The sequence below is a fragment of the Mercenaria mercenaria genome, chromosome 11 (genome assembly GCF_021730395.1).
Source record: "Mercenaria mercenaria strain notata chromosome 11, MADL_Memer_1, whole genome shotgun sequence".
Lineage (NCBI taxonomy): Eukaryota > Metazoa > Mollusca > Bivalvia > Venerida > Veneridae > Mercenaria > Mercenaria mercenaria.
In genome coordinates, this window is record NC_069371.1 from 35678106 (window position 1) to 35822284 (window position 144179).

Sequence of the window (144179 nt, forward strand, 5' to 3'; positions counted from 1 at the left end):
TTGACGAAATGAAAACCACCAATAAAGAGGCAACTGTGGCGTTCCATACTAATATAGCAATAAGAGTGTAAAACTGAAGTATTGTATTTACTGTGTTCTTCATTTTCTATCTCGTTGTTTACTTAATATTGTGTATTGTGTACTGTTTAATTTTATTTGTGTTCGTTAATTTTATTTGTTTGATATACGTTCTTAGTTTAACAATAAGAATGTGGAACAAATAACATAATTATAGAATCTTACACCGTTTGTTTTAAGAAAATAGCAACGTTTGGCCTGCCATATAATTGCGAAACAATGACTGCTTCATTAGTTCATATATCGCAAAAACTACTTTCCATTCTGGTTTATTTATGCACAATAGAGGTAATAATTATGTGTTATGCGCGGATGAGCCCAAGGAATGTCTTTCTTCGTTATTAATACTAGGAAGTCACTATCTAACCGAAATTATGTCGGCGTGACTTAAAACGAACAGTGATTGTTGAATAAGATATGAAATCTATCTATATAAAAGGTGTTGGCAGCATTTCAAAACGATAACATGTACCTATTATATGAAAACATACACTAAATTTAATATTTAATATGACAGAAATATAACAGGGACGGGAATAAGATCGTTTTGACTGGAATATATTGACTCTCGGCTTCTTTGGAGAGAAAGGTAACATAATAAAATCATGTTCGATTAAATACAAAACTACACTGAACTTAAGTTTAGTTTCACTGTAACATGTTGGGGGTTAAATGATTGAGCTTTGTTGCACAACTTCAACCGGTCAAAATCCCCCAGTGGTGTTTTTGCTCTAATTGTTTGTTTAGCCCTTGCTGCCAGTTATCGCAACTATACATTCACTATTGTAGGGTTTTTGTATGAGGGGATTGTTTTCTTTGAATGAGACTCTCCCTACTCCTAAATAGTTGTCCTTACATTTTGTCAATAGGCGATTTTGATATTTATATATTGTTAAGCATGGGGAGAGCAACAAGTTTAGGAAGTTATAAAAATTGACTTCTTAGAGGTAAAACAACTTAAGTTGTTAACGTGTGTATTTGCTTATACGGGTTAAATGCCATATGTAAACAGTATTTTAGTTATAGCCACTATGTAAAAGAGTAAAATTGTATACATTCAGTACTGATCGATTTCACATGAATTCCTGAATCTTCTTTACGAGTTGATTGTTTTTGCTACAAACAAACAGAACGTTGTTTTATGAAAAAGATATCTTGCCTTAAAGATGATTTATCTACTTTTGTCGTATTAAAGTATTTAAAAATTAATACTATTTTCTGCATTTTTTCAATAGATATCTTCCAACAAAGATGATCGAAGAAATCAACATTAACACTGAAGTAAGCAAACTTTTGTCTAGTGCGTTGGCAAGGGCGAGAATTGTTAGAAATAATCTACAGTTGATGAAATCTTATGCAAATATAACGGAGTACCTGGCGGCAACACTGCATGACAATCATTTCATAGAAACAGGCAGCTGTACGGAAACATCTGAAATACCCGGAAGTGATGTTGACCATATGCAAATATTTACAGACACGTGTGCTGCTGATAATCCGAACCAAGTCATGATTAAAAAGTGTCACGTTTTGAAAATGGACACAGACGATTCGCGTCATGGTTTCTCAAAACTAAGACTAAACCACTTATTTGACAAGAAAGACTTGACTAGACAAATTCTAGAAGAATCCCTTGTTGGTGGCGAGGATAATTCGGAATACATTTCAAGCAATAGATTCTCTGCATTTTTCCTGAAGTTGATGTCCGGAACAAATAAGTTCTCACCTTTTGCGCATTCGACTACCTCCATCTTTCGACATGGACCATGTTCAACTATTGAATTTGACCACGCTAACCAGTCAGATATTGCAGTTGGGATTGAGTGTGCCAACTGGCCAAGAGAAGCAGAAGAATGGTGTAATCGACCTAGGTTTCACGAATGGCCCTCAGAGAATACAGTATCTTCTTTAAGACAGCTTCCGTGTTACCTTCTGCCGGTAGGGGATGAGTATTCCTCAGACTGTGCACTTGAATGGAGGTTTGCATTTGTTCCAACAGAAAGAGAATTAATATGGGAATTCAATGACACACAAATCCAGTGCTATGTGATACTTAAACTGCTAAGAAAACAATTTCTGGAGCCGATTGCCCCTGACCAGTTGAGTTCTTTCTTTCTGAAAACTATTATGTTCTGGGAGATTGAAAATAAAGGTCCCGACAATTGGACCTCAGAAAATCTCATTCATTGCATAGTTTCATGCTTGCAAAGTCTCAGGAAATGTGTAATGGCAAAGACATTGCCTCATTATATTTTCAGAAAGAGAAATTTACTGTTCACTAAATTCAGAGACCGAGAGATACAAACCGCAGTGGTAAATAAGTTAGAAGACATCGAGAACAACACAGTTCCGTATGTACTTCAGGCTGCAACGAGTTTTGCCCCGTTGGATGATCTTGGCAAAATCTGGAGTAACTGCAATGGCAGCTTGTCACATTTTATTCATACTACAAAGGAACAAATACCAGATGTTCCTGAAGTTTGCGAGAAGATGGGTATATTATCAAGATTTTTGAAGGCAAATGAAATTTTCATGTTCATTGTTTATTTTCCAGCAACACATGAAAAATTAATGGATGCAGGATTATATATAAAAGAATATGAAAGTGACTTTGACAGCACGCTACGAAAGCATGCGTTGAGCTGCTTGAAGATAGAGTTTGGGAAGCGTATTATACCAGAAATATTCAAACCGGACACGCTTTTGCCAAAAGAAGATCTTATACCGACTACCTACAGTTTGTTTTCGGATGCAAAAATAGGTTCAACCACTGGATTTCTCCACCTTGCCACACTTCATTACCTCCTGCGGGAGTACACTAAAGCTTTGACGATAATCCGCTCAATCATATCAAAGAAGGAAAGCTTGTTCTTTATTGGATCTTCGGCTGAAAAAAAATATTTTAAACAACAGACTCATCCCGATTGCATAGACGTATTTCCGTCGTCGGAAGATATGTTAGCTCATGATATTTGCTTTACGTCGGAAGATGTACTTTGGGCACCGCCTGGTGTAGAGATGGAATGTGCTTTACTCAGTAAACGCCATAACTGGAACTTTTGTGTTTTTCACCCAGTGGTATATTCGTATTACCTATTATTTCTTATTTGTCTCAAAAGAAAACATGTCAAAGAGTGTAAGCAATGTTTACAGGAATTTTCTGACTTTCTACGTTTTGACGGCGGTAAAATTGACCGCCATAGGTCATTGAATTTGTTGGGAGTTTGCTACTATAAACTAGGTTATCATGATAAAGCTATAAGTTGCTTCGAACGATCGCTAGAGATAGTAAGTCCAGTCGGAAATGCGGCATCTTACCACATATGCATTTTAATAACAGAGTTGTTGAATGAACAGACATGTCAAAGGGCAAAGGACAAAATTATTTATACACGCACTTCTGGACCAAAATGAGATATAAGTGTGAAAATTATTGAACGTATTGGATGGAAAGAAAATGAGTTTGTGTTTGCATTTCACGTATGTCCCAAATCATTTTTATCGGAACATTTATATCAAAAAAAAGAGATAAACATGAACGCTTAACTCTTGTAACTTTAACTGCTTGTTACAAATATAGATCTTTTTGTTGTTATAATGACATTACATCAATGCTAAGCAGAAGTCCTTTTTTCATAAAAAAGTAGAAATCAAACAAAGCCATGTCTGGATAAACGGGCCTGATTTATTTGTAAGAATTGAATCCGGGTATGAGTTTATAAAAAGACACAAGACATTGAACTGCCGGTAGTCAAGAGGTCTTTTTTCAAATGTGAGATGTAAATAATACACGCTAAGTTAACGATGACAACAAGTCAATCTACATGTAGCGACTAAAAAGAATGCTTCCACGTTTTATCTATTGTTTTATTTACGTATTAGAAACGAAACATTATATTATAGCAAAGTCGGTTATATGCTGGAAGAATGAATTTAACCTGGCTACACACTTGGGGAGGTACATGCATAACCTCATCCTGTTAAAACCAGTTAAAACACGTTTTTATTGCATATAACCTAGCACATGAGCACACATTGTATTTCGTAAAAATGTAAAATGTGTCTCAGGCCTAGATACTTCCCTAAAAATATATGTTGGTACTCTACCATGTAAGATTGAAAATAAATTTTTATATTTTACATGTATTTAGATGTTGATGAAGTTATTACTCGTTTTCTATGTTTAATATGAGTTTCTGCCATTTTTAACTGAAAACCGGGGGTGGATGATATTTTATTTCAGCCATTTTGTTTATTTTCAAATTGTTATGGAGAATATTCGATTCGACAAGGGATCGAGCTCATGTCCTCTGGATATACTCGTACAGGCTTGTCTTCTACTGAGATGACCTGGTTTTGTATGACAGGCACTTATGTAAGGGATTATGGAGACAACGATCAACAGGATTTAAAACCTTGTCATCTTGATCAGCAACTAAGATACAACCTCTCCAAGATGCCTTAAATTTCTATATTTAATTTGCATCATGTGACAAATGCCAACAAGAGTTGTTTTTAAAAGGCTTAAATAAATTGTTGTGTACGTTTTTATAAAACTCCCATATCTTCTAAGGCCCTGTTCAAATGATTTGATCATACTGATATTTGGGTACCGTCAGCATTTAATCCGACAAGAATTCAGACTTACTTCAGTACTCAGTGCTTTCCGCCGTATCGACTTCGGCGAAAACAGCTTGCTTTAGGACGTTACCGTTTTGACTTTCCCCGCCGGAGGTAAGGCTATTTATGATGGATTGTTTTTTTTACGCTAGTTAGAAATATAACCAGTTAGTACAATCTAATGTGCAATTCATAATTTGTACAAACACTATGTCCAGACAAAAGTTATCCACTCACCTCTTATCAAAATACATGAACAATAAATGATTAGTACATGATAATCTGTCTTTAAACAAATGATTCACGTTTTTTTTTTTCACAAGTAAATCAGTCATGTCTGTCAAATTTTACTTAATTATACCCATGTAATCTTCAGACATTGTGTACATAGGCAATGTCCTCTTCTAAATACATATTTATCGTTTTAGAAATGTAAACAAACCTCATAAATTATAATAAGTTATCTATCAAACTTCTTTCGGGTCTTAGGAAAGTTCGGATGCACCTTCGCTATAAGATGAACTTTTCTACCATATTCATGTTGGGTTTTCAATAAAAATATTTTTCACCTATCCACAAGACTGTGTCATACCCGCATATGGAATTAATGTAAAAACCACGCAATCTTCTTCTACATTTTAATACAGTGAAATGTATTTTGTTTTTTTTAGGAATTTATACGTCTGTCTTGTATATATTTGGAAAGATTTCGATGAAATTAATTTATATTTCCGCGTTCAGCTGTATCATAATGTGGAATATGCGAAAACTTCAATTTGATTCACCGTTTTATTCAATAATACTGAACATGAAAAGTAGCGTATAGCTTTTAGATATTTTTTGTTGATTAAGTACAATGACGCTAGTAAATCACTTTCAAATTTTGAGCTGAAAGTGTGAACTGTGTGACGAACTCAGCCAGTGGCCGGAGAGAATACATGGATGTGACCATTGCACCACAACGTTTGGTATAGGTATAGTGGAACACTTATTTCGCATATGACCTAAATGCGACTTTTTGACATGCTCTACTAAATGTTAAGGTTAAAGCTGCTCGCCCACAAGTTGGCTGAAATTTTAAAAACATTTCCATAAAGTGTGGCAAACATATATACGACATTGAAAACTGGTAAAGTGAGTGAAAATAAGTATTATTTATTGGTACAAAAGCGGGAAGAATGCTGAGCCTGTTCATTAAACCAAAAGCGTTGCAACCCTACTACCCTTCTGCAAAATATTTTTGTTTATTTATTAGAATACACTGCAAATTTCTCGTTGATCAGTTTTGTATCACTGATCACTTTCACAGTACCCATGTTTCATGAATTTTTGAGAGAAAAAATCGTCTAAAATGTGTAAACGAGTCGCTTTAAACTACTTTACTGGAGTCAAAAACGGGAACGATAATAACCCACCGATTACTAACGTAATTATATCTTTTAGATCAAAAGAAATTCGATCTTGAGAGCGTGTGCTGTTTAAATTAGGCAATGTCAATAAATCTACCCATTTTAAGTAACAATTATGCATTATGATTATTATGAATAAAAATCGTGGTTCTATTTTTGTAAACGGGTTATTCAAAAAGTTTATTACTGAATTATTTTAGAATGTAGTGCATTTTAATGAATTTGATTAGAAAGTCTGCACAGTTAGACCAACGACTTTTTCTTATCTGAGCGCAGTGTGCTCGGGGTAAGCTGTGATCATTCACCTTCCGTTGTCTACCCGCCGTCAGTCCGTCCGTTAATCATTTTCTTCAAACAACATCTCCAGAAATCGCTAGTTGGAAACTGATGAATCTTGGCCCGGATGTTTCTTGGAATGTCTTGTTTCATTTGCTCAAACGGTTCTGCTTGGTTTGCACATAAGGGCCAGCAAAGCTAAAAGGCTTCAAATGACATCTCCGCATAAACCGCTGTTCCGAATTGTAAATAATTTTACATAAAATTTTCATGAGTGACCCTCTTTCAAGATTTGTCAATAATTGTGATTCATTTGAAACATGGCCACCAGAGGTTATGGTCACCTTTCCCTATATATGGTCATTCGAGCCAATGGAAACTGTAACATAACGTGATAGCGGCCTGCCTCTGTGGTAGCTTCTCTTGGATACATCGCCACATACTGAAGTTCTAACCGATATTTAGAACAGAAGTAATGTTGTTCACACTGTTCACATCAAAGCATAAAGTCAGATACATTACTACAGTATGACTGTTGTTGTTAACAAACTATGTGAAGAAGCTCGGGACACTGCTAGACGCTAATGTGAATCTGAGTCGACAGCTCAACCCTGTGTCCACAACTAGCGCGAACAGATCACATCAAACGGTATTTAACCAGAGATGCCAGTAAATCTAACAAATCGAACACAACCTCTCCACCACCATGCCTTAAAGTTCTTTATCTACTTTTCGTCATGTTAAAAATGCTAACAACAGTTCTTCCCAACATGCTTAAATAAATTGTTCATCACGACTTTATAAACCTCCCTTATTTTCTAAACCCTGGTTCATTTGATCATACTGATATTTGGGGGTACTGTCAGCATTCAATCTGATAAGAAGTCAGACTTACTTCGGTATGTTCCGCCATATCGACTTTGAAGAAAATAGCTTACTTTGGGACTTTAAACATTCGACTTTACCCCAACGAAAGTAGGGCTATTTAGAATGGGATATTTTTGTGATACATTCTTGTCAGAAAAGTAACCCGTACAATTTATAAATGTGTACAAACGTTATGTCCTGTCAAAACATTATCCCTAATCCTTTATCAAAATACATGAACAATGATTAGAACATGAAACAAATGAATCACGCTTTCTCACAAGTAAATCTATCTCGACTGTCAAATTGTATTTAATTATGTCCATGTAATATTCCCACTTTGTGTACCTAGGCAATGCGGTCTTCTATATGTATATTTATCATTTTAGAATGTAAACAAACCTCATAAATTATCACAAGTTATCTATCGAACTTCTTCCAGGTTTGAGGAAGGTTCGGATGCACCTTCATCATTGCATGAACACTTCCACCATGTTCAAAATGTCTGGTTAACATTGAAAGATATATTTCGTCTATCCACAAAAGTGTGCAATACCCGCACAAGGAAATAATGTAACAACTACTCAAACAGAACATGGTAAAATTTAATAATAGGAACAAAGTTAACAGGCATGCAGGCGGTAACAAAAGGGGCTAGTGGGCTTTGTGAGCATAGTCCTCTGTCATAACATTTTCACTACACCCGGTATCACGCGTTTTATGCATGTCTAAGGTGCAATCAATATAACATTAATTTATACGGATGTCTCGAAAATACACAGCGGTACTTTCAGTGGAAGTCACCGATGATTCTGTTAGCAAATAAATTGTGGTTGACAAGAGGGTTTGGGTTACCCAAGGGAATACGTAGGATAACAGTAAAGCTAATTTCCCAAAAGAAATTTAGGGCAAAATTAGGTATTTTCTAAAAGGAACATGAAGGGATAGAAGGGATTTTTTGTCAATCCGTCGTTTTTATCCGCCCTTCGTTAAGCTTCTTTGGCAATGAGGCTAGGAATCTAAGAATATTGTCCTGAAAATATACCTCACACACGCGAAATCTCCATGAAGCACTTTGTAGGTCTTAAGAACAAATAACATAATTGGAGATTAGCAGCTAAATGTTGATAGCTTTTGTGTCAAAATATTACACCAAAATGAACAAATCTAGCTAGTTATAGGGCACAGTTTTCCAGGTCAAGCCCTGAGAAGTGTTATATTTCTACCAGACAAATGGATTATTTAGACATAAAATGTAAGCATTACTAGCTGCGATATATGCGCAAATCAAGCTGAAATGTATCAACTACTTGTATTGGGAATGGAAGCACAGGACAGGAGGGGATTTGAAGGTCTTCCTTGAGAAACGTCAGAATTCCGCACAACAACTGTTGCATTATCAGCTATCTTTGACACAAAATTACAATGTATCCCCAAACGTAGTTGTAATAAATTTTGAAAAAATATTTACTACTAGTACGAAGAATGGAGACGCACGAAGGGATCAAGATTCGGGATCCTCCCTGAGAAACCCCGAAATTCTACAGAACTAATGATGGATTTTAGAGCTTATTCAGACTAAACAAATGTATAAGCAGGACTATCTGTGAAAGATTTTCTAGTAAGTTTGAAAGGTATTGACTGGAAGTAAGGGAATAGGAATTGAAGCGAAGCTCTAAACAACCTGCAAGACACATGGTACAATATTTAGAAATTTTAGAGACACCAATGTTAACAAAACTTAACGTCAGAAATGTTCCGATAAGACTGAAAAGTTACTGCTGATTAGGAGAATGGAGAGGTAGGTAGGGTTGAGCTTTGGGGTTCTCCTACGAGAAGCATTGGAATTTTACAAGACAAACCATTAAATCCATCTCAGAGACCCAACTGTAAAAGTATCTCTTTGAAACATTTATGCACATCATATTCAAAAGTTCACACTAATCAGTAAAGGTCAAATGGGTGAAGATATGTTTGTGAAATCTTGTTACTATGAACTCTATTACCAGACAAGTTTTTGTTGTACAGAAAGAGACCAAACCAAAGTAACTAACGTAGCTCTGAGTGCGAAAGAAAAGTTTCATTCTAATGTGAACGCTTGAAAACAAGATAAAGAACCAATAGGAATATTTCCATTCCGAGAATGTAGCGTGCCCGAAACGATACTCTACACCAGTGTATGCACGAATATGTAAATTATATGCATTTACACAAAAGAAAAATATGGACAATAAAGACAAAACAAAGAAATAAAGAAACAAAGACTTTTTGCCTCTGCAACATTGAGTTACAATACATACACTTTCTAAAATATAATAAGAAACACACATAGCAAACAATATATATAATTTACAAAAAAAGTTTGTTCAGCCAACTCAGTTTTATAGATAGTAGCTGGGATAGCAGAACGTTTATGATAAAGAGCAAAATGAAAATGTATGGAAAAGTAGGACCCACCTGACAGTCTTAATCTGAACACCTTAATATTGCATTTGCATACATTACAAATTTGATGGGTAAGGGGTCTCTCTCTCCCTCTCTCTCCCCCCACCCCCCTCTCTCTCTCTTTGCCAGCGTTTTGTTCTTTTTTATTATTTTCACAGAAATATTTTCAAAATTAACAGAAATGGCTACAGCTGTTTCTGAACAGTTGAGGTGAAACACTTAAATATCTATATCAAGTTAGGTATGAAATCAAATCTGAGAAACAACAAGCACATATTAATTGTTTGTGAAGCCAAAAAGACTTTGTTTGTCTTTTATTAGGCATCTCAGATGGTCTGCTCCTTTTGAAGTATTATTTTTATACTTAACATTGATACTTTACAAAAAACATTAATAGTTTATAACAGTGAACATGGCAGTCAGCTAGTACTGACAGCAACTTTACAGACTACTACATTGTAATATAAACATAATTTGAATGCATGCCATTTTTATTCCTAATAGTTGAAAGTTGTTATGTGCATGTATTGAAAAACAAGACTTAGCTTCATAAGGATAACATTAATTATGACATAATATCCATTTTCGGTTAACCCCCTTTTAAACCAAATCATACATTTCAATTTCATTTTGGTTTTTGCCAACAATCATTTTGGTCATTTGCCGATTGCAGCAGACAGTCTGACATGTATCTGACTTGACAACCTCTCCCATCAGTTCACCATCAGGTGTGAACTTCAGCACATTGTTGGACCAACGTCCACATACAAGAACACTTCCTCTGTCAGTAATATAACAGTCAGAGGAACTATTCAGCATTGGATAGTTTAAAGACTTTAGCACCTTTCCTGTGTTGTCCGGAACAATTAGCTCATTACTGGGAACATCAGCATAAATCTTAGAGTCATCCTTACTGATTGCTAGACTATGGATTGTGTATTTTATTGACTGATAAACCTTTCGTCCAGATGACGAGTATATGTACACTGTCGTATTCTGGTCTGAAATGTACAGAATGTTCCCAGCATAAACTCACTGCAACTTTCTGGTTATTGATTGGACACACTTGCCAAGGTCTCCCAGAAAGGACATAATAATTTCTTATAGAGTACTTATAACTGTCCAAACTTTTGAGATTTTTGTTCTTGAAGTCACTCAGAATTAGTGTCCATTTGACAGATAACAGAAACTCAAAATATTACAGTCCTCCTTGTCTGATGGGATCTTTACTGAACAACTCTTCATTTCTTTAGTCTGAAGTAAATTGTCCTGTTTTACCTGCCCCCAAAAATTATTTCTGCTATTACTTTAATTATATTCTGATCAGGTGTGAAGATGATCACTAGTTTCTGGTTGGCAGTTGTACTTCCTTCTAATGATTCGCTTTGCTTGCAGCAGCAAGAGCTTTCTATGTTTATAGACACTTGAGATACATTACGGCACTCGTGCAGATGTAACATCCTTCCTGTTTCCTTGGAGAGCTTTTAGTGCGCCCTCTATCTGTTGTATGACAGCTTTATATTTATCTTCTATCTCAGCTACAGAATTCCTTTCCGTTTCATTAATCCTTTCAATGATCTCTCTCCTAAACTTTCTGATATTTTCTATTCGAAACACTTTGCTTTTCTTTCTCTCAAGAGTTTAGAGGTGGTTTTTCAATGTCTCCTCAGTGGATTCAAGTTTCTTCTGAGTGTTTTGTGTTGAAGTTGTAGTGGCATTGTTTCGGATGAATTCTGGTATGTAAAAGATATCTTTGCAAGACCAGAAATGAAATGGTTGAAGATATCATTTGTAACAATGTAAAGAGATATTTTTTATTCCGGGGCCTCCGTGGCCGAGTGGTTAAGGTCGCTGACTTCAAATCACTTGCCCCTCATCGATGTGAGCCTCACACAGGGCGTTGAATTCGTCATGTGAGGAAGCCATCCAGCTGGCTTACGGAAGGTCGGGGGTTCTACCCAGGTGCCCGCTCGTGATGAAATAATGCACGGAGGGGCACCTGGGGTCTTCCTCCACCATTAAAGCTGAAAAGTCGCCATATGACATATCATGTGTCGGTGCCACGTTAAATCAAAAAAAAAAAATTATTCCACGAGCTCCTTAGCATAGTTAATAGATTTGTAAATCCAGAGTACATTTTATATGACCATAAGGGTAGTTATATAAAATATTTGCAATGTTAAGAAGCTCGTTTCCAGATCAGTAGTATTTCGTTCCAACTGATTATTTTTTTTTACTTTGTCAAAATATTTAGAACGGAGGCAGTGTGTGACATCAAACTGTATATCATATGTAATAGTCACAGCTTTTCAAAAGATATGTCCGACTTTATCCTAACAGCTTTTTGAAATCAATAATAAAAACTAGGACAACATTACGAATATCCCTTTCTAAGATAATACACAATTTCCCTTCATTTTTATTGTATAATTACTATCATTGTGAAATACGAGAAATATCGCAAGGTCATGATAATGTAGTTCATGTTTTCAGTTTGGAAAGTTATATTTTATAATTAGTAGATCTAGTTTATTTGCTGCTAGATGTTGAAGATAATTAATATAGCTTCTTCTTCTTTTTCTAGAGCTAGTTGAACCTCGCTAGTAAAGATAAGTGAGTAGGCTGTAGTTCTGTGAGAGAGCAATGTGAAAGAGTTAAAGGTAAAAAGGTATATCAGATTGCATAGTAAGTATTCATGTTGAACCCAGTGCTGAGAGTTGATTTATAATTGTCACTCTGTTAGTTTGTACTGTTTTGCCGTAATAATTGGCAGTATAACTAATAAGTGTTTATCGTTTATGGGGATGGGTTCTTCTTGTTATTCCTTTGTGGGTCAATGAGCCATACCATTGTATACAGTTTACTATTTTAATATTGGTAGATCTGTCTCCATAATGTATGGTAAAAACACATCCTGAAATTACATAATATGAACAATACTTACAATAAGCTATAAATACTTACAATCATGTAAAACACATAATCGTTGTACAAAATACCGTACAGTTCATATTAAGCATATCTCTTTAAATCAAATAATAACATTTCAGGATGAAACATATACATGTGTGTGTAGTGGCATATTACAACTAAAAATACATATACTTAGGTAGTGTATAAACATACATATACATATATAGTTATACAATTAATTACAGGTTACAAATACAAATTATGCTTACCAGGTTGTGGACCTAAATGCACCATATGTTACAGCAGTACTCAGTCCAGAAAAACACACACACAAACACACTGTGATCTGTTTAGGTCTGTAAATGATTAAATGGTTTATAGTGCAAATAGAGAATAAGACAGTGATGTAAGAAAGACTGCCATTTAAGAAACATAGACTTTACTCAATATATAAACAAACTGTCTAAACAGAATGAGCCAAAAGCATAAAAGATAAAATCATTAATGAGCACTTTATGAGACCTTTGAATTGATAATTACAAACTGTAATGAGTGAAATCAACAAACCTGTAATAATCCAATATAAATTCAACTATTCTTAAAATAAAAAGTTCAATACATGCTTTCAGAAACATGACAATCTAGACAATGACCAGATATCTTATCAGAGGCTAATCCAATGAAATTAAAGCATTTCAGAGGGAAAAATAGTGACCTAGGGTCAATGCACATGAATGCACACAAAACACAATAAAACTGACAAAGGGAGGTAACTCTGATTTTTAAATACTGCTATCCAAACCCTTAAAATCAGGACTGCCACATAATTGATCACCAAGTTCATCTTATAAAACATTTAATTGTCTGGGGAATTCTTTCAGCAGGTTGTAAAGGAATGGCCGTACGTGCTTTGTGGAATATAGATCCCGTCCCCGCCTCTTAAAACAAAAGAGAAAAGGGAAATGAAGAGGATCAAACCCATACATCGTTAATATGTTTTTCAAAGACGATAAAGCGTGAAATTGTATTATACTACAAATAATATAATTACAATTTAGCCTTGTCGTTGCGTACGGATTCAAACAAGTGCTGTGACATCTGAACTTGATTAATGTTTATGATTTTAATCTTCACGTAGAGTATTACATTTTCAGTTGAATATTATATGCAATGTACATACACACTGATATGATAACATGTAATATTCAGTTTATAGGAAATGTAAAAGATGTAAAGATAACTATTCGTATCTACTAAGTACGTCAGTCACTTGATTTAGTTACATGTAGGAAAGATAACGGACTAGTTTATGAGGTAATACCCCAGTCACACATACGGCGCAGATAGCTACGTCTAGCTACGGACAGAAACGTAGTAATCCGTATCGACCCGTACCTGAGCCGTACCTCAGAGTAGTCATTCGTATTAATCCGTACCAAAACGTGGTCAAAACGTATTCAAAACTTATTCCAAACTTGTAAGTTTCTCCAACTTTTGAACATGCACAAAAGTTTGAGCGAACCGTAGCCATTTGAGCGTGACTTTAGTCCAACTTGGTTGAAACTTATTCATCCGTAGTTAAACGTGCTTAAACGTAGTTATCCGTGCTGTTACGTACCTCGCCGTAGCCGAACGTAGTTATCCGAGGCTGCTCGTACTTAAGCATAGTTCAACGTAGTTTACCGCAGACCCGTCCGTGTGCTTGACAAGTTGCAAGGCGCAGTAAAACGTAATTCAACGTAGTACCTCGTACCTATCCGTACTTATTCGCGTCCTGTATTGTTTTGTTTGTTTCCTGTTTCTCACCATTTTTCCCGTACTAAGACGTACTGCTCCGTAGTTATACACCCACAGACTAATCCTAACCGCACCGTACCTCAACGCACGGACATATCCGTATGTGTGACTGTAGCTTAATTGAAAAGGGACTCTGTTATTACAGTTGTATCATCACGGTAATCTTTCTTTTTTCATTACCTTATTTGCATATTTCGTTAATGTGGCACATATAAAACAAAGGCATGCTAGTCTTTGAAATAGTTCACAACAATATATCTGATATCATATTTGTTTTAACATCTTGTGAGTTAAAAACAAGCGTGCTTAAGACAATGATTATGTGTGTGCCTTATATTGCAAATATGTACGTTAGTATTTCTTTACGACTTGGATACCATTTTGAATTGTTAACAGAATTTTTTTTGTTAACTATAACTACAGAAACATTGTCGATGAATTCCTTTGAACAAATAGAAGCACGGGTGGTTCTATCCAGGTGCCCACTCGTGATGAAATGATACACGGAGGGGCACCTGGGGTCTTCCTCCATAATGAAAGCTGGAAAGTCGCTATAAGGCCTATACTTATGTTGGTGCCACGTTAAATCCAACAAAAACAAACAAACACTTAGTAGGTCATATTGTGGATTGGATAATTTTACTCCCCACAAACGAAGTTTGTTGGATTGGGAGTATATAGGAGTGATCTTGTCGGTTGGTCTGTCGGTCCGTTGGTTATCATGGTTTCTGGACAATAACTCATGAAAGACTTAATTTTGGTACACAGGTGTAACGTCATAAAATGCAGTCAAGTTCAACTTTGCCTATAAACTAAAACTACCATTTTTGACTTAGTTACGACCCCTTTCTAACTTAAAATTTGACAGACTAATGTTTTCCGGACAATAACTTATGAAAGGCTTGACAGATTTAAATAATTTTTGGTACACATGTGTAACATAATAAAATACAGGTCAAGTTAAACCTTCACTACAAATCACCACATTTTAGCTCGACTATTTGAAGAATGATCTAGCTATTCTACTCACCCATGTGTCACACCTTGGTTAAAGTTTTGCTTGCAAGTACATATGACGGTGATTATGGCTTTCATTTCAAGGCATATAGCTCTGAATCTTAATTTTTTGTTTTCTAGGTCAATTATTAACCTCACTGGATCAAGTCCCATAACTCTGACATATATTTTGGCCAAATTATGCCCCGTTTTGGACATATACAATTCTGGTTAAAGTTTTGCATGCAAATTCTATTTAATTAAAAATTCACATGTGTCTTTTGGGTTTTAAAGCTAGGTGATAGCATAAAGTCCCATAACTCTGACATGCATTTAGGCCAGAATATGCCTCTTTTGAAATTCGAAATCCGGGTTAAAGTTTTGCATGCAAGTTACTTTCTCCAAAACTAATGCAGATACTGGATTGAAACCCTACATATATTTTAATATTTTAATATTTATGGTAACATACCTGCCTCTGTGACAGCATTGGCTATCTTACGGACACTTCTTGTTTGACATAGTTATGGCCTCTTTCTAACTTAAAATTTGCCAAATTCATTTTTTCCGGACAATAATCTTCCAGTTAAACAACTTAAATTGCATCTTCTTGTTGCCATTTCCTTCTTATGGTTGTCATACTTCTGTGACAAGACCGTATTGTGGGGGTATAATTCTTTATTCCTGTCTTAGTTCTAGTTTTTCATATTGGCTCTATAGAGAATGTATGACCGTTTTTTCTACCGTTAAGATTTATTTTCATCCTCTGTGAGCTTGAAGAATATTAGTTTCTGAGACAAACAAGAGAAGAAAAAGTACAGGTCACCGAACTCGTTTTAAGTTTATAGGGCATTTTCTTCACCCACTCAAACAGTTTAAGCATTTCTGAAATTTTGTAAAATTGAAAAAAAAAAATGTGTTACTTTATAAAACATATAATATCCCACTTACTTTTATAGCGATTTCAGGTCTTACAGGTTACTATGAATACAAGATGATATCAGTATTATACAAGCATATATGTCACTAACAAATCACTTTCATGTTTAACTGTTAACATAATTACCTCACACACTTTATGTTCGATAGAAAAAAAAGTATTTAGACACAAAAAATTCTAACGTTAAGATTTTAAAAGTATTTTGTAGCTTTAATGTCACACATAAATGCTTTAATATGGAAAGAAAAAGGTTGGGGTTACCGTGCATCTAAGAGATGTATTTAAAAATAGTTTAAAAACTGGTGAATTTTAATACTTAGCAAATACTTTTGAAACTAAAACAATCGCGAATATTAACCGATCTGACTATGCAGATAAAGAAAATGAACGCATATAACAAATTTTAAAACTGATGCCTGACAGTTTACCAGCTGGTGATGTACATTTGGTCTTTTTCTTATGTAGTACAGTTTTGTTTATGACTGCTCTGACACACAGTTAGTAAGACAAAAACATAAAGACTGACAGACAGGCAGGCAGACAGACAGTCGGTCGGTAGATAGGTCAGTCGGTCTGTCAGCTGGTCGATAGTCGGTCGGACAAATAGACGGACGGTGGACAGACAGTCAGATCTGTTTATATTGCGTATTGTGTTTTGTTTGATTTAATTTGTGTTCGTTAATTTGATTTATTTTGATATAACAATAAACATGTGGAACGAATAACATAATTTTAAAATCATACACCGTTCCATTTAAGAAAATAGCAACGTTTGGCCTGCCGTACAATTGCGCCACATGACTACTTCATATATCATATGGCAAAAAAATACTACCTTCCATTTCGGTTTATTAATGCGCAATAGAGATAATAATTATGTGATATGCCCGGATTAGCCAAAGGAGTGTCTTTCCCTACAATTAAGGTAGTTCTACACGTTTAATAAACTGGAAGTGATGGCGTAACGTCATTTATTCGGATAACGTAGAGTAAAGCCTGGAATGAAAATCATTTTTTGAATGAATGGCAACCCGTGAGTAAATTTTATCAAAAGTTAACATATTACATTAAAACTTATGACACGTTAAATAATTCGAAATAATGGCTTAAAACCAGAATGAAATGTGTTGATCACTTTAATGATGGGCAAATATCTCAAAAGCAAGCACACTGACCTATAGATTTTTATTTTACCATGATAAAGGCTATATGTTTATTTACGACTTTGAGAAGTATCATTAAAATCTACAATGCAGAAAAAATTATATTCGGAAATCAGTTATGAAAATTGTGACTTCCATTATGAAAACTTGCGTGAGGTCCTAATTTTTCAAATCAGTCTGGCAAAAAATCAAGCACAAAACACTATATTTTTTATTTGCTTAATTTTCTAAGAATATTCGGAGATTTTGAAAAATTAGGGTTTTTATCAAAGTCGACATTGTAGAAAATAATTTGATCCGAACGTGCAGAACTACCTTAGTGCTGGGAAGTCACTATCTGACCGAAATAAGATATGACATTTATCTATATGAAACGTGTTGGCAACATTTCAAAATGATAACATGTACCTTTTCTATGAAAACATACACGAAATGTAATATTTAATGTGACAGAAATATAACAGGGTCGGAAATAAGATTGTTTTGACCGGAATATATTGGCTCTCGGCTACTTACGAGTGAAAGGTAACATAACAAAATCATGTTCGATTAAATACAAAACTACACTGAACTAAAGTTTATTTCACAGTAACATGCTGGGGGTTAAGAGTGAGCTTTGTTGCGCAATTTTAAAATTCCCAGTGGTGTTTTTCTTTATTTGTTTGTTTAGTCCTTGCTGCCAGTAATGTACGCATCTATACATTTACTGTTGCAGGGTTTTTGTATAAGGGAACTGTTTTCTTTGAACAAGGCTCATCCTACTCCTTAATCTTTGTCCTTACATCTGGTCAATAGGTGATTTTGATATTCATATATATTGTTTAGTATAGGGAGAGCAACAAGTTTAGGAAATAGTCAAAGATGACTTCTCTTGGAGGTAAAACAATTTAAGTTGTTAACGAGTTTATTTGCATTATACAGGTTGCATGTAAATGTCATTTGTAAACAGTATTTTAGTTATGCAAGTGAGATTTCATACGAAATCCTAAATGTTCCTTACGAGTTGATTTGTATTTGCTAAACTGAAATTTGTTTTATGAAAAAGATATATTGCCTTAAAGATGATTTATCTATTTTTTTTGTCTTATTAACGGATTTAATACATAAAAGTTTCCAGTGCATATTAATACTATTTTCTGCATTCTTTCAATAGGTATCTTCAAACGAACATGGCCGAAGAAATCAAAATTAACACTGAAGTAAGCAAACTTTTGTCTAGAGCGTTGGCCGGGGATGGAACCGTTAGAAATAATCTACAACTGATGAAATCTTATGCACATATAACGGAATACCTGGCGGCAACACTGCATGACAATCATTTCATAGTAACAGGAAGCTGTATGGAAACCTCTAAAATACCCGGAAGTGATGTTGACCATATGCAAATATTTAAAGACACGTGTGCTGCTGATAATCCGAACCAAGTCATGAATAAAAAATGTCACTTTCTGATAAGAGATACAGATGATTCGCGTCATGGTTTCTCAAAACTAAGACTAAACCACTTACTTGAAAAGAAGGACTTGACTAGTAGACAAATTCTAGAAGAATGCCTTGTTTGTGGCGAAGATAATTCGGGATATATTTCAAGCAATAGATTCTGTGCATTTTTCCTGAAGTTGATGTCCGGAACAAATGAGTTCTCACCATTTGCGCATTCGACTACCTCTATCTTTCGACATGGACCATGTTCAACTATTGAATTCGACCACGCTGACCAGTCAGATATTGCAGTTGGGATTGAGTGTGCCAACTGGCCAAGAGAAGCAGAAGAATGGTGTACTCGACCTAGGTTTCACGAATGGCCCTCAAAGAACACAGTGTCAGCTTTACGACAGCTTCCGTGTTACCTTCTGCCGGTAGGCGATGAGTGTTCCTCAGACTGTGCACTTGAATGGAGGTTTGCATTTGTTCCGACAGAAAGAGAATTGATATGGGAATTCAATGATACACAAATCCAGTGCTATGTGATTCTTAAGCTGCTGGGAAAACAATTTCTAGAGCCAATTGCCCCTGATCAGTTGAGTTCTTTCTTTCTGAAAACTATTATGTTCTGGGAGATTGAAAATAAAGGTCTCGACATTTGGACCACAGTAAATCTCATTCATTGCATAGTTTCATGCTTGCAAAGTCTCAGGAAATGTGTGATGACAAGGATATTGCCTCATTATATTTTCAGAAAAAGAAATTTATTGTTCACTAAATTCAGAGACCGAGAGATACAAACCGCCGTGGTAAATAAGTTAGAAGACATCGAGAACACCACAGCTCCGTATGTACTTCAGGCTGCAACGAGTTTTGACCCGTTGGATGATCTTGGTAAAATCTGGAATAAATGTAAAGGCAGCTTGTCACATTTTATTTATACTACAAAGGAACAAATACCAGATGTTCCTGAAGTTTGCGAGAATATGGATATATTATCAAGATTTTTGAAAGCAAATGAGATTTTCATGTTCATTGTCTATCTTCCAGCATCACTTGAAAAAATAATAGAAGCTGGATTCTATATAAAAGAACATGAAAGTGACTTTGACAGCTTGCTACGAAAGCATGCGTTGAGCTGTTTGAAGATAGAGTTCGGGAAGCGTATTATACCAGAAATATTAAAACCGGAGACGCTTTCGTCAAAAGAAGATCTTATACCGACTACTTACAGTTTGTTTTCGGATGCAAAAATAGGTTCAACCACTGGATTTCTCCACCTTGCCACTCTTCATTACCTACTGCAGGAGTACACTAAAGCTTTGACGATAATCCGCTCAATCATATTGAAGAAGGAAAGTTTGTTCTTTATTGGATTGTCGGCTGAAAAAATATCGTTTAAACAACATCCGGACTGCATTGATATATGTCTGACGTCAGAATCTTTGTTAGCCCATGATATTTGCTTTACGTCAGAAGATGTATTCTGGGCACCGCCTGGTGTAAGGATGGAATGTGCTTTACTCGGTAAACGCCATAACTGGAACTTTTGTGTTTTTCACCCACTCGTATATTCGTATTACCTATTATTTCTTACTTGTCATAAAAGAAAGCATGTCAAAGAGTGTAAGCAATGTTTACAGGAATTTTCCGACTTTCTACGTTTTGTCGGCGGTAAAATTGACCGTCATAGGTCGTTGAATTTGTTGGGAGTTTGCAATTATAAACTAAGTTATTATGATAAAGCTATAAGTTGCTTCGAACGATCGCTACAGATAGTAGATCCAGACGGAAATGCGGCGTCTTACCACATATGTTTCTTAATAACGGAGTTATTGGCTGAACAGACATGTCGAAGAGCAAAGGACAAAGTTATTTATTCACGCACTTCTGGGCCAAAATGAGCTACAAGTGTGAAAATTATTGAACGTATTGGATGGAAAGAAAATGAGAATTTGTTTGCATTTCCCGTATGTCCCAAATCATTTATATCGGAACATTTACTTCAGAAAAAGAGATTAAAACGAATGTTTAACTCTTATTGCTTTAACTGCTTGTTACAAATCTAGTTTTCCGTTACAATCACGTTACAGCATTGCTAAGCAGAAGCTCCTTTTTCATAAAAGAGTAGAAATCCAACATAGCCATGTCTGGGTAAACGGGTCTGATTTATTTGTAAGAATTGAATCCGGATATGAGTTTATACTAAGTCACAAGACATTGAACTGCCGGTAGTCAAGTGTTGTTTTCAACCTGCTTAAATAAATTATTGTGTACGCTTTTTTATTTCTTTATAACTCCCGATTTTCTAAGGCCCTGTTCAAATAATTTGATCATACAGATAATTGGGTACCGTCAGGATTTAATCCAACAAGAATTCATTTACTTCAGTACTCAGTACTTTCCGCCGTATCAACTTCGAAGAAAATAGCTTACTTTAGGGCGTTTACGATTTAAAAAGCTGTAACAAATGTTCACAAGTAAATCAATCAAGTCAGTCATATTTTATGTAATTATGCCCATATAATCTTAAGACATTTTGTACATAGGCAATGTGCTCTTTCGTTTTAGAAATGTAAACAAACCACATAAATTATCACATATTATCTGTCGAACTTCTTTCGGATGGGAGGATAGTTCGGATGCACCTTCGCTATAAAATGAACATTAAAATGTTGGGTTTTCAATAAAATATATTTTTCTAGAAGACTACCATACCCGCATATGGAATTAGTATAAAAACCACGCAATCTGCTTTTACATTTTAATACAGTGAAACGTATTTTTTTACCTTCTTAGGACTCTTATCTACGTCTGTCTTAGTGTATATTTTTGAAAGAATTTCCGATGAAGTATAATTTTTATTCTTCGGCGTTAAGCTGTAACAGTAACAGCGAAAATTAGTGAAAACTTCAAATCTAATTCACCGTTTTATTTGAATAAACTACTGAAAAACATGAAAAATGTAGCATTATTTGCTTTTAAATTATTTTTTGGATTTAAGTTACAAATGACACTAACTAGAAATTCACTTTCAAATTTTGAGCTGAAAGTGTGAACTGTGTGACCGTTACCGGAGAGAAATACATGGGAAACCTTTCAACAATTTGGTATATGTGACTATATGGGACACTTATTTTTGCGCTATGCCCTAAACATGAATATTTCGACACGGTTAAAGTTACTCGACCACAAGTTGGATGAAACATTAAAATTAATTCCACCAAATTGTGCATATATATATACGACACTGAAAACAGGTAAAGTTAGCGAAAACAAGTATTATTTCTTGGTACAAAAACGGAAAGAATGCTGATTCTGTTCATTGTTTCGTCGCAACGCCTTACCCCCTTCTGCAAAATATTTATGTTTATTAATTAAAACCACTGCAAAGTTCATGTCAATGATGATCAATTTGTTTCACTTATCATTTTCACAGTACCCATGTTTCATGTACTTCTGCACGAAAGAAATCGTCTAAAATGTAAAACTTCTTCACTAAAGTCAAAAACGGGAACGATAATAACCCATCGACTACTAACGTAATTATATCCTTTATGTAAAAAGAAATTCGATCTTGAGAGCGTGCTGTTTTCATAAGGCAATGTCAATGAATCTCTCCATTTTAGTTAACAATCGTCATGCATTGTGATTACTATGAATAAAAATCGTGGGTCTATTTTTGTAACGTGTTATTAATGTTTATTAATGAATTATTTTCAAATGTAGTATTTTTTTAAAACTAGTTTGATAGGAAAGTCTGCACAGCTATACCAACGAGATTTTTTCATCTGAGAGCAGTGTGCTCGGGGTAAGGCATGATCAGTCACCGTCCGTTATCTCGTCCGTTAATCATTTTCTTCAAACAACATCTCCAGAAATTGCTTGGTGGAAACTGATGAATCTTGGCTTTGATGTTTCTTAGAATGTCTTGTTCCATTTGTTCAAACGGGTCTGCTTGGTTTGTATTTATGGACCAGTTTCAAACGACATCTCCGTCTAAACTGCTGTTCCGAATTTTAAATAATTTTACACAAACTTGTCATGAGTACCCCTCTGTCAAGATTTGGCAATGATTTTGATTCATTTAAAACATGACTACCAAGGGTTAGGATCACCTTTCCGTATATTTGGCCATTCGAGCTGTAAACTGTAACATGACGTCAAAACCTGTACTGTGGACTGCCTCGGCAGTACCTAATCTTGGATGCATCGCTACATGCTGAAGTTCTAAACTGATATTAAGAACAGAAGTAATGTTGTTTAGACTGTCCACATCAAAGCATAAAGTCATATACATTACTACCGCAAGACTGTTGTCATTAACAAACTGTGTGAAGAAGCTCGGGGCACTGCTAGACTCTGATATGAATCTGAGACGACAGCACAACTAGCACGAACATATCACATCAGACGGTATTTAACCAGAGATACCAACAAATCAAATAAATCAAACACAATCTTACAAGCTTACGATAGTTCTTCCCAATATTTTTAAATAAATTGTTCACCTCGTCATTATAAACCTCCCTTATTTTCTAATGCCCGGTTCAGAACATTTGATCATACATGTACTTGGGGCATTGTCAGCATTCAATCTGATAAGAAGTCGGACTCACTTCAGTATTTCCTCCATATCATTTTTGAAGAAAATAGCTTACTTTGGGACTTTAAACATTCGGCTTTCACCCAACAAAGTAGGGCTATTTAGAATGTGATTTTTTGTGATACATTCTTGCCAGAAATGTAACCAGTATTATTGATAAATGATTGCAAACATTAGGTCCTGTCAAAAAATTAACCACTAATCCCATATCAAAATACATGAACAATGAACATGCAAATCTAAGTCTTGAAACAAATGAATCACGCTTTCTCACAAGTAAATCAATCTTGACTGTCAAATTATATTTGATTATGTCCATGTAATATTCAGACTTTGTGTACCTAGGCAATATCGTCTTCTAGATATATATTTATAGTTTTTGAAATGTAAACAAACCTCATAAATTATCAGGAGTTATCTATCAAACTTATTTCGGGTGTTAGGAAGGTTCGGACGCACCTTCATCATTACATGAACACTTCCACCATGCTCAAAATGTCTGGTTAACATTGAAAGATATATTTCGCCTATTCACAAAACTGTGTAATACCCGCACAAGGAATTAATGTAACAACAACTAAAACAGAACACAGGAAGATTTAGTAATAGGAAAAAAGTTAACAAGGGCACGCAGGCCCGTTAGAAGAGGGGCTAGTGGGGTCCGTGAGCATAGCCCTCTGTCATAACATTTTCACTACACCCGGTATCACACGTTTTAAAAAATTATGCATATCTAAGGTGCAATCAATATAACATTAATATATAGATGTCTCGAAAATACACAGGGGGACTTTTTGTGGAGGTTACCGATGATTCTGTTACAAAATAAATTGTGGTTGACAAGAGTCTTTGGGCTACCCAAGGAAAATACTGAGGATAATTTTAAGGCTAATTTCCCAAAAGAAATGTTGGGCAAAATTAGGTATTTTCTGAAAAGGATATGAAGGGACAGAAGGGATATTTTTTCTTCACATTCATATGAATTGTGAATCCGTCGTTAATATCAGTCATTCGTTAAGCTTCTTTGGCAATGAGGCTAGGAACCTAAATGAGCCGTGCCATGGGAAAACCAACATAGTGGGTATGCGACCAGCATGGATCCAGACCAGCCTGCGCATCCGCGCAGTCTGGTCAGGATCCATGCTGTTCGCTAATAGTTTCTCCAATTCCAATAGGCTTTAAAAGCGAACAGCATGGAGCCTGACCAGACTTCGCGGATGCGCAGGCTGGTCTGGATCCATGCTGGTCGCATACCCACTATGTTGGTTTTCTCATGGCACGGCTCAAATGTTTTTTCCTGAAAATATGCCTTACACACGCGAAATCTCCATGAAGCATTTTGTAGGTCTTCAGACCATATTACATAATGGGAAAGATTGCTTTTGCGTCAAAAGCATTAAACCAAAATGAACAAAACTAGTTATAGGGCACAGTTAGCATGGATGGGGATTTCCCGGTCATACCCCGAAAAAAATGTTATATTTCAACCATACATATGGATTATTTGGACATAAAATGTAAGCATTACTAGCTGTGATATATGCGCAGATCAAATTGAAATGTATTAACTACATGTACTAGTATTGGGAATGGAAGCACAGGGCGGGAGGGGCTTTGAATATCTTCCTTGAGAAAGGTCAGGATTCTGCACAACAATTTTTGTATTATCAGCTATTTTTGACACAAAATTACAATGTATCACCAAACGTAGTTGTAATAAATTTTGAAAAGGTATATACTACTAGTACGAAGAATGAAGACGCACGAAGGGATCGGGATTCGGGATCTTCCCTGAGAAACCCGAAATTATACAGAACTAATGCTGGATTTTAGAGCTTATTCAGACTAAACAAATGTATAAACAAGACTATCCGTGAAAGATTTTCTAGTTAGTTTGAAAAGTATTGACTGGAAGTAAGGGAATAGGAATTGAAGCGGAGCTCTGAACAACCTGCAAGACACATGGTACAATATTTAGATATTTTAGAGACTCAAATGTTAACAAAACTTAATGTCAGAAATGTTCTGATAAGGCTGAAAAGTTACTACTGGTAAGGAGAATGGAGACGTAGGTAGGGTCGAGCTTTAGGGTTCTCCTGAGAATCATTGAAATTTAACGATACGAACTGTATTAAAGCCGTCTCAGAGACTCAACTGCAAGCGTATCTTTTTGAAACATGTATGCACATCATACATATTCAAAAGTTCACACTTATCAGTAAAAATCAAATGGTGCATATATGTTTGTGAAAGCGTGTCACTGTGAACTCTGTTACCAGACAATTGTTTGTTGGACCGAAAGAGAGCAAACCACAACAACTAACGAAGTTCTGAGAGCAAAAGAAAAGTTTCATTCTTATGTGAACGCTTGAAAACAAAATAAAGAACCAATAGGAATATTCGCGCTCAGAGAATGTAGCGTTCCCGAAACAAAACTCCACACCATTGTATGCACGAATATGTTAACTATATGCATTTACACAAAAACATACGATGCCTTACGATGCCGTATACAGATCATGCCTTGTGATGCCGTATACAGATCATGCCTTAACGATGTCGTCTACAGCGCATGCCTTAACGATGCCGTCTACAGATCATGCCTTACGATGCCGTCTACAGATCATGCATTACCGATGTCGTCTACAGCGCATGCCTTAACGATGCCGTCTACAGATCATGCCTTAACGATGCCGTCTACAGCTCATGCCTTAACGATGCCGTCTACAGATCACGCCTTAACGATGCCGTCTACAGATCATGCCTTAACAATGTCGTCTCAGATCATGCCTTAGGATGCCGTCTATAGATCATGCCTTACGATGCCGTCTATAGATCATGCCTTACGATGCCGTCTACAGATCATGCCTTACGATGCCGTCTACAGATCATGCCTTACGATGCCGTATACAGATCATGCCTTACGATGCCGTCCACAGATCATGCCTTACCGATGTCGTCTACAGCGCATGCCTTAACGATGCCGTCTACAGATCATGCCTTAACGATGCCGTCTACAGATTACGCCTTAACGATGCCGTCTACAGATCATGCCTTAACAATGTCGTCTCAGATCATGCCTTACGATGCCGTCTATAGATCATGCCTTACGATGCCGTCTACAGATCATGCCTTACAATGCCGTCTACAGATCATGCCTTACAATGCCGTCTACAGATCATGCCTTACGATTCCGTCAACAGATCATGCCTTAACGATGCCGTCTACAGATCATGCCTTACGATTCCGTCAACAGATCATGACTTAACGATGCCGTCTACAGTTCATGCCTTAACGGTGCCCTCTACAGATCATGCCTTAACGATACCGTCTACAGATCGTACCTTAACGACGCCGTCTGCAGATTATGCCTTACGATGCCGTCTACAGATCATGACTTAACGATGTCGTCTCAGATCGTGCCTTACGAAGCCGTCTACAAATCATGCCTTACGATGCCGTCTACAGATCATGCCTTACGATACCGTCTACAGATCATGCCTTACGATGCCGTCTACAGATCATGCCTTAACGATGTCGTCTACAGACCATGCCTGTGCGATGCAGACGACCTGGTTCGTTTTCCTATAAAACTGTGACGATATTATGCAAAACAGTATGTCACAATTATTACGTGATAGCGTTAAACGTCATATCGGCTCACTGGAAAAGAAAACCACATGAAACGGGTAAATATTTGGTGGATGTCGTAAAGATAGAGATAATGTTCCTTGATAACATTTTGAATCGAAATAATATCGATCTCAAACAGTGACTTTCTCTTGAATAAAGCATTGTCGGTCAGATGCGCATGTCACGAGGGCTGCATATTTCCTTCACATCTCATCTCCAAAGAATGATTTTATTCAATGACAAATCACTGTTTTAGATATAGCATTTCCTTATTCTAACACAATCTGATTTTTCCCCTATTTAATAATGAAGATTGAAAATATGAGTTATTATGCAATGTTCAACGTCACTGTTTTATTTACCTCATATTTATGACGTCATAGTGTCAAGCACTATGTAACGGTGCGTTGAAAATGAACACGAAACAAAACAAGCAAATATTTGGTAGATGTCGTCATGTATGTAGCAATGATCCTCGGTACCGTGTTGGAACTAAAATAAATAATCTCAAACAGTGTTTTTCTCATTCATTTTTATCGTTCAGATGTGTATTAGTATATTACACGGGCTGCGCGCTCGTGATATCATTCCATCGCATCAAAACTCGAAACAATAACATAAAAGACATCACATTGTTTGTGATGATAATGCCACCCTTTCAGTGTTTAAGATCGGAATACCTTTCACCGAGTGACTTGAATGTCCAGTCTTATTTTAATCTTACATGTAAATCAAACTATTCCTTTAAATCATACCCCCCCCCCCCCCCCCCCCCCCCCGCACAACATCTCTCGTATTGGGCAACGTCAAACGCAACATCATAATGTCAAAAATGGTGAAATAATTTTTTGAGATGATTTTTAATACAGTGAAATGCCAATTTTATGACTTTTAGTATTTATATATGTCTATCTTATTTAGCGTACATTTTTGAAAGAATTTCCGATTAAAAGTAATTAATATTCTTCCGTGTTCAGTAACAGTGAAAATTATAAAATGTAAAGTCCAGTATTTGAAACAGTGAAAATTTCAAATTTAATTCACCGAAATATTTCAATAAATTACTGAATACATAACAAAGGTAGCAGTATAAGATAAGCTTTTAAATTATTTTTAGGGTCCATTTTTGTTTCAAAATTTTAAGCAGAAACGTGTGACCCGGCCTAACTCAGACAGTGTCTGGCGAGAAATACATGTCAAATTTTCTACAATTTGGTATAGGTGGCTATGTGGAACACGTATTTTCGCATTATGACCTAAATATGACTTTTCAACATGTTCTGCTAAATGTAAGAGTTAAAGCAACTCGCCTACAGTTTGGGTGAAATTTTAAAACATGTTCTTTTCCACCTGGAGCAATGATATTTCTATCTTCTTCCCAGGTTTGGCATAAATATATACAACATGAGAGAAAATAAGTTTTAGTTATTGGCACAGAAGCAGGAAAAATGCTGATTTCCTCCATTATTTCAAAAGCTCTGCAACGCTTTCTTGCAAAATTCACATGTCAGTCAGTTTGCAACACTGATCATTTTCAAAGAGCCCACGTCACGGACTTTTTGAGAGAGAGAAAAAAATCGTCTAAAACGTGTGAACTACTCTCTTTAAGTTACTGAGTTCAAAAGGGGGAACGGTAAGACAGTCCAAATAACGAACCACCGATTTCTAAAATATTAGAGGTGTATGTGTATAAGGTCAAAAGAAATTCGATCTTAAAAGCGTGCTGTTTTAATTGAGCACTGTAAATAAATCCTCCCATTTTAAGTAACAATTATGCATTATGATTTCTATAAATAAAATATCGTGGTTCTATTCGTGTGTTATTTTTATTACTGAATTAGTTTAAAAGTATTTCATTTGTAATGAAATTTGAATAGATAGTCTGTACAATTAGACCAACATTAAAATGTTATGAGTTTCTTAATTTTCAGCTCATCTCAGCACAAGGTGCTCGGACCATTCATCGTCCGCCGCCAGCCCGTCCTCCGTCCGTTAATCATTTCCTTCAAACAAGATCTCCAGAAGCCGCTCGCTGGAAACTGATGGAACTTGGCTTTGATGTTTCTTGGATTTTCCTGTTCCATTTTGTTCAAACGGTTCTGCTTGGCGTTCCACATAACGGCCATCAGAGCTAAAAAAAAATACAATCTTCAGACGACATCTTCTTTTGAACCGCTGGTCCGTTCTTTAAATAGTTTCACTAAAATGTTCCATCGGTGACCCTCTACCAAGAGTTGACAAAGATTTTGATTTTAAAACATAGTCACCAGGGGATATGGTAATCTTTCCCTATATTTGGTCATTCTAGCCTATAAAAGCTGTAATATGAAGCGATTACCCGTATTGAGGGCTGCCTCGGGGATACCTTCTCTTGGATGCGTCACTACAAGCTGAAGTTCTAATACCTTGATAATTGGTATTCCTAGCACCATATTGGACAATTTATTCCAAAACATGGCGAAGCTGCTCGTATTATACCTAGTTTGACCCCATAGTCATAGGAAATACTAGAGGTATATACGTCGGTCAGGTTCGTAAGATCAAAAGACACTGTGTCATTAGTTGTGCCAAAGACCCGAATCGTGATGTATGGCAACTGGAGGTTGTTATGCACTGCTTCAGACTATGGAACAAAATTATAGATGCCGATTCACTAAGTGCCTGTACAAAACAGACCGAATAATCCATTTTAAGTGTACTTCTTGTTTAAATATTTAAGTTATTATATTAATACAGTTATTATTACATTTGTTATTGTTTGTATTGTCTTCAATGTTTACTGTTGCACTGAATATATAACAAGAGCTGCCTAATGACAGCGCGCTCCACTATTTGAAGCCCTTTTACCTAATACTAGCTTACAGCTAAAAGTTTCAGCATCATTTTCTAAGTTGAAAAAGGGGCATACATTTGCTTAAAATGTAAGCCAGAGTAATGAAACTTGCCAAGTAATGCATCCCTGGATGCTAAAGACGTGTAGAGAACAGAATATAAAAACATCTGGTCAAGTAACTCCTGAGAAACATGCTTACATGCAAAACTTTAAGCAAAATTTCTAGGATAAAAAGGGGCATAAAGTTATGTTATGTAACTTGTCCCATGAGGTCAACTTATGATACCAAATATATGCATGAAGTTTGAAAGCATTTGGCAATATCGTGTCTGAGAAAACCTTACATCGCAGAACTTTAACCTGAACTTTAATGAGACGGACGCGGACGCTGACGAAAGAGTGATTAAAAAAGATCTACTGTTTGGAAAATTCAAATAGTCCAGCTAAAAAGTAATATGTAAATGTGGTATAAATATATATATGAATATCATATATGAATCACATGATCGTTTTCTTCTGAAAAGGAAAGAAAGAAAGAAAAATAAAACAGCCATGTTTTCAATTTATAAAGTAATTTAGAGCATTGCACGCTCATGCTATTTTTGAAACGTTTGTCATAAGTAGTTTGGCATTACGACCCCCTTAAACACGATTTATTGATTTATATCAAGCGTAAACATAATTTTCCAAAATTCGTGACCAATTCTGAAAGGGCTTTTATATTAAGAACATGCCCGCCATTCTATACATGACATGCCCGTAACTTTGATAGTACACAAATATTTGAAGTGTAACCCGATATATATCATAGAAAACCGCATCACGATTTCCGCGGGACTGTCGGGTATATAAGCCGTACTGCAGACCGATGTCCAGCAGAATATACCCGGACTGTTTATTTAAAAAAGGAGGATAAAAAAGTAAGTTTGTTTAAAATATTGCGACTCTTAAGATTTTGTTATTAATAAATCAACATTAAACTTTATAGACTTAATTGAATTGTCAATGATACAAAATGGTATATGTAATATTAAAATGCAGAAAAGATGAAATCTTTTTAAACAATTTTGCATAAATTTTATTGTAAACGTACTCTTCATCCGTATTATTATTTGTTTATTTTTTTTGCTAATGAATGAAATTCTGTGTTTATGCATGAGATATAATCTGTGTCACAAATTAAGAACAAGATGCAATAGTTCCGCGCTGAGCTCCGTTTTTTTGGTATTTCATGTTATAAATATTTAGCCTTTAGTCATTATTCGTTCCCGTGTTCCGTATAGAATAATTTAGATTAAGAACGTTTCCGAACCAGGTTCGAGTCCGTCGGCTGCACATTTCTACCCTGTGACAGTGAGATTAAAATTTGTTACAAATATGAATAAGCGTCGAATATAAAATAAAGCTACATGCTCTTGAAAATGTAAATATAATCTCAAACCTTTTGATATATATTCCAAATTTATCCAAAGCAAACAAATATCCTCTATTCATTTAATACTTTCATTCTTATAAAGATTTTTTTTTCATCGTACTAACCTATCATTGTCATTTATCCATGATTTTCGAGATAAAAATGTGGAATATACCTAGTAATTTTACGGCGAAAAATAAACAATTGTTTTTCACTTTTGAGAAAAATGAGTATTCAAAATATGGTTTCAGCATTGGATGTTTATGCCAATTGTGAAAATATGATGCATCTGGTGTTCAATATTTGAATATTAGCCTACACTGAAACAAATAATGGCGTATATATGAGCAATACATTTGAAATAATGATGAAATTTGTAGAAAAAGATCCTAAGCAATACGTTTGAAATAATGATGAAATTTGTAGAAAAAAAATCCGTGACAAGGTTTTCCATATATTTTTCATCAGCTACGACACAGGTTACCGTAATTTCATTTGATTAAAGTCTGACAGCATACACTGCGAAGTTATACCAAATATATTTTCCTGAAATTAAGTTCTACAGTGAATAGATAAGCTATATTGAAAATATTGAAAATCCGTACAATGTATACATAATATCATTATATTGGCACGGCATCAAAGTCATGTTTTTTGACATGTGGAAAGTATTTTCATCTGTTGGTAAAAGTTGGGTGTAATAATAAATTTCATGCTGGACCCATGTAAAAGGAAATAAAAAGTAAAAACAAATGATTGAGTTCTAAGTAGAAATTTTAGCCATGCAATATGTAGAACATTACGAAAATCTCTACTGCAACAGTCGCGGGGTACATATAAATATTGGGCATTTAGTTGAAAGTTTTATATCACTCTCATAATGCATCTGTTTAAACACTAACTGATATTGTTTAATATTATATACCCTTCTCAAATGCGCTTATTTGACTGGTCGAAAGAGGTGCACATGCGGGTCCGCAAAAAGCGATATTGACCCGCAAAAGTGATAATCACTCTTGTGATATCACTTTTTCTTATATGTATGAAATATGGGCAAGTCAAATGAGTGCATTTGAGAAGTGCATATAACATAACAATAATAGACTTATGTTTCGGTCAATATGTGTTTTTACGGACCTTTAAAAATGATATTGACCGAGGACGGACAGCGTCACAAACACATATTGAACGGAAAATAAATCAATATCTGTATAATATATTATAAGATTTGCTGTTTTAAAATATCATATTATGATATATAACAGGAAGCATGTACCATATCGTATGCTTCTTAAAGTGAAAATGTTGTTTTATATGAATTTCTGTGTTTGATACTATACAAAACCTCAAACGACCAAAGACTGTTATAGTAGGGGATCACAACCTATAAGCATATTCTTAGTTTTCATATATATCTATAGACGTATTTCAAGATATATTTTTGCCTTTGTTTCTTTTTTTCTTCACTTTTCAGTAGTATAACTAATACCATATCTTGCAATTTCAGGCAGGAAAATGAGAGTAACTCTATTATTTTTAACCATGTGTGTTGTAATCGCGGTGGCTTTAGCCAGGCCACGTAATGGGGAACGACGCCAGGACACAAACGATCAAAGAAGAGGCAGGATAGGTGGAAGAGGAAGAAATATGCAGTCGAATGGAGACGGGAACATGCATAGAAGTGAAGACAGCAGCAGAAGCAGCGATACCGATGACAGCGATAGCTCTCAGGAAGGCCAAGACCAAGGTCACGATCAAAGTAGACGACGTCAAGGTCAATATAGAGGAGGCCACGGTCAAGGTCGAGGAGGTCAAAGACAGGGTATTTATAAATAAATAATATTATAGTTTCCCTTTCAGGTGTGAATGTGGTGGATTCAACTCCACCACAGTCATAATCATATCGCATCAAATGACTCTTGCCTGTTTTTGCATATCAGCGTACTTTAATAGGAGCGTTTTAAGTAAGTTTCAAGCTTTCTTAATGATCTTACAAAAATGAAATATAAAACGCCTATTTGCTCGTGACTTAGCAGCACCGATGTTTATAATCTTAAGGATTAACTTGTGGTTACATTTGCAAGTTGTACTTACTACAATTATTCTCAAAAGCTTCAAAAAAGACTATACTGCGGAGAACATCTAATTACTCACTTACGTAAACTTCTTATAGCGTTAGAAAGCCGTAGGACCGAGAGGTGACCACAAGTTTGTCCTCCACCCCCCCTTAGAAGTAGTTGTTAAAGGAGAAACACCTATTTTAGTTAGTAAATAACAGTAAATTTTAGTTAATATTATTTCAATGTTATAAAGAGATGGCATTTCTTGCTTACTAACAAATTTTTGGAACAAATGGTAAAGTTAGACGGGTCTATAGAAAATTCTTTCCCATTCTATTTTTAGAAGAAAGTGGTGACGAATTACCCAAAAGTGACAGACCTGGAATACCAACTGAAGCAACGCTTACTGATAGAAACAGGTCATCTCCAAGAACACCTGCTGAAACAGACAGACCAAGAACACCTGCTGAAACAGACAGACCAAGAACACCTGCTGAAACAAACAGACCAACTACAAGAACATCTGCTGGTACAAACAGGCCAACTTCTAGAGCGCAGCCAACCGAGGAAGCACCATAGAAAGGCCTCCACTGAAAAAGCACTTGCTGTTTGAACCAACTAAAAAATAAACATTTGAACATATTTCAAATAAACTATGTATAATAGAAAGTAATTTTGTTGCACCTATTTCCATGAAGAAAAATACAATTTTAACTAATAATTTGGAATTTTCATCCATAGTGTTTCAAGTAATTTGCGCATGTTACATACAGAAAATACTAAGATGTTGTTTTGTTATCTGAAAGTCAATGAAACTATTTACAATCAACTTACTCTTTGTTAAATATTATTAGATACTTATGCTATCTTAAAATACAGCTATCTTTAAATACTAGTCTCACATGACTTTGTTTTGTTCATTGAGTCACACTGACAAAATGCACGTCACATGACGACGTTCCGGCGGTGTTCGTATTCTGTTAAAGTGGCATTATGCGCATCTTACTGCACATAGTGTGCTTTTGATGAATGTTTTATAAAAGGAATTTTCGATTGCTCTGCATTTAAATGTGTTAAATGAACGATAATGCCGCATAAGTATTTGAAGTTGATGCTTTAGAAATAAAGAAATCGGACTAATAAAATGATAGTTCTTTTCTTCAATCTTCTACACAGTGATCTCCCTTACCTATAGGTAGAGATTTCTGTAGCTGAAGGGAAGCAACTCCAGCAACTCCTGCGTGCAGTTTGACTATTCTTAAAAAGACTGCCCCAGTCAAAATAAGAAAAGTCATATTCGGAAACCTATTATTTCGTACTGGTAACAGGAAAAGTTTGGTATATTGGGTTTAAAGCTATAATTTCCCCCAACCTTTCTACACACACATCTCTTTCAGCTGGATGTTTACTTGAAAAATGCGCATTTTTCCATTTTAATAGAATACTCTATACAAACTAAATGGTAACAGTAATTCACACTAAAAGTAGGTGTTACACATGAAGATACTATATTTGGAATGAAGAAACTCAACATTTAGATCTATTGCATACGTAATTATGTGTTATAGAACACAGTAACTGCTCTAAATGTTACTCTCTTCTGCACACTGAAATTTAACATTAAAGAGTATATGGATTAGAAATGCTTGACAATCTACAATAGTGTGTAGGTTGCCTTCGTATAATTTAAAGTAGAAGAAAGTATGCTATAATCATTATCATGTTAAAGGGATTTAATCTGGCGACAATGTTCCATCAGACAACTGGCAGCATCTTTTAGGTCCATGACCACCCCGAAACTAAGATAGTATATCCTTATATCCATATCCAGTTATATTCTGTGAAATAAAATCGAAGATATTGACCGCAAATTAAGTTGTATGCAAGAGCTTTCCATACGCATTAGACAGTCCTCTCGACTACCTGAAAGAAATTTTCAATAAAAATGACGCTGAAACATTATTTAGCCGAAACATCCTTAATTAAATGTTATTATAGCAATATTAACAAGTTGCATGTGAATCTTTAACCAAATATTCAGAGTAAAAAGGCCATTATTTGAAAAAAAAAATCCGATGATTTTTTTGTTGGGTTTAGGCCTAACGTCACACCGACATAATTATAGGTCATATGGCGACTTTCCAGCTTTTGGTTGTGGAAGAAGACCCCAGGCGCTCCTCTGTGCATTATTTCGTTACGGGCAGCGACCTGAGTAGAACCACCGATCTTCTGTAAGCCAGCTGGATAACTTCCTTAAATGAAAAATTCAACGCCCTAAATGAGACCCGAACCCACATTTGTGAGGTGCAAATGATTCAAAATCAACGACTTTAACCACTCGGCCATGGAGGCTCCCCCAATAAAGAGTCGTCTAACTTGGTTTTGTATGTATGTTTGATGATTCGGGTACCTTGTGTGAAGTTTAATTTATATATATGTTGGTGTTACTGAGATACGGCTTGATAGGTGCATGCAAAACATTAACCAAAGTTTAAAAGTGAGACAAGTCAGATATACCAAAATAACTCATACAAGAGTTATCTAAGTTCTGTAAGAAGGTTTGATGACTAGGACTAGATGACTTGTGTTTACACGATTGATTCTGTCTTTGCGACCAGTGTAGATCATGATCAGCCTGCACATCCGTGCAGGCTGATCATGATCTGCACTGTTCGCCATTCAGTCAGTATCTTTTTGGTACCCCTTTTAACAGTTTCAATACAATGTAACAATACATGTAGGTGTCACTAAGATGCAGCTTGATAGCTGCACGCAAAATGTAAATCAAAGTTTCCAAGTTGAAAAAGCTAAGTAATTAGACTAAATTTAACTATGACTTATTTACCTTAACTACTTCAGTAGGTCTTTTTACTGAGAAGCCTTGAAGTTTCAATCTAATGAACTGTAACAAAATATGTCCTTGCATGAAAAACCTTAACCAAAATGTTTTGCCGATGCAAATGGTGACGCCCGGGTGAGTAGAAAAGTATTCTTGTTAAGAAGAAGAGACACATCTAAAATTTTGCGAGACAATTTTATATTTCTTTCACAGCGAACGCACATTTTATTCTATCATATCACGTGTCATTTAGATCCCTTAAGAAATTAAAGTCAGGAAACTGTCAATTTTGACACATCTTCTGTGCAAGCATGGTTGTGGTGACAGACAAATAGTAAGCTTTCTGGAGACAGCGGTCCTATCTGACTGCATGGTTATCAGATTTGACCTAGATGTAATAGTGATCAACTTTCTGTACATGTCTGGTTTAGTTCCATGACAAATGATTCAAGTTATTGTGCTCAATTTTGACTTATTCAAGGGCTTTAACACGTGAAATAGCGACCAAACTGGCTGAGTATCAACTTTATAATATTTTTCATAGTAATACGCCTTCTGTATAAATTGGGTTTGGTCAAAAATGTAATTATCCTGTCCATTAAAGTTGAAAACAGAATACGTCGCATTTATTTATAACATGACGTTTATGGGACAATGAATAGTTAACTGAATTTTAACCTAGTAAAACAGAAAACCTTTTATATTGCTCGAAAAATATCAAAACAGTCTCATCCATTCTCCCCTCACGATTAATGATAACCTGGGGTTCACAGACATCTGTGTTTCATTTTCTTGAACGACAGTGGACCCAGTGGTAACACTATCTGACTACGAAACCAAGAGTTGTCAGTTCGATTCCCTGCAACTCCGATTCCCCGCTACTCAAACTATAATAACTAGCGTTTGGCTTAGTGTGTGGATCTTTAACACTTGGCACGTTAAAGAGCAATTGAAGACTATTGAACTGGAGCATCTTCAGTATATTGCACTATTCTCCCACTAGAATTACCAATAATCATTCTGGAGGTGTCGCTAATAATGGGTTACAGCGACTGTAAATAATCTTAAATAAAAACAAGCATTTCTTCAACAAAAGACTTTGACCTTGGATTAGGAGCCCCGGGTCATCTATTCTGTATACAATATTGTCCAGGTAACTGACTAATGCTAACTTCATGAAAGCAGTTTAGATAATATGGAGCAAACACAAAGCTAAGTACTTGACCTTTGACCTCCACGTATGGTGTTGACCTTTGACCTTATGACCCAAGTTGGGTATTCATCATATTGTCTTGGTAAGGTAGATAATTTCTGCTGTTTTATAAAATCTCTTCCTGTGGAGTAGACACAAACTTAAAGTTTGTCCTTGTGATCGGGGTCATACCCTCTGCACCTGGTTTTGACATGGCTAATATTTTTCCTGATGTTCAGTCTATGAAATCTTCCTAATAGTTGAAATGTCAAAAAGTGGACATAAAATAAAGCTGTTGGACCCATGAAAACCAGGTGTGACCTCTAACCTAGTGACTTTAGTAGTGTGTTCTTCACATTGTCTAGATGAAGTATAATAATTGCTAGTTTTAAGACAAAATTTCTCAGTGGTTTAAACGATATGCAGCAGATACAAATTAAGGACAGAAAGACAGGCATGCATGTGTGACTCCAATATGGAGTTCGATAGTATCATATAGTATTATATTTGACAAACTGAGATATCGGATTGATTGTGCCTACATCGTATTTGACTGATATTGAAAATCGGAGAGGTGGTACCTCATTATTTAGGAACCTACAAAAATGCTCTCCGTAAATTCTGAGTGGGGCAAATGCATCCGATTGCCTCACTGTAATTACGGGACTGGATTGATTAATTTAGTTTACCTTACTTTAGTTAAGGAATCTATATATCATATTCTTTTAAAGCAGTAACACACCGATCTTTCGCTGATAAAAAACATTTTCATCAAGAAGTGAACAAAGATATTCTTGCAAAAAAGTCATTTCGACACAACATGTAATGGTTAGTGAACTACAACTGTTATTGTTATGTAAGCAATATTTCATGGTTCATAGGGAATCTGGCAATGAATCGAAGATACTCAGTTTCTGAGGTATTACTAAATTTGAAATGGTGCTGAAACTTGTTGTTGTACTAATATCATGGACTTAACCAAGTGGATCAGCATCGTTCATGAGTGGGAAATAAATGTTTCTTTTATAATGCAGTTTTGACAGTAATATTCACTGGAAAGTAATTTTATAAATATTTAGTCAAGAAATTTAATTAATAATATTAGAAAATATATGAAATATTAGATGATCGCTACTTCCGAGGTAGTACATGTCGCAATAAAAGAACGTCAACAAAGGTGTCATCATATTTTTTGTATTTTTACAAGCGTTGTATCGAATATAAAAAATCGGAGAATGGTGGGCGATGCAAATTTGATTTAACTTTACACAGACCTTAAAGTTCACTTATTTATTCTTGATTTGTGATCGTGGCGGTGTTAACCAGCAAATTGATTTAGCTGTGAACTGGGCTGTTTCGTCATGAAAGCACTTTCATTGTCATAAATTTGCATTTTAACTGATATCAAAAAGCAAACCCTGTAGGTGGGAGATAGCTGTAAGGTAAACAATGCATTTGGAAATAACATTTCTATCCAAAATATGTTCGCGAGTAGAAATATTCGAATTTATTTGTGTGAGAGACAGCTCTGTCGCGAAGGATATAGTCATGTCGCCAAAGGAGATAGCTCCGTGTTACATTTACAGTTTCGAACAGAGTTGATTGTAACAGGGTAGTAATGTCCAGTTACGAGATACAGATCAGTTATCACATTTTTTGTATCTTTACAACATGTGTGTAATACATCTTGCTGTATTTTCCTATATTTATTTTGCTCGCATTGGATTTAGTGCCGTTTTAACCAGTACTTCTAGATTCAGCACCAGTACTACCATCCGGAAGTAACTATAAGTCATTGCGTCATAGACGGAAGTAAAATGATTTCATACACACTATCAAATAGAAAGGGAGAATATACGCCTCAACCGGAGATCGAATTCAAAGTCCACGATCACTAGATCTGCACATACTATTGAGTTAAGCGGGGTATATTTTCTTAGAATGTACATGTGCAACTTTTTCGCTAAAATAGATAAATTCAGTTAGAGAAAAGTACTTCTTGAAATAAGCTTGTGAAAAGCAATAGACGCGTGCGTTTACAGGGTTACCCGTTCCTTTTTAAGACGTCAACTTTAGAGGCAATGACTCTGAAACTTGTTAACATTAGTATAACACTTGTAAATCAAATAAAAATATGACAAGGAAGTTCTCACGTCATTTTTCAGCCACGGAAGTTGATTGAGCACGGTTTGGCAATGAAAATGATCAAATCCACGACATTGGGAGAAAGAGCGTAGTTCCCGGCGTGCGCAGACGTTTTCCTCGTGACAAACAACGACTGTATTAAAAAGAAAATATTACTGTTTTGATGCTAATACGATCACAGGTACTAGAGCGGTTGGAAATTTAGCCGCCGTGTTAACTGTCCGTCGTGATACAATTCTTTCACATTTGATCTCAAAACAACGAATGTATACAATGACAAATCATGTTTAAGATATAGCATTTCCTAATTCTAACACGACTTGACCTTTTTCCTATCTGATAAGGAAGATTGAAAGTTTGAGTTATTATGCTTGTTACCTCACAATTATTACGTCACAATTATTAAGCCACAGAGCCAAGCATCATGTAGCGGTGCATTGAAACTAATACAACACAAAGCAAGCAACTATTTGGTAGATGTCGTCAAGAATTAGTAGGCCTAATGATCCTCGGTACTGTGTTGGAGCTAAAATAGATAATTACAAACGGTGATAATCTCTTTCGAAAATCATTCATTTTTATCGTTCAGATATGTATTATCATTTCACTCGGAACCCCGTCGAATCTGAACTTCTAACAATAACTTGATTAAACTACAGTTCACTGTTTGATAAATCACTTATTTATAAAGAAAAAAAGACAGAAAGAATAATCCGGATAACTATAAACAATGCATTTTAATACAAGTACACATTATTCTACTCCGATATCGAATTTAATACTCAGTAGATCCAAGTTAAATAGAATCTACAAATAGAGAACATTAAAATTGTTTCAGCGCAAGATCGAAATATCAGATGCAAAATTTAAAATCCGGGGTTATTCCGATCTTGCATGCAAGCAAATTTTTCTTTAAATAGCTTTTACCACCAAATCATACCCCCGCATAATATCTCTCGTCAACCACAACATCATGATATCATAACTTTAATCATGGAAAAAAAATCTTTGAGATGTTTAGACTTCTTTTACATTTTAATACAGTGAACCGTACTTTATATACGCCTATCTTTATAAGTGTCTTTAACGTTAAGCTGTAGTTCAGTAACAGCGAAAATACAGAGAAAACTTCAAATGAGCCGTGCCATGGGAAAACCAACATAGTGGGTTTGCGACCAGCATGGATCCAGACCAGCCTGCGCATCCGCGCAGTCTGGTCAGGATCCATGCTGTTCGCTTTTAAAGCCTATTGAAATTGGAGAAACTGTTAGCGAACAGCATGGATCCTGACCAGACTGCGCGGATGCGCAGGCTGGTCTGGATCCATGCTGGTCGCAAACCCACTATGTTCGTTTTCTCATGGCGCGGCTCAAATATATTTAAATACACTGCCGAAACACATAAAAACGCAGTGTTATCTAGTATTTAACTTAGAAATGACACTAAACAGGTTTTTTTTCTACATTTTGAGCTGATAGGTGTGAACTGTGTGACCATAACTCAGCCCAGAACCGTGGGAGAGATACATGGGCAACTGGGACCATAGGCACCATTCTACAATTTGGTAAAGATGAATATGTGAACTACTATTTTCACACTATGTCCTTAAATATGTCTTTTTTGACAAAGTCACATGCTCTACAAAATGTTAAGGTTAAAGCTACTCGCTAACAAGTTGGGTGAAATTTTAAAATCATGTCCATTAAGTTTTTGGAAAGAATACATATATACGGCATTGAAAAATAGTAAAGTAAGTGCAAGTAAGTGTTAGCTGTTGGTGCAAAAAGCGGGGGAAATTGCTGATTTTGTTAATTATATCAAACGCGTTGCTTCTGTAAAATATTTTTATTTATATATTAGCATACCTTGCAAAGTTCATATATCAATCAGTTTGTACTACTGATCACTTTCACAGTACGACGTATCGTGGATTTTTGAGAGCAAAACAAATGTTAAAATATTTGAACAATTTTCTTTAAGCTACTAGTCCAAAAACGGGAACGATAACGAACTACTGAAATCTAAAGTAATAAAGGTGTATGTGTATAAGGACAAAAGAAATTCGATCCTTAAACCGTGCAGATTAAATCGAGCATTGTCAATACCTACCTCACCTAACTTTAAAATTTTAAATCACGATTATGCATTATCATAGTTACTATTAATAGAAGTCGTGGTTCTATTTTTGTATCCGGGTTATTTGTATAACAGTAACTGCACGTATGATATTTTAATGAGTCCGATTAGATAGTATGCACAATAAGATCAACATTTTGGACTGTTTAAAGTTCCTTCTTTATCAGCTCATATGAGCGCAAAGTGCTCGGAATGAGCTTTTGTGATCACCGTCCGTCTGAACCATGATTTCTTTTCCTTTAAATAACATCTCTTGAAACCGCTTGGTGGAAACTGATGAAACTTGGCCAGGATGTTTCTTGGATTGTCTTTTTCCATCTGTTCAAATGGTTTAGCTAACATAAAAAATCTTCAAATGACATCTCCTCCTAAACTGTACATACGTTGGTCCGATTAATAAATAATTTCACTCTAGTGTTACGTTGGTGACCTTTTTGTACTAAGATTTGTCAATGTTTAAAAACATGGCCAGGGTCACTTTTCCCTACTTTTGGTCATTCTATCCAACTGAAGCAGTAGCATGAAGTGTTTGCCTGTATTGAAGTTTGTCTTGGCGGCACTGTCTCATGGATGCATCGCTCTATGCCGGTATTTATAATTCGCATCTAAGCATTATTTGAGATACATTACTAAGGAATCGGTGATTGTTGGCGTTAACAGACTGTGAGAAGAATTTCCGGGCACTACTATGCTCTCATTTGAATCTGAAAAGACAGCTCAACTCTGTGTTTATGACTTCTGCGGACAGGCCACATCAGACGGGATTTAAACCAGGGATGCCTGTAAATCCCTTGAGAAAAGCCTGGTTACCCCATGATTAGACTACTGTAATGTGTTGTTTAAGCAAAATAATATATCCCAAACAGATTTTTTGTTGATGAATAAAACTTTTGTTTGGAGTTAAGATCCGAAGAAATCATAAGTTATATCTGGGGGCGCATTCCGAGTGATATAATGATACGCATTTCAACGTCAAGTGAAAATCAATGTTTGAATAACGATATCCGTCAATGTGTTGTTTAAGAAATAATATATCCAAAACAGTGATTTGCCGTTGGAAAAAATATTGTTTTGAGTTTAAATTCGCACCCCCTCCCCCCCCGCCCCCACGTGATAGAATAGTACGCATCTGAACGACAAGCAATGATTTCATACAAGAGCAAATCACTATTTGAGACATATGTTTTCTATTATAACACGTTACCAAGGCTTATTTTGTACATCCGTGATGACATGTTTATTTTCCAGCGCGCCGCTGTCACGTTTAACGCTAAGACGTAATAATTGTGATTTACAAACACTGGACTGTTGCATAATAACATTCCAGTTTTCAGTTTTCTTTGTTTAATAGGAAAACAAATCAAATAGTGTTAGAATGAATAGGAAAATAGATCTAGTTGTAATGATATAAGTGGTATTCCTAGCACCATATTGGATAGCATTTTCGAAAACATTGCAGCAGCTCGGCTAGAGGAAATACTGTTTAGGAACATAAGATCGAAAGACTTTGTGTTTTTAGTAATTCCAAAGAGTCAAACCGTGACGTATGGCAACTAAACTGGGGGTTTTATACACCGCTTCAGACTATGAAATATCGCAAAATCAAAATTATAGACTACTTTTAAAGCATGTTAAATCCTATTTCACAAACTGATATAATAATCTTTTGTGGATATAGCAGTGTACTTCAAGTTACTAAATTAATATAACTGTTTTTACATTATTGTTTTCAATCGCAGTGAAGACAAGGAAAAAGTGCTATATAAATGTGGTATAAAAAGAAAAACATATGAGCCGTGCCATGGGAAAACCAACATAGTGGGTGTGCGAGCAGCATGGATCCAGACCAGCCTGCGCATCCGCGCAGTCTGGTCAGGATCCATGCTGTTCGCTAACAGTTTCTCCAATTCCAATAGGCTTTAAAAGCGAACAGCATGGAGCCTGACCAGACTGCGCGGATGCGCAGGCTGGTCTGGATCCATGCTGGTCGCACACCCACTATGTTGGTTTTCACATGGCACGGCTCATATTTTGATCATTTTCTTACAAAAAAAGCAGCCAAGTTTTTTTTCTGTTATATTAAGTAAATTTAGATCATTTCACGCTCAAATTACTTTAGGAACGTTTTTTTTAGGCATTATGACCTCTTAAACACGATTTATTGATCTATATCAAGCGTAAACATAATTTTCAAAAATTCGTGACGAAGTCTGAAAAGGCTTCAGTTACATTGAAAAACATGTACATGACTTTGATTGTACAAATATCCGAAGTACACCCGATATATCTGTCATACAAAACCGAATCACGATTTTTCGCGGGACTGATGGGTATATAAGCCGTACTGAGGACGGCTGTCCAGCAGAATATACCCGGACTGTTTCTTTTACTAGAAAGGAGGATAAAAAAGTAAGTTTGTTTAAAATATTGCGATTTTTAAGATTTTGTTATTAATAAATCAAATATTAAACTTTATAGACTTAATTGAATTGTCAATAATACAGAATGGTATGTGAAGTATTAAAATGCAGAAAAGATGAAATCATTTTTAAACAATTTTGCATAAATTTTATTGTATACGTGCTCTTCATTCGTATTATTATTACTTTTTTTGCTAATTAATGAAATTCTGTGTTTACGCAGTGAGATATAATCTGTGTCACAAAAATGAACAAGATGCAATAGTTCCGCGCTGAACTCAAGCTATTTTTTTTTTGTTTTTTTTTTTTTTAAGATTGATGAATATTGTAGTCATTTTCTATAACCCGTGCTGAGATTAATATGTGTTACATATGTGAAAAGCATAACATATAAGATAATACTACAAGCTCTTGAGAATGTAAAAATAATCCCAGATCCGTTGAGATATATTCCATATTCACTCAAAACAAACAAATATCCTATATTATTTTTTTCATTTAATAGTTTTATTCTTATAACTATTTTTTACAATATTTTCACCATACTAACCTAGCATTGTCATTAATCCATGATTTTCAGAGGTCAAAAAATAAAATAAAATAAAATAAAATAAAATAAAATAAATAAAGTGGAATATATCTAGTAATTTTACGGGGGAAAATAAACAATTGTTTTTCCCTTTTGAGAAAAAATGAGTATTCAAAATGTGGTTTCAGCATTGGAAAGGCATGGAATGAAAGCGAGTTATCGCGGGAAATGTTTATGCCACTTGTGAAAATATGCTGTATCTGGTGTTCAAGATTTGAATATCAGCCTACACTGAAACAAATAAATGCTGTATATAAAAGCAATACGTTTGAAATAATGATGAAAATTGTAGAAAAAAATCCGTGACAAGGTTTTCCATATATTTTTCATCAGCTACAACACAGATTACCGTAATTTCATTTGATTAAAAGCTGACAGCATACACTGCGAAGTTATATCAAATAAGTTTTCCTGAAACTTAGTTCCAATGTTATAGATAAACTATCTTGAAAATATTGGAGATCAGTACAATATGTACATAATATTGGTACAGCATCAAAGTCGTGTTTTGTTTTTTTAATGTGGCAAGTAGTTTCATCTGTCGGTAAAAGTTGGGTGTAAAGAAAAATTTCATGCTGGACCCATGTAAAAGGAAATAAAAAGTAAAAACAAATGATTGAGTTCTAAGTAGACTTTTTAGCCCGTAAACACAGATGCAATATGTAGAATATTACGGAAATCTCTTCTGCAACAGTCGCGTGGTACATATAAATATTGGGAATTTAGTTGAAATTTTATATCAGTCTCATAATGCAACCAGTTGATATTGTTTAAATATATTATAAGATTTGCTGGTTTAAAATTATCATATAATGATATATATCAGAAAGCATGTACCATAAAGCAACTGTCGTTTCGTATGCTTCGTAAAGTCAAATTGTCGTTTAATATGAATTTCTGTGTTTGAAAATATAAAAACCCTAAAACGGTCAAAGATATTTGTCTCGTATGCTTCTTAAAGTCAAATTGTCGTTTTATATGAATTTCTGTGTTTGATAATATAAAAAACCCTAAAACGACCAGAGATATTGGTATAGTTGGGGATCAGAACTTACAAACATATTTTTAGTTTTCATATATATCTATAGGCGTATTTTAAGATGTATTTTTGTCTTTGTTTCTTTTTCCTTCACTTTTCAATTCTATAACTAATACCATATCTTGTCATTGCAGACAGGAAAATGAGAGGTACTCTTCTATTTCTGACCATGTGTGTTGTAATCGCGGTGGCTTTAGCCAGGCCACGTGAAGAGGGACGAAACCAGGACAGGCCAGGTGAAAGAGGAGGCGTGCAGCCGCGAGGAGACAGAAACAGAGTCGGAGACAATAGCGAAAGCAGCGATACCAAAAGTGGCGAAAGCATTAATGAAGATCGAGGCGGTAGAGGAGGCGAAAGTCAAGGCAGACAAGACCAAGATCAGGATAGACAAAACAGACTAAACAGCGGTCAAAATAGACAAAACAATGGTCAAGATAGACAAAACAACGGTCAAGATAGACAAAACAGACTAAACAACGGTCAAGATAGACAAAACAACGGTCAAGATGGACAAAACAGCGGTCAAAATAGACAAAACAACGGTCAAGATAGACAAAACAACGGTCAAAATAGACAAAACCACGGTCAAAATAGAGGAGGCCAAGGGCAGGGTAACTTTTAAACAAATGATATTATAATTTCCCTTTCAGGTGTGAATGTTATGGATTCGAAATCCACCGTAGTCATAATCATATCGCATCAAGTGACTCTTATGTTTGTTTTTACATCTAAGCGTATTATATGTTTCGGGGCGATTGCTGTCTTCTTATAAAACACTTATTTGCTACTGACTTAGAGATACTGATATGCATCATTTCATAGATTATTCATGGCGTTAGTTTGTAAGTTGTACTTATTTATATATTTATATATAGAATAACTACAATTATTTTCAAAAGCGTAAAAAAGATTACACAGAGGAAGATCTCTAATTACTTTGTTAAACTTTTTATAGTGTTAAAAAGCCGTAGGTGACCACACGTTTACCCCCATCCCCTCAAAAGACGAAGTGGTTAAAGGCGAAAAGCCTGTTTTTATTTGTAAATAATTGTAAATTTTAGTTGGTTCTGTTTCAGTGTTATAAAGTGATAGCGTTTTTTTTGCTTACCAACTCATTTTCGGAACAAATGGCCAAGTTAGACGGGTTGCGCCCATCCTTCAACTTTGAAAACGACCTTACGCCTATGGAAAATTCTTTTCCATTCTATTTTCAGAGAGAGGTGGTGAAGAATTACCCAAGACAGACAGACCTGAAAGACCAACTGAAGCAACGTCTACTGATAGAAACAGGTCATCTCCAAGAACACCTGCTCCAAGAACACCTGCTGAAACAGACAGACCAACTACAAGAACACCTGCTGGTACAAACAGGCCAACTTCTAGAGCGCAACCAACCGAGGAAGCTCCTGCAGATAGAATATAGAAAGACCTCCACTGAGATAGCACCTGCTGTTTGAGCCGACGTGGATTCTCTTATTAAATAATAAACATTTGAACATATTTCAAATAAACTAAGTATAATAATAAGAAGTAATTTTATTGCAGCTATTTCCATTTTAACTAATAATTTGGAAATTTCATCCATAGTGTTTCAAGTAATTTGCGTATGTTACATACAGAAAATATTCAGATGTTGTTTTGTTATTTGAAAGTCAGTGAGACTATTTACAATCAACTTACTCTTTGTTGAATATTATTAGATACTTATGCTATCTTAAAATACAGCTATCTTTAAATATCAGTCTCACATGTCTTTGTTTTGTTTATTGAGTCACACTGACAAAAAGCACGTCACATGACGACGTTCCGGCCGTTGTTCGTATTCTATTAAGTTAGAATACACTATGTAAACTAAATGGTAACAGTAATTCACACTAAAACGATGTAATACACATGAAGATACTATATTTGAAATGAAGGAACTCAACATATACATCTGTTGCCTATCACATATATAATTATTTGTTATAGAATACAGTAATTGCTCCAAATGTTACTCTCTTCTGTATGCTGCTGCTGAGATAATATTAGGTTATTTAACATTGTTCTGTACAATACGTAGATATATTTGGACGAGTACCCAGCTGAGAAAACCATATTGGACGAGCCGCTAGTCCAAATATATCTCGTATTGTACAGTACAATGTTAAATAACCTTTTTATTCTATATCTATTTTATCTTACTATAATAATAGTTTAAATTAAAAATGTTTCAATGAATACTGTATTCCTGCCTTTTCTAGTTTTTCCCAGCTTGGTATGAGTGCAAATATATATAAATATTTATACAGAACAATGTTAGACCTTAAATAACCTTTTTATTCTATATTTATTTCACTTCATAAGTCATATCCTTAGTTCATTGAATGTTGTTTTTTCTGCGTATCATCATTAAAAAAAGTATATGGTGCAACCTCCCTACAACAGCCATTTGGCGCAAATTGGGTGGCAATAATACTTGGCTGAGATATTATGCCCACAAACATTGTCAGCAAGTTTGGGGAAGAGCGGATAAAAGCTATTCGACTTAAAAGAGCAGACGAGGCTGAATTCCCCGTTTTTCGAGTAATTCAAGGACTATAATCAAAGAGTGCCTGGTACAATTTGGCTGGTTATCGAAACTGGCCGAGATGTAATGCCTACAAACATTGTCAGCAAGTTTGGTGAAGATCCGACGAAAACTGAATTATAAAGCAGACATGATTTGGATGCTGACCGCCCGTCAGCAGCACATCCATAATCTTCTCCATTTTGTTTCTTAACCGTTAAATAAAAACTGCTGAGTAGCTATTCAGACTGTCAGGGCTGAAACCAATTTCTAGGTTTCGTCCGGAACGGCTTCTTTTAGTGACTTTTCAAATATTCCAACATCTGATGATCCTTTTTACAGTATATTTAAGTTTTTGATTATTAACGAACGTTTTTATATCTAAACCAAATGATAAAATAGGTATAGAATAATATAGAATAACATATGGATTAGAAATGCCGGACAATCTACAATAGTGTGAAGGTTGCCTTCGTATAATTTAAAGTAGCGGAAAGTATGTAATGATCTTTATCATGTTAAAGGGAAGTAATCTAGCGACAATGCTCCAACAGACAATGGCAGCATCTTTAAGCTCCATGACCACCCCGAAACTAAGGTAGTATATCCTTATATCCATATCTGGTATACAGGAAGTGTCTATGCATAAGACAATACTCTCGATTACCTGAAAGAAATTATCAATGATAATGACACCAAAACATTATTTAGCGTCACACCGACACAGGCAAAGGTCATATGTCGACTTTTTCACTTTTGATGGCGGAAGAAGACCCCAGGCAATCCTCCATGCATTATTTCATCACGGGCAAGCACTGGGGTAGAACCGTCGACCTTCCGTAAGCCAGCTAAATGGCTTCCTCACATAAAAACTTCACACTCCAAGTGTGGTTCGAACCCACATCGGTGAAGTGCAAGTGATTCAAAGTCAACCTTAACCACTCTGCCATGTTTGATGAATAGGGTACCTTGTGTGAAGTTTCATTTAAATATATGTTGGTGTTACTGAGATACAGTTTGATAGTTGCATGCAAAAATTAATCAAGTTTTGAAAGTAAAAAGATTGTCAAATATACCAAAATAATTCAAACAAGAGTCTTTTAAAGTTCTGTAAGTAGGATTCTAGTCATCCTTGTCTTAAGTTTCAATACAAAGTAACATTACATATAGGTGTCAATGAGATACAGCTTGATAACTGCATGCAAAATGTAATCAATGTTTCCAAGTCGAAAAAGCTAAGTGATTGCACTAAATTCAGCTAAGACTTATTTACCTTAATTACATCAGTAGGCTTTATACTGAGAAACCTTGTGTGAAGTTTCAGTCTAATGAATGGTTACAGAGATATGTCCTTGCATGCAAAGCCTTAACCATTGATGTATTGCCGATGCCGATAGTGACGCCTGGGTGAGTAGAATAGAATTCACTCTTGTTTGAAAAGTCGAACTACAAATGTGAAGAAGGGGAGACAACGTTTTGTTTCTCTCATATGTTAGGCATCATTTAGATCTCTACAAAAATTTGTAAAGTCCGGAAACTGTCAGTTTTGCAATTTGACCCAGCTTTTGTACAAGATGGGCCAAGACCACAAAACAATTAGGCTACTCATTTAGTGGGATGTCAATATTCACAATTTTAATTAATGCAAGCGGCGGTGGATGGACGGATTTTCTGGAGACAGTGGTTCTATCTGACTGCAAGTCACTGCATGGTTATCAAATTGACCTAGATGTGATAGTGATACACCTTCTATACATGTTTGGTTTAGTTCCAGGACACAAGATCCGAGTTATTGTGCAGACACTGTCTGACTTATTCAAGGGCCATAACAAGTGAAATACCGACCAGGACTGGCTGATTATCGAACTTATAATATTTTTAATAGTACATGTAATACACCTTCTAAATTGGGTTATTATCCTGTCCAATAAGATTGAAAACATAATATGTCGCATTTTTATAACATGGCGTATCAAAAAAAAAAAAAAAAACTATGGGGCAACGAATGGTTAACTGAATCTTATCCTAGTAAAACAGAAAACCTTTGATATTTCTCGAAAAATATCAGAACAGTTTCATCCATACTCCCCTCACGATGAATGGTATCCAGAGGTTCACAGACATCTGGGTTTCATTATCAACGACAGCGGTCCCAGTGGTAACACTATCTACGAAACAAGTTGCGAGTTCGATTCCACACTGCTCGAAATACAAATAATTAACATTGTCTTGTGCATGGATGCTTCACACCAGCATGCTAAAGGTAAATTGCACAATCCTTCGACTAAAATTACTAGTGTTTCCCATAATGGGTTACAGTGACTGTATATAACCTTAAATACAAAAAAACATTTCTTCAACAACAGGACTTTGCATCATCGTATCGGAATCATCAAAGTGAAAGCATGGTATCGTATTTTTTCTGCATATTATTGGGTATTTTACATACAATTTCAATTGCAAGTACATGCCTAGAAGACGATATATTTTGGAAACAATAAATAATAACAATGCCGTGAATTGCTGTTTTTGAATCAACTTTAATATGAAGTTAATTATGTTTACAATATACCTTGCATAATAATATAATGTAGTACAAAGTATGTAACAAAAGAGCAACAAGAAAGCTTGTATGTCATGGAGAGGAAGCAAGAAATGGACATATAAATTACACATGTATTATAGGGGAGACAAAAAATGAAAACACAAGAGACAGAACAATAAGATGAACAAGAGCACCGCCTTGCGGGTGCTGACGCTCATCTGATTTTTTTTGTATAATAGAAATATTGTCTTACCCATGATTTTCTAAGTCTAAAAAGGGCCATCATTCTTGCAAAAAGCAGGATAGAGTTATGTTTCTTGATGTACAGTGTCCACTTATGATGGTGAAAATCTGTTGCAAGTTTTAAAGCAATAGCTTTGATAGTTTATGAGAAAAATTGACTTAAACATAATATTCAACCAAGAAAATGATTTTTCTAAGTCCAAAAGGGGCAATAATTATTGCAAAAAGCAGGATGGAGTTATGTTGCTTGCTGTACAGGGTCAGCTTATGATGGTGAACAAGAGTTGCAAGTTTTAAAGCAATAGCTTTGATAGTTTAAGAGAAAAAGTTGACCTAAACATAAAGCTTAACCAAGAAATCTGATATTTTCTAAGTCCAAAAGGGGCCATAAATCTTGCAAAAAGCAGGATGGAGTTATGTTTCTTGCTGTACAGGGTCAGCTTATGATGGTGAACAGGCGTTGCAAGTTTTAAAGCAATAGCTTTGATAGTTTAGGATAAAAGCTGACCTAAACATAAAACTTAACCAAGAAAACTGATTTTCTAAGTCCAAAAGGGGCAATAATTCTTGCAAAAAACAAGATGGAGTTATGTTTCTTGATGTACAGGGTTTGCTTATGATGGTGAACAAGTATTCCAAGTTTCAAAGCAATAGCTTTGATAGTTTAGGAGAAAAGTTGACCTAAACATAAAACTTAACCAAGAAATCTGATATTTTCTAAGTACAAAAGTGGCCATAAATCTTGCAAAAAGCAAGATGGAGTTATGTTTCTTGCTATACAGGGTCAGCTTATGATGGTGAACAAGTATTCCAAGTTTCAAAGCAATAGCTTTGATAGTTTAGGAAAAAAGCTGACCTAAACATAAAACTTAACCAGGCAACGCCGACGCCGACAACCGCTCAAGTGATGACAATAACTCATCATTTTTTTTCAAAAAATCAGATGAGCTAAAAATGAAATATGTGCAGTGTCACAGGAAAGTAAAATACATACCATGTTTTAAACATGGAGTAAATAACATGTACTGTACATCTAAAACCATAGTTCTGCGAATATAGAAGTAAGTTTGTATAATGTGAATTCTACCGATATATTTCAAAATGGCTATATAAATCTAGAAATGTGTCAAAGTATTATAAAACAATTGACTACGTCTTGTCAGTATAGTTTAAATTTTGTACCTGAACTAACTGTACCACGTCTTTTATTTTTATTGTGACTTATTTTGACCTTGGATTAAGTGCTCCGGGTCATCTGTTCTGCACCTCATCCTGTCCACGTGAACACGAAGTGAACACAAAGATGAACAACTTGACCTTTGACATTGTGACCCAAGTTAGGCACTCCTCATATGGTCTTTGTGAGGTTAATAACTTCTGCCATTTTATGAAAACCCTCCCTGTGGAGTAGACGCAAACTTAAAGCATGACCTTGACCTTGGACATTTTAGTGGTTTTGAAAAGGCAAACATTTTTTCGATGTTCAGTCTATGAAAATCTTCCTAGCATTTTAGATGTCATAAGGTGGACATGAAGTTAAGGCTGTTGGATATCTGAACGTCATATGACATTTATCTCTAACCTAGTGACTGGAGTTGTGTACATTGTCTTGATGAAGTATAATTTATGCTAGTTTTATGAAAATCTTCTCTGTGGTTTAGACAATATGCAGCAGATAAAAATTATGGACTGAAGAACAGACAGGCATGTGCGACTCTAATATAGACCATATAAACTTTGTATCTGAAGGATATGATAAATAAATATTGACTGAAATGAAGGATTCTTCACATTGTTTCAAAAGCATGCAAGGTATATATATCTTCAAACTGATGAAAATTATATTCATTGTTTGACAGGTCTTTTAAGTTGCACTGACACAATTTAGGACATAAAGTATGATGGCATTTTCAGGTGTTATCAATGGCCCACAGATGTCAAGGACCTAGGTAGAACTACTAACCTTCAATAAGTCAGCTGAATGGCTTCCTCAAATGAAAGAATCTTAAATTCCAAGTAGGGTCTTGAACCTACAGCTATGCCCCTCTTCAAAGAAGTGGGGGAATATTGCTTTGCACCTGTCGGTCGCGTTGGTTGGTCGGTCCTGAGAGTGAATGGTTTCTAACCAATAACTTGAGAACCACTTGACCTAGAACATTCAAACTAGGTAGCATGAGTGGGTTTGTGAAGAAGATAAACCTAAAAGTGTTTTGGGTCAAAGTTTTAGGTCACAGGGGCCTGAAACTTAAATGTTTTTAGCCCAATAACTTGGAAATCACTCAGTCCAGAACCTTCAAAACTAATAGCATGATAAGGCTCATCAAGTAGATTATCCCTATAATTTTAAGGGTTAATAAATCAAAGGCCAAGGTCACAGGAGCCTGAAAACGGTTTCTGCTCAATAACTTGAGAACCACTTGACCCATTACCTTCAAAGATGGCAGCATGATAGGGTTTATCAAGTAGATGACCCCTATAGCTTTTGGTGGTCAACAGATCAAAGGCCAAAGTCACCGGGGCCTGAACCATTTAAACGGTTTCTGCCCAATATCCTGAGAACCACCGAACCCAAAACCTTCAAACTTAACAGTATGATTGGGTTTATAAAGTAGATGATCCTTGTTTTTTTATTTGGTCAGTAAGTCAAAGGTCAAGGTCACATGGGCCGGAACCTTGAAAACAGTTTCAAACAGTGCTTGTTTGCCATTAGATATTAACTTAAATGTAGAAAATTCCCATCAAATGTATTTAACTTGGCTCAATATTTAACCTAATTTAGCGTTTTTAAAGCATTTCTATATTTAAGTCATTATCTACTTTAAAAGTATCTTATTAAAAAATGCATAGCGCATCTTCAAGCTAACTAATGAAAAATGTAATGAATACAACAGTATGACAGACAATACGCTGTTACATGGTAAAAAATTTACAAAACAGAAAAAAATGGTACAATCCAAATTACAAATGCTCCAAACTCTATATAGATATATTTCATAAAATAACACTACAATTATAATATGCATTGCAATTCTGTCCATGCTAACTAACACTGAATAAACTTGAACCTGATAAAAGTTTCCAACATAACAGAGTTCCACTCTTAAACAAGAAACAAGAGGGCCATGAAGGCCCTGTATCGCTCACCTGACCTATTGACCTAAAATCCAACAAGGTTAACATTCTGACCTAGTTTCATTAAGATATGGCCATGAATGTGGCCTCTAAAGTGTTAACTAGCTTTTCCTTTAATTTGACCCCGTGGCCTAGTTTTTGATCCAACATGACCCAGATTCGAACTTGACCTAAATATCATCAAGGTTAACACTCTGACTAAGTTTCATGAAGATACAGTCACAAATGTGGCCTCTAGAGTGTTAACAAGCTTTTCCTTTGATTTGATCTAGTGACCTAGTTTTTGACACCACCTGACCAAGATTTGAACTTGACCTACAGATCATCAAGATTAACATTCTGACCAAGTTTCATTAAGATAAGGTCATAAATGTGGTCTCTAAAGTGTTAACTAGCTTTTCCTTTGATTTGACCCAGTGACCTAGTTTTTGATCCGAAATGACCCAGATTCGAACTTGACCTAAACATCATCAAGATTAACATTCTGACTAAGTTTCATGAAGATAGTCATAAATGTGGCCTCTAGTGTTATCAAGCTTTTCCTTTGATTTGACCTAGTGACCTAGTTTTTGACCCCACCTGACCCAGATTTGAACTTGACCTATAGATCATCAAGATTAACATTTTGACCAGGTTTCATTAAGATATGGTCATAATTGTGGCCTCTACAGTGTAAACTAGCTTTTCCTTTGATTTGACCTGGTGACCTAGTTTTTGATCCTACATGACCCAGATTGTAACTGGACCTGAGATCATCAAGATTAACATTCTGACCAAGTTTCATGAAGACACAGTCATGAATGTGGCCTCTACAGTGTTTACAAGCTTTTCCTTTGATTTGACCTGGTGACCTAGTTTTTGACCCCAGATAACCCAATATCGAACTCGTCCAAGACTTTATTGAGGATAACACTCTGGCCAAGTTTTATTAAGATTGGACCAAAACTGTGACCTCTAGAGTGTTAACAAGCTTTTTGATTTGACCTAGTGAGCTAGTTTTTGACCCCAGATGACCCAATATCTAACTTATCCAAGAGTTTATTGAGGGTAACATTCTGACCAAGTTTCATTAAGATTGGGCCAAAAATGTGACCTCTAGAGTGTTAACAGTCAAATTAATGACGACTGACGACAGACACAGGGTGATCATAAAAGCACACCTTTGAGCACTTCGTGCTCAGGTGAGCTAAAAATGTCATGGACTGTATATATATAGATATGTAAATATGCAGAAGCAGACATTCCCCAACACACAATACCTACCAAAATATGCTGATCATATTTCAGCATATGACTTAACACAAGAAAGTCCATCAGTTTTACAACCTTGAGTAAATAGTTTGATCCTTTACAACATTATCCAGACACTTTCTTCTGGTGCATAGATAGCTTATGAACATCAAATTCATATTTATTCCATTACAACCAAGTCTTGTTTATTATGATCTTATATCTTTCAGCAATAATGTGTTCATATCTTCATACTGTGATATGGAAAACAATAATTTAGATTCTACTAAGATTCTTTGGAAAAACTGGGTAAAATTCAGTTTTATTACACAGACCTATATTGTGTGCAGTAATGAGACATACAAGTCAAATTATATTAGAATAAGTTGTCTTTATTTGTTTTCTTACTGTGCAGTTTATAAAAACAAGATGCCCACGGGCAGCATGTAGTGACCACCCTTTGACCCCTAACTGTGACTTTAACCTTTTAGATAGGAATCTGGGGTTTGCACATGACACTCTGTTTCATTGAGTTAAACATTCATGCCAAATATAAACAAGATTCCTCAATGCATGTCAAAGTTATGGGCCGGACAAGATCTGACATGACCTTTGACCACCAACTGTGACCTTGACCTCTGAGCATTCATGCCATACTATATAAACAAGATTTCTCTATGCATGTCTAAGTTATGGTCTGAACAAACAATTAAAGACAGTAGCATGCACGGATGCACATACACCGGACAGCCATTTGGACAATTATGTCTTTGCTTCCTCAAGCAGGCTTGACAAAAACCCTCTCCAATCATAAAAGTTCCCACCAAATTGTCATATCCAACCTAACTATTGTAATTCTGTATAATGCAGTCAACTTTTCAGGACATATTAAAGTCAAGTTCATTGAGAAATCTTTGATATCTTGGAAATTTTATTAGATAATTTGGGTTTTATGGCACACCAACACAGTATCTATTACATGGTGCCAAGCAGGATTGAAAGTTTTGATTTCATATCTCATTTGCATCAAAATAGAAATAGGAGGTATGAAATGAAAACTTTAGTACTTGTTGGAATCACAGAGATACAGGAATACCAAGTGTTCACACACTGTTAGTCTCCTCTAACAAACATTCAAGGGTTACACAGTAAATTTCAATTCTTTTCATACACATGTTGTCCTAGAACAACATGTGAGTGGAAATGTTTTTAATTTTTGAAAAGTATAGGGTGCCTAGCTTGAATTTTAGCTTAGTGTATTATAACAACAGTAAGGATTAGGTGGCACTTCTATAACATGCATTATGACAAGATAAAAGCTTAAAACCTAAACATACATCAGTAATAACAGGCATCAGCTGGTTTTTACAGTAAGTATGGCTACAAACAAATTATATCCATGAAACAGATTTACAAAAGAGAAATAGAGAGAAGAAGCCAGTTCAAACACATTTCTCAACCTTATATCCTGGTAGGAATGAGAGCGAAGAGTTCTAACTGCATATAAATAAAAAAAACAGTCAGGACTGTTTTACTCTAATCTCTTGTATAATACTATGGAAATGTAAGGGACAAATTTATGACTGTAACAAATACAATTTTAAAGCTAGTTTCTAAGCATAAAAAAGACTATATTAGCTGGAAAGGGTTTAGGCATCAAAACGGACTAGATTCACTGGAGGTAAGCATAGGCATCAAAACAGACTATATTCAATAGAGGTGGCATAGGCAGCAAAACAGACTATATTCACTGGCGATGGTTAAGCAACTAAACAGAGTATATTCCCTGGTGACGGTTAAACAGATTTAATAATCTCAACAGACTATATTTTCACTGGTGTAGGTTTTAGCATCAAAATAGACAAAAATTCAAATACGTTCAAAGTAGTATAAAATACACAGAATGGCAACAGGAGATAATCTCGCGTAAGGGCGTGACACCACGTTATCTTTTTGAAGCATTTGCTGACTTGATCACTCGTGATCAAATCAACAGATGCTTATTAAAGTATACATTGGCGATAAAGCTGGCATGTAATAAACCAAAATCCAGTTTCCAAACAACAACTGTTAATTTCTCAGACTTCCAGTCAAAAATTCATTCCTTCCCCATATAGAAAACACTAATAACATTAAAAACACACCATTATCATTATAAAGAAATGATCTGATAGAAAGTTTTTTTACGATACAAATTTTTATCCTTCTTCTGTCTGTTTCATACACAGGTAAAACAAGATCTCATTCAGTTCCAACGTTGGCGAGATTTGCTCTATATGCCTTTCAAGTTGCGGGTCTATTTCTTTTTATAGCTCTTTGGTTCAGTTAAGAATATATAAAATAGTAAAGAACAAGTGAATGAAGTATTGCCATGCAATACAAAGTCCCCTACTGGAAGGCACCTAATTTTCTCTACTGCAGTATAACATAATGAACTGATATCTGTCAATGATGTATAAACAATATTGTACTACATATACAATATGTTATAACAACACACTTGGATTAAAATGTGCATATATAAAAACCCACAGTTGATTTCATATTGAAATTTTTTGGCTGATTATAAAAATGTTATCATGTAAGTTATTTATAGTAACAACAAAGGGAAATTAATCTTTAAAAAAAAAAAAAAAAAAAAAAAAAAAAATCTATATAATATTAGTCCACAAGAAACTCTTTACCAGGTAAAGATAGGTCAAAATACACCTAAAAATTGGATGTAACATGCATGCTGTACCACAGAAAAGTGGTCTCGATTTTTCTCTACCGCCAGTAATAAAAAAGTTACAATAAAATCTATTTATAGTAACAACAAAGGGACGTAATTCTAAAAACAAGGGTGCCTCATGGTGGTGAACATTTGGTCCAAGTTATATCAAAATCACTCCATGCATGAAGAAGAAATGTTCCGTACAAAGTCATTCTTGAATTTGACCTTTGACCTCTAAATATGACCTTGACCTTAGACCTAGGGACCTGGTTCTTGTGCATGACATGTTGTCTCATCCAGGGGAATATTTGTGCCAACTGATATCTAAATCCTGCTTTGCATGACAAAGTTATAGACCGGACAGGAAAAAAATCCTCTTGACCTTTGATCTCAAAGTGTGACCTTGACCTTTAAGCTAGGGTACTGGGTGTTGCGCATGACACATCATCTCATCATGGGAAACATTTATGCCAAGTAATATTGTAATCCCTTGATGGATGACAGAGTTCTGGATTGGACAGGGAAAAAACCTTATTGACCTTTGACCTCCAATTGTGACCTTGACCTTTGAGCTAAGGGTCTGGGCTTTGCGCATGACATGTTGTCTCATCATGGGGAACATTTGTGCCAAGTAATATTAAAATCCCTTCATGGATGGCAGAGTTATGGATGGGACAGGAAAAAAACTCTGTTGACCTTTGACCCCCAATTGTGACCTTGACCTTAGAGCTAGGGGTCCGGGATTTACGCATGACACGTCGTCTCATCATGGGGAACACTTGTGCTAAGTGATATTAAAATCCCTTAATGAATGTCAGAGTTATGGACCGGACACGAAACAGACCCTGTTCATGCTATGTTAACATTTGACTGCTAAGTGTGACCTTGACCTTTGAGCTAGGGGTCTGAAAGTTGTGCATGACACATCGTCTTATTATGAGGTACGTTTGTGCCAAGTAATATTAAAATCCCTTCATAGATGGGAGAGTTATGGACCGGACAGGAAAAAAACCTTGTTGACCTTTGACCTCCAATTGTGACCTTGACCTTTAAGCTAGGGGTCCAGGTTTTGCGCACGACACGTCGTCTCCTCATGGGGAACATTTGTGCCAAGTAATATTAAAATCTCTTCATGGATGGGAGAGTTATGGACCGGACAGGGAAAAACCCTGTTGACCTTTGACCTCCAACTGTGACCTTGACCTTTGAGCTAGGGTCCGGGATTTACGCATGACACATCATCTCATCATGGGGACATTTGCGCCAAGTAATACTAAAATCCCTTCAAGGATGGGAGAGTTGTGGACCGGACAGGAAAAAAGCCCTGTTGACCTTTGACCTCCAATTGTGACCTTGACCTTTGAGCTAGGGGTCCGGGTTTTGCGCATGACACGTCGTCTCATCATGGGGAACATTTGTGCCAAGTAATATTAAAATCCCTTTATGGATGACAGAGTTATGGACCGGACACGAAATTGCGGACGGACGGACAGACGGACGGATGGACGGACGGAATGACGGAAAAGTGCATTCCTATAGTCCCCGAAACTGGTTTTCAACCAGTAGGGGACTAAAAAACTTAGGGACTTAATTTTACAACATTTAGACTAGTTTCTACAAAAAGGGACATACAATATATTCCATTCAATGTAAACTATCTTCAATGTAAACTATCTTCAGTATTGCAACATAATTTGAAAACTTAAAACAATATATTTTCATGATGTAAGATAATTTCAATTCACAATTACAACCTAATTTACAACTTCCATCCATAGTAAAAAATACCACAAATCCTTTAGAGTAGACACACCAGTATTATACAGCATTTCAAAGCAATAAAATTTTTGAAAAATTCATGCTATGTATGTAAACGTATATAGCATTATGTCACCAGCGCATACACAAACAGGATAGCTGTTTCAACTTTTTATCAGTGCAGTTATTAAGGTTTCGCATGGATGATTTATGAACAACTTAAGAAACAGACAGGAAAATTACAAAACATTACATTGATGTTAGCAAAAACTACATCACAAATACAAATGCAAATACACTGACAACTTTGAAATACCATAACAAACTTTCAACATCCAGTTACTAGATTAAATACAGAAACTACAGCTAACATTCTTACCGTAAATACTGTGAAATCAATATTTTCGTAGGGGACTATTTTTTGTGGATTTCATTGTTTTATCAATACATGAAATAAAATCTTGATCAATAAGAAATTTAACGTTTCTTTTATCCTTTCAAAACATGACATTCCTGAATTATTCATGTCCTTGTGAAATTGTCAGTTTTGTTGAAATAACTTAACTTTTGTGCCCAATAAATTAAATGATTTCACAGCATCTGTTATTACAAAAAATATTTATGAAATTCAAATGAATACACATCTTAACAATGACTTAATCTTTACCTGAAATAATCTTAACTTGATTTTGAATTTAATTTAACATTAACTGTCTTTCATTTTAGATTTAAATATGCAATTATTTTCAAATAGTGTAAACTAATTAAGATTACCCATGAGGATAAATACATGATTATCTAACAAAGCTCATAATACCATTGGTCACCATTTGAAATGCTTAACATTCATTTTTTCCATTATAATAATTAAAGTGGAAAATTATAAGGCACATCTCTGGAAAAGCCAAATTGCTAATCTAATCAGAACAGTTTAAGGGCTTTGTTACTTATTCCTTCAAAAAGCGTATTAACTTTCTGTTCTTGCATCATTTTGAGAAAATAACAAATTTGTTTATCCTGTGAAAGTAAACTTTTGTAAGTCTGTCATGTTGAATGGGGACTTTTAATATGACAAATCAAGTACATTAACTCATGCATTTATGCTATAATAAAAAAGTGAAAATGTTAATGTCCATAAAACAATAAATCAATAAACTTCAAAATTCACACAAGTTTGATTGAAAGTAAAATATAAAAGCACTGTAATTAAAGAATAGCTCTGTACTTTATGAAAACTGACCAAAACTACAACCCTTCACACACTAATATGTAAAATGTAAACATATTCTGAGAAAAATTAATAGTTTCTATGAGGGATACACATATAAAAAGCCATGCACATTTCATCAGAAAATGAAATATTTAAAGTCTAGTATATGACATAAAATATGACCTTTTGCAACACGGTTTTATCAATAATAGTTTGCTTTCACTATGCGCTCAATTAAATAAACAAAACACAAAACAATACATGACATATATTCATTGCACTAGAGTCATAAATAATATTTAATGTACACTTAGTTTGCATTATTTTGTTCACCTATATGGGACTTGTTTCTACATAAATTGTACAGTTCAATTCAAAATGACACTTCCAAGAAAGGATATAGGCAAATTCATAACAGAGCAGATTCAATGAATTAAAATTCTGCTGCCAAAAGGGGAAAAAAAACGTTGAGACAATTATTTGTTGAGTCACCACCTCATTAACTCACATTTTTCTCTCAATAAAAAAAAGTACTCTGTGTGTCATAGTCTAGAAAATATCATACATGACCTTTCACCCCCGTGTGACCTTGGCATACAACATTTCAGCTGGGCAAGATCTAACATAGTGACCCCAAAGTGCTACATTGGCCTTTGAGATAGGGCCCAGGTCATGTTTCTGACAGGCCCTCATAATTTCTGTAAAAAAATATAAATAAAATAAATAAAATAAAAAAAAATTTGCTTTCTGCAAGTTACTGCCGAGACATTCTCTTGTCATGCACGACCTTTGACCCAAAAAGAGACTGACTTTTGAGACAGGGACCTGGATGTTGTGCATAACATTCCATCTAGATAAGGACACATTACTGTCAATCAAAAACACTTTTTCATGCATGTCAAAGTTACAGACAGGAAAAGATTAAAAATGATATCTGATCACTGTGACCTTGAAGTTGAGACTGGAGTCTGTGGATTGCTCATGACATTCAGTCTCATTATGAAATCAGTCCTGCCAAATGAAAAAGGACTGCTTCATGTATGTCAGAGTTGGACCTGGCAAGCTCTGATATGACCTTTGACTACCAAGTATAACCTTGACTTTTAAGATAAGGATCTGGGTCTTGGGCGCTTCACCCCAATCTCAATCAGACAATCATTTCTGCTGAGTTCCATGCATGTCAAAGTTACAACTTGGACAATATTGGACAGACTCTCTTAACGCCCATATACTGAAAAATAATTTTGATGACAATGTCAAGGTCACCATAAGTTGCCTCAACAAATATCTACTTTTTTTTCTTTTTTAAGTTGCTACCGGTAGTCTTATGAGAAACACTAGAAGAATGTTTAACTTAGTGATTTACTCAGACGACAGTTCAAGATTCTCCAACTCCAGAATCTTTCCCTGATTCTTCAGCCAGACTTAAATCACCCATACACAAGACTCTTATTTGAAAGAATTTTTGAAATTTTAGTTAAGGAGTCAGGGATTAAACTTGCAACCCCAGGTTTTGTTGTCAAATGAGTTACCTGCATACAATAAAATAATTTCAAGCTGTTAATCTAGTTTACATATTTGGACATCCCCAAGTTAAAATGTTTATATCTGCTTTAAAAGAAAGTGCATTACTTATACTGGAAAGGTCTTTTTGAATCTGACTGTACATTTAACTTTCATTAATCTCAATTGTACACATGTAAATACACACAATGTTTACTTTAAAGGGGCTTGCCTCCAGAAGAACAATACAGAAAATAACATCTATAAACTACTTAGTGTTCAAAACCATAAATTTATGTTGAAATTTTATGATAATGCTAAAAGTACAGCTAAATTTCTACTATTTTATATTACACTTTTCATTTTTGACTTATGCAGTGTTTAGCTTTTCTACATATTTTATGACTATACCATTGTTTAAACAAATAAGTACTGCATAGACTTCAGTGATTCAGTTTTTATTGACAATTTACCAACAAATAAGTTAATGCTAAATTCTGAAAAAATTGTAATCTTCCTGGAGACATGACAGATTAACAGACAAAGTGGAATGTCAAAATCTTTTGAGCAAAAACATATACCAAATCATCTATGTTTATATAAATGACATTCATCTATATTTCATACATTATGAATAATTTTCCAAAACATTACTCACAGGTGACAACGTAATACTGCTGTTATAAAATATTTCTCTAAAAACATTTTCCATCTTGAAATATCATCAAGTTTTATTTTTAATGCACTTTTTCTTGAGCAAATATTAATAATACATGTACCAAAATGATTCAAAACTGGTAAAAACGCTCCTTTAAAAAACTGCCTACTGCACTAAGAAAATACCAGGGATGTGATTCAGCTAAAGACTTAAGGTCTGAAATTATTTTTGCTAGTTATTTGGGGGCCACCTAAGGCCCCCTATGAGGCCAAGGTATAAAGACCCAGTAGGGATCACAGGGGATAAAGTCCCTAGCCCTATCAGGAACTCAACATTGTTGAAATTTGATGCACTATATAAAGTTTCACCATAACTCAAAAATTGTTTCAAGTCCTATTTTCATTGTTTCTATCCAATGCCATTTTCACAAATACTGATATTCTGTCAATTAAACAATAGATTTCATTGGTCTAGCTGCAACCTTTTGACCAATGAGGAGATGCATAATATAAACTTATGTATATGCAAAGTGCATTTCTTGGATCCATATCCAACCTGTGGTACTTATTTTCTGTGTTGATTACCCACCGAAATTTTCACTCCTTACACTACTGACAGACACTATTCATGGGATCCGATCATCAAAACCGAGGAAATCTGTGACTACACAGAAAAAATCACATCCCTAAGTAGGAAAAATCTTCAGAAGGAAGGAGTGTTGACAAAATAACTGAAAGAGCATACATGAATATAAAGTTTTTAGATGCTTAAGATGTCAAGAAAAATTTCATAAAGTATAAATTTTTCTGTTTGTAGACGAAATTTCTGAATGCGTAAATAATTTAACAAGCTCTGAAAATATCATTTCTTCCTTTATATGATAAACTTCAACTCATGACATTTCTCAGTAAGGTAGCTCTGTACAGCTTTCTATCTTTTAAAGGAAAAATTTAACAGTACATCATCATATAACTTTAAGACAGCACTTTAGAATTTACTGCATTTCAGCAAATGTTGTATAACTTATTTGACAAATGACAATTTACAAAGCACCATTGTTTTAACTTATTGCATTTCTTGAAATCAGATAATCCATTTCAGTAGAAATATAGTACTTCCATTAAGACGATACATCAAATTTGCCGAACAGGTATTGGTCGTTTCTCCGTCTCATTCTTAAAAAACACAGCACTGTAACAATGACAAATACAACAAGAATGCATCCAAGAGCTACTGCAACAATCCAACCTGAAAAAGAGGAAAAATCCAGGTGAACCAATAAAATAATCAGACAAAAAATGACATAGCTAGAAAATAAATTCTCACACCTCTTTATTTCCTTCAGAAATAAGAACATTATCAATAATGTTCGTACTTTACTGTCAGACTTGTACTTGGTGCACTGCCGAAATAACATGCACAAATACAGTAAGATGGCCATGATGGCATTAAGTCCTTTAGTTGAGAAATCTTTTAATCATGTGACATAAGTTTTTCTATTTTTAGCTCTAGTAGTAGGGATCAAGATGAATCATTCGAAAAAATATAAGACAGGACTTTACAAGTTTGCAACAGACCAAGCCTGGTGATAATCCATCAAGTGGTTCATTTAGTTGCTTAAAGACTTTTCTATTATTAGCTTTTGTGGTCCCTAAAATCAATCATGAGGAAACAGTTAAACAAATTTGTGAGGACCTTACAATGACGCTACAGATGCTTCATGATGATCCCTCAATTAATTCATTCTAAGAAGTTGTTTAAAGTTTTTTCTACTTATAGCTCTGTCAGTCCCTTATATCTTTCAAGCAGAACCATTTCAACAATTCTGGTAGAGAACCATGGAAGGATTATCGACACCTTCCTTGAAATAGTTTCAGAGAAAATGTCATTTGAAGAAAAATGTTGATAGACAAATAATGATAGACAAGGGGTAATGAACAATCATAGCAGCTTTGTGCTACAGTCAGGCTAAAATTTAATTTGACAAGGGATACATCAATGCATAAATGTTTTGTTTAAACCAATCAAACTGCTTATATAAATAAACAATGGAATTACAGTTTAAAGACATTAAACCAGAATGTAACAAACATACCTGCAGCTAACATCCCAGATTTGGGACTACCTGCTGGCTGGCCACACTGCTGTAACCAGTCTGTCGGGACTGCATCCTTCGTCAGTCGTATAAAGTCATCCAATGGACAGTCTTGCTTACAATCTACAACAGTATAAATATGATAATATATATTCTTTCTAATTATAACAAAAGTGCCATCTAACATGGCGTAACACACTGTTCACTAGACAATGAAAGCAGGGTCATGAAAAATTGAAATATTATTACACAAACTTTTGGTTAATAAAGATTGTCTCATTATGCTAATATCAAGAATTACAAGTAAACAGAAACATGTCTGATATTTTATGCTTGTTATGTAATTCTGGCTCTTAAAATGTATCAATCATTTTACTAAAGACTTTTTCCAATTTCTTTGTACCTATAAATTTGCTGTAGGGACAGTTTTCTAAATTGAATGGTTTCAAAATTCAGATTAGGTACTATCAACATTATATATGATAATCTACATAATCATTTCTATGCTATGGTAGGGTATGAAGTCACACCAACTTAGTTCAAGTCATATGGCAATTTTTCAGCTTTAAATGGAGGAAAATCAAGATATCAATTTGAGTGTCATTTCAAGTATAAATACTGTAAAAGCAGAAATTTTCAGGAGGGTTTGATTTTCGCTATATTCACGAGGCCCTAATTCTCACGAAAATTAATCCTTGTGTAAATATTCATCATTAGTATAATTCAAATTCAAGTAGGATACTATTTTCAGAATTTTTCAAATATTAAACCTTGCGAAAATACTAAAAATTTCAAATTCACAAAATTTTGACTCCGCAGAAATATGTGCTTTTGCAGTAGGCACCTCGACACAACTATTTACCTTCAGCAAACAAACCTGCTGGTTGGCTTCCTTACAAGATGATCCAAGTGACTTAGTAGTACAGGACTTGCCCATAGACCAACTTCAACTATATTTTTACTTGCACTAACACAATTTTTTGTTGCCAAATGTAACATGGTGTATGTGTTGAGGTATTTCTGAGAAGTATTTCTTGGGGTCTTTTATATATTTCACTTGCCTAAAGGACAACCAAGTATGTTGTTTTACCTGCCCACACTCCACTCCCCGGGCAATAGGGATCTGCTTAAAGGTCGAGCCCTGCAGACCAACCAACAAGGTGAAGGCAAGTGATAAAACACTTTACCCCGAACACAGGCATGCTATGTACTTACTCGGCAATGTTAAGGGATAAGCTGTAGCATTGTCTGTAACATTCTTATGGAAAATGTTGACATAGTAATTGTTTGCCGGTTTCTCATGCAGCTCCACAATAACTGTTGCTGTATACTGTGGACTCTTCTTGTCATACAGTCCAAGGGCAGATAATATTGCAGCCACTGTTGTATCATGCTGAAAAAATTTCTATCTTGAGAAATGCCGTATCACAACAAACAAGAGGAACATGATGGTCCTGAATCGCTCACCTCTTCCCACATGACCCAGTTTTGTGTATGACGTAGTTTTTACTATTATTTGACATAGTGACCTAGTTTTTGAGCTCATGTGACCCAGTTTTGAACTTGACCTAGATATTATCAAGATAAAAATTCTGACCAATTTTCATGAAGATCCATTGAAAAATATGGTCTCTAGAGAGGTCACAAGATTTTCTATTATTTGACCTATTGACCTAGTTTTTGAAGGTACGTGACCTTTTTTGAACTTTACCTAGATATCATCAAGGTGAACATTCTCACTAATTTTCATGAAGATCTCATGAAAAATATGGCCTCAGAGAGGTCACAAGGTTTTTCTATTTTTATACCTTCTGGCCTAGTTTTTGACCTAGTTTCGAAACTGACCTAGATATCATCAAGGTGAACATTCAGATCAATTTTCATGAAGATCCATTGAAAAATATGGCCTCTAAAGAGGTCAAAAGATTTTTCTAATTTTAGACCTACTGACTTAGTTTTTGACCGCAGTTGACCCAGTTTCAAACTTGACCTAGATATCATTAAGGTGAACATTCTGACCAATTTTCATGAAGATCTTGTGAAATATATGGCCTCTAGAGAGGTCACAAGGTTTTTCTATTTTTATACCTACTGACCTAGTTTTTGATGGCACGTGACCCAGTTTCAAACTTGACCTAGATATCATCAAGATGAACATTCTGATTAACTTTCATAAAGATCCCACAAAAAATGTGACCTCTAGAGTGGTCACAAGCAAAAGTTTACGGACGGACGGACGGACGACGGACGATCACAAAAGCTCACCTTGTCACTTTGTGCCAGGTGAGCTAACAAGAGGACCATGATGGTCCTGAATCGCTCACCTATCCCCATATGACCCAGTGTTGAACTGAGTATGACGTCGTTATTTCTATTATTTGACAAAGTGACCTGGTTTTTGAGCACATGTGACCTAGATATCATCAAGATAAAAAATTCTGACCAATTTTCATGAAGATCCATTGAAAAATATGACCTCTAGAGAGGTCACAAGGTTTTTCTATTATTTGACCTAATGACCTAGTTTTTGAAGGCACGTAACCCACTTTTAAACCTGACCTAGATATCATCAAGGTGAACATTCTGACCAATTTTCATGATGATCCATTGAAAAATATGGCCTCTAGAGAGGTCACAAGGTTTTTCTATTTTTTAACCTACTGACCTAGTTTTTGACCGCACATGACCCAGTTACGAACTTGACCTAGATATCATCAAGCTGAACATTCTCACCAATTTTCATGAAGATCCATTGAGAAATATGGCCTCTAGAGACATCACAAGGTTTTTCTATTTTTAGACCTACTGACCTAGTTTTTGACCGCACGTGACCCAGTTTCGAAACTGACCTAGATATCATCAAGATGAACATTCTGACCAATTTTCATGAATATCTCTTGAAAAATATGGCCTCTAGCGAGGTCACAAGGTTTTTCTATTTTTAAATCTACTGACCTAGTTATTGACCGCACGTGACCAAGTTTCGAACCTGACCTAGATATCTTCTAGGTGTACATTCTGACCAATTTTCATAAAGATGCCATGAAAAATATGGCCTCTAGAGAGGTCACAAAGTTTTTCTATTTTCAGACCTACTGATCTAGTTTTTGACTGCACTTGACCCAGTTTCAAATCTGATCCAGATATCATCAAGGTGAACATTCTGACCAATTTTCATGAAGATCCATTGAAAAATATGGCCTCTAGAGAGGTCACAAGGTTTTTCTATTTTTAGACCTACTGACCTAGTTTTTAAACCCCACGTGACCCAGTTTCGAACTTGACCTAGATATCATCAAGGTGAACATTCTGACCAATTTTCATGAAGATCTCATGAAAATATGGCCTCTAGAGAGGTCACAAGGTTTTTCTATTTTTAGATCTACTGACCTAGTTTTTGACCCCATGTGACCCAGTTTCAAAACTGACCTAGATATCATCAAAGTGAACATTCTGACCAATTTTCATGAAGATCCATTGAGAAATATGGCCTCTAGAGAGGTCACAAGGTTTTTCCATTTTTAGACCTACTGACCTAGTTTTTGACCCCACATGACCCAGTTTTGAACTCGACCTAGATATCATCAAGGTGAACATTCTGACCAATTTTCATGAAGATCTCATGAAAAATATGGCCTCTAGAGAGGTCACAAGGTTTTTCTATTTTTAGATCTACTGACCTAGTTTTTGACCCCACGTGACCCAGTTTCAAACTTGACCTAGATATCATCAAGATGAACATTCTGACTAATTTTCATGAAGATCCATTGAGAAATATGGCCTCTAGAGAGGTTACAAGGTTTTTCTGTTTTTAGACCTAATGACCTAGTTTTTGACCCCACCTGACTCAGTTTCGAACTTGACCTAGATATCATCAAGGTGAACATCCTGACTAATTTTCATGAAGATCTCATGAAAAATATGGCTTCTAGAGAGGTCACAAGGTTTTTCTATTTTTAGACCTACTGACCTAGTTTTTGACTGCACGTGACCCAGTTTCGAACTTGACCTAGATATCATCAAGATGAACATTCTGACCAACTTTCATAAAGATCCCATGAAAAATGTGACCTCTAGAGTGGTCACAAGCAAAAGTTTACGCACGCACGCACGGACGACGGACGCCACGCGGTCACACTTTGTGACAGGTGAGCTAAAAATAACAAAATACAAACAAGAAACCAATGGAAACCATATATCATGCATGCAAGTTAAACAGCTCAAACAGGTTATAAGTTTGTTTTGGTAGAGGGTCACCCCAAGACAACTTCTGATAAAAAGATTTTTAGTTTCAACCATCTTTTTTTCTTTGCTTTTACAAAATTTTTAATGGCAATGATTTGAACAAATTTGTTTGTGGATCAACTAAGGTTTATTTTTGTGAAATTATTTCAAAATCCAGCGAGCAGTTTAGTACATGAGCTTTACACGAGGGAAGTAATTCTGAAGAAAATACACCAACAATTTTTTTTTAACTGGGTCAATATGACACATGACCTTATATTTAAATATTTTACAGATTGTACAGAAAAAAAAATGATGCTGACTTTTTACTTCAAGCATGACCTTAACCTTTGAGCTAGGGGACTGGGTATTGTGCACAACACATTGTATCATTATGGGGAACATTTGTATCAAGTAATATTAAAGTCCCTTAATGGACGACATAGTTATTGACCATAAAGGAAAAAAAGCCTATTGACCTTTGACCATCAAGCATGACCTTGACATTTGAGCTAGGGTTCTGGGTTCAGCATGACACGTTGCCTGATTCTGAGGAACATTTATGAATACTGTACCCCTTGATGGATGATAAAATTCTTTTTTTTATTTTGTAGGGTTTAACGTCGCACCGACACAATTATAGGTCATATGGCGACTTTCCAGCTATGATATTAGAGGAAGACCCCAGGTGCCCCTCCGTGCATTATTTCATCACAAGCGGGCACCTGGGTAGAACCACCTACCTTCCGTCAGCCGGCTGGATGGCTTCCTCACACGAAGAATTCAACGCCTCTAGTGAGGCTCGAACCAATATAGATGAGGGGCAAGTGGTTTGAAGTCAGTTAAGTTGAAGCAAGTTTAACCACCTGGCCACGGAGGCCTCCGACAAATTTCTGGACTGTACACAAAACATACTCTGTTCATGCCATGTTAACATCTGACTGCCAAGTGTGACCTTGACAGTTGAGCTTAAAATTGTCCATGACACATTGTCTTATTATGGTTTAAATTTATGCAAAACTCTTCACAGATTGTTGAGTTAAAGGCCGAGAAGGAAAAAAGCACTGTTGACTTTTGACCTCCAAGTGTGACCTTGACCTTTGAGCTAAGGGTCCAGGTTTGCGCATAACATGTTGTCCCATCATGGGGAACATGTGTGCCAAGTAATATTACAATCCCTTAATGAATGACAGAGCTATGGTCTGGACACGAAACAGTAGACGGACGGAATGAAAAGCACAATCCTATAGTATCCAAGACTGGTTTTCAACTAAGTCAAAGACCATACACTGGTCTGGTTGAGTGAAATCCCAAACAGAACACCAGGTGCACAACTTCACATGCTATATAACAATCCTCTAATGTTTTATGACAAATACTTTCTGAGATACATACAACACAAACTTGTATGCCTTTTATACACATTTTTGACAATCAAGGGCCGTACCTCTAGTCTAACCAAAAGAAATCAAGGCAGAATCACTTGCCGCCAGCAGGTTAAAGGTAAAAGCAAATTTGACAGCATAATTATATAACTTACTGCAGAGTACATAAACATCTTTGTTTTAAGGTTCATATCAGTCTTCTTGCTGTTCATGTTCTGGATAAACTGTTTTAACAAAGGACCTGAAATCATAAAAGAGAAACAGCATTATTTATAGTAAGAGTACTGACAAATTTTTAACTTTCACAAAAAACTTTACATTTGGTGAAAATAGGTCTATAAAAACAAAAGGTATTTTAAATTAATGGAAACCATTTTCTATTTTTATGCATAATGACCATGACCTTGACCCAACTCTACAGTATATACCTCCCTTCATCTATAACACATACCTCCATTCATCTACAACACATACTATCCCTCATCTACAGCAAATACTTCCCCTCATCTACAGTACATATCACCCCTCATTTATAATACATACCACCCCTCATCTACCGGACATACCACCCCTCATCTACAGAATATACCTCCCTTCATCTAGAGTAAATACCTCCCCTCATCTACAGTACATACTGCCCCTCATCTAAAGCATATACCTCCCCTCATCTACAGCACATACCTCCCTTCATCTACAACACATACCTCCCCTCATCTATAGCACATACCATCCTTCATCTACAGAACATATCTTCCCTCATCTACAACACATACCACTCCTCATCTACAACACATACCTCCCCTCATCTACAGCACATACCTCCCTTCATCTACAGTACATACCAACCCTCATCTACAGCATATACCTCCCCTCATCTACAGTACATACCACCCCTCATCTACAGCACATACCTCCCCTCATCTACAGCATATACCTCCCCTCATCTACAGCACATACCTCCCCTCATCTACAGCATATACCACCCCTCATCTACAGCAAATACCTCCCCTCATCTACAGTACATACCTCCCCTCATCTACAGCACATACCACCCCTCATCTAAAGCATATACCTCCCCTCATCTACAGCAGATACCTCCCCTCATCTACAGTACATACCTCCACTCATCTACAGCATATACCTCCCCTCATCTACAGCACATACCTCCCCTCATCTACAGCATATACCTCCCCTCATCTACAGTACATAACTTCCTTCATCTACAGTATATACCACTCCTCATCCACAACATATACCTACAACATATCTCCCCTCATCTACAGCACATACCTCCCCTCATTTACAGTACATACCTCCCCTCATTTACAATACATACCACTCCTCATCTACAGGACATACCACCCCTCATCTACAGCATATACCTCCCCTCATCTACAACATATACCTCCCCTCATCTACAGCATATACCAACCCTCATCCACAACATATACCTCCCCTCATCTACAACATATACCACCCCTCATCCACAACATATACCTCCCCTCATCTACAGTACATACCTCCCTTCAGCACACTCATTTCCTTTGTTTTAAACAGTAGAGTAAACTGGTATGCCTCAAGTTCTCTCAATTTATCATACACTGTTGTATTTATCCAAGAAGAAAGATTCATTTTATGTGCTTCCTGAAATACAAAAATTAGCATGTTTAAAGCTACCCTCCCACAGTTTGAGTGAAGTTTTTCAACATGTTCATTTCCACCAAGGTTGGCATAGAATGTATATATGACACTGAACAAGAGCTGTCACTAATGGTGACAAATGCCCCCGCAGTGCCTTGACCTTTGATCTGGTGACATTGACCTTTGACCTGGTGACCCCAAAGTAAGTAGGGGTCGTGTACTCAATAAGTACTATCAGCATGTGAAGTTTGAAGGTCCTGGGTGCAGTGGTTTGCAAGTAAAGTGCCTTCATGCGAAAAGTTAACATTGGCCCCTGAGACCTTGACCTTTGACCTGGTGACCCGAAAGTCAGTTGGGGTCGTGTACTCAATGAGTACTATCAGCATGTGAAGTTTGAAGGTCCTAGATGCAGTGGTTCGCAAGTAAAGTGCTTTCATGCAAAAAAGTTAACGTTGGCCCCTGTGACCTTGACCTTTGACCTGGTGACCCCAAAGTCAGTAGGGGTCGTGTACTCAATGAGTACTATCAGCATGTGAAGTCTGAAGGTCCTGGGTGCAGTGGTTTGTGAGTAAAGTGCCTTCATGCAAAAAGTTAACGTTGTGACTAACGAACGAATGGATGGACAGTTGAAAACTAATATGCCTCCCTTCGGGAACATAAAAATGCTAAAGTGGGTGAAAATAAAAGATAGTTATTGGTAAAAATAAAAAAGGACAAAAGGAATGTAAATTTTCTGCGTTACAGTTTACTACCTTCTGCACAATAATTTTGCTTATTTATAAGAATATCTTGCAAAAATCTTACGTCAATATGTTTGTATCACTAGTCATTTTCAAAGTATTCATTTTTTAGGATTTTCCAGAGAAATTATTCTTCGCCTAAAATGTTTGGGTTAGTTCCTTTAATACATACCTAGACATGCAGATAAATGATAACTCAGCAGACTCAAGTAAAAAACCAGGATACTATAAAATCATTTATGAGCCACACTGAGAAAACCAACATAGTGCATTTGTGACCAGCATCCGAGCAGTCTGGTCAGGATCCATACTATCCGCTTTCATTATAGTTTCAAACCCTATTGCAATTAGAGAAACTGTAAGCGAACAGCATGGATCCAGACAAGACTGCACAGATGCGAAGGCTGGTCTGGATCCATGCTTGTCACAAAAACACTACGTTGGTTTTCTCATGGTGGGGCTCATTTAATTTCATGGCTATAAAAACTGTGTGGTTTTAGCCAGAATGGCCTCTTCTTGTGGATTCATGGATTTCAACTTTTGAACATAAAATGAATGCGAAATTAATTTGTTTGGTAACAAATATTTGTGAATTTATAGAATCATACATGTAAATGAATTATAACTATCCAGAGACAAATTTTGAAAAGTTTAAGTAGACTGATTTTTTTATTTCACCATAATTATTTCATAATTATATTGATATTCAATACCCTGAAATGAGATTTATTTATCACAAGAGGGCCATGATGGCCCTGTATCGCTCATCTGAGTACCATTGCTCAAAATGATATGATCAAGTTTTGACATAGAGCACATAGGCATACACATTAAATATCATCAGGATAAACATTTTCTTGTAACAGTCCCTTTTGATCTAGTCAGGGCCAATCGCCATACCAAGTTTGAGGGTCCTAGGCTCATATGCTGCATTTTTGTACTAACATGACTATTCCTTACCCTGGAAGACTTAAATAACATTTAAAACCAATCTCATTAGATGCTGCTGAGATATATTCGTTTACATAAAATAAAGGGAGGTAATTTGCCATAAATTCAGTAAAAAGTTATGTCCGAGTCCATCTGATGGCACAAATGACATTTCAAATCAGTATCTTCATTGGTTACCGAGAAACACCCATTTTAATTTGAAAGAAAGGGAGATAATTTGACATAAAATCAGTCCATAGCTATCTACAAGTACCTTGATTGCCTAAGTCCAACTAAAGACAATAATGAAATTTCAAATGAGTTCTATAAATATTTACCGAGATACATCTATTTTTATTAAAATCAGGGGAGGTAATCATGCATTGGTATATGCATGTTGAAGGTACAGAGTACAAGCCTATACAACAATATATTAGTAAAGTATTCATATCGATAAATCTTCAATCAAGAGTTATCTAATATGACTATTTCTTACCATGGAAGACATAAATAACGTTTCAAACCAATCTCATTAGAAGCTGCTAAGGTGTATTCATTTAGATAAAAAATAAAGGGAGGTAATTTGTCATAAATTCAGTCAATATGTATCTTCACTGATTGTCCAAGTCCATCTGTTGACATAAATGAAATTTCAGATCAGTATCTTCATTAGTTAAGGAGATATACCCATTTTCATTTGAAATAAAGGGAGGTAATTTGATATAAAATCAGTCCATAGTTATCTACCCTGATTGTCTCAGTCCAACTGATCGCAGTAATGAAATTTCAAATAAGTCCTATAAGTACTTACTGATATAAATCCATTTTGATTACAATTAGGGGTGGAAATCAGATATAAAATAACTCTGGAACCTACGACTGGATCTGACAGATTCCTCATGGAATCCAAGATTTATTGTTGTTGAAGATATTTTGGAAGTTTGTATCAAATAAACCCATAAATGAAGTCTATATGGCTGCAAAAGCCAAAATAGCAAATTTTGGACTTTTAAGGGGCCATAACTCTGGAGCCCATGATGTAATCTGACCAGTTCAAGAAAGGAACCAAGATCTTATGGTGACACAAGTTTTGTGCAAGTCTGATTAAATTCAAATCAAAAATGAAGCTGCTATTGTGCAGACAAAGTCAAAATAGCTAATTCTGGCCCTTTCAGGGGACATAACTCTAGAACCCATAATGGAATCTGGCCGGTTCAAAAAAGGAACTGAGATCTTGTGGTGATACAAGTTGTGTGCAAGTTTGGTTAAATAAAATCATAAATAAAGCTGCTATTGTGCAGACAAGGTCAAAATAGCTAATTTTGGCCCTTTCAGGGGCCATAACTCTGGAACCCATAACGGAATCTGGCCAGTTCAAGAAAGGATCCAAGATCTTATGGTGATACAAGTTGTGTGCAAGATTGGTTAAAATAAAATCATAAATGAAGCGGCTAATGTGCAGACAATGTCGAAATAGCTAATTCTAGCCCTTTCAGGGGCCATAACTCCAGAACCCATAATGGATTCTGGCCAGTTCCAGAAAGGAATCAAGATCTTATGGTGATACAAGTTGTGTGCAAGTTTGGTTAAAATAAAATCATAAATAAAGCTGCTATTGTGCAGACAAGGTCAAAATAGCTAACTTTGGCCCTTGCAGGGGCCATAACTCTGGAACCCATAACGGGATCTGACCAGTTCAAGAAAGGAAGCAAGATCTTATGGTGATACAAGTTGTGTACAATTTTAGTTAAAATAAAATCATAAATGAAACCACTATCGTGTAGACAGGAAATTGTTGACGGACGCACGCACGCACAGACGACGGACGAAGGGTGATCACAAAAGCTCACCTTGTCACTATGTGACAGGTGAGCTAACAAGTCAAAACAGTTTAAATACCTGTAAGGGGAGTAGTACAATTTAGTTCACTTTTCCTACAAAAAGAATGCATGACTTAAGAAACCTCCAAATATAAAATACTGACCTCACAAACTGTAGTATCAGCAATTTTCCAGATGTTGCTAATATTCTCATGATCCCAACCGGTATTCTTGCCAAGAAACTCATAGAAGGGCTGCAAAGGTATGGGGGAAAAAATGTTATTAAACATTGATACACCAACTTCAATTATTGGCAACATATCTATTAAATAAGACAATGACATTTCAAATGCCAAAACATATGTGCATATTATGCTTTGTTGTGTCTTTTGTGTTTTGCTGGGGTTTCAACAGTATTTCTGTTGTCAGTCACTTAAAGGTGTACCACACCAAGTTTTCGTATTTGAAAATATGAACAATTATTACAAATTGTTTATGTAAACATGAAACTACCTTTATAGGTTTATGTGTACTAATGCCTTGGCGTTAGGTTCAAAATAGTACACACATAATACATGTATAGCTTTTAACAATATGCTGTTACAGCATAACTTTTATGACTATAGCTCTTAATTTATATATCTAGTAAAGTTTAATATATTTGGTGAGGATATAAGTGAAGTGAATATAATAAAACGTTTTAGTGGAAGATTGGCATTGGATATATTTAACTAATAAATGTTTCTACATGCAGCATTAACTGAAATACAACTTTTCCATATCAATCAGGCAGGGTCAGAATGACAAATAATCATGCTGTCTTCAGTCAAATGCCATAGAGAACAGAATCAATTATGCCTTTATATGGGTCTCCTAATAATGAGCTCATAAATGGATGTGTTTTGCAGTGAACAGTGTAAATGTAGAAACACCATATAACTGTATAACTTATCATCATGAACACTTTTGTAGCCAGCAAAAAACTGTTTACAGCTTCTATGTCAGAAAATTTCTGCTGACAAAGCACACAGATTGTTCTTAATGTTTATATCAGTCTGATTAAAAATAAATAATTCACAAATGCAAAGAAAGCATGAAATCTCAACCTCTCGTAATATCATTATCATTTTCTATTCCAGTTGACTTCAAACTAGCAAAGTTACTGACAAAGAGGTCTTTATAAGCAAGTGAAGACCATGCATGCACAGTGTAACCTGTGTAGAGAGAACACCACTGGGGGGTGGGGGGAGACTGTAATATATCCATAGTACCTATGCTGTTTCTCAAGAGAGATTACTTTACCAGAAAATTCATTTAATTGGAAAGAAAATATCTTTCCTTGTAGACAGGTGTTCTTTTTTCAGAGATGTCATACCTGAGGTTATACCATACCTTATTTCTGATCTCCTCCTCTGTTACAGCGTGTGAAGAAAGTGTTTGTGTCAATAGGTCATTGTATCGTGGACAGTTTTCTCCCATATTCAACATCTGAAATGTTAGGAATATATGGTTACGAGTTGGACACTTTTGTATACAAAAGTTTGACAGAAAATTTACATATATATATATAATTTATATATATTCAAATACCCCTAATGAAGACCTCATCTATACAGGGTGGCTAACCCAAGTGACTTCTAGATATTGCAATAAAAAGTACAGTTTTACCTATTATAAGAGACTACCTTTCAGAACAGATCATATTTATCGATCTCTAAGGTGGGGGGGGGGGGGGGGTCTTCACTGATGGGTTCAAATGTAGTTCTGATCAAACTATTCTTTGGATTTCACAGTTCATTCATGACCGTTGACCAACATTACTACATGGTGACTTATTACTACTAACATTTGTGCCAGGTCATTTGAAAACACTTCAAGGAGATAAAAAGATACCGAGCTGACAAGACACCAAACAATACATATCCATCAGATTTTCCGGAGACAAAATTAAAGGACTTTTCAAATTTTTGTCTGTCTGCTATTGGTCTTTCCTGTACAGTCTTTGTATGTTTACTGTTGTATTTACAATTCTGCAAAATAACTATTATTCAAGGTGGACATTTTTTTGGAAATTTCAGAATTACTCCACTCCACAAAATTTAATTGTACAAACAAAATTTCCTAAAGAATTTAAAATCAATGTATTCATGTCTACATGTACATGAAAAAAAATATAATTGCTGAAACCACAAAATTTCATATGCAAGAGAAAAACAATTACGACTGAAAAGGAATTAACCTTTACCCTGCTAATTTCTAAAATGGACTGGTCCATCATTCAGTTCTGGCAGTACCACTTCTTATTCAAAGGGATGTTGACTGAAAATTTACTGACTGAATAGCAAACAGTGCAGACCATGATCAGCCTCTACAGATGTGCATGCTGATCTTGGTCTTCACTGGTCGCAAAGGCATGATCACTTGCCAGTAGCTGGCTAAAGGCTAAGATGGTTTCACAGTTCCTTATCTAACATTCTGCAATAGCATAATTATTTGATACATGTATATTGTATCGTTGAATTTGAAATAGCAATCAATACTTGAAATTTACAGTCATATTATCATTAAGAAAGAATTTTTTAAAATTAATTTGAAGAGAAACTCTGGGGAAAGCTAATTAATAAATGCCATATATGCTAATTTACTGTCTATATACAATACATGTATATGTCTGCATGCAACAATTAATTTAAAACAAAAGGGCCCTAGATCTCTCACTTTCACGAATGACTTGAACAGTTTTGGTAGATACATGTAGTAACACATGGAAAATATCTGTGCAAGTATTTTGAAATAGGGCCAGTGTTTTCTGACAGTTAAGATTTTAAAAGTTTCCAGTAAATAACTAGAACTGCGTCCACTGGACATAGACGTCCCCACATAATTTGGACAGTACCATTAACTATTAAAAGGGGTGCTTACCAAAAAAATACTGACTGAATGGCGAACAGTGCAGATCACGATGGTCAATTTCAGATCAAGGTTCTTCACCTATGCAACTTTGAACCCATTCCTTCAAAGAGTATGACAAGTTGAACACACAAAATTTCTTCACTATATACTCTATTATAGTGAAATTACATAGGGCCATAACACAGGTCAAAATGGTCACAGTCCATCCTTTACAGTCATATTCAGATAAGGTTGTGCATCTGAGCAACTTTGAATCCATTCCTTCAAAAGTGTATGCGGAGTTGAACACACCAAAATCTTTCACTATGGCCTATTTTGTGAAATTAAGACAGGGCCATAATTCTAGAAAAAAAAGCCACAGGAAAGTGTTTATTACTTATGGTCATCTTCACATCAAGGTTCTTCATCTGTGAAACTTTCAAGCATATCCTTTCAATAGTTTTTGAGGAGTTGGACACACAAGATTTTTCTCCATATTCCATATAGCAAAACTATCAAAGGGCTGTAACTGTGGTAAAACTAGACACAGCAAAGTACCTTCCTTCACGGTCATCTGCACATCAAGCTTGTTAACAATAACATGAAGCAATTTGTAAAAGGATCACTTAAGGCACATTGTGTGAAGTTACAGTCGAGTCCGTTTAATACGAACTCGCTTGATACGAATTTTCGGATTAAACGAACAAAGTCCGAATTCCCCGGCCGAGTCCTTCTATTTTCTTTGTAAAATTATTTCGGTAATAGCGAACTCGCTTGATACGAATAATCGGTAGATACGAACACATTTTTGAAGTCCCAATAAGCTTAAATATTATACTTTTCCATCTTCTGATACAAATTAATTTTAGAAGTCGGGGCCGTTATAAAATGTGTTGAAAATAATAATATGGTCAAGCTTGTGCCGCTCAGTAATTGGACAATGGAGTAGTTCACACCTATTCACAAACAAACACTCGGTCCTTTGTGTATCATGTCAATATAAAATAATTTAATCAGTTAACAAGTCAAGATTTAAAGAGGTGTAAATAATTTTAAACACATTATTGACGTTCTAGTGTCGATACAGGTAGGCTGTGTCTTCCAAAATATACAAACTTTTATACCTCTTAGAATGCTTGTTATATAGTACAAGCTTCAACCATCGTTTATATGACTGAAAAATTGTTGAGAACGACGTAAAACCCGAACACACACACACACACACAAGCTTCAATGTTGGCGGTGGATATAATTTGGCGCTCTTGACCTCGACCGCACATTAAAATTTAAATTAATACAGTTTTACCTGTTTAAGTATGACTTTTCTTGAGTAATTTCAATGTTATCTGAATGAATTAACTTAATCAGTTTAAAACTATTAACTACTTTCATGTATCATAATATTGGAATCTATTCGCCGATGATACCGGTGATACTGCCCAAATTGCTCGGACAAATTATCTGGTCATACATTCATTAATACGAATTTTGTTTGATACGAACATATTTCTTAGGTCCGGATGAGTTCGTATAAAGCGAGTTTGACTGTATTTTGAAATTGAGAATATTTTTAAAAGTTAGGGTTTTTAAAAGTTTCCTTACAGCTTTATAGAGTAAAGTAGTCCTGCCCTAGTAGGTATGACAGTACTATGCTTTTACAGATAAATCAACATGGCTTGAAGTAATCTGTTAAAGGGTCATCAAATTTAAAGTCAGGCTGGCGGTTTGATAAGAGATTTTCCAAGTTTTCCATACAGCCATACAAGAAAAACTAGGACAAGGATTGGCAAATGACATACAGGTAAGCAACCCTAAAACTTACATTATCCTCTGGTTTCGGTTTAGTGAATACTGGTATTGGCTGCCAATTGATGTTCGGGTTGAATTTCTGCATTTCATTTGGAGGATAAAGCCCAGCCAGGTTAGAATAAGCACTCATCAGACAGCGATCTTCGTCTGAACTTTGAACTGTGATCTGAAAGAGAATTTTATATATGTTATTATGTAAAGTTACTGTGTTATTTTTAACTTGTACCTGGTGTTTGTATAATTTTATGTTCATGGACATGCCCAAGCTACAAGATGAATAAATCTGGTATTTGCCATAGACTACGACTACATTAAGCACCAAACTGATGACAGAACATGTGGCCAGTAAGTTTTTGATTGTATTTCTTCGCATTACTGATTTTTAATTGAAGTTTTCGTATCTGACAAATGCTGAAACAGCATAGCCTGAAATAAGGTTTTCAGTGAGCTTGTGAAAATGTATCTATCATTGATTAAGGCCTGCAAATTTCGCCATAAAGCTCTACTTGCCTCCTCTCTCCTGTATGTATTGTTCATAAAGCCAGAATCCATGTAACGTGTCTTCAACCATTGTCCTAGGCCATACTGCTCTTGCATTCCTTTCTGAAAATACAGTTATTATATGAACCATAAAATATTGATTTGTTTCCTGTCTAAGTTCTAACCATTTTTGTGGGTAAAGTATGCTTTTTTTGCCTTTAAGTCACAACAATACTACTCAATTAAGTAAACAGACACAGCTGCCTTAGGTCATCCTTCAATGGAAACAAAAAGGTCTATATTGTTAGCCTGTTCCATTTGAACTTTGTTTGAGCTGATACTAATATGATAAAAAAATTATGTTTTATATGAAGATGCATCAAAGCATTTCTTTTAATCGGAGCTGTTTTTGCAGCAAAATCCTTACTAAAGGGAAGAAGATTTTCGAACTTTTCTGTACAGCCATTACAGGGGAAATTAGTCCAGCCCCCAAGTGGCCACATTTTTTAAAGAAACAAAATGATTTGAAAGACTTTTGTGGATGGTTACCAAATGAACATTGGTGCAACATTATTTCTACATCTAAATCGAGCCAACAGTTTTGAAGAAGACTTTTCCAGCTTTTCCTTTTCATTGCCATGGCAACCAGATTTCTGCATGAATGACCTAGATTTGAAGGAATCTTAAAGGGGTCCGACCAAAAAACAGTCCTGTGAAGTTTGCATGAAATTGGCTCGGTGGTTTAAGATATTCTTAAAAGAAATTCTGGAAGATGGATGGACACTTTGGACAGACAACAGATATTCAGTGACCTCTGTGCTCAGGTGAGCTAAAACTAAATACAGTAAACTGCAAGACTGGAACATTAGATTCATATTCTATGGTCAAGGGCCATAATTCCGAAGAGCCTAGGCCGATTTGGCTAGTTATCGAACTTGGCTGAGGACTTATTGGCAAACACATTTTGTTAAAGTTTGGTGAAGATCGGATGAGAAATGTTCGACTTAGAGTGCGGACAAGGATGAATGGTTTTTGGAGCAAGTTTTAGAATGAACGTTTCAGCATTTTTATGAGTCTCGGTGATTAGAATGAATGGTTCAGTAATTATGGTTAAAGGCCATAATTCCGAACAGGCTAGGCCGATTCGGCTAGTTATCGAACCTGGCCGAGGACTTACTGGCAAACACATTTTGTTCAAGTTTGGTGAAGATCGGATGAGAAATGTTCGACTTAAGAGTGCGGACAAGCTTTGTGACTGACTGACAGACAGACACTGACACACACACACATAGACAGGAGTAAATCAATATGTCTCCCACACCACTGTGTGGTGGGAGACATAATTATACCAAGGGGATGACCTTTGGTGTAATTTCTGATTGTAAATATCATGCTTTATCTTTTAAAACCTGTACACTATGGGGAATCACATGATAAAAATAATCTCTAAACAAAAGTTATATTTTGAAAAACATGAATTAATTTCCTACCAGGAAAAGATATGAAATATAAACATAGCCTAACATATGACTAATAAAAGTTGTTAAAATTATTATGTAAGTTGACAATAATGATAGATATCCTGTAATAACAAACACAAGGAAAATAAAAAGTGTCAGTTTCTTGAAGTGTTCCAGATTAAATCAGAAAGTAATTGTGACTGAAATCCATATGATAGGCTATATTTTAGATTTACAGCAAAAGTTGCTTCAATTTTATCCCATATTATTCATGAATTTATTTTGGTAATGGTCTAGAGATTATTTTGATCATGTGATTCCCCACAGTGCTGTAAATATCTACATTTGTACCTTTATCAAAGTTTATGCATGATTGTTATTTCACATGTCTTGGAAATGTTCACACATATTTGATAATGGTTTAAACTTGTGTTTCAAGTTTTACTAGTAGACATTTAAATGAATTACAAATTACACTCTAGTAAAACTTTTAAAAACTCTTCTGAAGCATTTTCCAGGTTGCTGAGATAGAGATCTAGGCCTAGATAATTCTTGACAGACCTTGCAGAAATATTCCAATTCTTCCTTTGTCATATTTAAATCATTGTATAATATTATTCTTGTTTTTTTATAAGGATTGATTACACAGCTTCAACTGAATTTAAAAAAAAATTTGGTCGCGAAAATGCGTGTTTGATTTAAATGGTATAAGGTCTTACTATCAACAAATTTTCAGTAGTGGTCAATAAATGTTATTCTGAAAGGCTTTTACTTATAAAAAACATGCAGTAAACCAGCCAAATCATACTTCGTTTTTCCGAGATGCAAACATCAATGTTATTTAAAATAGTGACAGGTTAGTTTTTTTTTTTTTAAATTTGTTAGACTTTTTCAGCAAAAACTGCCCCCAATTATGCAAAAATTTCAATTTGGATTTTTTCTTTGGATTGGGCTTTTTTGTTTTAAATTGGGCAAAACGAAGTCTAATTATGATCGGGTCCGATGATGACTTAATAGACGAGTTTCTCTGGCTAAAAACAATTGTTGAGATCAGTCAAATTATCACATTTATAATAAACAGTGGTACTGTACCTGTTTGTTATGAAAATTTGGTCGAGGTCTTTTAAGCAAACAAAAAAGATAATTAAATTATTAGACACAATTTGATTTATTAAAAGTTTTTTGAAATCTTTGTTGTAAATAAATCATCGGCAATTAATTATCAGCAGACTTCCATTTTGCAGTTTGCTATGATTACAGACCCCTCTTCAATTGCTGTGTGTTAAGATTCGCTTGGTCGTCATACTGTATACATGTACATGTCTCCGGCAAATACACAGTACCTTAAGTAGCCGTCGGTGTATATCATATTTGCGTATCAATTGACATTTATCTGGAGGTTAAGATGACTGACGGCAGTTTGGTTAGAAATAATTAATTGCACAATAATCTAAAGGCGATGAAGAAAGGCAAAAGGGTGACAATTATTATTTGGGCAGACGGGGGACACCAAAAGAAGGCAGGGAGCTGCGCTCTTCTATTCCACTCTAGAAAAATCCATTTTATGTAACAATTTTCAACAGTATTTACCTTTGAAAGCCATCCAAGTCCCTGCGGCCACTTATCAACTTGGTTTATGTCTGTTGGGTAAATTACAATGGGACTTCGATCACCATGACGATACACCTACAAAAAGAGAGTAAATGTTTTAAACACACTGTGTGATACAGTCTTTAAAAATTATGATAACCTTTGATAAACAATTTAGTTACAAAAAAGTTACATTAACAAAACTGAATAACTCTTAAACAAGACTCTCAGTCTGTGTCCTTCAGGAATCATGAACATAAATAATACTGATAAAAGCAAACTGACTAATAACCAGTTTCAAACAGAAGCCACCAAAATATCACTACTTCTTCTCAAACAAATACCTAGCCATATAGTTACCATACAATCAAGATGGCAACCATAAAGTAATATTTTTATCTTTTAAACTTTTTTTCACCTCCTAACATGCTAATACTGAGTGCAAAAGACCATTCTTAGCCATTTACAGGTAATGGATACAAGGATACAATGTAAGCACAAGTCAAAGGCATCTGATGTCATCTTGGAATCATCCATTTTCATTACAAAAAGCCTCTATGCCAGTGTGTGTTCAAGCATCTTCAAGTCAATTTATTGTGAAATACAAGTTATTAACATCAAGCCAATAAGGAACAATAATTCATACATGTATAGAGTATAAACCAGTGTAGTGAATATTTAATAATGTTGATACATGTATGCATGATCTAAAAAGCGACTTGTGCCAAATAATCAGTGAAATCATGTAATGAAATAGTCACTGGTCACATGATTTTTAGCTGCAAGTTGCAACTTGCAGAAGCTGTCAGAAGTTTAGGTTTGCAAATGCTTCCTTTCATTTATTTTTACATGACTGTATCTTTTTCTTGCATTTTGTAAATGCATAATTTTTGGCGTATCTGGATTTATTTTTGGGTCCTGAACTGTCTATAAATGTTTTTTTATAATATATAGCATCATTACTGACCAAACAAATGCGCCGAATGCCTATGGTATGTCCTGGGGACATGGGCATTTGAGCTGTGTTAAGGATCATGCAAAGCGTTTCAGACCACCCCTAGCATTAATTTTCATTTTGGAAAATATACTTGACAGACCCATAATATTTAAAACATGCAAGTAAGACCTACACCTTTCAGGTAGTATGTATGGGCTCTGGGAGTCTTTTAATCGAAACAGAAGGAAGGGGTTCATCATGCAGACAAGATGAACTATACCCCATTTTTTGGGTAGCAGACCAAAACAGACTGGCATTTCACTTGGAACAAAGAGCTATAAAAATAAATAGATCGGCAACTTGAAAGGCATATAGAGCAAATCTCGCCAACATCCTGTGACAACTGAATGAGATCTCGTTTACCGGAAGTGATGCATACTCCACTCGCCATTTTGTATGCGAAAGCAATTATTCATCGGTAAATTAATTATCACCGTATGACTACGCTTCTTTTGATGGTAAGAAATATGTACTTTGTGTCTTAAGACTATTTCAAATTAAACTTATGTTGTTTTAGAAGCTAACATGTGTTTTAAAAGTAGTTTTAAAGGTACAAATTGTAACTCCATGCTCGCCCACGTTTGTTTTTACTAAGATAACGCCGTTTCACGTTCTGACACAAGATCATGCAAGATTACCGGCAGTTGCCATTCTGTGTATTTTATACTTCTTTGCTTGGAACTATTCAACCCCCTACATTCTTTTCATTTTTTCGTTACTTTCAAGAAATACAGGTGTAGGAATAAATGATGTTCTTAAAGGTACGTAAATACGACCTGAAGTTGTTGGCTTTTTTTATGAAACAAAGAAGGATTTCAATTACAGTGATTTAGGGTATAGCGGATAGCTAACTATTTATTCCTGCATTCCAATTCAAAACAAGAGCACCGCCTTGCAGGTGCTGACGCTCATCTGATTTTTTTTGTATAATAGAAATATTGTCCTACCCATGATTTTCTAAGTCTAAAAAGGGCCATCATTCTTGCAAAAAGCAGGATAGAGTTATGTTTCTTGATGTACAGTGTCCACTTATGATGGTGAAAAACTGTTGCAAGTTTTAAAGCAATAGCTTTGATAGTTTATGAGAAAAGTATACTTAAACATAATACTCAACCAAGAAAATGATTTTCTAAGTCCAAAAGGGGCAATAATTATTGCAAAAAGCAGGATGGAGTTATGTTGCTTGCTGTACAGGGTCAGCTTATGATGGTGAACAAGTGTTGCAAGTTTCAAAGCAATAGCTTTGATAGTTTAAGAGAAAAAGTTCACCTAAACATAAAACTTAACCAAGAAATCTGATATTTTCTAAGTCCAAAAGGGGCCATAAATCTTGCAAAAAGCAGGATGGAGTTATGTTTCTTGATGTACAGGGTCAGCTTATGATGGTGAACAAGTGTCGCAAGTTTTAAAGCAAAAGCTTTGATAGTTTAGGATAAAAGCTGACCTAAACATAAAACTTAACCAAGAAAACTGATTTTCTAAGTCCAAAAGGGGCAATAATTCTTGCAAAAAGCAAGATGGAGTTATGTTTCTTGATGTACATGGTCTGCTTATGATGGTAAACAAGTATTCTAAGTTTCAAAGCAATAGCTTTGATAGTTTAGGAGAAAAGTTGACCTAAACATAAAACTTAACCAAGAAATCTGATATTTTCTAAGTCCAAAAGGGGCCATAAATCTTGCAAAAAGCAAGATGGAGTTATGTTTCTTGCTATACAGGGTCAGCTTATGATGGTGAACAAGTGTTCCAAGTTTCAAAGCAATAGCTTTGATAGTTTAGGAGAAAAGCTGACCTAAACATAAAACTTAACCAGGCGACGCCGACGCCGACACCGACGCCGACAACCGCTCAAGTGATGACAATAACTCATCATTTTTTTTCAAAAAATCAGATGAGCTAAAAATGAAAATAGTAGTCTTTTATCAGTATATCAGGCAGAAAACATCTATTCTTCTTAAAACATTCAGCATTCATAACTTTATCATGACATCACAGTACATTAGGGGTTCTAATTGACCAATCAGACAGCTGCATTTTCGAGTACCTGCCAGTTTCCACTTGGGTATAACAAAGTATATTTACAATGAACATATAGTGACTTTAGAAATAAATATCACACTATTTTAGAAATCAAATTAAGATTTCTCACTGCACATGCCCCAGATGATGCTACAAACAACAAAACTTTGAAGTTTCATTGAAATATTATATCAATTTAATACTTTTATTTTAGTTGAAAGTTTGGGATTTTACACAGGGAGTCTATGATAAAGTCCGAGTAAAATGTAATCATTACCCAAGTGAAATTAGTATCATTCCGCAATGTTTTGGACATGTTAAAATTATGAATTTCATAGAAATTCATGTGTTTTTTTCTCTCCAAGCCATTGTTTACATATGAGCTGATTTAGGATGTACAGGATAGTTTTGGTCATTTTTTCCATTATTAGTTTAAAATCCACATTTTAACAAACTTTCCAAGATTTCTTTACTATAAATCAGAATAATAATGAATTCTCTTTTCAAAAACATTCAGCTTTTTAAATTTCTATCAAATACTTTTCATTCACTGACGTTTTTTACATATACACTGATTCAGTCTGTAGGGGATAGCTTTATTTTACATTTGATGACATATGAAAAATAACACAACCAGCAAATATTTAAAATGTATGTCAGAATGTCTGTTTGCATGCCAGTAAAAGAATGTTATGAAAATTTATACAATAATGCAAGTCTAAATATAAAATTTATCAATCTATCCTCTATAACCTAAAATCCGCTATACCCTAAAGCACTGTATTACTGACCTTCAGCCTATTACCGGGTCGCGAAAATCAGTGACAATTACAAATAAATGATCAGCTGAATATTTCTCGGTAATAAATTCTGAAATATTAAAAAACACTTACCAAGTTTACAAGCCTGAGAGTACTGTCTGTATAAACAAACGAAACCGAAGAAATTAAAAGTAGAATTTGGAAAAAATCCATCCTGATCCTAACCGGTGCTGTAAATTCCACACAATTGTGATCACGAGAAGGTGTTCCAACTGCGTAGTCAAACAAGTATCTGTTATTGAGGTATTTTTGTTGAGTAACTTGAAACAGTGCGCAAGAGACCGAAGTTTTTAATTGATATTTCATCGAAATAGATAAACTCTGCAACCTAAAAGTCTTTGTAGGTTACACATTTTCAGGCTACAACTGCTGTTAACAGCAAGGTCACAGACTCCTACTGTACAAGCCCCACCACCACTTTTTTGCTTAAGTTTTGATTACAAGTCTTGAATATAAAAATTATATTTTGGGTAGAATGCACTTTAGCTGTCCCAGGAAGTTTACATTGCGCATGCAGCAAGTTGGGGAATTTGGGGTGTGGGGGCCCCCAAACTAGCCTTATTTCAGGCTTATCTGGATGACTTACTTTATTATCTGTTATTTCATTGATGTCATCCCTCTAATGAGGGACAGTGACAGTCAAAAGGCAAGGTGCTCTGGCATTTGGTTCCACAGGCATACAGCTGACGGAAAGAAGGAGTGTCTGAGGTAGTCTGTTCTACAGAATGGCACATTGAATGGGAGGGCATGTCCTCTTGTTGATGTATGGTGCAAGTTCTGTAGAACTGTAACGTCAATGTGTGCCCATGTAATAGCGGTACATCATCCATAGCTTTGCCTGTTGTCATCGATGTTGTAGGGTAGGCCAGCCTAGGTCAGCAGTCATCTGCTTGTAGTGTGGTAATCCCCCTTGACAAACCGAGCAGCATGGCGCTGCACAGCTCCTACTGCTGGATGCAAACCCGAGTACTAGTATGTGGATCCCATACAGTTGACGCATACTCTTAAGACTGGATGGACGAGTGACCTGTAGGCCATTGCTTTCGTCTGCAGCTAAGTAGGCAACTAAGTAGTGAGGTTCCTGGCTGTTGTTGGCTTTCTTTGTAAATGCTTCCAAATGGGGCTAATCCAGGCAAGGTCCTCTATGAGAGTGATGTTCTTGAGCTTAACATGCTTAAAGATGTTTAATTCATGTATTACCTTCTTAAGCTAAATTGATTGTCTTTTTGTATTTGACTGGATAATTTTTTTGTTTTGAAAACATGTTTTGTGTTTGGTTATTATATATAAAATGCTGATGATTGAGGGAGCTAACAGGGATAGTTGTTGGATTTTAACTTTTATAATCTGTGGATACTATTGTGAAATTAGGTAACCAGTTGCGCTCCACCTTTAGATAGATTACTACACCTCTTAAACCAATAAATATATATAAAAAATAAATTCTCTACTATTGCCTTTATATTTTCAGGAAGATAAAAGTGATGCCAGGTACTAGCCATGTTTTATCACTGTACAGACAGATGTTAAGGAAAGGCAGAACTCTCCAGTTTACAGACAAAAAATATTTTTTCAAGAGAATTAGAGAGGAGTTTGAAAAGAACCGAAATCTGACTGATGATGCTGACATCTCCTTTGCTATACAGGTATATAAAACTTGAATATTACATTTACAGCGAAACACCTCACACTGGAGCGGAGATGGCTTGAGAACCAGAGCTGACATCTCATTTGCTATACAGGTATATAAAACTTGAATCTTACAATACCAGTGAAACACCTCACACTGGAGTGGAGATGGCTTGAGAACCAGAGCTGACATTTTTGCTGTACAGGTATGTAAAACTTTAAAATTACATTAACAGTGAAACACCTCACACTGGAGCGGAGATGGCTTGAGAACCAGAGCTGACATCTCATTTGCTATACAGGTATATAAAACTTGAATCTTACAATAACAGTGAAACACCTCACACTGGAATGGAGATGGCTTGAGTACCAGAGCTGATATTTTTGCTATACAGGTATGTAAAACTTTAATATTACAATAACAGTGAAACACCTCACACTGGAGTGGAGATGGCTTGAGTGCCAGAGCTGACATTTTTGCTATACAGGTATGTAAAACTTTAATATTACAATAACAGTGAAACACCTCACACTGGAGCGGAGATGGCTTGAGTGCCAGAGCTGACATTTTTGCTATACATGTATGTAAAACTTGAATATTACAATAACAGTGAAACACCTCACACTGGAATGGAGATGGCTTGAGTGCCAGTGCTGACATCTTTGCTATACAGGTATGTAAAGCTTGAATATTACATAAACAGTGAAACACCTCACACTGGAGTGGAGATGGCTTGAGTGCCAGAGCTGACATCTCATTTTCTATACAGGTATGTAAAACTTGAATCTCACATTAACAGTGAAACACCTCACACTGGAGTGGAGATGGCTTGAGAACCAGAGCTGACATCTCATTTGCTATACAGGTATGTAAAACTTTAATATTACAATAACAGTGAAACACCTCACACTGGAGCGGAGATGGCTTGAGTACCAGAGCTGACATCTCATTTGCTATACAGGTATATAAAACTTGAATCTTACAATAACAGTGAAACACCTCACACTGGAGCGGAGATGGCTTGAGTACCAGAGCTGACATTTTTGCTATACAGGTATGTTAAACTTTAATATTACAATAACAGCGAAACACCTCACACTGGAGCGGAGATGGCTTGAGAACCAGAGCTGACCTCTCATTTGCTATACAGGTATATAAAACTTGAATCTTACAATAACAGTGAAACACCTCACACTGGAGTGGAGATGGCTTGAGTACCAGAGCTGACATCTTTGCTATACAGGTGTGTAAAACTTGAATATTACATTAACAGTGAAACACCTCACACTGGAGCGGAGATGGCTTGAGAACCAGAGCTGACATCTCATTTGCTATACAGGTATATAAAACTTAAATCTTACAATAACAGTGAAACACCTCACACTGGAGTGGATATGGCTTGAGTACCAGAGCTGACATTTTTGCTAAACAGGTATGTAAAACTTTAATATTACAATAACTGTGAAACACCTCACACTGGAGTGGAGATGGCTTGAGTACCAGTGCTGACATTTTTGCTATACAGGTATGTAAAACTTTAATATTACATTAACAGTGAAACACCTCACACTGGAGCGGAGATGGCTTGAGTGCCAGAGCTGACATTTTTGCTATTCAGGTGTGTAAAACTTGAATATTACATTAACATTGAAACACCTCACACTGGAGTTGAGATGGCTTGAGTGTCAGAGCTGATATTTTTGCTATACAGGTATGTAAAACTTGAATATTACAATAACAGTGAAACACCTCACACTGGAGCGGAGATGGCTTGAGTGCCAGAGCTGACATTTTTGCTAAACAGGTATGTAAAACTTGAATATTACATTAACAGTGAAACACCTCACACTGGAGTGGAGATGGCTTGAGTGCCAGAGCTGATATTTTTGCTATACAGGTATGTAAAACTTGAATATTACAATAACAGTGAAACACCTTACACTGGAGTGGAGATGGCTTGAGTGCCAGTGCTGACATCTTTGCTATACAGGTATGTAAAACTTGAATATTACATTAACAGTGAAACACCTCACACTGGAGCGGAGATGGCTTGAGTGCCAGAGCTGACATTTTTGCTATACAGGTATGTAAAACTTGAATCTTAAATTTACAGTGAAACACCTCACACTGGAGTGGAGATGGCTTGAGAACCAGAGCTGACATCTCATTTGCTATACAGGTATGTAAAACTTGAATCTCACATTAACAGTGAAACACCTCACACTGGAGTGGAGATGGCTTGAGAACCAGAGCTGACATCTCATTTGCTATACAGGTATGTAAAACTTTAATCTTACAATAACAGTGAAACACCTCACACTGGAGCGGAGATGGCTTGAGTACCAGAGTTGACATCTTTGCTATACAGGTATGTAAAACTTGAATCTTACAATAACAGTGAAACACCTCACACTGGAGTGGAGATGGCTTGAGAACCAGAGCTGACATCTCATATGCTATACAGGTATGTAAAACTTGAATCTTACATTAACAGTGAAACACCTCACACTGGAGTGGAGATGGCTTGAGAACCAGAGCTGACATTTTTGCTATACAGGTATATAAAACTTGAATCTTACATTAACAGTGAAACACCTCACACTGGAGTGGAGATGGCTTGAGTACCAGATCTGACATCTTTGCTATACAGGTATGTAAAACTTGAATTTTACATTAACAGTGAAACACCTCACACTGGAGTGGAGATGGCTTGAGAACCATAGCTGACATCTCATTTGCTATACAGGTATGTAAAACTTGAATCTTACGCTAACAGTGAAACACCTCTCTCTGGAGTGAAGATGGCTTGAGAACCAGAGCTGACATCTTTGCTATACAGGTATGTAAACCTTGAATATTACATTGAGAGTGAAGCCTGCCTGCTTAGCTCAATAGGGAGAGCGGGGATCTACAGATCATGAGGCTGTAAGTTCAGTCTCTGGGCAGAGCATATGTTCTCCCTGATGATTTGATAAAAGACATTGTGGGTGAAATCATTTGTCCTCCACCTCTCATTCACGTGGGGAAGTTGGCAATTACTTGTGGAAAACAGGTTTGCACTGGTACAGAATCCAGGAACACTGGTTAGGTTAACTGCCCGTCGTCACATAACTTAAATACTGTTGAAAAAAAAACAGTGTTAAACCCAGAGCGAACAAACAATACATTGAGAGTGAAACATGGCTTACTGGAGCATGGATGGCTCCAGTTCTAAAACTTGGAAATAGATGACGTCTAAGCTTTTGGGGTCAGTTGATTTGGTGTATGAAGTATGAGGTCAGTAAGTCAAAGGTCAAGGTCACAGAGGTCTGAACCTTGAAAATGGTTTCCGTCCTATAACTTGAGAACCACTTGACCCTTGACAGCATGACTGGACTTTCAAAGTTGATGACCAATATTATTTTGGGGGTTAGTAGGTCAAAAGTCAAGGTCATAGTGATCATGGGACTGAAAATGGGACAACCAGTCATGGGGTGGGGGGGGGCATACATGTTTTACAAACATCTGTTGTTAGTAATTGCATTAGAAGCATTTTAAGGTGATTTTGTGCCTTGTGGAAACCTTTCATCTACAATTATAATACTCTTAAAACTCTTAAAAGCCACAGTCACACTATTGAAATTGACTTATCTGCATTATGTACAATACTCATTTTGTATTTCTGTTAAAATAATACACCTTATCTGATATAAAAAAAATGTAATGTAGGTATGAGGTATGCTGCTTTAAAATGTACCAAAATGATTCTGTTTGGTGTTTTTCAGAAAAGAGGAATGTGGTATGTTTTTTCGTTCAACATATTTTTGTTCTTCTGTTTCAGAAAGCAGAGACTTTCCTGAAGAATGACAGAGTAGTGTAGTGAAAAAAAAAGTCACAGTTTGTTTGCAAAACCTGCAAGAAAATGATAGAAAATGAAAAGTATGAAAAAAATCACTTTATCCAGGAATAATATGATAGGCAGTGTAAATTTGAATGCAACAGATTGAAGACAGTTTGATACAAAGGTTTTGCAACTTTTTAGAACATTTACAGCAGAGAAAAAATGGATAACGAGAATGTAAACATTTCAGACAATATAAGGATGATAACAGCAGTTCAGGAAAATAATGCAAGGCTTGTTAAACAGCTCATAGAAAGGGGACAGAATCAATTTACTCTTGATTCCAGTTTATGTTGGGCCACAAGACTTGGTTACCTCCCTTTAGTCATCTTACTAGTGGAAGGTGGTGCTGATCCAAATTCAGAAGTTTGGGGTGGATTTTCTCCACTGATATGGGTGACTATTTTTTCTGGCGATACAGATGTGGTTAGGTATTTGGTAAACTCTGGAGCAGATGTAGATCACTGCTCCTCAAAGAGAAAACAGACAGCGTTACATGCTGCAGTAATAAAAGGAGATGCCAGACTGGTTCAGTGCTTAATTGATACAGGAGCCAGTCTAGATGTTCAAGACTATCTTTACAAGACGCCACTTCTTCATGCCACTCAAAGAAATCTTAAGAATGTTGTTAAAACTCTTATTCTAAATAATTGTAATGTCAATTTGCCTGGATTTGTGAATGGGACTAGATTATCTCCCCTTCTGGTAGCTCTTCTCCAGAGCAATTTGGAAATCACAAAAATGTTGATTTTGGCTGGGGCAAAATTTGAACTTTTGGCTATCTACCAGACTTTCACTTTGTCTCACTTCTATAAAACTGTAGAAGATTGTTTAAACCTGGAAGTGAGACCTGTTTACCTGCAACAACAATGTCGAGTTAGTATAAGAGAGTTACTAAAACCCCAGTTCCTTCAAAAACTCAGGCAACTTGAACTACCTCCGCCTCTTAGGGAATTTCTTAGCATGGAGGAATTGAATAGAGCATTTTGAAATGTTAAGACAGTAACAGCATTAATTCTTATGAGGGACTAACTTTTGTAGATTTCATAGTAACTCAATCCACAAAATTGCACTCCAACAAACAAGTTACATACCCGTCAATTTTATTTTTAAATCTTCATTTCAACATTTGTTTCCCAATAAAATATGTGAAATACCTGTCAAAAACCATAAAACTTTGGTAACAGAAACAATTTTTATGGTGCTTTGTAATTCCAGCTGTATACAGTTAAGTACTCGGACAAAATTACTACTCAATTTGAACAAGGTGAACAAAATCCTCCCTGTGATTTTGTTTCCAATTGTATCTAAACATTCACTTCATTCTGCTTAAAAGCTGATGATTATCACTAAAAAAATATATTCTTTAATCTCTGTTGAATTTTCAGTTGTTTTGGTTTTTTAACAAAATCACTAGGGAGGGGATATTGCCTGCTTTGGTCAAATTTGGTAGGAGGGATTTGGCAGGGTGTGAGTGTGGATTTTGTCGTACACTGTAAGTTTTAATTTTTCATTTCCATCTGTTAGCAATGAATGTTATTTAGTTTGTTACATAGACATATATATCTATATACTAGACTGTATAAGTGCTTGATTTTGTAATATGAAAATGTCTGTGATTTTTGTTATTTGAATTATTGCAAGATCAGCATTATGCTAAAGTTAAAGCCAAGTCTTTGTTAGATTCTGTTTTTAAGAACCTATTAAATAGAACTGGTTTCATTCCCCCATTTACTTGTAATCACTGTATTCATCAAACAAGAAAAAGTTAAGTTTGAGATAGGAAAAAAACATTTTACCAGTCGCTTTTGACGGCTTCCAAGCTTTTATGCTTCTCTATATGTCAAACTGACCTTACTCAATATGTAACAGATTTTTTTGTCAAATTTTCTTTTTTGTAAAATCCATTGAATATGAAGTCAATATATTTTCCCCAAGAATGTACATGTAATCATTGATTCATTGTCCATCTCAGGCTAACACATTGACTGACTTCATTAAATCATATAAGTTGAAAGTGACCAATGCTCGAACATTGTACATTCCTTGTTAATAAGAATATTTGAACAGTTATCTTTGTATTATCTATTTACTGTTGATGTTCACTAAATTTTATGGATGCATGTGGCGTAAAGTTGTACTCGGATTGTATTAAATGGGTCATTGTGTTGAATGTAAAGGCAGTAACTCCTTAGAGCTGCCCCTCTGATCTGGACACTTTAGAAAAAGCACTACACATGTTAGCTACATATGTGTAGTTACTTGCATCAAACTTTTCATTCTGAATTTTTAGCTCACTTGAGCATGATCGAAGTGCTCAAGGTGACCTTTAGAATCGTTGGATTTCTGTCTTCATTGCATCATCAGTCTGTCATCCACAATTTCTTTAAAGAACTCTTTCTCCTAAGCCACTATGCAAATTTCAACCAAACTTCAACAGATAATTTTGGGAAAAATGGAGACAGCTGTGTATAAACTTTATTGTATGCTTTGAGGACTGAAATATGATAAAGCAGTTTTAATCTCCTACAAACCATGCAAGTTTTACCTTTGAGGAAAAAAAGCTATATGCATAATTATTACAGATAGATTTGAACAGAGTCTTTTTATAGTCAGAGATGAGTGTTTTGTAAAAGAAGAGCAGCAAAGATTGAAGTAAGAAATTACCTTAGGGAATTGTAACAATTTCAGTACAGAAATTTGTCAGCAAACAGAAAGTCAAATCACATTATTTTGCAAGATGAAATTTGTTTCGTGGAAAAAGAAAAATATCTGCTGTTTATATAATGTGTCTCAATGTATGCAGCAGATGTCTTGGATTATGAGAAAATCAAACAAAACAATGTGAGAACTGTTAGACACATGACTGCGCTGTCTTGTAACATAGTTACATAGATTAATTTTCCAAAATAATATAATATTTCGTTTACAATAAAACTAAATTCAGTATAGACAGTAAACATTCTGGTAGCAAACAAAACTGTTTCAGTTATCACCATTCTGAAAATATTTGTGTTGGCCATATTTTAAAGACTAAGTGAACCTTGTCCATTAACTTACAGATTTTAGCAGAAGTGTATCATTATAATTGAGCTGCGCCATGAGAAAACCAACATAGTGGGTTTGCGACCAGCATGGATCCAGACCAGCCTGCGCATCCGCGCAGTCTGGTCAGGATCAATGCTGTTTGCTTTCATAGTCTATTGCAATTAAAGAAACTGTTAGCGAACAGCATGGATCCTGACCAGACTGCGCGGATGCGCAGGCTGGTCTGGATCCATGCTGGTCACAAAGCCACTATGTTTGTTTTCTCATGGCACGGCTCAATTATTTATTGATGAACTACACATAATGCTAACAAGTTTGAAGTTGCATCCTCTCTTTATTACAGGATAATGTTTCATTTAAATATTGTTACGTGTTTTTCTTTTTGTTACACAACACCTTAAAATGAATTTTAAAACATTTTCTTGTTTGTTAGAGGGTTAGTTTGTTTACATAACGGGTTTAAAATGCATGCAAATTAATCAAACATTCTTGTACTTCATTAAATCTGTGATAAATTGAAAGTTTCAGAAGTCTAAGCATATTATTAACGCATTTGAGTACTTAATGTCTAAATAGTCTTTGAAATGTCTTTTATATGTAAATTACTTAAATGTTTATTCATTTGAAAAGCATCTAAAATGCCTTCGGAATTAGTGTTTTCTGAGTATTGAATATTACACATAGAGGTTGGCCTTCTAGGCTAAGTGTTTAAGGTCATTTACTTCTAATCACTTTCACAGGGTTTGAAACTTCACTTGAGATGTAGAATTCTTTCATTTGTGGGTTTGCTGGATTTGGTGGTTCTACAGTGGTGCTGACCTGTGCCTGAAAAAATTTTCAAGAGGAACACCTGGGTGTTTCAACAAAACATTAAAAAACAAAGCATAAAATTTGAAAATTTTAGGAATTTCCCATTTCTTTTGTTCTGGTAACAGTGTGTAAAATATGTTGTGCAGCTTAATGGATACTATGAAGCTATTATGCCCTCAGTGTCAAAGACCCCAGAGGCATATAGTTTTGAACTGTACATTTGTCAGTCCATTTTTTTCGTCTGTATTTCTGTCTGACACACTTCCTTGTGTACTCCACTCATACGATTTCCATTAAATTGAGATGAAACTTGGTATACTCCATCAACATGAAGTGGACATGCATACATTTTCAGGACTTTGATGTCTGAATGTATTTTCTGCAATTGTGGCCAGTCTTGGACATTGAAATATTACAGTTACATCAGACCAGTGTGTTTTCAACTTCTGCAGTTACCATCTAACTGAAATGAAACATGATATATATCATCAACATGAAGTTGACATGCACGTATTCTTGGGACTTCCATATCTCACTATTTTTTCCTTGATTTATGGTTCTTTTTTTTGTTTGGATATCACAAATATTGTGAACTCAATTCTGACAATTTCCATCCAATTGAATTCAAACTTGGTATACATCATGAACATGAAGGGAACATTTGCATATTATTAGGACTTTTTTGTGACTGATCATTTTTATTTGAGTTATGGCCCTTTTTGATCATTGTGTAACTACACCAGAATATTACTCAATCATCCAACAGTTTCAGTTTTATGGAAATGAAACTTGGTTTACATTATCAACATCATGCCTATTTAGCATTTTGAGTTTTGTGTCCATTCTTGTTTCAGCTATGTACCTTTCTTTATGGATGTCAAAAATATCATTCAATCAAGCATTTTCAGGGGGCGTGTGTCATACAATGCTGACATCTTTCTCGTTGTTCACAGAAACAGGTACAGAACCTTAATGTTCACATAGAGGCATTTGCCATCATCACCTGGAGTTGTGTTCCTTTATGTTTATCTAGAGGCATGTACTATTATGTTCAACTTGAAGGTATCTTCCTTCATGTTCATTGAGAGGCATTTGCCTTTATGTTGCCTTTATGTTCATCTAGAGGCATGTCCTTTTATGTCTACCTTGAGTCATGTTCCTTTATGTTAATTGAAGGCATTTCCCTTTATATTCATCTAGAGGCATGTCCTTTTATGAACACCTTGAGTCATGTTCCTTCATGTTCATTGAGAGGCATTGCCTTTATATTCATCTAGAGGCATGTCCTTTTATGTCGACCTTGAGTCATGTTCCTTCATGTTCATTGAGAGGCATTTGCCTTTATATTCATCTAGAGGCATGTCCTTTTATGTCGACCTTGAGTCATGTTCCTTCATGTTCATTGAGAGGCATTTGCCTTTATATTCATCTAGAGGCATGTCCTTTTATGTCGACCTTGAGTCATGTTCCTTCATGTTCATTGAGAGGCATTTGCCTTTATATTCATCTAGAGGCATGTCCTTTTATGTCGACCTTGAGTCATGTTCCTTCATGTTCATTGAGAGGCATTTGCCTTTATATTCATCTAGAGGCATGTCCTTTTATGTCGACCTTGAGTCATGTTCCTTCATGTTCATTGAGAGGCATTTGCCTTTATATTCATCTAGAGGCATGTCCTTTTATGTCAACCTTGAGTCATGTTCCTTCATGTTCATTGAGAGGCATTTGCCTTTATGTTCAATTAATGTTTATTTTTTTTTTTTGTTAAAGATTTTTCTGAAATAATGTTGCTTTGAAATTGTATCAGGAGTTGAGTATGTAGGTCACGAACCATATCTGTTATCTTGTACATGTATTATATGGACGTCCCTTAAGCCTTTTCACCCACTGGTAGTGCTGTTGTTAAGGCGTAAATTTTGTTTAACATTATTATTAAAAAAATCAGTTTTATTTTTACAAAATTGCAAAGGGGTCTTTTTAAAGATACACATATACTTTTAACCATACATGTTTAGAAGTTCTGCTTTTGTTATGTTTGTTGTCACAATATGATGGCATATTAAGATTTTCATTAATGCTTTGTTGCTGTATGATTTAACCTTGAAAGAATAAAAAGTGTAAAAAGAAGTACATTTTGTTCCACTGTTTTTAGCCCACCATCATCAGATGGTGGGCTATTAAAATCACTCTGCGTCCGTGGTCCGTCCGTCCGTCATTCCGTCCGTCAGTCCGTCCGTCCGTCCGTTAACAATTTCTCGTTATCGCATCTCCTCAGAAACTACTGGGGGGATTTTGACCAAACTTTGTCAGAATGATGTATTGGTACCCTAGTTGTGTCCCCCTGAAAATCAGACTGGTTCAACAATTTATGAGTGAGTTATGGCCCTTTGTTTATTTCTATATTTTACATAGATTTATATAGGGAAAAACTTTGAAAACCTTTTTATCCAAAACCACAGAGCCTAGGGCTTTGATATTTGGTTTGAAGCATCATCTAGTGGTCCTCTACCAAGATGATTCAAATTATTTCTCTGGGGTCAAATATGGCCCCGCCCTGGGGGTCACATAGTTTATAATGACTTACATAGGGAAAAACTTTGAATAACCCCTTGTCCAAAACCACAGGGCCTAGGGCTTTGATATTTTGTATGTGACATCATCTAGTGGTCTTCAACTAAGATTGTTCATATTATACCCCTAGGGTCAAATATGGCCCCGCCCTTGGGGTCATATGGTTTACATAGACTTACATAAGGAAAAACTTTGAAAATCTTCTTGTCCAAACCACAAAGCCTAAGGCTTTGATACTTGTAATGTAGCATCATCTAGTGGTTCTCTACCAAGTTTGTTCAAATTATCGCCCTAGGGTCAAAAATGGCCCCGCCCTGGGGGTCACATGGTTCATATAGACTTATATAGGGAAAAGCTTTTAAAATGTTCTTGTCAATAACTAAAACATTCAAATTTGGACCACATGTATATTTTTGAGTGGCAAGATGAACCTTGACACGAGTTGACCTTGATTTTGACCTAGTGACCTACTTTCACATTTCTGTAGCTACAGCCTTCAAATTTGGACCACTTGTATATTTTTGAGTGGCAAGAAGAACCTTGACATGAGTTGACCTTGATTTTGACCTAGTGACCTACTTTTACATTTCTCAAGCTACAGCCTTCAAATTTGGACCACTTGCATAGTTTTGTGTACCGAAATGAACTTCGACCTTTACATTGACCTAGTGACCTACTTTCACATTTTTTAGGTACAGGCTTCAAATTTGGACCACATGCATAGTTTTGTATTCTGAAATAGAATTTGACCTTGATTTTGACCTAGTGACCTACTTTTACATTTCTCAAGCTATAGCCTTCAAATTTGGACCACATGCATAGTTTTGTGTATCGAAATGAACCTTGACCTTTACATTGACCTAGTGACCTACTTTCACATTTCTGTAGCTACAGGCTTCAAATTTAGACCACATGCATAGGATTGTGTACTGAAACAAACTTTGACCTTGACATTGACCTAGTGACCTACTTTCACATTTCTCAAGCTACAGCTTTTGAATTTGGATCACATGCACAGTGTTGTGTACGGAAATGAAATTTGACCTTGAGGTAGTCAATAAGTCTTGAAATTTGGAACACTCAAAAATGGCACATTGGTGGGCGCCAAGATCACTCTGTGATCTCTTGTAGTTTTATCTCAAAGTTTTCTGCTAGAGGATATTATCTTCCAGGTTGAGATATCAAATGAGGTATCACATTTTATCACCCAAATATGAATGTCAAAATGAGTTATCACATGGGTTTGTTATCTCCTCAGTGTGAAATATCAAAATGCATTATCAAATCAGTTTGTTATCTCCCCAGTGTAAAATATCTAAATGCATTATCAAATCAGTTTGTTATCTCCCCAGTGTGAAATATCAAAATGCATTATCAAATCAGTTTGTTATCTCCCCAGTGTGAAATATCTAAATGCATTATCAAATCAGTTTGTTATCTCCCCAGTGTGAAATATCAGAATGCATTATCATACCGGTTTGTTATCTCCCCAGTGTGAAAAATCAAAATGTGTTATCATATGGGTTTGTTATTTTCCCCAGTGTAAAATATCAAAATGCATTATCATACCAGTTTGTTATCTCCCCAGTGTGAAAAATCAAAATGTGTTATCATATCCGTTTGTTATCTCCCCAGTGTGAAATATCAAAATACATTATCAAATCAGTTTGTTATCTCCCCAGTGTGAAATATCTAAATGCGTTATCATGGGTTTTTTTATCTCCATAGAGTAAAATATCAAAATCCGTTATCATATCGGTTTGTTATATCCCTAGTGTAAAATATCTAAATGCGTTATCATATCGGTTCGTTATCTCTCCATTGTAAAATATCTAAATGCGTTATCATGGGTTTGTTATCTCCCTAGTGTAAAATATCAAAATGTGTTATCATATCGGTTTATCTCCTCGGTGTAAAATATCAAAATGGCTTACCACATGGGTTTATCTCCTAAGTGTAAAATATCAAAATGCATTATCAAATCGGTTTGTTATCTCCCCAATGTGAAATATCTAAATATGTGATCATGGGTTTGTTATCTCCCTAGTGTAAAATATCAAAATGGGTTAACACATACATGTAGATTTGATATCTCCCCAGTGTAAAACGTCAAAATGCGCTATCAAATCAGTTTGTTATCTCCCCGAAATGAGTCATCATATCGCTTTGTTATCTGCCCAGCGTTAAAAATCAAAATACTTTATCATTTCGGTTAATTATCGCTCAAATGTGAATATCAAAATGATTTATCACAATTGTTCACTATCACTCATAAGTAAATTATCAAAATGTATTATCACATGGGTTCATTATCGTCCCAGTGTGAAATATGAAAATGAGTTATCACACTGATTTGTCGTCACCTCGGGTTGAAATATTTAAATGAGTTATCACATGCGATTTTTTACTGCTCTAGTGTGAGATATCAAAAAGGGTTATCACAATTGTTTGTTATCACCCCAGTGTGAAATATCAAAGATGAGTTATCACATCGTTTCGTTACTGCCTGTGTGAGACACGAAAATGACGTATCACAAGGGTTCATTATCGCCACGACGTGAAACATCAAATTGATGTATCACACTGGTTCGTTATAGCCCAATCGTGAATTACCAAAAAGAATTGTCACATGGGTTCATTACTGCTAAGTGTGAAATACGAAAACGAGGCATCACACGGATTCATTATCGCCCAGTGCAAAAAACGAGGTATCACACGGGTTCATTATCGCCCAGTGCAAAATCTCAAAATGAGTTATTATTTGGGTTAAAATAATTGTTTGTTTTCGAAATGAATACTCATGTGATCTAGTAGCAAGACGTATATTGAAGAGGTCACACGGGGAACTTTTTACTAGCAGATCCGCCTTGACCAAGGGTATCAAATCAATACCCTTACCAAAAGTAATGTGTGTTCAAACCTTGCCTGGACCCTTCGCGTGCGGATATGGTCGAGGGTTCTTCCTCAAGTATGTTATATTGCTTGAGATAATGCTTATCAGGCTGCTATGAGGTGCACCTCCTTTAAAACTTGAAGGCCGTCAGATGATATGATCTCATTTAGTGACTATTACATTGTTTTTGCTTGTTTGCCTTCAGTACTTCCAAAAGACCTTCCGATATATCTATTTATTTGAATCCAACGAAACAAACTGCGAAAAACGAAACTCTCTGGTACCAACTATTGAACGAAAATGACATCGGAATAAGACCTTGAAATTTCCTGAGAACTTTAAGATGTTTGTTGAACTTCTCGCTATGACCTTGAACTTCTTTGACAATAAGCAACACATTCAGAACGACATTGAACTTCTCTTATTGTCAATTATCACCTATTGATGTGTTATAAAGTAAAGAACAAGACCAGTAATTGCCATTAAGTGATCATTATGGTAATCTTCTCTAAGATCTCCTATGCAAAACAGTCTAATCGTTTACAAAAAAATATGACTATAGGAACTGTCGTAAACAAGCTGGTTTTAGGAGACAAATGAGCTCGCCGCTGAACATAAATTGTAACCATAACGCTGGCTAAAAGTCCATATCTCCTAAGACCTTAACCATTTTTAAATTAAATGTCTTTTAATTGCGTCCCGACTGCACTCTCTTATTGTCGTCGTCTCTTATAATTATTGACGTGTCTAATGGTCGTCTAACAACACGACAAGTTTTGTACACACAACAAGAGCTGTAGGAAGGAATAAATGTGAAACATGAATCTATAAGATTTATTTTTTTATGACAAAACTGATTTTACAGTCAACGGTTCATTCTAAAATACTTCAATGTGGATTATTCTTCCTCATATCAAAAGGTTCCCGGGGAGCATTTTCCTGTATCCCCACCCAAGCTCTTTTGCTCTTTCGGTGCTCAACAGGGTATGCGTACATAGCGTTAAAGCGACAGACATCTGTAAAATATCTTATTCTAAAAAGCATCAAGTGAGCGGTGGTTTAGTGGTTAAGGTGTCGACCTGCAGGTCGTGGATTCGAGTCCCCCACCTCCCCCATCACAACCATATCTTCTCATATGACACTATCACCGGTTTTTCATGGAAGCCGACCCGAGAGTGATTCACATATGCTTCACGCTTTCATCACAGGCGAGCTAATTAAATTTATATGAACTACAAAAACTAATTTGATAGTTACATTTAACTTCAAATTCCACCGACCTTGTATAAAGCTATTTTGAAAAATCTAATTGGATGCGCGGAAATAGGAACCTTTCAAAATGTAAAGAAGATCTTTTATAATGTCAGTTTTACTGCAAATATCTGATTTTCCATGTGTGAAATTCTGGCAATTGAAATATCTTGAGAGATAACTTTCTATCACTGAAAAAAGTTAGAATTGGACTTGTAAAATGACATAAATAGTGTCCAAATTGGCTTACAGTTTGGAACATATCTTATAAAATGTTATTTTTTTTATAAACGATTCATTTAGTATTTCACTCACCAGACGAAGGCCTTCACAGTGACACAACAGTTGTGTACAGTAAATTTCCTTTATATTTATATCTGCGTGTACATGCATTCTTGTAATTAAATATTTGATCATGTTCCGTGTAGCTGTTTTCAGCTGAAGGAAGTGTATTTTGCAATAAAAACAAGTTGACATTACTCTTGTTTCATCATCAGTCGCCAGGGCTAGCAAAGTCAGGATTTGCAATATATATGTCTGACAGAAAAGAAAAACCTGCTTTGTACACCGCTCTACGGTCTTTCTAGGAAAATGAGGATTGCTTTCTATGCATGTATTTCATTGAGAAGAGAAGTGTTTTTTGTCTAGCTTCATTAAATTGTGCTGACTCGCATGTTGGTGTTTTGTGGTAAAGCAATCTATCTTTCCAATGGTGCATTTGTAGCCATGAATAAAGATGTCAAGAGCTTGCAAACGCAGATACAGTATCACACCTAGATAATGCATGAAAGAGCAGAAGGCACAAACGTACACACGTCTAGTTATGAAATGTGTCATGCACCGATTATCAAATGATACCAAAATGCATCACATCCATCAATTCGACTTACTGTAGAAACTGATAACACCAAAATATCAGTGTGTCTGTATGTTCAAAATGGCAACATGTCTTCCCTGTCAATTAACCCTTACCATGCTGGATACGACTGATTCTGCCTTTGCGGCCAGTGTAGTCGTGTAGTTTGATCGTGATCTGAACTGTTCGCTATTCAGCCAGTATCTTTTTGATATGCACCCCTTTTAACAGTTAATGATACTGGCCAAATTCGAAGGTGGACAAGTTCATTATAGAAATTTAGCAGGGTAAAGGTTAATACAGTTACTGTAACAGATTTTGAGATAAGATTAGTTCTATTCAGTAAGATAATTCCCCTAGTGACTACCTGTGCTTTGAACTAACATTTGCCATTCATGAATTTTTAAAATCTTAACTGATAAACACTGATAAAGATCTATAAATGCTACAGAAAATTCGGAAAATTACAGGTAAAATAGCTAATTTGTCTATTTCCGAATTCCAGTTTTAATTCTTTATACAACTATTATTAGGTGGGGTCTTGCAAACTGCACTGAGTAGGAGTTATGGGACAGTTGCATTTTAAAGTTTTGGTCATTGCTTTACGTCCCAACACCTCCCCGGCCACACAAACACCAAATCCCCCTCCCCCAACCGGCCACACAAACACCAAATCCCCACCCCGGTCACACAAACACCAAATCCCCCCTCAACCCCGCCACACACACACACACACACACACACACACACACACACACACCAAATGACCGTCGTGGCGATAGTACCTTAAAAGCTGTTGTATCGTACGAAATGCACAAGAAGTTCATATGATAAAAAAAACCTATAGTGCAAAGTTTTGTGGAACAGGCTTTTGGACAGATATACTAGATATAGCATTTTCTCTATATGTCCTTAAATACTACGAACCTGCGCTTAGTAGAATACAGATGTGTTTTTTTTTTTCTTCTATTCTTATTATGACTCTGTGTTCTTTGTATGAAATTGACTCTTAAAAGAGAAGCCTACTTTTGTCAATTTTCAAAAATGGGTAGATATTGTAAAATGATTAAAAGTAGATGATTCCAATGTTTGATTATTAAAACAGTTTAAGCTGTGAGTAACAACACACTTTACTAAATAATGTAATTAAAAGATATTCACAGTTTATATAGTGTTGCGTCTATATATACTTTTTGGTCCGCCCGTGAAACAGGCGGCGTCTATTAAAGTTGTCAACTCTGTAACTTCAGCAGTTTCTATCCAATATTCACCAAACTTGATCACAAAGCTTATATGCATAATGTCTAAAGCTAAGAGCTTTTCCCTCGATCTCTTGATACATTATGAATATTATCGCACATGCAATGGTCTCAATGTTATGATGCTTTCACAGGCAAACATTAGAACTGATAAAACCTACCTTAAAAGAAATATGCCAGTACTTTTTTAAAGTAGTGGAGGTATCGTACTAGTGATGGCGCTCTACAGAAGTGGTGGCGCTCTGGCGTATGATTTATTGCGGCTACTAATTATCAATTCAATCTTGTTTTAGATCTGAACAAAATGAACATACTTTCTTTCTCAAATAACTCGTAAATTTCCTATCAGAGAAAAAAAAAAACAACAGAAAAGATGTAACAGTATATAGCAAATCATCACTGATAACTGTCCTCCAAATTACATTTCCAACGGCTATTTGTTTCTCCAAGACAGGTGTCATTATATCTAATCTGCCGAACGTCATATGCATTGAACCATTTTGTTACGCGGAGAAATAGCATACATGCGACATTATAAAAATTAATTTCATTTAACTCAGAAAAGACAGAAATTCGTTTTCTTACATGTTTCTTTTTCAAATACTTCTTTGTGTTTGTATGTGTTCGGGTTTAACGTCATTTTCAACATGAAATATTTCTAGAACATCATATAAATCTTATTCTGCGTTTCGCTAACATTTTCAAGAATTTCTGCATATTCGTTGTCATTTTAAAATAGTCTCACACCAATATCTTAAAATGTAACTTGACTTGATGATGAATGACTTGTCTTAGTTGTATTCTGGAAGCTGACCGTATTGTTTTCTGGTTTGTCAAGGCGGAGTCATAAAAGAAGTAATCAACAATTCGAAGTATTGTAATTCCGGAAAATAATCCAACACGCAATTGTGTGACATATTTTCATTTCCTCCAGAAATCTTGGATCAAGGAAAGAAAATAGGTATGTCACAATTAATCAAAGTTTTTGAACTTCAGTCCTGTTTGTGTTATTGATTTTGCTTGACAAACGTTACGCGTGTCTATTAGCCTGTTTTTAAGATATACTTTTACGATCCACGGACCAGTAAAGCGGCCGAAAAGTATACGCTGCTGAGTATCGAACCTACAAAGTAGGTTAAAAGTAATACACCAGGAAAGTGGATAAAACGGTAACTGATTACTAAGTGTCGAACCAGTAAAGTGGTTAAAAAGTAATACATTGCTTAGTACCTAGCCAGTAAATTAGGCAAAGAGTAACGCACTGCTCAATATCGAACCACTAAAGTGGTTAGAATTAATACATTGCATAGTATCGAACCAGAAAAGTGGATAAAACAATAACTGATTACTAAGTGTCGAACCAACCAGTAATGCTTAGTATCGAACCAGTAAATTGGATAAAGAGAAACACTGCTCCGTATCGAACCACTAAAGTGGTTAGAATTAATACATTGCTTAGTATCGAACCAGTAAATTGGGTGAAGAGTCACACACTGCAAAGTATCGAACCACTTAAGCGGTTAGAATTAATACACTGCATAGTATTGAGCCAGAAAAGTGGATAATACAATAACTGATTACTAAGTGTCGAACCAACCAGTAAAGTTGTTAAAAAGTAATACGTTGCTTAGTATTGAACCAGTAAATTGGGTAAAGAGAAACACACTGCTCAGTATCGTACCACTAAAGTGGTTAGAATTAATACATTGCATAGTATCGAACCAGTTATTTGGGTAAAAAGTAACACACTGCAAAGTATCCAACCACTCAAGTTGCTAGAATACATTAAAAGTATGGAACCAGCAAACGTGGTACAAAGTAAAGTTTTGCTTCGAAAGAGTTTAAAGTTGACAAAACATAACACTTAACGTAAGACATTGCTTAGTATCGAACTAGGAAAGTGGGTAAAAAGTATCCTCCGAGGGAGCGTTGTCTGCAGGGAGTGTTATACAGTCTCACAGATTAGATGAAAAATTATACTGTTGCACAAGATGTCACACTTTGAACAGGAGTTATTGTACATCACGTGATGATTAAGGCTTCATTTACTATCTCTATAAAAATGGAAACAGATTATCAAATAATTTGTCAATCAAAAATGACAGATAAAATATCTTTAAAACCGTCCGTAGTTTCTTATCAGTCTCAACAAACTGCACCAGTAGGCAGCAATAAATTAGACATGTTATTGACAGTTATATTTCCATAAAAGAAAGTGATCCATTTATTAATGCATGTTGTCATTGCGAAGAAAATAAAAGACATCTGCCTGAAAGCAAAGTTCCGTTCTATCGAAACATAAAGAGGATATATGTGATTTGAGCTGTGTAGCTCAGTTCACGGGAGACTGATGTTCTGACATCAACTGCCATATATTTGACGAACTTTTCCGTATGTAACGCTGTAACATACATGTGTTTCCAAGTGCACATCTGAAAAACGGTTATACTCAGCCTTTAACATGTTCAACGTTTGCAAGTTTATTTCTTCTCATCAAAGCCTCTAAAACCACATCCGACACTTTAATTTTAGAAACTGTATATTTTCAATTTCATAAGTCTGACGTTTACCACTACAGTAATTTCTTTTATGAAGCTTCCAAGGTGGACAGAAACAACAATTACTGATGGAAGATTCCATATTGTATGAGGACGATATCAGCCCAGTGTCCCGAAAGGAAACGCTGTATTTCAGGAACAATTAACGTTAAGCGTTTTTAGTAATAAATTTATCTTTAGAGAAAAAGAGAAAAAAACATTACGTATACTTGAAAAAAGTCATGTATTTTGGAACTGTTTAAGTTTTTAAGAATAAAAAAGGAATCTCTTCTTATCAGTTATAATACAATCTTTTCCTCTCATAACCGTAAAAGAAACAAATCCACTGCCCCATCAGCTTCCTGACAACTTTGATAAACTTATTACAGACTCTACGAAACATTCTATAGATGCTTCTGATGATTGAAATATTATTCTAATATGACCAGGCAATGCTTAAATCATCACAACGATACTAATTATGTTGACGTCACTTCGAACGGTTTAAGGCCATGTACGCATGAGTATTTTACTTAAAGACACGTTTAAACACAACTGACGTGATTAATTTACACACAAACTGAGTGCAGGATAATTCGTCATCATTTGCGCTCCCGCAAGACGTGTTATAAACGGTCCAGGCGTGTATAAACAAAGGAGCGTGAAGACCTACCATATGGCGCCATACATCCGCGAAGAAACAATTCTATCATATTTGAACTAATTTTTTACTATAAACGGCGTATTAGAATCGAAATAATTTATAACAAAACCGTGTTTTGACGCTATTTATACACTACGGCGGTTATACGTCGTACAAAATAATTCACTCGGGCTACGCCCTCGTGAAATTATTACGCTCGACGTATAACCACCCAACGTGTATAAATAGTGTTAAAACACTGTTTTGCTATAAATTATTTCTTAAATAGATTAAATGAAAGTTGATAGTGAGATAATGTAAATATTATGCAAGCTGCAATAAACTATACTGCTGTTAAAGTAACAGATACGAAAATTATTCATTCTTTTCGTAATCATCTTTTTTATTTCCGGCATTCTCAAAGCATGTGTAAAACAAACACATTTTCATTTGGATAGCCTCTGGTTTCTCTTTATTGCAATAAAGCACATGAAATACACATTATAAAATCACAAACTATGTATATTTCGTATGTATTTTTTAAAAATACACGCTAAGGATGAAGTCACATCCACCTACCGGCTAGTAGTTGCGATCAAGAAATCTATATGAAACTGAATAATTTGATATATGAGTCAAAATATATTTTTGCAACAAAATCGTGTCCCAGGCAATATTTGCATGACTGCAATAGATATAGAGAAACATTATAGGCTTGCAGGTTAGAGTCTATATAGTTCTGTCTGGTTCAATGAAAAAATAGTGTCAGATGGGAGAGGAAAATGTCAAAACATTTGATCAATTTGTCATAAAATGTATTTATCCAATGTCTCCAGAGTGGTATTTTGTTAATCAGATGCAATTGCACCAACTTATAGGGGTAAAATACTGTTCCTGTACATTAAGTTACTTACTTTATGCATATTTTTCTGAAAATAAAACATACAGATGTTAAATTCCTACATATTTTATGTATATTTTCCACCGAAAATCCTGTCCCCAAAACTAGTTCAGTGCTGTAACATGTTGCAATTTTCAATAAGTACAAGGTTGCTTCCCTTTGTGATTGTAACGCCATTGTACCACCTTTTAGAAAGGAACTGTTGGAAACCATTATGGCGGGAGTCGTAGCACACTATCGTTGAAATATTTTTGTACGGCAATTTTTATGTTGATAGGTAAGTGAGTACAATTAAATCCTATCAGTGACGTAACGGTCTGAAAACTGTTTACATTTGTATGAAAGCGTGCAAGATTTTAATATTAAATGTGCTGAGCAAAATGTAAATGTTTGAGAAGAAAACAAAACACATGCAATGTTTATGGATGTAGAAAGCGGCGATATATAGTTAAATATATCCTTGATGTAACAGTCAGTGATGTTACTGTGAAAATCGTTACAGCAAGGATGGAATTCGCAACGTCAAAGAAATGATTCCAGAAAACGCTTCGGATTTTCTTTAAAGGTGGATGTTTTTGATAATGTCTATTTGTCAAGAAGTACATGTTATATATTACAAACGTTTATGGCAAAAACCGCTCCTTGTGTTTTCTAATGCGCAGGAAATCTACACTATTACAAAAGTTTGTTACATCAAGGAATACATACTGTTACGTAAAGGAAGAAATATGGCATTCTTGGCATTATATGTTCTTCTAGTAAATACAGCTGTACAAAACAAATCACAGCCTTTGTGTGTGTCGTAGCTTCACATTTATTTGCATAAAATAGTAGAGCATAGATACGTGTGAATGTGTAATAAGCTTTGGAGATAGAAATTGTTACACCAAAGAAGAGAATTTGTTACATGATGGAAATTATCACATAAAATGTTAATACGCTAGCTACTGCATTTAATAAAACCTTAATTTGTTTCCACTTTTTTATTAAATATCTCTATATATCTATTCTTTGCAACTAAATGGTTATTTTTGATACTTGTGTAAAGTAGAGATCTCAATTTAATGTATTGTTACACCAAAGAATGCTGTTGTTACATCAAGTAATTTATATAAAATAGTTCTGTTTTTATTGAGAAATGCAAATACTTGCAGTTATTTGTGTTTTTACGGATCTGTCAAGGGACGTTACCATGTCTTTATTGATTTGCATAAAAAATCATGGTAATGTCAATTTATGAAATACGAGAAACAGACACATTTAAAAAAAGAAGAAAAGAATAATTTAAATTCAAACTTTTTGTCCAGAACTGAATGCAAAATAACGCATCAAAAAGACATTGTGACGTTCCTGGACAGATCCCAATAGAGAAACGTCCGTTATTACAATAAAGTGACGTCACCAAATGACGTTACCGACGTCAATTAAACTGCTATGAACACCAATATTTTCCACTTACCCAAGCTCATGAATCCAAATGTTAGACTTACGCTGCACAGATTAATCAAAGCAGTTGTAGCAAATAGAGAGCCCGTGTATATTCTATGGTGTTCTAATAGAACGGGTATGACCAGGGAGCATTGGGTACCAAACCACATTGTACCATTACTAAATTATCTTGAACCAGATTTAGGAGTTCAAAACAATGTCAATGTTGACAATATCCTTGCCAAAGAACGAAACAATGGAAATGACGAAAGGAATGATAGCGATAATGTTACAATTCATATATATATTGATGGTGACAATGTTGATCAGGACAGTGCTGTGAAGGACAATGTTAATGATGGTGACAATGTTGAACGTGGTAGTGCTGTGAAGGACAATGTGAATGATGATGACAGTGTCGAACAGGGTAGTGCGATGACTGACAGTGTGAATGATGTTGACGATGTTGAACAGGGTAGTGCTTTGATGGACAATGTGAATGGTGATGACAATGTTGAACAGGGTAGTGCGATGACTGACAGTGTGAATGATGTTGACGATGTTGAACAGGGTAGTGCTTTGATGGACAATGTGAACGATGATGACAATGTTGAACGGGGTAGTGGGGTGAATGACAATGTGAATGATGGTGACGATGTTGAACAGGGTAGTGCTTTGAAGGACAATGTGAATGATGGTGACAATGTTGAACGGGTCAGTGCGATGAAGGACAAGGTGAATGATGATGACAATGTTGAACAGTGTAGTGCGGTGAATGACAGTGTGAATGATGATGACAATGTTGAACAGGGTAGTGCTTTGATGGACAATGAGAATGATGATGACAGTGTTGAACAGGGTAGTGCGATGAAGGACAATGTGAATAATGTTGACGATGTTGAACAGGGTAGTGCTTTGATGGACAATGTGAATGATGATGACAATGTTGAACAGGGTAGTGCGATGAAGGACAATGTGAATAATGTTGACGATGTTGAACAGGGTAGTGCTTTGATGGACAATGTGAATGATGATGACAATGTTGAATAAGGTAGTGCGGTGAATGACAATGTGAATGATGGTGACGATGTTGAACAGGGTAGTGCTTTGAAGGACAATGTGAATGATGATGACAGTGTTGAACAGGGTAGTGCGATGAAGGACAATGTGAATAATGATGACAATGTTGAACATGGTAGTGCGGTGAAGGACAATGTGAATGATGATGACAATGTTGAACAGGGTAGTGGGGTGAATGACAATGTGAATGATGGTGACAATGTTGAACAGGGTAGTGCTTTGAAGGACAATATGAATGATGGTGACAATGTTGAACGGGTCAGTGCGATGAAGGACAATGTGAATGATGGTGACAATGTTGAACAGGGTAGTGTGGTGAAGGACAAGATGAATGATGGTGACAATGTTGAACAGGGTAGTGTGTTGAAGAACAACGTGATTGATGATGACAATGTTGAACAGGGTAGTACGGTGAATAACAACGTAAGTGATGATGACAATGTTGAACACGGTAGTGGGGTAAAGGACAACGTGAATGATGATGACAATGTTGAACAGGGTAGTGCGGTGAAAAACAACGTGAATGATGATGACAATGTTGAACAGGGTAGTGCGGTGAAGGACAACGTGAATGATGATGACAATGTTGAACAGCGTAGTGCGGTGAAGGACAATGTAAATGATGATGACAATGTTGAACACGGTAGTGGGGTAAAGGACAACGTGAATGATGATGACAATGTTGAACAGGGTAGTGCGGTGAAGGACAACGTGAATGATGATGACAATGTTGAACAGGGTAGTGCGGTGAAGGACAATGTGAGTGATGGTGACAATGTTGAACAGGGTAGTTCGGTGATGGACAATGTGAGTGATGATGACAATGTTGAACAGGGTAGTGCGGTAAATGACAATGTGAATGATGTTGACTCACAGTCTTCTGCAGATAGTAAAGGATAGAAGTATGATGACAAAAAGAGATTGTATCTTGTCGGAGATAATGTTATCGTTGATTTTAATGGGAAACCATATGTTGGTATTGTGAGGGAAGTAATGTCACCAAACTTGCTAGTTGACTGTATGCACACAACAGGCAAAAGAAATAACAATTCTTTCAGTTGGCACAAAAAGATAAAAGACCAGAATTGGTATCATGTTAGCAATATCATTACGACTGTCAATCTTCACAAAATGTCAGGGGCTACAAATAAGTGTATGCTAGATGATAAATCCTGGAATGTTTATTCATCCTATACATAAACATCCTTTATGTAACAATTCTACACAGTCAGTGACTCAAAATAATGTTAAGTTAACATTTGTTTGTTCATGTCAAGTCTCACAAACACTGACTTTGACTGTTGATTTTCTTTGGTTTCTTTCGATCTTTCAGAATGTTTCTTTGCAATAACAAAATTTTCCTTGATGTAGCAAAAAGCTTTAAAGATTAAAAAATGAAACTGTTGACATATATCATGTTAAACACTATCAGCAATTTTGAATTACGCATTAAACGACAAAGTTGGTGTTCTTTTAGTAAATACTTCTCAGTTTATTAAACTTTTAAGCCAGTTATGTGTAATTATTTTCCTTCCTGTAACAAAAATTTTTCTTTCATGTAACAAAAATTCGTTAAGCGTTTTTAAAAATGAAACTGTTGCACTATTATGTTAAACACGATTAGCACTTTTGAATTACGCAATAAACGATAATGTTGGTTTTCGTTTCGTTAATAGTTCTAAGTTGATTAAACTTTTAAGCCAGTTATGTGTAATTATTTTCCTTCCTGTAACAAAACTGTTCTTTCATGTAACAAAAATTCTGTAAGTGTTTTTAAAAATGAAACTGTTGACACTATTATGTTAAACACGATTAGCAATTTTGAATTACGCAATAAACGATAATGTTGGTTTTCTTTTCGTTAATAGTTCTAAGTTGATTAAAATTTTAAACCAGTTAAGTGTAATTATTTTCCTTCCTGTAACAAAACTGTTCTTTCATGTAACGTACATTATTTTTAAGATTTTCAAAAAATGAAACTGTTGACACTATCATGTTAAACACGATCAGCAATTTTTTTATTACATATTATACGACAATGTTGTTGATCTTTTAGTTAATAGTTCTAAGTTTATTAAACTTTTAAGCCAATTAAATGTTATTGTTTTCCTTCCCATAACAAAAACTGTTCTTTCGTGTAACGAACATTCCCTGATATAACACATCACTTTTTCTTAAATTACATGCGTATATAACAATGTATAACTGCATTTGTATGGGAAATTTGTTAACAAATGTCCATACTATTGGACAAAATAAAAGGCACTATAATCCTGACCATACCTTTTACCCTGGAAGAAAGATATCTTTCATTTAATGAATATTATTTATGCCCTTTCCATATACATTCGCCTAAAGGTCCATAAACGCTGAATTCAAATGAAAGTGTTTAATTTTGTTAGAATGTATCCTTCTGAGAGTGGCAAGTGACAAAGAATTTAGAAATATTTGATTCTTTAACAAAAAAAAATTGTATTTTAATTCGTTACATAAAGGAAATACAAATTGCCTTATTCACTTTTGAAATAATTTTTTAAGCCATATGTTACAAATTCTCGGTCATTTTAGCTTGTTCCGTCTAGAAGAGGCATCGATCCAGCTGTTCAATGGGATGATTAATCGCTGAAAGTTATTCAAAATTTTAATTTCTAACTTCTCCATTTTGTTGCAAAAATATATTTTGACTCATATACTGGATTCGCATGTAGGGAATCAAAGTCTTAAAGAGGCTGATGTTGCGTGTAAATTAAACTGCAAGTAAACCTCAGTACTTTAGGTAAAACACAATCCATTTTACCAGCTCATCAGTTAGTGTTAAAAGGTTTAGGCAAAACATTGGTGTAAGACAGTTTAAAACAAACCGAACTGTTTTAATGTCAAACTGCCGACGTCTTTACTTAAAAACACGTAAATCATATAAAATGCAGTACGTACTAATTTCGTGTTTCTTGTCAAATAATTCTGTTTCTGTAAAATAATAAGTTAACTCGTAGGGATATTTTATTTATAAATGTATATTTTTTGACTTGCTAAATATATTTTTTTATCTAATGAGGACTTTTGATAGATATACGGCTCGGGCACCAAGCAATCCCTCGGGATTCTGCAGACGTTACAACACGAAACACATGCGTTATCCCTATATAATCACATATATTAACTGAAAAAAGTTATTACAAAATTGTCCATCTTTATCGGACAGTGCAAAGCCTTAAGTGATACGATATCACTTTAGTGGCGGCTAATCCAGACATTTTGATACCCATAAACAAGAAAACAGACAAAAGAATTCCGTCTTTATACGAATTTATTACTTGTATCCACTTTTGGAGTGTAGATAACTATGAAAAAATTCACGGCTTCTGTTATTCTTACTTGAACTCCATATATCAGGGTTACGAAATAAACTTACAACCTTATTTTGTTCATGTTCAAGCAACAAGTAAGCTATAATGGATTTTTTTAAAATGTGCATCAGATGTTTAAATTGCATTTCCTTGACGAGACGTACATGTCAGTATACTACTTAATATCATTTCATTTAACATGTTAAAATATGAATTTAAATGAGATATTTAGATATCGTTTTATGAAATTTTATTGACCCGAGCTAATATAATTACAGGTTGAGACAAATCTTGTAATGCAACAACAACAACAACAACAACATTTTATTCAGCATTAAACACCTGAAAGGTGTATATAGCCAATAATTTACAAACATATACAATTGTGAACTTGAAATGATGCATTAACACCATAAAATATAAAAGAAATTTGTCAGAGAAGTATAAATCATACTATCCATCCTTTAAATTCTTGAATTATTTGCGAAGTATATAAATTTTGCTAAATTATTTACAGTACTTTTATTATGTTCGGACATAAGGTTTTCAAATTTAAACATATTTGGCCAATGACAATAGTATCTTTTAAAATATTTCTGTCTTAAATTTCTAAACTTGGGACAAACTAACAAAAAATGATATTCATCTTCTAATACGTTCATGTTACAATTGTTACATATTAATCTGTTTATTCTATCTATGTTATTATATCTTCCAGTTTCGATGTTTAGACTGTGCGAAGAAGTTCTGAACCTACTCAATGCAATTCTGAAACGATTGTCTGATATAAAATTCAAGTAGTTTTCAAAAATAAAATCGTGTTTAAAACACGCATACGATATAAGCCGTCTAGAATTGTTGATACTTGCATACCACCTCTGCATATAGATGTCAAGAATACGTTGTTTAATAACCTGAAAACTGACATTCATTTGCTTCTGGCTTAACCATACATTTGACATTCCTATTTCATCAAGCAATTGTTTTATGTGATATGCCCAATTTGAACCATTATAATTATTTTGATTATCCGCATCAGTACTTAACATGCTGTACACATTAAAAACTGTACTATTTTCTGGTAAGTTTAAGATTTTAAGCCAAAATTTATCATAATTATTTGCCTTTGTACATACATCGGGTATCTACCGAGCTCCCCGTATAAACAATCCCGGTTAGTCGATAATTTTACCCCGAGAACTTTTCTACAGAATTTGGTATGAATAAGTTCAATATCTTTACCTTCATGATAACCCCAAACCTCGGCACTATAGTTCATAATAGAACTGACTAGACTATCAAAAAGTTTACATTTTTGGGATGCTGGTAGTTCCACTTGATTACATACGATAAAAAGATTATGTAATGAGAAAGATGCGTGTTGTACCAAGCGTTTATGTGTACGATTCCAGTTATTATTTTTAAAGAAATATACCCCAAGATACTTAAATGATGTAACAATATCGAGCTTAACGTTATTTAAGTAAAAATCATACGTTGTCCCCCTATTTCCCGATTCAAATATCATGACTTTAGTTTTATTTGAATTTATTTTCAAGGACCATCGATTACAATAAGTTTCTAAGTCATTTAACATAAGTTGTAGTGATTCTGGATCTGTCGCAAACAGTGCAGTATCGTCTGCAAACATAATAAGGAAAAACTGGATTTCATTGACACTAATTATCCCATCTAAATTTGAATTGATGTTTTCTTTCATATCATTTACGAAAAATAAAAATAGCAGAGTCGAACTAGGATCTCCTTGTTTCAATCCGATCCCCGATTCGAAAAACTCAGACGTTGTCTTGTGTCTAACACAAAATTTTACGGTTTCATACATAGCTCGAAGAGTTCTAACAAATCTAGAACTGATGCTTTGATGCAGAAGCTTACTTAAAAGAAGCGTCCTATCTATTTTATCATAACATTTTTCAAAATCAATGAAGATGCAGTAAAGTTTTTTGCGATCACTTAATACTTTTGAAATTAGCGAATGTAATATGAAAATACAATTCACCGTTGACTTGCCTTTCTGAAACCCAAATTGGTTCGGATTGATTTTGTCGTATTTGACAGACCATTTCGTAAGGCGGTTTAGCAAAATTTGAGAATAAATTTTTCCTAAGATATTAATAAGGGTTATTCCTCTGTGGTTTTTTGGGTCATCAGCATTTCCACTTTTAAAAACGGGAACAATTATGCCTTCACCCCAAGATTTTGGATATTCAGCATTCATAAACATCTTGTTAAACAATTTAAGCAGAAAAGGGCTTATCAGATCAAAAGAACACTTAAATAATTCCGCAATTAACTGATCGAGCCCAGGGCTTTTTCCATTGTTTTGGGAAAAGACAGCGTCCTTTAATTCTAACGGAGAAATTTCTACGTCTAATTCTTCATCATATTGGTCCTGTATATCTAAATTTTGTAAATTGGCATTTAGACCCCCGAACAAAGTCTGAAAGTGATTGCTAAGATCGTCTAAATTTAAATTATCTGACTGTATATTCTGCTTTTTGTATTGTTTCTTTATATGTTTCCAGAATTGTTTAGGTTTAGATTTAGCGATATCCGCGATTTTCTTTCCCTCATCAATTTTATACTTTTTCTTTTCGCAGAATTTAACTTTATTATACACTTTCCTTGAGTCAAAGTAATTCTGTCGAAATTGTGCATTATTTTTATTTTTCAAAAATTTGTTTCGTGCGCTGGAAAATTTTTTTCTCGCTTCATAACATTTAGCATTAAACCATTTCTTTTTCTCGTAATTAAGATGCTTTCTTACGTTATTTGAATTCTGTTTATTTAATCTGCCAAACACTGAAAATGCAGTGTCTTGTATTAAAGTAGTGAATTGCCCTACGGAGTTATCAATACTGTTATTTTCAATATTTTCACTTAACAATTGAAGCGTGTATTGTTGCTCGGCTAGACGATTAATAGATACTTGACCTTTAGTCTCGCCCCAGACAATATGCATTTCCTCGTGCGCATTATCTGTAGGTAAACACTGCGTAGATGAAATATCAAGAACTACTTTTACAGGTGTATGGTCTGAAAATTCATTCAGCGGAAGGATTTCAAAGTCAGAAATGATATCAATGTCGTTTATATTTAAGATGAAATAATCAACAACACTATTTCCGTTTCTACTGTGAAAAGTAAAATCTCCTATATTCGCATCTCGTTTTAATCTACCGTAATGCATTCTAGCATAAAACTGCTGTTATTGTCACTTTTCGGGGGTGTTTTAACAAGAGAGAAAACATGTGTTAACAGAGAGATTCTCGCGCTCACGTGCTGTTATAACCTTTTTATATATGCGCGTTTCGTGGCAAAGCGTAAACGTATTACGGCCCCTAAACGGATAATTCAAATGGAAATATGACGTCAACGTGAGATAACAACTCAGATATTCCCGCCCTTTTAACGGAAATTTGATGACGTTGAGGTAGAATGTATTTATTTATTAGTTTTTTTTCACGTTTTTTGCTAGAATAGAGTTAGCGCCTGTTCATTTCGTGTTATATCATCTTCAGAATCCCTCGAGATACGTTGGTACCCTCGCCCTACGGGCTCGGGCAACAACCAATCCCTCGGGATTCTGCAGACGTTATTACACAAAAAAAAAAACATGCGTTATCCCTACATTTTCAAAATGGATCATACAGTGCAATGGGTTAAAAAGTTTAAAATAGGTATAAAACGGCTGTTGGCCAGGGCGTAAACCATCTGTATGTTCATAAAAGACATAAAATATTATCATAATTTCCATTAGGCCCTAATCTCTTAAATAAGTAGTTAAGGATGCTTCACTCATCGAAAGAGATAAATATTAATAAACCATACTTTGATACTGAGAGGGCGTGATCTTGATGGGGTGGGGGTGTATATAATTAATTTTGTAAGTCAAATTTGAAAGATGAAACTTTACCGTAAGTTATTTAGGAGAGACGGGTGTATCATTGTTGAATCTGGAAAGTGTGACATTATAGAACTGATCACACTGGGCGAAAACCTAGACAGAGTAACACTTCAAACCCTTGATGCATGATCATAGCTTTACAGCTCAGGTCGATTGTAAGTATTTCAACAATATGTGCGCATCTGGCGATCTAGGGCCGTATTCATAAAGCATCTTAAGTATAAATTTTGACTTAAGTTGAAGATTTTACTTAAGTTTGTGGTGATTACAGCTTAAGTCTAAGTAAAAAACTCAAGTCTTATTCATAAAACAGCTTAAACTTAAGATACATAAGAAATGACTTAAGTCAGAAAACACAAAAGCGTCGTGAGTACGATTTAAGTGTTGTTTTTCAGATAAAAGCACTTTAAACATAATTGTGCATGTTGTATCTGACTGAAATTAATGTTGTTGTTTTTAATGTTTTCGTCCACAATAAAAGCCAAGAATTACTTATTAAGTTGTTTTATGAATAACAAATATACTTAAGTAAAATAAATTTCTTACCTAAGTAATACTTAAGGAGGTAGGTTACCTTGTTACCAGGGTAAATTCAAATTAGTTGAACCGCAGTGATTTTTTGTATTTCGTGTAATTTAATGTTTTAACTGCTACAATTTCAGTTCCGTTTATCTCTGTCCCTTCAAGTACAATTTTTATCCAGGTTTGAAGTACATGACCCTCTTAAGGTATTTTATATAGAAAGAAGAAGGAAAATACGGATATTTAACACTTTTCAGTGTATTTTGGTTATCCGTAGAAGTCTGCATAATTAATAGTTTTACTAGTATGCGCATAAGCTTTCTTATAAAAGCTTAAAATGTATATGTCGCGGGGCTCGTGTTTCCATGGTAACGCATTTTCTCTCATTTTTCAACAATTATGTATGAAAACGGGTTTTTCGACGGCTTCAGTGCCATTCTGTTATTGACCAACATGGAATATTTGGGTAATATGATTAGCAAAATACCAAGAACTTTACATGGTACTATGTTTTTCTTAAAGTTTAGAGTAACCATGGCAACAGAGATGTTTAAAATAGCTTATATGTTGCTTTTTATCGTAATTTCTTATAAAAAAATATTATATAAAATTATCTTTCTTGTTAATGTAGCTTTAAAACATCTTATTTCTAACGTTAGTAATATTTTCTTATGAATTACAGTTAATTTAACAAATTTCACAGCTTAAAATACTTACAGCAGTGCCCGTCGTCTGACATTTTTATTGAAAAATCGTTCTGCATGCTGCTATTATTCTCATGGATATTGTTGAAATGAAAATAAAAAGCCGAAGCTGTGTTCCTTAAATAGACCAGTGTCAACGCTTTTGAATTTTACAATTAGACATATAGGTCACGGGCTTCGTTTCCATGGTAACATCAATTTAATTCAAGACACCACAATTTTATACTGAAATTTTAACAATTTTAGAGCTTAGTTTTAGTATTTAAGTAACAAATTATCAACGGAAACTGGGAAATAGGTATAACAAATCAAACTGTCCAATTTTTATTTGTAAATGACCGTAATAAGTTACCTTTCAGCCATCTATATTCCCAGTCACATCAGTTACCATCATCCATTTCCTTACATTCCGCATAACATTTCAATATAATTACATAAAAGAAGCAAAATATTGATCATTTTTCAGAGCAAAAGACTAATAAAAAGTATTTCAGCAAATAATGACTGTTCAAAAATAGTTCAAATAAATAAAAGGCACAGAATAACGTACTTTCAAAATAAAAGCTATTAATTTTGCGCGGTAACTGACACGTAACGCCATGACGTCAATGACGTCATTTAAGGCAACAATGTTTTGAAGCGTTTCTGCGGCAATTCATTCATTATTTCTGCATTATTAAACCATTAAACATAAGATCGGAGGCAGGTTCAAGATTTATTTCCAGAAGAATGGATATACAAACACATTTAGTTTGTCGTAAACGTCGTCGTAAATCGTCACGTTAGCTTCCGGTTGGACATGCGCACTTACAAATATCAAGGTAACCTACCTCCTTAAGTAAATAATCAATTTCTTATACTTATACTTAAGATGCTTTATGAATACGGCCCCTGGACAGAAAATGAGCCATATGTATAAAAACGCTAATGACTTGTAATGTGATACCGGAATATAATTGCTTAATAATGTTTGATGTATTTCGTAACACATGTTTTTATCATATGACTTTCTTTTGGCAATTTATTATGAGACGTCTAAAAATTGGATCATTGGATCGTATGCTCTGCATGCCGTCTTGTATTTACTAATTGCTGCCAGGTTTGCAGTACGTCTCAATGATTCAAATTTTAGACGTCTCATAATAATTTGCCAAAAAAAAAGCCATATGATAAAAGCATGTGTTACGAAATACATCATCAAACAATATTGAGCAATTATATTCCAGTATCACATTACATGTCATTAGTGATTTACGCTTTTGCCATCAGATTACGTTTTTGCCATCAGATAAAATTTAATAATGAGTATTTAACCAGCTCATGACAACCATTAAACATAAATAAATGGAATACACACAGTGCTAAATGTATAAAGCTGTGCTTATTAATTAATGGTACAAAATATTTCTACATCTTGACAACTCTTGACATTGTATTAAATTAAACCTCAAGTAGATGTGGTAAATATATGCAAATAGAGCTGAATTTATAACGGAATAACTTGGACGAGATTTAAACGAATGAAAAGTTGAGTGGAGTTTTGACAGATACAAAAGTAAGTCTATTTGTTTATTTGTTTTATAGCCGCCTTCAAAACGAATTATTATAAAATCTTTTAGGATTTCAGTTAAGGTTACAACACACTAAATAGCTGTGCTTCTTTATTCTATATAAAATTGATAAATTTCCAATGGCCGCAGCACACACCAGGACCCATTTTAAAGGTCTGTAACTTACATTTTCTTGAAGAATATTGTCTGTGCAGAATAAAAATCAAAAGAAAAGTGCAAAATCAGCTAAAAAACGAGACCCAAAATTGTAGTGGTGGTGTATGATCTAAGTTTCCATGAAAAATTCTGTCATGTTGTTATTTCGTTATGAAAATGCTACCTATATGTCATGTGATTTTAGCAAAAAAAAAAAAAAAAAAAAAATGGAAAGAAAATAAGGAAAATAGCTCTACAGAGCAAAAATAACTGAGGATTATTTGTATCCGCCATTATGCGACTATCATTTTTTTTCGCGCCATTTTCCTTTTTAGTGACTGTATGCCTTAAGAAAATAATTTATTCATTATTATCGTCATATATGTTACCTGTTCAGGAATATAAAATAAGGGTTTATCTCCCATGTTGATACAATCAATCAATTGATACAATCAATCAGTATCAATGTCAGTAACCGTAACCACTCGGTCATGGAAGCTCCTGAAAAGCAGTTGGATCTGAATACTGGTATATACCGTAATCATTAATTAAAAACGTTATTGCACGAAAATATTTTTATAATTTTTATTTACTGAAACGAAATTTCAAAAGAAAAAATAAAAAGCTGCAGAAAACAACCGCTATTTCTGCATACAATATAATCTGATTTTCAGTGGTAACAAAAATAATTTACCAGACATTTATAAAATCACATAATTTGTTAATTATCTGCATTTTTAACGCTGATAAATAAGAACATTTATTTAGATACAAATAACATTTCAAAAACTTTAAATTTATAATTGTTAATAGAGTCAAACCAATATGAAAGAGCCAGTCAACGGTGTGACATAATCAGGCTGTGACGAGCAGCTTCAACTGCATGTACTATGTGTTTATGAATCATACGGTCACTATGATACATTTCCACTTAAACTTCGTAGACTGATTGAATTTTGACGAAGAAAATGTTTTCCGGAATGTAATATGGTTTTCGTCAGTTGCACCAGAAAAAGCAACAGATAATCGGATAAATGTATGAGATACTTTTCCTGATTGGATGAAAGTTATATTGTTCTAATGGTAACCTCATGAGCAAGTACCTTTTTATGTTGTTACACCCTATTATTGAAATTTTAAGAAAATAATCTTTAAAACTTCCAATTTTCCCTTCAATGACGCCTGCTGCAAAACTATTCCCGATTGGTAAACTTATAAGATATTACATGCCTGCCTTTGTAAGACAGTGTTTTCTCATTTTTGAGACATGTCATAGTTACGTAATCAATGGGAATTTGATTATTACCAAAACGTAACTGTCGATCCGTCAGTGAAGTCGTTGTTCCCCCATTCGCCCTAAAGGTTGTTAAGGGCTGACGGGCGATATCACGATGCAAAGACGCGACAAATACGATGAAGAGGCGCGATAATACGATCCGGAAACGCTTACACATCGCACTTTTCGCACGATCGATTTTCCCCTTTATGAAAGAGAAATCAACTTTGCTAACTCAACAGTACTTTAAAATTGTAAAAGTATAATGTATTTTGGAAGAATTGACTGACTTACCAACATTTCTCTACTTTGTATTTGTAGTTTAAGACACCACGCTTTTCTCCTTTTGTATACACACCAAAACTAGAGTACACCCCTAATTAGCAGTACTTGAACGTGTGCATATATATACTCAAATCTCTGTTATCATGTTTCACAAAGCACCAGTGACTTTCCACCCTTTTCAAATGATTGTGACCAGAGAAAAAATATATTTTCCCTTTGAAATTTATAGAAATAATGTGCATTAAGGGAAGTCATTAAATTCATTACAGTTATATTTTCACTATGTGGGATCCGCGAGAATACAAGTTCGCAGAATAAACTATATTATATAATTATTTAAAAGTTAACGCCAACAGACAAAAGGAATGAACGTATTGTTTGAGGTTCTTTCGATATTTTATTATGATTATATATAAAAATAGTAATAATTTGACCCTGCAATAAATGTTTAGTCTCAGTTAGCCCTGCATTTTCGTCTACGATATGTCGAGCTTAGCTGCATTTTAAAGTATGATGCACTGGTGTTTCTAAGTCAATAAATAGTACGTCACATCCTGTTTCCCTTTGCAAACAAACCAACAAAAAAAGCAAGAGTTGACACTGTGGAAGCACTGAGTACACCAACTAGAGTTAGCGGTACACATCGCTAATTAGGCCATGAATAGAAACTGTAGCGGATACATATAGGAGGCGGGCTGCTTCGAATACCCATCTACAGGCACAATGATTATATTAAATATGTAAGTAATCGGGCTGGGGTAAAAGACAGAGAAGATCAGGATGGGGGTGTTATGTTAAAGGGTGGGGATAAGAAAAGGGGGAGTATAATGGGAGGATGAAGAGATGTAAAACTACCATACAATACAACATAGGTAAAGCTAAATTAGCAAAATGTCATGTTAAAGCTTATTCAGTAAAAAGAAAATACGTTACCTACTTATTAAAGTTATATGTAATGATGACTTCTTACTTGTATTTTTAATTGATGATGGCAATACTAAGCAAATCTAGTAAGTGATATAAAAGGACACACATGATATGCACAATTCATTGCAGAAAAACATTTTTTTTCCATTTAAATTCCTTTTGTATTAATAATTATTTATTTTCTCTGTGAAAGAATAAGCCTTCTTTCGAGCATCCACTTTGCCCACGCTCTTATACAGTGTCTGGTGGGTCAGGCTGCAGACTCCAGAGGTCTTAAAACCTATTACGAGTTTTACCTTCTCTTTTGATACTCCTTTTAGTACATCTTTTATAAGGGTTTATACTTTATGTATATTTACACATATATCTTGCTTTATGCTACCAATTCACCTACAGGGAGATTCTTAATTACATCATTTTGTAAATCTGGAACATTGTGGAATTTGTGCACAGTTAACCAGGTTATTTTTGACATTGACCGTTCCCCCAGCGGTCTTGTATCTGTTTGTTTTATCGTCATTGTTATTTATTTGTTTTTACCGTGTGTTGTATAATGTATAAGTGATGATCGTCTACACAACCATACATACAGCGCTACAGGGCTTCATTTTTTGGAAAACAGCGTTCTTTGAACGTGGCTATACCTATTTGATATTTGTTCTGTTTTTGTTTCATAATGAAGCTTCAAATAAGCATTTAAGAGATATACTGAATCAGTTGACGACACATTGCAATACCCTTTGTTACAAAATATAGTGGAAACTCATTCTTAATTTTTTATTTATTTCATGTCCAAATAACATGATTTTTCTAACTTGAATTGCCAAGTTAGAATATATCTCTACATGGAACTTAATTTAACTTCTTTTTTTTACCACATACTTAGTATGTTAAGTCAGATTTTCAGTGGCATTAAAAATAATTTACCAGACATTTTTATGTTGAGCCTTATTTTATTTATTTTCCCATTTAGTGGATTTTATTACAAGATTTTGTTCGAGTTGAAATGCATTTTCTGTGCTTACTTATATTAACTTAGTAAATAACCATGCATAAGTGATATATATATCAAGACAAAATATTTAATACCGGTATTTAATAGATTTAAACTAATTAAGATCAGCCCCATGCTGCCTATAAGAAAAAATTTAATATTACGAAGCACATCACTTGCAGTTCAAGATCGTTACATATATTTTGTAAAATGACAAGATCGACGTAAAATTATTCGAATTCGTTAGATAGTAATTGTAACTAGAAAGTGGTTCAATAAGCAAATATTTGTTTCATGAAAATCTTGACATGCGCTGTCTGTAAAATCAGCTTCAATTTTTGTACTTGTCAATATCCACCACGCTGCGTATCATCTATAACGAGGTGTACAAGAGCCCCCAAAAATGTTATTGATGCACCAGAAAATGTGATATAATTACAAGAAATGCATAGAAAAACAAAACTGATATATGATTTTCATGGTAATGAAGGGTTTTCTTCTTGATTAATTTACTTCATTTCTGAATTTGCATATATAGCATTTTGCTTCAACTATTTGCTAATTACACACCAATTCTAGATTATTTATGCTTATGGAATATAGAAAATTATCAATGATCTATTTCAACAGCTTAAATATATCAGCCGTGCCATGAGAAAACCAACATACTGGCTTTGCGACCAGCATGGATCCAGACCAGCCTGCGCATCCGCGCAGTCTGGCCAGGATCCATGCTGTTCGCCAACAGTTTCTCTAATTGCAAAAGGTTTTGAAAGCGAACAGCATGGATCCTGACCAGACTGAGCGGATGCGCAGGCTGGTCTGGATCCATGCTGGTCGCAAAGCCATTATGTTGGTTTTCCCATGGCACGGCTCATATTATTATGAATACAAGGATTATATTATTTGCATTCATAATGCTCATGTTTCAGTACTTCTCCGTGTGCTTAACATGAAACGTAAGCAATCAAAACGTCAATTTAATATATATTATATTGCAGTGTGCATAAATTGTTTGACTTTGACACACCTGTCAGATATGTTTCCGCTTGTACGTACAACTATTAAATTTTTCTAGTAATCTCTAATCTGAATTATATACCATCAAGTTTGCGGTAACTGTAAATCAGTCATTTTAGATTCTTGTATTTTAATAGATTCAGTAGTTTAATGTATCTTTGATTCAGATATCAATTGAAATTTGAGGTCCTAATGTATAATCTTTCATAACACATATAACTTTTGTAGAAACTTAATTACAAACGTCAAATGCCTTATTCAGTTTTACAATGCTCTTAGGTTTAGTCCTTTGACATAAAGCCGTAGCAATGCACTTTAATTAAAGCAGTTAATAAACTAATTATTACGAAAATATGATTTAAATCAAATCATTAATTATCATTTACAATTGTTACCTTGAGAGTAGATTCGCCATGCAAAGAAGTTACAAGAAGCTTCAAATCTATGTCAATTTTTTTTTTAATTTATAAAGCACTTTATCAGTAAATCCTTCAACAATTGAAAATATTTACCTCGAACACATATGTTTAATACAGGGGGATAATTAAATAAGTAAGTAAAGTCGGGTTATGGTTCTTGTACAGCACATGTTTTCTCAATAGCCTCTGTTATTGTAAGAAGTTTTAACAGAATCTCTTTAATACGTTTCGAGTTGGCTTCCGGAAGAAAGTGTCATTAGTAAATCAAACAACGGAGATAATAAAAAGGTAGGAAATTAGAGTTATAGATATCATACACCTTCTTATGATGAGACAACGTTGTCAGTTTATACATTTGTAATATCGGACTTTCTATCAGTAGAAGTGCAAAAGTGCTGAGTTTGGTAGAGTGGACTATATACTGTGTGCGATTCTCTGTTTATTAATATTTGAAAGACAACTGAAAGATTGTAGATGGCAGTTTTGAGTAACAGGCAATGTCTTTTTTTTGTTGTTTTAAAACTAAATTAATTGCATTCATGTAAATGATATATAAAAGACCTGTAAGATTTCGTTTAGAATGAAAACATTTATGTCTAACTTGTATGATTCAAAGCCGGTTTGATGCACCTACATGATGACTTAAATGTCATGACTCAAAATTTATTTTAAATAAATCAAGATTCATACAGTTCTTTCAACTGTTAGTAGTATAAGTATAAACAAGAGTGGTTAGTTAAAGACTTATTCCCACCATACCCAGATAGCCTATCAGACAGGACAACAAACAATTAACCTTAGCAATAAACAAGCGTATGTGAATGCGTTCCTTTTTTTCAGACGCGAGCTAATGTACTGACCCATCAAACAATATGGTTCATCTATTAACAATAGGTTGCCTCTCTATGAAGGTCTGAAAATGTAGGCCCAAACCATTTATCTGTTATTGGTCAGAAATGCGATTGTCTGCCAGCGGGTTGTAAGCAGAACAATAATTGAGCCGTGCCATGAGAAAACCAACATAGTGGGTTTGCGACCAGCATGGATCCAGACCAGCCTGCGCATCCGCGCAGTCTGGTCAGGCTCCATGCTGTTCGCTTTTAAAGCCTATTGGAATTGGAGAAACTTTTAGCGAACAGCATGGATCCTGACCAGACTGCGCGGATGCGCAGGCTGGTCTGGATCCATGCTGGTCGCATACCCACTATGTTGGTTTTCTCATGGCACGGCTCATATGTTTTGTTTGTTTGATTTAGGTTTAAGGCCGTTTTTCAACATTATTTCAGCCAGTTTTCCTAACCAGTGTACCTGGATTCTGTACCATTACAAAGTAACTATTAGCCTGGTAAGCCGTTGATAATATTTGTGCTTTGTCAGAAGAAATCATACCTAATATCTAAGCATTAAAGATCACTTAATTTGCGCTAATTAGTGTTAATTGGCATTCATCGAGTTTCTGATATTGTCAATTTGCAGGTATTAAAAAAGTTAGAAATTGTCAGACTGGATTCCCAGGCTAAGTAACTATATATATATCAACTTCCCCACATGAATCAGAGGTGGAGGACGAATGATATCAGACACAATGTGTTTTATCATAATAAGTAGTCACACAGAGTGTTAAATATATATAAATAGCTGTCTCCTCTATAATAGCAGGAATGGACCTTTAGTTTAGAAGTTATTTTACTTGACTTTAGTGCATTTGTGGCAAACCTAAATATATTTCTCCTGTTAATATAAATAAATTTTACGCTTGAATGACGCTATAAAATAATTCAAGTGACACACAATCCAAAAATAGCTTGTTAATTTCACCTGGCACGCTAAAGAACAGAAGCATCTTCCGTATCTTGCAATTAAAATTAAAAACAGTCTTCTGGAGGAGTCGCCTATATCAATTACCAGTAGCGAATATAAACAATCAAACGAAAAAACTCGAGCGAAGTGACCGTTCCCCAGCGGTCCTGTATCTATTTGTTTTTTCGTCATTATTATTTGCGTTTACATTGTGATGTATATTGTATGAGCGATGATCGTCTGCAAAACCATACAAACACTGCTGCAGGGCTTTTTTTTTCAAAGACTGACTTCTTTGAACGTTGCTATACCTATTTGATGTTTGTTCTGTTTTTTCCGCAATGAAGCTTCAAATAAGCATTTAAGATATACTGAATTAATTGACGACACATAACAATACCCTTTGTTACAATTTGAAAATATGGAAAAATGGAAAATTTTATTCATGGCATGCCCAAATAACATTATTTTTCTAACTCGAAATGCCAAGTTAGAATATATCTCTACATGAAACTTAATCCAACTTTTTACATTCGTTTGAGCCTTATTTTACGTATTTTCGCTATTAAACACATTGCCATTTAGCGGATTTTATAACAAGATTTTATTCGAGTTGAAATGCATTTTCTGTGCTTCCTTTTATTAACTTAGTAAATAACTTGTAATAAAGCTTTGACGTCGATATCATTTATAGTATAGGAGACGTTGGTTAAATTGGCATGTTTTTAATAGCCAAGTGATGCAGAAATTTTTATGTTTCGGCAGGAAAAGCTAACATGTGATAAAAAGAATATTATATTTGTGACTTTCCACATTGAATTTATTAAATTCGTTGAATAAAATTTATTAAATGTTTAGCAGTGTCTCTCATTTTATTAGCTCGACTATTCGAAGAATAAGTAGAGCTATCCTACTCACCACGGCGTCGGCGTTGGCGTCGGCGTCGGCGTCACACCTTGGTTTAGTTTTTCGTACCAGTCCACATTTTGACAAAGTCTTTTGAGATAAAGCTTTGAAACTTTCAACACTTGTTAACCATCACCATGTCCAGTTATAGGCAAGAGTACATAACTTTGTCAAGCATTTTGACTGAATTATGGCCCCTTTTGACTTAGAAATCTTGGTTAAGTTTTTCGTACCAGTTCATATTTTGACAAAGTCTTTTGAGATAAAGCTTTGAAACTTTCAACACTTGTTTACCATCACCATGTCCAGTTGTAGGCAAGAGTACATAACTCCATCAAGCATTTTGGTTGAATTATTGCCCCTTTTTGACTTAGAATTCTTGGTTAAGTTTTTCGTACCAGTCTACATTTTGACAAAGTCTTTTGAGATAAAGCTTTGAAACTTTCAACACTTGTTTACCATCACCAGGTCCAGCTGAAGGCAAGAGTACATAACTCCATCAAGAATTTTGGCTGAATTATGGCCCCTTCTGACTTAGAAATCTTGGTTAAGTTTTTCGTACCAGTTTATATTTTTGTGTAAAGTGTTTGACAAATGGCTTTGAAACTTTGATATCTTGTTCAGTATTATAGTCAATGCGCAAGAGTACATAACTCTGTCATCTTTTCTGGCAGAATTATGGCCCTTTTTGAACTTGGAAATTGGTTCTGTTTTGGTATATGTCCATGTTTTGTCAAGACTATAAAATTATTTTGACATATGGCTTTTAAACTTGAAACATTTGTTTATCATTATGATTTCCATCTGTAGGCAAGAGTACATAACTCTGACAACTATTTTGGCTGAATTATGGCCCTTTTTCGACTTCGAAATTTTTGTCAAAACTATTTGAACTGTGGCTTTGAAACTTTTAACACTAGTATATCAACATGATTTCCATCTGTAGGCAAGTGTGCATAACTCTGTCAACTATTTTGACTGAATTATGACCCTTTTTGGGCTTGGAAATTAGTTAAATTTTTCATACAAGTCCATATTTTGCCCAACATATAACTTAATAACATATTTGCCATCATGGTCACACATTGCCATTTAGTGCAAGACTAATCGAAATCCACAAATACAGGAACATTTTTTGCTGAATCCATTTTTTCTTTTGTCTGAAAATCTATGGAAATATTTTGACCCCATTCTTCAATCAATTCTTCGAATAGTCGAGCGCGCTGTCATCCGACAGCTCTTGTTAATTTATGCAACTCGTTCAATAAATTAAATATGACAAAATATTTAAAACCGGTATTTAATAGATTTAAACTATTTAAAATCAGTCCCCTGCTGTCTATAAGGAATATTTTAATGTTACGAAGCACATCATTTGCAGTTCAAGATCGGTACATATATAATTTGTAAAAGGACATGCGTCATGAAAATCTTGACATGGGTTGTCTGTTAAATCAGCTTCAACTGTTGTACTTGTAATTATCCACCATGTGGCGTATCATCTATAACGAGGTGTACAAAAGCCCTCAAAGTTGTTTTTGTTTGATGCAACAGAAATGTGATATAATCAGAAGAAATTCATACCTATACAAAACTGATATATGATTTTCATGGTAATGAAGGCTTTTCTTCTTGATTAACTTACTTCATTTCTTAATTTGCATATATGACATGTTGCTTCAACTATTTGCTAACTACATACTTATTCTTGGTTACTTATTCTAATGGAATATAGAAAACTATCAATGATCTTTACAGCAGCTTAAATATATTATTGTAAATACAGGGATTATATCATTTGCATTCATAATGTCCATGATTCAGTAATACGTAAGCATACGTAAGCAATCAAAACATCAATTAAATATATATGAGCCGTGCCATGAGAAAACCAACATAATGGGTATGCGACCAGCATGGATCCAGACCAGCCTGCGCATCCGCGCAGTCTGGTCAGGCTCCATGCTGTTCGCTTTTAAAGCCTATTGGAATTGGAGAAACTATTAGCGAACAGCATGGATCCTGACCAGACTGCGCGGATGCGCGGGCTGGTCTGGATCCATGCTGGTCGCAAACCCACTATGTTGGTTTTCTCATGGCGCGGCTCATATTGCAGTGTGCATAAATTGTTTCACTTTGACACACCTGTCAGTTGTGTACAACTATTTAATGTTTCTAGTAATCTCTAATCAGAATTAAGTACACCTTCAATTTTGCGGTAACTATATATCAATCATTTTAGACCGTTGGATAAAGATAATTAGGCTTTTATTTGCACAGTTATTTTCTTGTATTTTAATATATTCATTAGTTTAATTTATCTTCGATACAGATTTACGATGATCAATTGAAAATTGAGGCCCTAATGTAATATAATATTTTAAAACATATGCTTATTATGCAGAAACTTAATTGCAAACGTCAAAGGCCTTATTCGATTTTACAATGCTCTTAGATTTAGTCCTTCCACATATAGCCGTAGCAATGGACTTCAATTAAAGCAGTTAATAAACTAATTATTACGAAAAAATATTTAAATCAGATCATTAATTATCATTTACAATTGTTACCTTGGGATAGACTACCCTAATTATGTAGAGAAAATGCACAAAGCTTCAAATCTGTGTCATATTAGTCCAGAATTTACAAAACATTTTATCATTTTAAAAAAAGGAGATAATTAAGAAAGTAAGTAACGTCGAGTAATGGTCTCAAATCAGATTCAAATATAGGAGCTCAGATACTATATCTGATATGTCAAAGAAATGATAAGTAATGAACTATTGTATTTAGATTTTGAATAAAAGTAAGTCCCAAGTTGAAACTTGAACTTAAACGCCGATTCCTTCTTTCACGTTTTTGAATAAGAGTTGTCCTCTACTGATCATGTATCTTTATTATGATTGGAATGTGATCTCATGTTTATGCTATATACATACTAAGAAGTTAATAATAAAAACTTGGAAATCTTGGAAAACTAGGTTCTTGTACAGCACATGTTTTCTTAATAGCCTCCATTATTGTTAGAAGTTTTAACAGAATCTCTTTAATACTTATCGCGTTGTCTACCGGAAGAAAGTTTCGTAAGCAAATCAAACAGCGGAGACAATTAAAAGTAAGGAAATTAAAATTATAGATATTATACACCTTCTTATATGTAGTATCTTTGTATGAAGTTTTAACAATATCCAGTCAACGATTTTGCAGTAATACTTCGGACAAAAGTGTTATGACCAAATATAAAAGGAGATAATTAAAAAAGTAAGCAAGGTAGATTTATGGTTCTTGTACATTGCGTTTAAAAATCTGCAGTCAATAGTTTTGGACTGATGCTCCAGAAAATATGTGTAACGGACAAACAGGCCAACAGAAACAGACCTCTTCTCCTTTCGGCGTTTGAATAATAAAATTATCCCAAGATATATAGAAAATATCAAAACGTACATATTATCTTCTATCAGCTTTTTGGCATCGCATGAGAGGCAAATACGAAAACTCTGCTACCCCAATACATTAATCAAACGACGTTTACAATGCATATATCAGTATCACATTTCAAGTTATTACAATTTTGTCAAAAATTCAACTTTATGATCACATAAAATGAAATGAGTTGTTAATTAATTCGTAACTAGACCAAATATGTTTATGCTGTGAATACAATATATGGCTTGTTTTCAGATAACTTGACGTAGACTTGCTGAATAGATATTAAACAAAAGCAGTATTCCGTGCTAAATTAATATAACTCCGTTTCAAGAAAGTGGTGGATCTAAACTTAAGAAAAAAGTGTAGAATTTATAAAACAGACTTTGTATGAGAGAACGTGGTCAGTTTATAATAACGGACTTTCTATCTGAAAAGGGTGATGTATTTTTAACATCGGACTATTCTGAGATTGGTAGACTGGACTATGTACTATGTACGATTCTGTATTTACTGGTATCTGAAAGAAAATTGAAAAATAGTGGATTGCAGTTTAGAGTAGCAGGTAATATCATATTTTTTTCTTTAAAAACTGAATTAATTGTATTCATGTAAATGATATTTAGAAGATCTATACGATTTCGTTTAGAATAAAAACATATATGTCTAACATGTGTGATTCAAAATGAAGATTATACAAACATTATATGAGCCGTGCCATGTGAAAACCAACATAATGGTTTTTGCATCCGCGCAGTCTGGTCAGGATCCATGTTGTTTGCTTTTAAAGCCTACTGCAATTAGAGAAACCGTTAGCGGACAACATGGATCCATGGTCTGGATCCATGCTGGTCGCAAAGCCACTATGTTGGTTTTCCCACGACGCGGCTCATATTACATGAATTAAGATTCAGCATACATTACATGAGGTGTGCCCCAAGGCTCCATACTTGGGCCTCTGCCTTTTAAATTTATGTAAATGACATGGCAGGTGTTGTAAATAACAAACTTTTATTGTATGCAGATGATTCTGCTATTTTAGTGTCTGGTAAATGTAAACTTTGTTTAACTTAGGACCTTGGACGAGTTAGCAACCAAATTGTCATTACGCCTAGGGGAAATAGAATCAATTTCATTTAGCTCAAAGCTCAGGAAAAAAAAGGATTTTAACCTTCATATAGTATGTAATGGTACGGCGATTAAGCACACCGACTCCGTTAAATATTCAGATGCTACATTAGATTAATGTTTGAGTTATGAGACTATGGTTACGTCAATCATTTAAAAAACTTACGTTTCTTTACAGAAAGCAAAAGTTCTTATCATTGTACACTAAGAAAATGCTAATCATGTCCTTGATCCAATGTCACTTTGACTATGCCTGCTCTGTTGCTCTGTATGGTACTATGGTATTTCTCAGTTTGTTTGTTTGTTTGTTTTGGGTTTAACGCCGTTTTTCAACAGTATTTCAGTCATGTAACGGCGGGCAGTTAACCTAACCAGTTTTCCTGGATTCTGTACCAGTACAAACCTGTTCTCCGCAAGTAACTGCCAACTTCCCCACATGCATCAGAGGTGGAGGACTAATGATTTCAGACACAATGTCGTTTATCAAGTAGTCACGGAGAACATACGCCCCGCCCGAGGATCGAACTCACGACCCTGCGATCCGTAGACCAACGCTCTTACCTACTGAGCTAAGCGGGCGGGGTAGTATTTCTCAGAGTCTAAAGAACAGGCTCTAGGTTACTCAGAACAAGATCATTAGATTTGTCCTTAGACTTGGTCAAAGAAGTCACACTAATACAGGACACTTCTTACAATTTGGGCTGGTTACCTGCTGCAAGAAGAGTGGAACAAATCACACTAAAACATGTTTTAAAACATATTCAGGTTTTGCCGCTTCTTACATGAATGAGTATTTTACTCGAGCCAGTTCTGTACATAGTCATAATATCAGGTTTATTAAAGGGTTATGCTTCAGTATTCCTAAAGTCGAAGGATTTGGTAAAAAGTCATTCTCCTACAATGGTTTTTCTCTGTGTAATAAATTGCCACAAGATGTTAGAATTCTAAAATTATGCAACAGTTCAAGGTTTCAGTTAAAACCGTTTTACATAGTTTGCAGTTGTATTTGTCATATTTTAATTATACAGTGATTTGGTTTTACTATGATACTTATTTTAAACTGTTGATAAATTTGCTCAAGTTACCAACTTTACTACAAAATTGTTGGGGCCTTGCTAGGACATGTCAACATTTATCCAGGACCACACTCCCCTTTTCTGTGTCATCCTGTGTATATAAATACATTTCCTGGTACATTTCGCAATTATTGGTATTTCATGTTAGTTATAATTCTTAATTGTCTTTTAATATGTTTCAATTCCTAGTCATTGTATATGTGATATTTGAATTCTTAATTTGTTTTGTACCAAACCACCAAAAGACAAAATTAAAAAGCAGGCATCATTTACAAGGGATTGTTACACAATACTCAAAGCTATGAAAGCGGGAGTACTGGAACCACCAAGCCGAAATGTTCACTTATTCGATAGCCTATCACAATCGGCACCGTGTAAAATATGGAGTTGAGTCGTGGAGTGGAGTGGTGGAGTGGAGTCTGGAGTCGATCTTGGAGTCAATTTTGGAGTCAAATTTGGAGTGGAGTCTTTTTTGGAGTAAAATTGGGAGTGGAGTCTTTTTTGGAGTCAAATTTGGAGTCGATTTAAGAGTCTAATTTCGAGTCAAAATTTAATAAAACCTAAAAATTCATTAAAAGGTCCCACGTTTATATGTCACCTCCAAATAATTATCCGCACACAATATTTCACATTTACATTTACTAGTAATTAAACTGTTGAATCATGAATGGGTTCAGTATCATACTCCTCTAGAAATAAAAATAACAGTTACTGATATTTTCCCAAATGACCCTTATCAGATTGGTAAGAATAACTTGCCATTACATTGGATAGTTAATTACAACAAATCACTCTCTACTTTATGACAGATTTCTACAATTCTGCTGGAGAAGGTACTGGTACAGCACCTCAGCATGATATCTCATTCTTATCAGGACTTGACCCCTAGTTCCTTCATGGTTTGTTATTTATGATGTTGGGCCAGATGTTGCCTGAAGGTTACTCAGAGAGAATTGATAAACATTTCTAAATTGAAATGTGAAATAATGAGAAAGTATTGTTTTAAGATTTTAAAATGAATCAGGAAAATGAAAACAAGAAAAAATAATCATAGGTAATTAAATATTTACTATCTACTACAAACGGCATAATATAATAAGACACATAATAAGACATGATAATACTTGATTAAATGAATGAAGGATACTGTGTGCTATGCATATGTTTATAATAGACAATAGTGCAATTCACAAAAAAAAAATACATTTGCACTAGTCTGGTTCTTGATTCGTCTGCTCATTCCATACAAAAACCATATTCGAGTAAGACAAATTGTTAAGAACTGTATTAATTCTGATCAACTTCATGCCTCTGCAGGCCATTCTCGCATACAAGAGCTCTACCACGGTTCTCGGGTACCAATATTGTCGAACGTCAGATGAATGAGAATAGTGCAGGCTGATCTAGTTCGATGCAAATGCAGTAAACTATGTAGGTTTTCTCATGGTGTGGCTCAACTATGAATAAAGACAAAACATCTGCATTTTTTAAGATTTGCATTTGTAAATTTTAAGTTCAGACTGTTACATAGTAAACAGGTAAAAAGGTCTGCCTTCTGCAAACAATGCAAACCATGATCAGCCATGGTCTTTGCTGGTCAAAATTCAAAATTTATAAATGATACCTATATTAAATAACGGAGGGCGTATTGAGAAAATAACAAGGTCAGAATTTATAAATATCCATGTTACTCTTGAGTCAGCTGTAAAGATTGCAGGCGAGTAGCCAGGACCTTATTCATAGTACGCAGGGGTGGTGTTGGGGGTACGGGGGTATCCTCCCCCAAGATTTTTTTTAAAAATGAGAACAGCAAATGGTGCATTTTGGATATATTTGAAGTAAATACAGTCAACGTAAACCTTGTTCTTTTTTTGTTTTGTTTTTAATAAATTTCATACAAAATGTATTATTTTAGTAGACCTACACGCATGTGAAAAAATATGCAGCAGGTCTGCAAGTAGACTAAAGAGACATTTTTATTACAGATATTTTTCAGTACATACAATATAGGATCGAGCTAGTATGCACCCTAAAACAGAGCATATCACATATCCCTTTTCTATACAAACTGATCGATCATTTGAACAAAGTAAATGGTCCAATCTCTAAAAACATTGGTTTAAAAATTGTAACTTTAAAATAAATCAACAAAGACATATTGAGGGGCGATATCGAAAAAATGTTCTAAGTGTTTGTTTAGAATTATTGCTATTACGTTCCGTTTCACGTTAAGCCTGCAATAACCCTCGTTGTTTTCAGTAGTTTGGAAATTTCTATGCATTATTTAATGGTTTGATCAGATTTTTACAGACGTTCTTATGAAAACAATGCTAAAGACCGAACAAGATTTGTAGAGAGGCTTATATCTTTGAATTCTTTCTTCGTGAAATAAATGCTACTTGAAATTATAATATCCAAAGTGTTTCTGGGACTTTAATACCAGCTTGGTAAACCATAATATTACCAATAATGACATGACCATTGTCTTAAAACACAGACTCTAACAGAAATTTTATAACCAGGAAAACCGTGATGAAAACAGTTATAATCAGTGTTGTTTTTTTTTTCTTCGACCATAAAATCAAGGAATTCCATTGCTAAATTCACCATAATAATGACAATAATAATTAATATAGACCAAACACTTCAGTAACATTAAGCATCAATGAGACTCCACTCAAAAAATCCCTTAACATTAAAAAAAATCCTGCTTGAGAGGCCGCATAAAATTAGAGACCATTTGTCTTAAGACCCATTTTATCAATCAAGACTGTTTCATTAAGAGACAGTTACATATATTTAGTGACTACAGACCTGAGAGAAATCACCCCCATGCCTCCAATCCAAAAATGGCTCCAAAACAGACTCTATTCCAAATTTGACTCCAAATTGACTCCAAATTTGACTCCAAAAAAAAAAAAAAAAAAAGACTCCACTCCAAAATCGACTCCAAATTTGACTCCAAAAAAGACTCCACTCCAAATCTGACTCCAAAATTGACTCCAAAATCGACTCCAGACTTCACTCCACCACTCCACTCCACGACTCCACTCCATATTTTACACGGTGCCATCACAATCAAGCGTTCCTTATTTTCAGACGAGAGCTTGCAATGAATTTGCTTCTTAATCTACTGACCCGTCAAACAATATCATAGTTAATCTATTATCAGCAGGTTCTCACCCTATGAAGGGCTGGAAATGTAGGCCCAAAGCATTTACCTGTTATTGGTCGAAAGCCAAATTGTCTGCCGGCGCGTTGTAGGCAGAACACAATGTGTTAAATACATACAAAAAACTGTCTTCTCTAAAATAGGAGGAATGAACTTTAGTAACTTAACTTTAGTGCAGTGGTGGCAAACAGAAGTATATTAAAACTTTCTCCTGTTAATATCTATCTATCTTTTATGCTTGAATGTCGCAATGAAATATTTCAAGTGACACATATACCGAAAATTACTTGTTAACATGCGATGACATTTTGACAAAATAAGCACAAGAAAAGAGGCATGGGTTAATTTTGTGTTACGTACAATGATGAAGTACGAGTAGATGTATACTTAAACGCAAAAGAAACTTTGCCATTTTTTTTCAGATTTTCTAAGAATCCGCTGTTGGAATGTTGTCATGTCAAGCATAAACATTTATCTTTTCAATTAACGTGATTTTGTTATCGTATTCGATTTCGTTTAAGTGTATTCTACGTTTAGTAGAGGTCAAAATCAAAGATACACAAATAGCCGAGATAACGTTTTCTTTGTTCATTTACTGTAGTTCGACCAAAAATGCTGAAAATTTTGTATTAATGTCGTGTGTGCACGCCATTCTTTTTAACAACTATACCGTTTTGCCTCGCAGTAGCAGTGGCGGTTTGGTACCGACGTCGCATTTGCGTCAACTCAATGTGATGGTGCAGTCTGACGCCAGTCACAAGTGGTCCTGCGGATCGAGGACGGTCGGCAACAGTACCCGTTTGCATAAACCTATCTCTCAACAGTATTATAGTGTTTCTATGACAATTAATTGCCCGTGAAACTGTTAAGACGAGTTCGCCTCATCAAAGCGTCCCAAAAGTCGTGGCATATTTGCTGCTTGAATATTTCAAAACCTCAAGTGATATTCGCATTCGTACATGTGCAAATGAACCACTGTGCCTACGTATACATGCTGCACGTGGAAATCGTGCGATATTGCTATTCGGGCTATTACGTAAGACCTAGCCATAGTTTCCGTGATATATTATTGTGTTTACAGACCGTAACGACCGAGATTCCAATCTGACTAAAGAACATCTCCAATTACGCTACGCTTAGGATCTGAAGACGTGCTATTGATAGCCTCGTTCTGACTACCCTTCCGTTAGCCAATCAGAGCTTTGCTTTCAACAGTGAAAGTAAAAGTTTAAAAAATCTATATTAAGCCTGGTTTTTTTCATATTTACAATTTTTATGACGACCACATCGCGACTACGCCCTCGTGGTCTGAGAGAAATCATATGTTACGGTACGGACTTGGTCACTTAAGGTGTCAGACAGCCGGTTAGCTCAGTCGGTAGAGCACTCACCCTGTAAGCGCGGGGTCCCAGGTTCGAGCCCCGTACTGAATGCACATTTTTCTCACTCTTTGACATTCGACGCTATTTTGATGGTTCAGCCAAATGCTTGTTGAAACGAGTCGTCTGATTGGTTCAAACAAAAATAGATTTACGAAAATAAAAATAGCAATTTCGGAAATCCAGATATACAGAAAGATTAATGTTAATAGGTTATCTTCAGATCTTCGTTTAGAAGATCAAATACTTCAGTCAGATTGACCGAGATTCTTACTAGCCAATTTTTACAGCTGTACACTTTGTAGACAAAAAGTTATCAAAACAAGAAAAAATTTTCTTTTGCGTTTAAGTATAATAAAACTTATATATTACCTATGAAAGTTTCTTCTTAAGGTTCATATACCCATCAATACAGCGTGTTTCATTTGCGCTGTAACATGGGCTATTTGATTAATATAGTCTTATGCATCATGCAATATTTTAAAGTGTTTATTCAACAAAAAGAAAACCTACGAAAAATCATACGCTCAGAAATTCATATCAAATAGTAATGGCCAATTATATACCAGTATCACATTACAACGCGTAGGGCATGAACTCTGCCACCTGTTAAACTTTAATAAATAATTACCAAATCCCAACCATCCTAAAACATAAGCAAATGGAATATGTATAATGTTCCATGCTGAATTAAAACGTGCTTATTGATCAAATTATTTACGCTTGACTCTGTTTTAAATATGTAGTAAGTGTATGCAAGGTTGTTATGCAAGTAGAGCCGAGGACAATAACGTGCTTGCTGTATAACGGACTTTGCTTGTTACCTTGGCGTAGAGCGGACGCAGTGGTCAAGTGGTTACATTATCTGACTACGAAACAAGGTTCGTGAGTTAAATCCTCCAGAGTTATGATCCCTGAAATAGTCAAACATGCACATTTTCACCTTGTGACGCGCCTAGCTCAAAAAGTATCTGATATAAATTGATGAAGCGTTGCATGAGTCTTTATCATGATATGATCTTGTGCATCTCCTATTTTTCGTCTGGATCCACCCCTATTTCCAAAGTTATGGCCCCTTTAATAGTCAGAAATACACATTTTACCTACTGACATGCCTAGCTCAAAAAGTGTTTGATGTAAAGTCATAAAACATTGCATGAGTCGTTATCATGGTGTTACCTTAGCATTCTTCTTGAGAATTTAGCGCTAATTACAGAGTTACGGCCCTTGAAATAGCCAAAATAATAGATTTGTTGTTTCTGTTTGTGATGTTCATAGCTCAAAAAGTATATGGCCTAGAATAATGAATCCTTCATATAAAATGTTTGTTGAGGCTATACCCCCAGAGACTGCAAACATTTGCATTATTGCCTCTTAGTTTTGACAAATGTACCAGTGGGGGCACACCCTGTGTGTGTCCTACAGACATATTCTAGTTTTTCTTGTCATTTCTAATCAAAATTAAATACCTTCAATAATGCAGTAACAGTAAATCAATCATTTAGACCGTTGGATAAAAGTGTCGGGGCTTTTATTTACATAGTTCTTTTCTTGAATTTAAATGTATTTATTAGTTTAATGTATCTTCGATACAGATTTTCGATGATCGATTGAAATTTGAGGTCCTAATGTATTATAATCTTTTATAACGCATGCCAATTTTTAGAGACTTAATTGCAAACGTCAAAGGCCTTATTCGGTTTAACAATGCGCTTAGCTTTAGTCCTTCCACATAAAACTGTAGCATTGCACTTTAAATTAAGGCAGTTAATAAACTTATTATTTCGAAAATATTACTTTATTGTAGTCAGATCATTAATTATCATTTTACGATTGGTACTTTGAGAGCCATGCAATGAAGTTGCACAAAGCTTCAAATCTGTGTCATTTTTTCTTTCGAAATTTATAATGCATTTTATCTAAATCCTTTCCCCTTCAACCCTTGAAAATATTTACCTCGGACACGGATGTTTGATAAAGGGAGATAATTAAAATGTAAGTAAAGCCGAGTTATGGTTCTTGTACAGCACATGTTTTATCAACAGCCTCTGTTACTTTAAGAACTCTTTTGGAGTTATACTCTGGAAAAGAAGTTAACGGAGATATTTAAACGTAAGGAAATTAGAGTTATAATTAGTATACTTTCACATGATATTTCGTATCATTAAATGAAGATTTAATAATATCCAGTCAACGGATTTGCAGTAATACTTCGGACAAAAGTGTTATGAGCAAATAAAAAAGAGATAATTCAAAATATATGCAAGGCAGACTTATGTTTTTTGTACATTGCGTTTTTTAACAAACTGCAGTCAATTGTTTTAGAGATATGTTCCGGACAAAAAGTTTAACGACGGAAATAAACAATGTCCAAATCCTCTTCTCCTTTCTACGTTTAGATAATAAAATGATCCCAAGATATTTAGAAAATATCAAAACGTGCATATTACCTTCCGTCAGCTATTTAGGCATTTAGTATGTGTTTAAATAAGCAAATACAAAACATTTTGTCATTACGTAGACTTTACGATCAGGTAAAATGAAATGAGTTCAACTAGACTAAAAATAAACGAACTAATTATAGCCCGAGTATGTATTTGCCGTGAAAACAAAATACATTATATATGGGTTGTTTTCAGATAAATTGACGTGGACTTGGTGAATAAATATCAAATAAATGCAGTACGTGCTTAAGTTAATATAACTCCGTTTCTAGATAGTGGTTGATATGTAACAACTTACTTTGTTTCAGAAATAGTATAGAATTTATAAAAAACAATCCTTTTATGAGACAACGAAGTCAGTTAAGAAATAATATATCTCATTTAGTGATTTATCGCTGAATAAATCATTGTTTGGAGTTAAGATGCGAAGGAATTATATCACGAGGGCGCAGCCCGAGTGAAATGATAATACGCATCTGAACGACAAACAATGATTATCACTAAATGAGATATATTATTTCAATAAGGACATTAAAGTACATCCTTGACCTCATTAATAAAATATTTGCCCATTTTCAATTGGTTTCTTTTCCAGGCTTTCCATTTGTTTCTTTCCACTGTTTTCCGCCTTCTTTGTTTAATAGGAAAATGAATC

The 144179-nt window shown here is 35.1% G+C and overlaps 6 protein-coding genes and 1 long non-coding RNA gene across 11 annotated transcripts; 5 read left to right on the forward strand and 2 right to left on the reverse strand.

Moving 5' to 3' along the window:
- The first annotated feature begins 450 nt into the window (after positions 1-450).
- Positions 451-4224, forward strand: LOC128545975 (uncharacterized). 2 transcript variants are annotated; one of them, XM_045312543.2, is made up of 2 exons: positions 451-667; positions 1314-4224. In XM_045312543.2, exon 2 carries the CDS (start codon positions 1330-1332, stop codon positions 3490-3492), a length of 2163 nt encoding a protein of 720 aa, XP_045168478.2. In that variant the 5' UTR covers positions 451-667; positions 1314-1329; the 3' UTR covers positions 3493-4224. The 2 variants fall into 2 exon arrangements, with proteins under 2 accessions (XP_045168478.2, XP_053373114.1); XM_053517139.1 differs by lacking the exon at positions 451-667 and adding an exon at positions 987-1025.
- Positions 4225-12173: 7949 nt separating this feature from the next.
- On the reverse strand, positions 12174-13426 carry LOC123531503 (uncharacterized). Its single transcript, XR_006682435.2, has 3 exons — positions 13176-13426; positions 12878-12964; positions 12174-12609 (listed from the first exon to the last, which is right to left on the reverse strand). It is a non-coding gene; the product is annotated as an uncharacterized LOC123531503 (long non-coding RNA).
- A 3808-nt stretch (positions 13427-17234) lies between these two features.
- Positions 17235-21231, forward strand: LOC123531502 (uncharacterized). 3 transcript variants are annotated; one of them, XM_045312545.2, is made up of 2 exons: positions 17235-17374; positions 18658-21231. In XM_045312545.2, exons 1-2 carry the CDS (start codon positions 17361-17363, stop codon positions 20831-20833), a joined length of 2190 nt encoding a protein of 729 aa, XP_045168480.2. In that variant the 5' UTR covers positions 17235-17360; the 3' UTR covers positions 20834-21231. The 3 variants fall into 3 exon arrangements, with proteins under 3 accessions (XP_045168480.2, XP_045168481.2, XP_053373115.1); XM_045312546.2 differs by lacking the exon at positions 17235-17374 and adding an exon at positions 17876-18029 and having other exon boundaries at positions 18658-21229; XM_053517140.1 differs by lacking the exon at positions 17235-17374 and adding an exon at positions 18243-18381 and having other exon boundaries at positions 18658-21230.
- A 9533-nt stretch (positions 21232-30764) lies between these two features.
- On the forward strand, positions 30765-47576 carry LOC123532436 (uncharacterized). Of its 2 annotated transcripts, none has more exons than XM_053517142.1 (4): positions 30765-30921; positions 32923-33237; positions 33822-34021; positions 47187-47576. In XM_053517142.1, the coding sequence occupies exons 2-4, from the start codon at positions 32931-32933 to the stop codon at positions 47256-47258; spliced, it is 579 nt and encodes a 192-aa protein (XP_053373117.1). In that variant the 5' UTR covers positions 30765-30921; positions 32923-32930; the 3' UTR covers positions 47259-47576. The 2 variants fall into 2 exon arrangements, with proteins under 2 accessions (XP_053373117.1, XP_053373116.1); XM_053517141.1 differs by having other exon boundaries at positions 30766-30921; positions 33819-34021.
- A 12335-nt stretch (positions 47577-59911) lies between these two features.
- Positions 59912-88485, reverse strand: LOC123531243 (lysosomal acid phosphatase-like). Its single transcript, XM_045312047.2, has 11 exons — positions 88351-88485; positions 84442-84537; positions 81422-81514; positions 80925-81077; positions 77603-77698; positions 76375-76464; positions 72600-72723; positions 71235-71320; positions 66686-66863; positions 65471-65593; positions 59912-64623 (listed from the first exon to the last, which is right to left on the reverse strand). Exons 1-11 carry the CDS (start codon positions 88429-88431, stop codon positions 64496-64498), a joined length of 1248 nt encoding a protein of 415 aa, XP_045167982.2. The 5' UTR covers positions 88432-88485; the 3' UTR covers positions 59912-64495.
- A 4249-nt stretch (positions 88486-92734) lies between these two features.
- Positions 92735-99773, forward strand: LOC123531244 (serine/threonine-protein phosphatase 6 regulatory ankyrin repeat subunit C-like). The gene is made up of 2 exons (XM_053517143.1): positions 92735-92747; positions 93729-99773. The coding sequence occupies exon 2, from the start codon at positions 93951-93953 to the stop codon at positions 94776-94778; it is 828 nt and encodes a 275-aa protein (XP_053373118.1). The 5' UTR covers positions 92735-92747; positions 93729-93950; the 3' UTR covers positions 94779-99773.
- Positions 99774-112123: 12350 nt separating this feature from the next.
- LOC128546744 (GRIP and coiled-coil domain-containing protein-like) lies at positions 112124-113965 on the forward strand. The gene is made up of 3 exons (XM_053518028.1): positions 112124-112864; positions 113228-113584; positions 113852-113965. The coding sequence occupies exons 1-3, from the start codon at positions 112124-112126 to the stop codon at positions 113963-113965; spliced, it is 1212 nt and encodes a 403-aa protein (XP_053374003.1).
- Positions 113966-144179: the final 30214 nt, after the last annotated feature.

Excerpts from the sequence above, each read along its gene's own strand:
- LOC123531244 (XM_053517143.1), top strand. The coding sequence starts at position 93,951 with ATGGATAACGAGAATGTAAACATTTCAGACAATATAAGGATGATAACA.
- LOC123531243 (XM_045312047.2), bottom strand. The coding sequence starts at position 88,431 with ATGGATTTTTTCCAAATTCTACTTTTAATTTCTTCGGTTTCGTTTGTT. Across the intron at positions 81,515-84,441 it reads GACTTGGATGGCTTTCAAAG|AAAGGAATGCAAGAGCAGTA; the intron begins GTAAATACTGTT and ends CTGTATTTTCAG. Across the intron at positions 65,594-66,685 it reads TTATCCCTTAACATTGCCGA|ATTGTAAGCAAGACTGTCCA; the intron begins GTAAGTACATAG and ends ATACTGTTGTAG.
- LOC128545975 (XM_045312543.2), top strand. The coding sequence starts at position 1,330 with ATGATCGAAGAAATCAACATTAACACTGAAGTAAGCAAACTTTTGTCT.
- LOC128546744 (XM_053518028.1), top strand. The coding sequence starts at position 112,124 with ATGACCAGGGAGCATTGGGTACCAAACCACATTGTACCATTACTAAAT. Across the intron at positions 112,865-113,227 it reads GTAGTGCGATGAAGGACAAT|GGTAGTGGGGTGAATGACAA; the intron begins GTGAATAATGTT and ends AATGTTGAACAG. Across the intron at positions 113,585-113,851 it reads GTAGTGCGGTGAAAAACAAC|GGTAGTTCGGTGATGGACAA; the intron begins GTGAATGATGAT and ends AATGTTGAACAG.
- LOC123532436 (XM_053517141.1), top strand. The coding sequence starts at position 32,931 with ATGAGAGTAACTCTATTATTTTTAACCATGTGTGTTGTAATCGCGGTG. Across the intron at positions 33,238-33,818 it reads TCGAGGAGGTCAAAGACAGG|AAGAAAGTGGTGACGAATTA; the intron begins GTATTTATAAAT and ends TTCTATTTTTAG. Across the intron at positions 34,022-47,186 it reads CTGGTACAAACAGGCCAACT|ACACCTGCTGGTACAAACAG; the intron begins TCTAGAGCGCAG and ends CCAACTACAAGA.